At 43.1% G+C, this 144179-nt stretch overlaps 2 protein-coding genes across 5 annotated transcripts; both read right to left on the reverse strand.

Annotated features, from left to right (window-relative positions):
• Positions 1-24258: 24258 nt before the first annotated feature.
• Positions 24259-81428, reverse strand: NBS1 (nijmegen breakage syndrome 1). 2 transcript variants are annotated; one of them, XM_087379351.1, is made up of 15 exons: positions 81192-81428; positions 80852-80891; positions 79349-79402; positions 78983-79258; positions 78787-78875; positions 55066-55196; positions 54884-54933; positions 54410-54530; positions 43127-43210; positions 32212-32392; positions 31867-31964; positions 31350-31748; positions 30986-31047; positions 25191-25290; positions 24259-25019 (listed from the first exon to the last, which is right to left on the reverse strand). In XM_087379351.1, the coding sequence occupies exons 1-15, from the start codon at positions 81226-81228 to the stop codon at positions 24924-24926; spliced, it is 1818 nt and encodes a 605-aa protein (XP_087235477.1). In that variant the 5' UTR covers positions 81229-81428; the 3' UTR covers positions 24259-24923. The 2 variants fall into 2 exon arrangements, with proteins under 2 accessions (XP_087235477.1, XP_087235478.1); XM_087379352.1 differs by lacking the exon at positions 80852-80891 and having other exon boundaries at positions 24260-25019; positions 78983-79244.
• Positions 81429-93339: 11911 nt separating this feature from the next.
• LOC147898293 (uncharacterized) lies at positions 93340-105402 on the reverse strand. 3 transcript variants are annotated; one of them, XM_087379124.1, is made up of 8 exons: positions 105140-105402; positions 104874-105026; positions 104603-104788; positions 94643-94731; positions 94479-94561; positions 94229-94331; positions 94029-94139; positions 93340-93818 (listed from the first exon to the last, which is right to left on the reverse strand). In XM_087379124.1, exons 1-8 carry the CDS (start codon positions 105240-105242, stop codon positions 93687-93689), a joined length of 960 nt encoding a protein of 319 aa, XP_087235250.1. In that variant the 5' UTR covers positions 105243-105402; the 3' UTR covers positions 93340-93686. The 3 variants fall into 3 exon arrangements, with proteins under 3 accessions (XP_087235250.1, XP_087235249.1, XP_087235251.1); XM_087379123.1 differs by having other exon boundaries at positions 94479-94564; XM_087379125.1 differs by having other exon boundaries at positions 93342-93818; positions 94479-94543.
• Positions 105403-144179: the final 38777 nt, after the last annotated feature.

Consider the following 144179-nt stretch of genomic DNA (forward strand, 5'->3'; position numbering starts at 1 on the left):
CCTAATAATGCTAGCATCTTCTTTGCATCCTTTCTTGAGTCAGGCATTGTATTTCCTTTTGGAAGTACTATTTGGAGTAACATGGCACATTGACCCATTCAAGGAATTTGAAGCAACGGTTTGGAAGTACATGCATGAAACTATAGTTTAGACTACATCAAAACTCTTATTGAAAGAGGGACGTAATGCTAGTGTCTGCTGACCATCCATAAGTTGCTTGTAAATTCAAGATCAGAAGAATGGAGACAAGATGAAAATGGCTTGCCCCTTCATACAACATGGTGCTTGCTTCACGTCACAAGCTCTCCTCTTTAGGACTCATGTTATCCTCCCTATTTACTTCCACATCTTCATCTCTTTAATTTTATGGTGAAGGAGCATCAAAGTAAGTGTTTTTTATGTCTTGCATTATTTCATCCTCATTCAGAGCATCTTCCTCTTCAATATTTCTATTATGTTGCTTCCCCAACTCTCCATATTCCCTTAGAGTGTTTTGATATCCTTGCATCAACATTGACTCGTGAGAAAGATTATGCAATGTGTGTGCTCTCAAACTTCCCAAAACAATTACATCTCCTTGCATGAAAATAATTTAGTTAATCGTCTTGCATAAGTCACATACCAGCACGGAAAGTTAGTAGATGAAGTGAATTTAATGAATTCACTCATAAAGAAGCTAAAACATGACTTCTACCTCATCATTCAAATGTATCTCTGGTAAGGATTGAAAGAGAACATATCTCTTTATGTGTTATTGATATGTTTTGTAATCTCCTTATTTGTCCTTTTTATTGCACACAATCACACAAGACTTGTTGATAGATATTTGCTCTAGTCTTTCCTTCAGACTCTGATGAGCTTGAAGACATCTACAAAGGTTACACATGATCATTAAAACACCATAATCCATACATGAGAACAAAACATGCTAAAATTTGAACCCATTTTGTTTAATCATTGAACGTGTTCTATTTTGTCAATATTTCCATCAAAAAACGTTCTGCAAAATTTACCAGAGTCAATATTTCTGTCAATGTTAACATTAAAAAATCATCGATAATGTTTTTTTGTTGATAGGACATTGAGCACTGTCCAAAATAATTTTAATCTATCACATGGAGCTAAGGGGGGTTCCATAGCATGTGGTCACACAGTTTGATGCAAAAAGCATAGCATGACGGCAATGCATTATGGTTATTTATGAACCGGAAGAGGGGATGCATGGGCGAAAACATGGAAATGTTCGTTCTCAACAATGCAAATGGATCTGATGGCCATAATATTTTGTATTGGCCTCAAACCTAGGTGATTTTAAATCCCTTGCAAAATACTTTTGCCAATGGGTCCCATTTGCATGACTAGAATACCACCGAGGCATTATTTTGAAACAGAAGAGGGGATGCATGGGCAAAAGCATAGAAATGTTCATTCTTGACCATGCAAATGGGATCCTATGGTCATAATATTATTCACAAGACTCAATGTTTGTGATTTTAAGTCCCTTGCAAAGTATCGTGGCCATCGAATCCCATTTGCATGACTAGAATACCACCAAGGCATTATTGTGGACCAGAAGAGGGGATGCATGGGCAAAAACATGGAAATGTTTGTTGAACATGCAAATGGGATCCAATGACCATAGTATTTTTTAAGGGAGTAAGTCTAGGTGATTTTAAGTCCCTTGCAAAGTATCATGTCCATTGGGTCCCATTTGCATGACTAGAATACCACCGGTGCATTATTTTGAACCAAAAGAGGGGATGCATGAGCAAAAACATGGAAATGTTTGCTCTTGACCATGCCTCAATCTAGGTTAGTTTAAGTCCCTTCCACAATATCATGGCCATCAGACCGCAAAGAATATTTTTACCATTAGGAATTAGAGGGGTACTAAATTTCATCCCGTTTGATGTGAAACATGGCCATGGAAAACCGACATCTTAGACCCACATTGTTTTAGCATTGTTCAATTAAAATGGTAATGGACCCTGAAACAATGCCCATAGGTTTTAAAACTTCACAACCCATTTCATGCTATCACCTTACAAACTCTATGAAGGCCTGGACTAGGGATTTGCATTTAAATTTTGAGACTAAATACCCTAAACTGCAAAAAATGATGTTAATTCATTTTCAAGCTTTAATATCAATGCTTTGGGAAGCAAAACCCAATTTTGAATCACATCACTTTCATTCTTCTTTTCCATCCTTCATTAATCTCTATAGCTTGGAAGCACCTCTCCATAACCAAGGATGACCACCAAACCTTGCAAGCATCCCTTTCCGCTAGGCATGTTGATTTTCTTTGGTTTTCTTATGTTTTTCTTTCCTTTCCCTTTCCCTTTCCCTTTCCTTCACTTTCCCTTTCCATCCCTTTCCTTTCCCTTTCCCTTTCCTTCCCCTTTCTTCTCTTTTATCCTTCTTTTATTTTTTCCTTTTCTCATTTTCTCTCTTCTTCCCTCTCCCTTTCCTTCTTCCCTTTCTCCCTTCTCTTTTCTCTTTCTTCTCTTTTCTCCCTAGTCTCCCTTTCCTTTTTCCCTTTTCTCTTTTCTCCCTTCCCTCTCTTTCCCTTTTCTCTTCTCCTCTTTTTTGTTTTCTCCTTTTCCTCCCTTTGTTTCAAAATGTATGTATGTTTAATTAATTTAGTTTACAATGAGAGTTGGGCTTTATGAATGTAAGTTTTTTAGAAATAAGCTTGAAACATATGCTTCCCCTTTCTTTCAAAATGAGTGTGTCTTTAATTAGTTGAATTTATGAGGCCTATAGGTTCAAAGCATATGTTAGATATCAATGCTCCACTCTCGTGTAACTACACGGGAACCAGCTAACTCTACTTGTAGGCCCCCCATATGAGGAGAAGGCATTTGAGTAGCTCGGTTATCCGGTAGGTCCTGGTTTGGACACCAGATGGGGGCCATGTATGGCCTGATGGTTGGATGACTTCGGATAGAGTTGGTACACTGCCAACTATGCTACATGCAAGTGCAGGAAGGCATCCCATAACTGACCGCACTGAGGGTAGATGGAGCATTTCCCGAGGCAGCCCACACTCTCGGGTTACAGGGCCCATTTGGAACCCCAGATGATCCCGGATGGCTCTAGGCTAAACAATAACCGTAGGTTAGTTGCTCTATTTTGCGCCATGGTTCTATCATGTGGTCGGTGGCCTATTTTGGGACTGAGACCCCCAGTCACCCAATTGGGTCTAACTGACTACGAATGGTGGCTAAATAAGAGCAAGTCCATGAAGCCCATTATCATCAATGGCTACAACAACCCTGATTCCTTAGCATCCAACCTCCGTCCTCTACTGTTTCCAGCATGCCATTAAAGCTTCTCTCACAGGAGCGCACGGCTGGGAGGCAGCACCATCTATTGTATCAGTTTTACAATAATCAAATTTTTTATTCTCCATACTATCTGCTTTTCTCTCTTGCATACGAGATCCTATTATCTGTTGAGCACAGACGTTGTATTGTTTTCTTACATGGTATCAGAGCTTGGGCTCTAGCAAGAAGATTTGGTAGTGTGTTTCTGTTTGCGAGCAGATTGTGAGAGATGGCCTAGCCCGCAAAACTGCGAATCCTGCCGTTCGACGAAAGCGAAAAGTTGGACGGCACTAACTATCCACTCTGGAAGTTCAAGATGAAGACCATCCTAAGTGCATACGAGCTTTGGGATACTGCTACTGGGGTGGACGTGAAGCCGGTTGCGAGACTGGATCTAGCCAATGCAGGACAATAGATAGTACCAACTATGGATGAGATTCTCACGTGGACAAGAAGAAATGCAAATGCACTGTGTTCTATTGTCTGCAGTGTAAATGATTCTATCATGGCATTGATTCAACATGTCACCACAACGGAGGAGGCATGGACGGTCTTGAAAAATCAATACGAGACCACGAATCAGATGCGGATTCAGAATCTAGAGACTCAACTAGCAAACGAGAAACTATCTGAGTCTGAAGCGGCAGACAAGTTCACCACCAGGGTGAAGAATCTGCGCGATCAGATGACTACGATTGGCATCACCATTACCAGCGAGAATCTAGCACGAAGGTGCATACGGATTCTCCCACCAAAGTACGATGGTCTTGTTACGGCGCTAAATACGTAGAATAGAAATCCACCCCTCAACTTTGAGGGTTTCAGCATGATGCTTCTGGAAGAGGAGATGCGTCAAAAGATGAGGACTAGAGAAGATTCGGCTTTCTTGGCTGGATCAAAGAAAGGAAAGGGCAAGGACTCTGGTAACCCATCTTCTTCTAATGATAAAAAGAGAAAGAAGAAGATCAAGTGCTTCTATTGGAACAAGGCAGGGCACAAGCAGAATGAGTGCTGGAAGAAGATTGCAGATGACAACGGAGTAAAGAAAGAGTCCAGAAACAGCGTGCAGGTAGTACCAGTAGAGCTATTCATAGCAATTGAGGAGATTTGCACGGAGGCAGTTCATGTACCTATGGATGAACCTTGGATTATTGACAGTGGTGCATCGTGCCACATGACCAATCGAAACAATTGGTATACCTCTCTACATTCGGTAGGGAATGACATCCTGGTAGCAGTCAGCAATGATGCAAAATGTCCAGCAAAAGGAAAAGGTACGATTACTCTCAAGTCAGATGGAGTTGTAAAACAGTTGTATGATGTTCTTCATGTGCCAAATATCAAGAGGGACTTGTCCATTTTTGCAATCACGGATCGGGACCTCAAAGTTCACTTCGATAAGAATGGCACACAGATTTTGGATCTTCAAGGGAAGGTCATTGGTAAAGGTACACGGTGCAACAACATCTACGAACTCTCAGCTTTCAGTGCTCGAGCCGATGTGAGCAATACTAAGATGTGGCATGAGAGGTTTGGTCATCTAAACCTTAGTTCTTTAAAGGAGATGCATAAAAGTGGAATGATTGCAGACCTACTAGAAATTACAGATCTGCCCGATGTATGTGAAGCTTGCATGATGGGCAAGCAGCATTGGCAGCCCTTTCCTAAGGAGGCCAGTAGGGCAAAGTTTCCTCTAGAGCTCATTCACACGGACATCTGCGGAAAGATGGAGACGGAAGCTTTGGGTGGTTCCTACTACTTCATGATGCTGATTGACGACTACAGTAGAAGGATATGGATATACTTCTTGAAGACTAAAGATGAGGCTTTTAATAAGTTCAAAGAATGGCATGTAATGGTCGAGAAAGAAACGGGGAGGTAGGTGAAGTTGAGATTAGACAGAGGTGAAGAGTTCACATCAAGTGAATTCGAAAGTTACTGCAAAAGTCACGAGATCAAGAGGTAGAAACTCCCGCCACATACATCACAGCAAAATGGAGTAGCAAAATGCAAGATGCACGTCATCTGTGAAATGGACAAGAGTATGATGAAAGGGAAAGATTTGCCAAAGACTTTCTGGGCTGAAGCATGTAACACGGTAGTTTACATTCTGAATCGTAGCTACACGAAGGCTCTGAACGGGATGACTCCACTGCAGGCCTTTTCTGGTAAGAAACCTTCAGCTACACATTTCAGAGTTTTCAGATGTGACTGTTTTGTGCATGTTCTTGATGCTAATAGGACCAAATGGGAACCGAAGAGCCGGAAGTATATTCTCTTGGGCTACAGTAAAGAGGCGAAGGGTTACCGTCTCTATAACCCTATTACCAAGAAGGTAATAGTAAGTCGCGATGTGGTCTTCTCAGAACAGCCGCATCAATTGGAGGAGGATGCTTCCTTCCCAGACAACTAGGACCAAGATATCCATCTAGTACAACCACCAACAACAGACCAAACTCCCCCAATGGTGCTTGGGAGCATTCAAGATAAAGAAGAGGAAGAAGAGCCTAAAGAACCACAATGGCAATGGCATTCCCGAAGTGGGTAAAGCAGCTTTTGGATGGTAGAGAACCTCCAGTCATTCAAGAGGAACCATCCGAACACCGTCAGTCCAAGAGATTAGAGGAGCAAAGAAGGGCGCAGGAACACTTGGTCAACTATGCTTTGATGACAAAAGTGATCCGTGCTGAAGAACCCAAGTGTCTTGAAGAGGTAGGGGGTGATGATAGGTGGATGGAGACTATGCAGTTGGAGTATGGCTCCGTAATGAAGAACAACACTTGGGACCTTGTGGATTGACCACCAAAATGCAAGGTAATCGGCACCAAGTGGGTGTACAAGATCAAGTACAAGTCCGATGGCATGTTGGATAAGTACAAGGCTCAACTCATGGCAAAAGGATTTGCACAGGTACATGGTTTTGATTATCAGGATACTTTTGCTCCCACAACTCCACTAACCACAATTCGTAGTGTTTTGGCTTTAGCAGCCCAAGGAAGTTGGCCCGTGTTTCATATGGATGTAATATCTGCCTTTCTGAATGGAGATCTCAAGGAGGAGGTATATGTGGAACAACCACCAGGTTTTGTGATCCCTGGTTCAGAAGCTAAAGTCTGTAAACTGAAGAAGGCACTTTACGAGCTGAAACAGGCCCCACGAGCATGGTACCAATGGATTGATGCCTACTTTCTGCAAAACGGGTTTAGGAGGAGCCCATCTGATGCAAATTTGTATATCTTCAGAGAAGGAGGCAGGTGTATGATCGTGGTTCTTTATGTGGATGACCTTGTCATAACAGGGAACCATGAAGAGAAGATCTCACAGACAAAGCATTTGCTAGGAAGAGAGTTTGAAATGACAGACCTCGGATTGATGCATTTCTGTTTGGGGATTAAAGTTTGGCAAGAGCCAAAACAGATCTTCATCTCACAGTTGAAATATGCTAGAGAGATACTGGAGGCAGTTGGCATCACTGAGTGCAAGATAGTTGGCACCCCTATGGAGGTTGACGTGAAGCTTTCAAATGAGGATTCATTACCACGGGTGGACAAAGCAAAATACAGAAGGCTTGTGGACAGTTTGATTTACTTGTGCAACACACGGCCGGACATTAGCTTTGCGACTGGTGTACTAAGCAGGTTTTCCAATAAGCCCCAGGAGAACCATTGGAGGGGAGGGATGTGGGTGCTGAAATACATCAAAGGCACACTTGATTATGGCATCACCTATACCAAGGGCAACATCTTGATCGGATTCTGTGACTCGGATGGGGCAGGAGACGTGGACAGCAGGAGATCAGTGACAGGTTACTATTTCTCACTTGGATCTGGAGATGTGTCATGGGTCAGCAAGAAGCAACCCACAGTTGCTCTTTCTTCTACCGAGGCTGAGTAAGAATCAGCATTTTTGCTTCTTGTGAGGCAGTGTGGTTGAGGAGGACTTTAAGGGACATGGGTGCAATGTAGAACAAGCCTATGCAGTTATCATGTGACAATCAGAGTTACATGGCAATAGCAAAGAACCATGTCTTCCATGCTCGCACAAAACACATTGCGATTCAATATCACTTTGTACGCAAGCTCATCATGGATGGAGAGGTTGACTTGGTGTACTGCCCGACTACAGAGAATGCTGTGGACATCTTCACGAAGGCTCTTGGAAGAGACTTGCTCGAGAGGCATCTTCATCGACTTGGCATTGGGCTGAAAAAGTAAGTTCACTTGTGGGTGGACATTGAGGGGGGGTGTTAGATATCAATGCTCCACTCTCGTGTAACTACGCGGGAACCAGCTAACTCTACTTGTAAGCCCCCCATATGAGGAGAAGGCATTTGAGTAGCTCGGTTATCTAGTAGGTCCTAGTTTGGATACCAGATGGGGGCCATGTGTGGCCTGATGGCTGGATGGCTTCAGATAGAGTTGGTACACTGCCAACTAGGCTATATGCAAGTGCGGAAAGGCATCCCATGATTGACTGCACTGAAGGTAGATGGAGCATTTCTCGAGGCAGTCCACTCTCGGGTTGTGGGGCCCGTTTGGAACCCCAGATGATCCCGGATGGGTTTGGGCCGAACGGATACCGTAGGTTTGTTGCTCTATTTTGTGCCACGGCTCTATTGTGTGGTCGGTGGCCTATTTCGAGACTGACCCCCCGTTGAACGTTTTGGGCGGACTGGGCGATCACCCAATTGGGTGTAACCGAGTACGACTGGTGGCTATATAAGAGCAAGCCCGTGAAGCCCGTTATCATCACTGGCTACAGCAACCCTAATTCCTTAGCATCCAGCTTCCGTCCTCTACTATTTCCAGCATGCCATCAAAGCTTCTCTCACAGGAGCGCACGGCTAGGAGGCAGCGCCATCTATTGTATCAGTTTTACAGTAATCAAATTTTTGATTCTCCATACTATCTGCTTTTCTCTCTTGCATACGAGATCCTGTTATCTGTTGAGCACAGACATTGTATTGTTTTCTTACAGCATATACATGTGCATATGCTTAAAGATTAAAGCATATGTACATGCTTAGAGCTTATAGGTTTGAATAATATGGATATGCTTAAAGCTTAAAGCACACACATATGCATAAGCATATCCTTCAAAGCTTTAAGCTTTATGCATATGCATAAACCATATAATTTAAAGCTTTAAGCATATGCTTCAAGACTATGTCCTTCCCAAGCCTTGAAGCATATGCTTTAAAGCTTTAAGCTTTATGCATATAGCTTCAATGCATAAAGCATATGCTTCAAGCCTATATGCTTCCCAAGGCTTAAAGCATATGCTTCCCTTCCCTCCCTTTCTACTTTATGAATGTATGTTTTTTTAAAATAATCTTAAAGCATGCTTTTTATGAATGTATGTTTCTTAGAATGTTAGTTTGGTAAAAGCTTAAAAGCTTAAAGCATGTGCTTAAATATGCTTAAAGCTTAAAAGCTTTATGTCTAGTTTGAAAACTTTAAAGATTTAGGCATATGCTTCAAAGATTTTTATATATGCTTTAAAGCTTTATACATTTACTTTAAAGCTTTAAATCTTAAAGCATATGCATGAGCATATGCTTTAAGGCTTTAAGCTTTATGCATATGCTTTAAATCTTTATGCATATGCATAAAGATTTAAAGGTTTAATTAGTTTAATTAGTATGCATTAATTTAGGAGTGAGTATTTTCGAGAACACAGTGCTGAAATGGATGGAGACTTCACCATTGTGCTCCCAGGAATCCTCACTCTCCCTAAAAAAATGTGTGTTTAATTAGAATGCATTCTAAAGTTTAGATAAAATCTTTTGAAAAGTTTAAATAAACCCTTCCATTTCATTTTATGAAGGATTCCAAGCGGAGGATTAAAGTGGTAGGGGTAAGAAGAGACCCTCCTTTGATAGTACTACCTTGGGTAGTAGTACAGAGAAGGCTCGCAAATTACTCGTGAAGCTAGACCCCAATACTAGGGAAATACTCATGCACGAGTGGGAGGAGGAGAGAAAGTGAGTGTCAAGTCCGCCAACCTCCATAGAGATCTCCTAAGGCACTGTTGAAGGTTGACCTAGGGAGGGAGGGAGAGAGAGAGAGAGAGAGAGAGAGAGAGAGAGAGAGAGAGAGAGAGAGAGAGCCATCATTGATGTAGACCATCAAGCTATGCTCTACAGGAAGTGCCATTGGGTCGAGTCAAGATGACTCCCAAACTTCCACCACCCTCCCCTATGAGGTTAATAGGGAGTATGAAATACTAATGGATTCTAGAGGTACCCAGTTTATAAACCGAATGCACGGGCTTGTATCCTCTGAATTCAAGAGGGTGGTGATGGATTTTTGCAAGCAATCACAAAAGAAAAAGGATTATATCCTTGATACATTAAAGGCAGAGTTCATGTGCCACCTGAGGACCTTGAGTTCAACAACCATTGGATGCTGAATAAAATCGCCCAAGTGCTAAAGTCATAAAAAGATCAAGTCCATAGGGAGGCTAAGGCCAGGGAATCCAAAACTGCTTGGGTCCATGCAAAATATTGGAAAATTGTTAAAAAGGATTTAAAGGACTAGCAAAAATATGCTCAACATAAGAAGGCGGAAGTGAAGAGGAAGAGTAAAGTGGGCCAATCCCACTTAAGATTTGGTGGGAGGGACGCCTTTGAAAACTTTTTGTAATTACATCTTCTTTCACTCTTTTAGTGTATAATTTTGGGTAGTATGTCATTCATAAAAACTAACGTGTATTCTTATGATGTTAGTTTATGAAAATTGGTCAGGAGTGTTCAAAAGAGGATTTTGGTTATGCATACAACAATAACTGTGAAACTCTAATGAACCTACTCGAGGGGAGAGGGAAATTCGTACCATTCCTCACTGTAAGCCCTTATTACACTTAGCTTTTTAGAAATGCTCTCAAAGATTTATATACTAACCATGCAATTGTGTGCCGGCTGATCGAACAGGAGGATGAAGATGAATACTTGGGAGAAGCTCACTAGGAGGATGCTGCAACATGTGGAGAGGATGCCAGTGGGGGTGACGATAGTGGAGAGGGAGCCAATGGGAGTGGAGAGGACGAGAACGAGGATGGGAGCAACGAGGACTAGCAGTACATTCATGATCGCATTAACCATGTGGCATGTCTACTCAATGATGATGCAAGTACTCTCAATGTGTTTGAGGGAAATGATGGAGAGGGAGCTCTTTAAGTAAAGTATTTTCACACCCAAATTTTGCTTTAGGATGTAGCTTTTTGCATGCTTTTTGTCTCACTTAAGGAGACTCAATTTCCAACTTTGCTCCTCCAAACCACCACCCTCATTGACATCTTCTTTCCACCTCTAGTTTCTCATTGTACCTCTTTTTACTTGTTGCCAAGCGTAGATAAATCCTTGCCAAAGTCCTAGCTATGCCTTGAGGCCATGCTGCCCTCGATTCAATCAAATTTAGAGCCTCTACCTGCTCTCCTGCCGAGCACAATGTCTTCTTTACTGCATTGCATCTTCTCCGACCTGCACTTCCCTGGAGCTTTTGTGTGATGACTACCAACGACACATCGCCATCGCACCTCTCTAGCAACGCCTCTCCAACTCTCTGCAAGATGTGCTTCTCTTGGTTGGGATCTATCCCACCCACCTTCTCCACCTTGGCTTGCCTCTTTGTTGTGCTTCTTCAGTTGCTCCTTCATGTGCTCTTTCTAAGCCCATTCCTACCTTGGGTGCTCCTTCATCTTAATGCACATATAGCGAAGCCTTTCGTAGCTATGACATCCATGCTCTCATAGCCACACTCTTGGCTATGTGACCCTCTTGTGCTCATGCATGCGACTCATTTTAGAGCAATTTTGGAAAAAACTTTATTTCTTCTTTGGTCTCCCTCCTCTTGGATTTCTACAAACCTATTGTTCATGATCATTTTGTTTGTAAAGGAGATGCTAGCATGGCATATGTAATATTTCTTTATCACTCATGTATTGAAATAAGTATTGTGATTAATATTAAGCTCTGGCTTTGAACTTGATGTCAAACATCAAATTTCATGTTTTACATTAAATCTAGGCTTTGAATTGATGTATAACATCAATTAAACCTTTAAGTTGATGTTTTACATCAAGTTGAGGGTTCTATTTGATGTTTTTCATCCATTTCAACCTTTAACTTGATGCAAAACATCAAATTAAAGACTCAAGTGCAAAGAAAAAAATAAAAGCTTCAATTTGATGTTGAATTTGATTGAAGATCTCATACTTTAGCTATTTCTCCATGCTTTGGGTTTTGTCATTGAAAAGCTTCACCATTTCAAGGACAATTTATTTCTTTATGGATTCCTCTATCTCTATCAAATTATCCTCTCTCATGCGTTTCTTTCATTCTCATTGTTCTCTTTTTTGGGGCCTCATACTGCCTAATGATGGCACGTGATTGAAGATCATTCTCCCATAGAGCAAGATTTCTTGAATACTCTGTTCCAAATCATACAATATATGATTGTGAGCTCACGATCAAATCAAGCAACACATTAAGAACACAAAATGTAACATATATACCTCCTTCCATAAACATTCCCATTGCTCTTGGGAATCATCTCTATTCTCCTCTGATATCAACTGGAATGTTAGGCATAATCTCCATGTTTGTTTTTTTGCAAGACAGTAAATGTTTTTTTTGCAAGGACAGTCAACTTAGAGAAAGAAAAAGATACAACCTTTTGACAATAGGTAGGCTAGAGCAAAACAAACTTCAAAACATCTTAGACAAGATTCCTATTTGAGCAATAACATATCCAGTGGAGCATGATTTTCATCCTTCTTGCTAAATAGTTGGAGGACTAGATGTATTCCCTCTTTCATTCCTGGAGGCAGGCACTTCTTGGAGACACCAGGACAACAAACGAGGCTCAAGTCCCAGGGTGGAACTCAATATGGGTAGCTATTGTCTCTCACATCAGTGTAAAGTCCCTGTTTCAGGAGAATCATGTTATACAAAGAACATCGAACGCCCCAAGTAGAGTAATCGTGTGTAAGCTCAACCTTTTCATGAATTTGTAAATGAGCTTTTACCAAGTGAAAGCTCTGGTTATACATCCAGTCTCTGAGTAAGAAAGAAAGAAGGTGGCTGCTTTCGACGGGTTTATTGGAGATAGTGGAAGGACTATACAAGAAGAACTCGTTATGGTATTTTTTGAGCGATGACTTTATCAGTTGAGAAATGTCCTACTATGCCCATAAGTTCTTTCTTTTCAACATCCTAATGTTATTCAATGATGATCATAGATATTTCATGTGGCAGTACAAATTTGTAAAGGATGGTATCACCTCCTTTTTTATAGAGTTGTTCTCCAATGATGGTGTATTTCCATGCTTTCAAGTCAACTCTCCATCGTTGGTTCACCAAAATGTTGTTTGGGAATGATGTTTTTGATACGTGTTGCATTATTTTTGCATTATTATCTTTGTACAAATCCACAACAAATAAGTTGGCATATATTAGTTTGTCCCCTTTGGCTCGTTAGAGATAGTTTTCTCCACAATGAGATGAACCTAGTTTATGAACAAGAACTCTTGTAGAAACAACATCCATCATATGAACCTTGTATTTTGTTGATAAAAGAGCCTAATGATCTACAAATAAGACAAACCAATTGATCACTAGATAGTGTTAAAACTTTTGCACACTATATGCCATTTCCAAAGCTTCTCTATCTAGTTTTTTGTAGTCCCTTTTTAGTGTTGAAAGCATCCTCCTTGCATAGGAAATCAAAAAATCTGTACTTCCTTTGAACTAACTAAGGGTTGAACGGATATATATATATATACGTATGTATATAGTGTACCTATGTATGTATGTATGTATGTATGTGTACGTACATACATACGTATACCTACAAACACACACACACACACACACGCATATATATACACACTAAAAGTGTTTACATGTATGTGGAATATCACATCCCATTTTGGTTGTTGCAAGATGGGGGATTTGGCTGCCATTTCTTTGAGAATGTGAAATGCCTCTACTCTATTCCATTTAAACTTTATCTCATCTCATTAATTGAAGCAAGGGCTCTATAATTTTTCAAAGTTCTTGATTAATTTCTTATTAAAATGAAGAAATTCCTCAAATACCTTACTTGTCTGATGTTAATGGGATCCTTCATCTTTCCTATGGCACTGATTATCGTCTTCTCTATCATGACCCCTTTGTTCAAGATTGTATGTTTGAGCAATATGCCCAAAATAAATAGAAGAGACATTTTAAAAGGATTGAGTGAAATGCCACAATTTTTTCATTGGTGGGACTTTCTCCAAATTTTCCAAATTCTTTGCTTTAGTATTATAAATAGAGATATCATCAAGAAAGATTACCATGAATCAATGTACTCTTGGAAGGTTTCAATCATGAATCTTTGGAATACTAATGATACAGTCTAGAACAAAAAACAATATCAATTCGCTTGAAAATGCTCGCCATTTGGTAATGAAGGTTGTCCTCTCGAGCCTCTTTAGCGCAGTGTTACCTATTCATAACCAATGTATCCATCCATCAACGAATATATTATGTGCCTTGACACCTTATATAGAATATTATCATGAATGGCAAAGAAAATGGGCCTTTTATAGTCTGCTCATTGAGTTATCTATAATGTACAAAGACCCTTGCTTTGCAATTCTTTTTGGGACCAATTACAATAGGAAAAAACCAATCACTTTGGTTGCCATAGTAAATGAAACTCCTAGCACTCAATTGATGTTGGCCTTCGAAGATCAATTTCACAGAACTTGATCAACTTAGGCCTTGACCAATGTGGTGTGGTTCCCTTTGCTTTATGGGTTGTGCATTTCAGATTAAAGGAGTTCCCTTCAAATCTATGAAGGAGGTATTCTTGTCAAATCTGTGTACTCCCAAGTGAAGACATTATTGATTCCCAAAAAAATTCATCGCTTTTGTTGAACTCTTTAGAGATTGATTTGCATTACATTGGGTTTGTGCTATGTCCCAACATTCAACTCTTTGATTTCATGACCCTCGGTAATCTTAGCATTCCCACTTATTTTGGTTATTCTTGGGACTTGTTCTTCCTTTATTTCCCTCTTTTTGGTCACGTGTCCTAAAATTTGAACTCTTGTGAATCATCTGCTATTGCAAAGTCAATTCCTACCCTCAATGTGTCAATTGTTACAATTGGCACAATATTCATTTGTCAATAGTTTATCCTCTACATCCATTGCAGTTGTATCTTTGATCTCCACTACCTTTGGTTTGGAACTCTTTTTCATTCAAGTTTCTTTCCATCTCCACTTTGATTTATTTGTGATGTGCATTAATCATTAAGGTTTTCTTCACCCAATCATGAATAGTCCTTGAATCTTTTAACCATGATCTTCCCAACAACATTGAATAATATTGTGCATTCTTCATTTTTAATGATGATACCTAATAAAGTATAGCATCTCTTATTAACTCTAACACCTGCTGGTTAATGGAGTTTCAACACGGTGATCTGAGGGCAAGAGGGCTCAAGGCAAGTGTCACATGTATAGTTCTGAAAAGGCCATGGTATCTTCTTTGCTTCATGAATAAAGAGTGATGGGGGTCTACACTTGAGGTGGTACTGAATACATATAGTTGGACGAAAGATTTCTCCACAAAATGTCTGGTGGCAATAAGTGCCACACAAAAATCCAACTCTCAAAACCACACAAAAAAAAGCGTCACTGTGAAGTATGCATTGTTAATTTTCAAACATATCATTCCTACATCCAAGATGATGTTCAATTTGGAACATAAAGAGTTATCTTCAATGAAGTTGGCGCAAAGTTCAACTATTTGACCCATTCTACTTACTTGTTGACCACTTCATTCTGCTTCATGTTAAACAAGGCCCTATGGTTTATTCAATCCAAACGTCTATTCCATCAAAATGCGTCTTTTATAAATAAAACTCCTAATTTCCAAAACTATTGTCGTCCAAATTTCTACTAAGACCCAAAAACTATGTCCTCTTGCTTGACCATTATGGTTATACTATTATTGAATAACAAGTTCAATGTTCTGAATGTAAATAGATTGATAAATATTTTATCCTTAAAGTAACCAAATACAATATCAAGTCAAGCATAGGTATATAATAACTTCTAAGAAGCACACGTATATTTGTCACAAATCTCTAGTCATCAACACAAGCACATGGGTTAGCAGGATGGAGTTGTCAACAAAGGTGTTGTGCCCATATCTCAACATGAGATTTCATAGGCATGGCATAGCTCATCATGTGGAAGATCTATGGTAAATTGCTAGACCAATGACCCATAAGCCTTGAAACCATGAACTCCATGCACAACAAGAGCTACACCAAATTTAGTTGCACTCAACCATGGGTATAGATCATTATGTAGAGATTAATTCTCTCACATGCACACATTCCACATACTCGTAAGATTTTATTAGAAAACTGCACATTATCTTATCGGCATGATATGACATCCTTAGGTACCTACCAGTGACTGTAAAGCCAACTCCAGGTAAACTATGTTTTAAACTAATCTTCAAAATAATTCTTTACAAAATATTGTCCCTTTGGGCTAGTAATAGCAATATTCAAACAAGCATATTCTAAAGGGTTGTTTGGAAACTCTTTTGTTCCATTTGGGGGGGGGGGGGGTTATAGGGTGTCTTGGGTTGTTTCTCTTGCAAAAATAAGACAACTTTATTACTCAGAATGCGATTACAAGAAGCTCCAACACACATTGGGATAGTCACAAAAGGTATAAACAAGGACACACCCTCCCTCACACAAGCTGCCATATAACTTTTCTTTAATGCCCCAACAAAAGAACCACATTGCAAGCCATATTCTTTCATAAAGTTTAGCACATCTCAAAGACTTCTCAACCAAGTTTCTTTTTTTTTTTCCGGAAAAAACAGTGCTAATTATATTACTTCGAGAACAAGATACAAGAGGTCAGCTTATAGCTGATGGCCGCGTTCACAAATCGCACACAGCCCTAAAAGGTAGCAAAATAAACCATCCTCTCATGGAGGGATAAGACGAGTATGAATGAACAGCCATCGGGGTGGTGAGTAATGCCACCGAAGGCCCTACGTAGTCTGCTCGAAGAAGAGGCCCTGTGTGTCCCAAGCCCGGAGGAAGCGTCTCCGCTTCTCCTGACCGGCCCGGGAGTCTCCCTGAATCTGGTCCCACTGGCCTCTGAGGGTATGAATAATCTCACTCCAAATCTCCGCCATGATCTGGGCAGTCGATAAGGAGGTGCCACCTAGGATCTGCGCGCAGCGCGAGGTCCAGATGTGCCACCCTGTGATGCTGCAAATAATCTCCCAGACTGGCTGCCTCTCTCGAACTCCTGTATCAGTCTCTGCTAGGTGCTGTGGGATACCCTCGAGCGGTCCCCACGTCCCCTGTGTAATAAGGAAAGTGGGGTCCTACTGGCATGCCTCGAATAAGTGATGAAGACCAGGTGCGGTGCTGCACCAACAGAACACGCCCCAAGTGATCAATCCTAGCTCTGGTGCTGTGCGAGCAAGGATCCCAAAAGTCCACCTCCACACTTCCTGGGCGCGAGTGCAGCTCCACAGGCAGTGTTTTGGTGTCTCCTCATCCGCATGGCAAATCTGGCAACATCCGTCCTGGCCTATCTGCCTCAACCAGCTCCCCACTGGAAGACCTTTGTGGGCAAGAAGCCACAGGAAGTATGAGATCTTCCGCGGCCGCCAGCTCTCCCACAAGGCCTTCCAGAATGCCTGCAAAAAGAACCTGGAAATACCCTGTGCGTACCAGCTGGGTCGCTGGGTGGGGGGGGCGGCTCTGCATCCTCCCGAGAACTCGCCTGCTTAGAGTCGTACTGTAGGCGAAGAAGGAGGTCGGCCCCTGTCCTGTCACAATCTCTGGCCACCACCACTCTCCTGGGTCCCAATCAAGCTCTGACAAGGCCCGCCCCTCCCAGAGCCAAAGACGCCAAAGCTGCACCTAGTCCTGCTCGATGCTAGGGTCGGTACTCCAGACCTTCCCCAAGAGGCCTACGACCCGAACCCTCTGCCACGGGAGTAGGGGGTCGATGAGCGCACCCTCTCTCCTGAGTCGTCCATCCCCAGAGACCGCGAAGAAGGAGATAGAGGAGTCATCCATACGTCCTGCGATCACCGGTGGAATGCCACGGGGGGTGAACTGTCCCAGCCAGCGGGTGTCACCAGGCATGAGGATCTGAGGCTCAGGTGGAACCAACCAAGCAGCTGGGATCGCACCGTCGATCTCCGTGCGTCTCGCCTGGGCTCCACGTGCACCTCCAGCTGCGTCTGCAAGATCGGTCATCTCCAGATGTCTGTACGTATCCCTCCACACACGAAGGGATCGGGCTGGCCCCCTCATCCAGCCGTCCCACCTGATATGTGATCTCTCCCCCAACTGAAGGCCCTCGGCATCTCTGACCTGACCATTCCAGATAAGCGGCTGACGATCAATCTCCTCCTGACAGCTGGGAGGGGACTGAATGAGACTGAGGCGGAGCCGCCTCCAAACCATGAGGAGGCTACGAACGAGTGGGGAGCGGGGCTGAGTGAGCGGGGCGGAGGTGAAGATCCACCTGAGGGACAGTAGCCACTCTCCACCTCGACGTCTCCACCTCGACGCGGGACACAAGAGCCGACTCCCTGCTGAAGTAACATCTTCCACGTCTGCCCCCCTGGGGTCAAACCGCGAATGACAAGCTTGCCTAACAAGGCCTGACTCTGAAGCTCTGGATCAATGACCCCCAGGCCACCCTCAGCCTGCGGAAGAATGACTGTCTGCCAAGCAACCCTGGCTCTGGTATCTCTATGACCATCCTCCCCAGACCAAAGGAAGTTCCGAACCAATCTCCTGAGCTGTGCCACGCTGGATCTCGAGAAGCACCAGCAGGAAGCCACATACCAAGCCGTGGCTAGAAGGACCTGGTTAACTACCAAGGCACGACCTGCAAGGGAGAGCTTAGCAGTGCTCCAGAAAGCCAGCTTCCGTCGGATGGAGTCTAGCACCGGGAGAAACTGCTGAGCTGGCGTGATGTCTAGGCCAACCTGGAAGCCAAGGTATCTAGCTGTCTGTCCACGTGGAATCCATCTGAAACCCAGAAATCGCCCCCACTGAGAACACGCCCCCGGGTCTGTGAGAAAACCAACTGATTTGTTCCAGTTGATTTTCGCACCAGCGGCCGAGCAGAAAACCTCCAGGGCCATCCGCACCCTCTCTAGCATCCTCTCATCGTCCTGGACATAAAGGGCTGTATCATCTGCGTACTCCGAGTCCAAAAGCTCCGTGTCCTCCCGGAGTGGAAGGCGAACACCCCTGAGCCCTGTGGACCTCGCCCGAAGGTAGTAAGTCATGGCCTCGGCGAAGAAGAGAAACAGGTAAGGAGCCAAGGGGCAGCCCTGACGTACTGATCTCTCCAAGCTAAAGTGCTCACCCATCCTGCCTCCAATGATGACTCTGCTAGACGCTGTCCTGTATAAAGCTGAGATACCCTGAATCCAACCTGCCGGGAAACCTAGCCGCTCCAGAGTCCCCTCCAAAAAGGACCAGTCCACGCGATCGTAGGCCTTCTCGAAGTCGAGAAGTAGAATGGCAAGGTGTGATCCACTGTGCTGAGCCCACTCCGCCGCCTCTGAAAAGGTGAAGACATTATCCAGGATACTGCGATCCTGGACAAAGCCTGTCTGAGTGTCATGGACGAGGTCTGGGAGTAGAGGCCGAACTCTGGCACTGATCATCTTGGCGAGGATTTTGTAGGCAGTGGTAAGGAGAGTGATCGGACGCCACTGGCGGATCTCCTGTCTATCTCCTCCCTTCGGGATGAGGCAAATCAGTCCTGAGGAAAGGCTCTCTGGCATCTGACCGCTGCTGAAAATCCCCTGCAGAGCTGCAAGGAGGGGCTGATGGATCTGGTCCCAGAAGGAGGTGAAGAATGCTCGGGATAGCCCATCCTCACCTGGGCATTTCTGTCCGTCTATAGCCATCAAGGCCTCCAACATCTCATCTGAGGTGAACGGCGCCAACAACGTCGCTTGCATGCTAGGCTGGACCAGGGATGGAATGTGCCTCCACACCTCCCGGGCACGACTAGCACGAGGGGCGAGCGGCTCCTGCTGGAAGAGGGTCCTGTAGAAGTCAGTGGCCAACCCCAGGACCTCCCCCGGATCCGTAACGATGTGACCATCCGCTGTCCTGAGACTCCGAAGCTGATCACTTGCAGCTCTCTGGCCATGCGTCCTGAAGAACTCCCTGCACATCCGGTCACCCTTCCGGGCCCAGAAGGAGAGAGAGGCGTGATAGGAAAACTCGGAGCGACGCTGGAGTGTCTCCTCCAGGAGGGCTCTGGCTCGAAGGGCCTGGATCCGAAGCTCCTCCGAGCCCGGGGAAGCCTGCTGGAGTCGCTGAATGGAGGCGAGGTCCCTCCGAAGAGCTCTCTCTCTGCCCCACCAATCCTGTCGAACCTGTAGGACTGCGAGCTGGCAAATCTGGCTGGACTCCTGCAGAGCCTGCGCGACCGAGTCTACCAGATCCAGTCTACCAGATCCACGCCCTCCCCCCAGTCTGTGTCCCAAAGACTGCAAATGCTGCTGCGCACGTCCACCCTCGAGAAGATGGAGTCGGGAATCCTGCATGATCGGGGGGGGAGGGTCTGGGCTGCCGAATCTAATGATAGGAGCACAGGCGCATGGTCGGAGAGTGTCGTCCCTGGAACTATACCCGCCTGGCCGCCTCTGCTGATGGCCCAATCACTGACATAAAATCTATCAAGCCTCTCCAGGAGTCTGCCTCCTTCCCTGCGGAAGCCCCAAGAGAAGTCCAGGCTCCCGTGCCAACGCCGGAAGGACGGGTCTCTCCAACTGTCCCTCCCTCCTGTCGCGAAGATGAAAGAGTCCCAAGCTGACTGCTCTGTCTGAGCCATACCTGTGAACTCCGGACCTCTGCCCTGTTGGTCCTCCATGGTCTCCACGTTGTTGAAGTCTCCTCCAACAATCCAGGAATCCATGTCTGGAAGAATCCCTGTAAGTGTCCTCCAGAAGGTGGCTCTGCATCGGAGGTCTGTGGGAGCATAAATGTTGAGGATTCCTATTTTGGATCCCTCCAAATCCAGGCCTACCCAAAGGGCTCGGCCTGGGATCAACGTGCCGTGACCAAAAACTCCCTGGGCTAACTGCTCGCACACAAATTTACAGACACCCCCACTCCTCCCCTGTGCGCCGATCGAGGGCTCCCAATAAGTGTAGGAACGTCCAGGGAGAACCTTCCCGCAGCTACGGGAATGAGCCGCAGAAAGCTTGTGCTCCTGGAGCAAGAGTACATCCAATCGACCAATCACTGCAGGCTGAAGTTCCTGTCGCAAAATGAGCTTTCTGGGACCACGGGTGCCAGAAGAGTGAAACCCGTTCACATTCCAGGATACGAGGTGTAGGCTCATGGAGAGGGATGTGGGGCTGCGAACAACTGTCTGCTCGCGGTCGAAGTCGAAGAAGAATCAGACATATCGGAATGGAGGCGCTGCCGCTTATGAGAAGGTTTGGAGGGGGAGACGGGGTCGTCCTGCCTGTTCAACACCTTCAGCAATGGCGAGAGGCCTTTGGTGCCATGAGCAAAAGCTTTCTCGAGCCAGCTCGAGATCTCTGAAGTGGTCATCCCGTAGAAGGTTCGGAGTTTCTGGTGGGACCAAGCTCTGACATCCTGGGGGAGAGGCCATGACAGGGGGGGTCTGAGGATCACAATCAGTCGGAAGCGTTTGGCGGCGCAACGCCACTGCAGGCGCACATCGCCCTCGGACCACTGAATCTCGAGAAGCTGTCCACCGGACGGGCCTATCCAGGAGCAAACCTGGGCGTGTGTCTGCTCTCTGAGAGCCTCCCAAACCGAGTCGTCTGTCCAGGTCTCAGTGCCATCGCTGAGGAACGTGAAAGCGAAGCTAGGGCCATCCCTGGGAGCCAAGGCAACAATCTTCCCATCTGCCCCTTTGCGGAGTAGGAAGATACTAATGTCGAGACAAGCCGGGAAGGTCCCAAGGTCGGCCACATCCAGGTAGTCCCAAGGGACAGATTTGTAAAAGTCTCGAGGAAGCTCTCTCTCCTGGAGCTGAGACCCAGCTGAGTCTGCCACTGAGGGGCTAGCGGGAAGGGAAGCCTGCTCCAGTGGTGGTGTAGACTCCGGGTGTCCTGCCAGCGGGGGGGGAGGGGGAGGAGGCTGAGGGATAGGCGACTCGGACTCCACGGAGGCGACTGGCGGAGAAGGTGGAGGAGGTGGAGCGGGGGCTGCACTCGGCTGGAAAGCCGACGGTGCAGCTAACTCTGTAGGAGAGGCGAGGGGGACGGGGGGGAGGGGGGGATGGGGATGCATCTGGAACTGGGGCTGAGGGGGAGGAGGAGGAGACTGAGGAAAAGGAGGCGGGGGCTGAAGCTGCGGGTCGGGCGAAGGGGGGGGAAACTGGGGAAACTGGGGAGAAGGCGGGGGAGCGGGAGAGAGGGGGATCTGAGGCTGTGGAGGGCGGGCTGCCGTCGAAGAAGAAGCTCTCCCAGGTCCCTGGGGCGGCTGCCTGTCAGGTCTCTGGGGTGCTGCTGCAGGAAGGGTAACCTCTGCCTCCTTGCCTTTATCCGAAATCTTCTTGTTCTTTCCTCTTTTCCTTCTAACCTCGGTCCAACCGCCCACTACCTCTGGACCAGACTCCGGCTGCCTCGGCTCCTCCTGACGTGGCTGTCCGGGGGGGGCGGAGGCGGGGACGGGGGGGGGGGTCGAGACGAGCTGGCGAAGCGTGGACAAGCAGCCGCCAGGTGCCCAAAGCCGTGGCACCGCAGGCACTGACCTGGCTGTCCGGTGACTATCATGCTCTGGGTGATGCTGCCGGCACCTGTCACAATCTCGATCACTGCAGGGAGAGTCGCAAGATCCGCCACAGCCACACGGACTCGGGGAGCTCCTGCCGTGGTCACCGCGTCGGCAAAGGTGTCGTGCATAACCCAGCCAAAATGGGAGCCCAAGTCCCTGACAATCGGCCGCAACTCAGCAGCAAGCCCTGGAAAAACTAGTGTCACTGGGTGGCGAGGTATACGGAACCGAACATCGAAATCTGCTGCGCTGAATCCACGGTACCACGGGACTATCATGATAATCTTCCCGTCCACCGATGTGGGGGAATCGGCAATCAGGTTGCTCGCAGCTTTCTCACTGGAGAGTTTGAGCCAGAAGATGCCCCTTCCCATAAGGGCCACCTCCTCAATATGGCCATCCTCTAGCAGGAGAGTGGACTGGAGCCAGTCCCTGATGGCAGACCTGGAGGGGGAGTGTCCAATGACCCTACCGTAAACAGAGGTACGAGCAAAGTCAATGGCAACCTCCTGAACACGAGATGATTGTTGCTCTGTCAGGATAACGCGGTAGGCATCTGGAGAGGGAGGGTCCGACTGGGCCTCCGGATCCGGGCAGGGGGCCGCCATACCGCCAAGACTAACTGCAAGCTTCCGATGAGGAACAGGCTGCCACCCAAGAAGGGGGGACGAAGCGGGAGGTGGAGCCTGGGAGTGAGGCGGACGAGGCGAAGTGAGGGGGCGGGGGGGTCGGAACGGAGGGCGGGGTGAAGGGTGCGGGGTGCGGGGAATACGGGGGGGCGCGGAAGGGCGGGGGGGCGGGGTTGGAGTGGAGGGAGCGGAGAGGTGAAGCGGGGGGCGGGGAGAGCGGAATGGAGGTGGGGGGGCGGGTGAAGCGAGGGGGGTCGGCGGGTGAGGCGGAGCGGCGAGAGGGGGGGGGGGGGGGAGGTGAAGCGAGGGGGGGGGTTGGGTGAAGCGAGGTGAGGCGGAGGGGCGGGGTGGAAGAGAGCGGAGGGGGGGGTGAGGGCGGCTGAGACGAGGGAGAGGGGGGGGGAGTGGAGGCGAGGGGGGGGGCGGCGATGTGGAGGTGAGATGGAGCGGAGGGGCGGGGCGAGAGAGCAGCGAGGGGGCAGGTTGGAGGGGAGCGGATGGCGAGAGAGCAGCGAGGGGGAGCGGGAGCGAGGCGAGGGCGCAGCGAGGAGGGCGGCGGGTGAGGGGGAGGGGGGGGCGGGGGGCGAGGGCGGAGGGGGAGGGGGCGGGGATGGTCGCGGCGAGGGGAGGAGCTAGGGGGAGGTAGAGCTAACGGCGAGGGGGGGAGGGGAAGCTCGCAGGAGCTGCTCGTTACATGATCTCAACCAAGTTTCTTGAGCTCTTTTACTTTGTCAAGAAGCTCCAAGGCATCTTCATGAGCTCATAGGATAGTCCAATCCTCTTTCACCACTATCCTTTTGAGATTACTTCACGTTTATTATAATAGTCCTTCGATACTAAGAGTCCATTCTTCCGCATAAATAGGACCTACAATGACTAGCATAAATCCATTTCCATAAATCCTTTAACCTTGTGTAAATCTTTCATTCTATTTCAACATAAATTGCCTAGGCATACATCAAAGCTTACTTCACTCACCCACACTAAGATCTAGATGGATATTATTGCATCCTTCACTCACCCACACTAAGATCTAGATGGATATTGTTGCATCCTTCCCTTTAAGTTATGCAAACCTTCTTTGGGGTGGTTGGTGTATCGAACTCAATTATAACCTCTTTCAACTTGAGGATTTCCTTGTCATTGCCACGTGTGGCGGTAATGTGTAAGTCTTCCTTTACAAATCTTTCTTTTAAAATCTTCATTGAGATATGCATGCATTGAGTAAGGTAGACTTTGTAGCCCCTCGAAAAGAATATGGTTCCCATCATCTGTTTAATATTTGGAAGGAGGAGGTCTATCTTCAGTTTGATGGCCTTAACCCTTTTCCATATGTAGCTGCTCTAGTTGGGTGGTCAATGGGGGACTCCTTGGTTAAACTTGTTCTATCATAAACCTTGATTATGTACTGCTATGATTTCAAGAGAAGATAGGATTGTCAGTACTTTTATATAAAAGTTTATGCCCATGATGATGTCATCTTAATGGCATCTCCAATCTGTATCTGTGTTTTGCAACAGTAATTTTCTTCATTACTAAAACTGCAATTATCCATTAAAGGACAAGTAAGACTCAGACACATTAGGTTCTCTTTGATAATATGACAACATTGACTTTGCCTTAGCCTATGACGTAAACACTTTCAGGGAACATTATAATGTGAACTCTGTAGATCACATGTCAATCAACTAGCACTACTATCCCACCTCACCAGCTGGTTGAATCTGAAGGCGTGGACCTCCACACATAGAGTGCACTTATGTAGCATTGCTGTTCAATGCAAGGACCTAGGCTCATTGGTTGAAGTATGCTCCAAGAAAAAGCCTTATACAATTCACTGCTAAACTTTCTTAATGAGCCATCTTATCAATGGCGTTCAAAAACTAGACATGCTGGTGGGAGGGATACGAGCCGGCCATGAGAGAAAGGCACATGCTGGGGGAGGGGGGAGGAGAGGATAGGTAAAAGTAGCCAACATCTTATTCAAAGAGCTACAGCTTGAACATCTTATTCAAAAAGCTACCACTTGATTTTCTTTTTCTTTTCTAATGCAGAAGTTCCAAACTATATATACACATTAGAATATCTATCAACATACATTTTCTGGGACTGCAATGTATTTCCTGGACTTGTTATCTAGCTTTAAGTTTCCCTGGACGCTTCTGTTGAGAGGAAAATGCAGCTAATCTCATTCCCACGTCTGCTGTTGTCCCTTTGTGACGTTTAAGCTGCAAAAATTAAAAATAAGTGAAGTATCATTTGATTCAAAGCCACAAAACAATGTGCTTTCTGATTATATCTACAATGATGAGCCACATTTTTACAGAAGCATGCAGTTGCACTATTTCACAGGATGTACCAGAACATGAAGGCTAAAATACAATAAGACAGTGTTGTACCTTCTCAGCATTAAAAAGATCTTCTGCAAGGGCCTCAGCTTGTTTACGCTTTTTCTCTTCTTGCATGTATTCTTGTATCTCCTTACCATAATCTGACTCCCTACACAGGTGGTCAACATAGAGAATTGCATAAGATGAGGTTGAAGAACTAAAAAGACAAGCCTTCATCTCCCTATGCAAGACCACAAAGGCAATGTGGGCAGCAGCAAAGGCTGCCATGCAGGCCCAAACAGCAGGCACGTAGGCTGTACATCTGCCACTGCAGATGGGACAAGTTGTGGCCTGTACATCTGCCACTGCCAATCATACATCTGTGTCAATCAGACCTTCGAAGAATAAAAAGTTTGCAAACCTCGGTTACATTGAGGCCAACCCTAATGCTTTCAAGAGTGCCCAAAAATTGGGAAACTCAGAAGAGTTTGAAGTCTGAAATCTAAAGATTCATCATTCAATTTTTTTTTAGTAGATGACAGTCTAAGAGAATGACGTTGGGGTTTGCAATTTGGCAAAGGCTATGCATGATCTACCAAAAGATTAACTGCAATATTTGGAGTACGAGGTTAACTGAAAAGTTTCCCTAGTTTAATTGTTGTTCATGAGTGATGACTCATTTTTTAAGAAAAAATACCAAGAGCTAAGAGTGCTCACTGCTCAACCAAATTTCTATACTTGAACTTGTGAGCATTGACAATCAACGAAGGCAACAATGTGGAGGGCCCCTATACATAGAAGGAGACATGGGCAGCATCAGGTATCCTTGGGAATCACACACATGAATATGCGAACGCACAGCAAAGGTGCACGTGCAATAGAAAATGAGTCAAGAGTAGGCTCTTAGAATTGCATGTGTTGCCATTGAATCGAAGTTCCTGGAATCATTGCATGTGTTGCCACTGAATCGAAGTTCCTGGAATAACTAAAGACATGCAACATATACAACAACAAGCAATCCCTCACTAAGGCAGACTGTCTGACTCTTGGTCACCTTTCTTCTCGCAAAGGTACATGTCCTTCACACATAAGGGATGATTTCTACAGGCTAGAACGGAGCTCTCCTTCCAAAGGTTCTCACCTCCATTCTTCCGCAGGACCCCATACCAAGTTAGAAAACAGAGGCTGAGGTTGCTTGCTATAGCCAAGACTCCCGCAGCAGAAGAATGTGTATGATACAAACTGTGTGCTCAGTGCACCACCGTCTGGCAGAGAGGATACTCCCTAGACGTGGGCCCCTGGCACCTCAGAGATGTCTTCTACCTCCTCCTATCACCTCCAGAACCCTGTCAGCCTGTGTGTTCCTATGGACCTTCTGTGGGGTACTCAGATGCCACACAAACACAGGCTTCCTCGCTGCTCTACAAAGCAACCAATAATGAGACACTGTGCACCCCCTTATGGCCTTCCTGCTGCTTTGGATGCAGCATATGAACAAGCACACAAGAACCTTGGTTCCTGGCCGCAACATGAATGAATGACTGCCCCTCCAAGGGCCGAGAGAGAGAGAGAGAGAGAGAGAGAGCTTGTAGCCCTATGACCTGGCCGACCTGCTACAGACTGGCCAACCAGTCTATCAGCCAACCAATGACTGGGCCGATCCAATCTGCTCCTCTTCTGATCAGCCAACCTAAGGCCCTGATCCAGGCACCTATTGCTGATACCTGCCCCAGCCCATCTGCAACCTTCTAGACCTGCACCCGACCACCTGCAGTCTTCAGAACCTGCAACAGCCCACATGGACCTTCACCTGGCTGCTACTGCTGATCAGTACAGTCCCAGACTGTTCCAGTCAAAGTACCCACTAATGCTGGAGACCTGCGACTCCTCCAGACGAATGTACCTGATGCTGCCAATGAGGTATGGCCACTCAATAGCCCTGTCAACCCTCTCTCTGCTGTACAGGTTCTGTACCACTTCCCTGTCCTCTGCACACCTTGCTACAGCAGATTCACTTGCTGCCTACATGGCAAGGTGCCTTTTCTCTCTGATATACCCACGTGTCAGTCTTCAGATCTGCCCACATGGCTTCTGTCAGACCCAATCTATGCTGCAGATATACATGCCACATGTCCTCCTCATTTGGGGAATCACAGTTGGGGAGGTCACCACAATAAACCAAACAGGAAATGGCATCCACGTGCATTGTTGCTATCCTCAAGAAGATCATGAAATTGGCATCTTGTCTAGTCTTCCAGTACCATCTAGTGATTTCTCACAAGTTGACTTTTGCAAGTGGCTACAATTATTGCTTCTTCTTTTCCATCTTTCCGATTCCCAGATGGGTGACAAATGTGAGAAGCATTACCTTCCTTTTTCTCTTTTGCGTCTACCCAAACTCTCATTGCATTTTTAAGACAACAGAGTTACTTAAAGCACTACTAGCACTTAATTTCCAGGAATCAAGGTGGTACAACTTGTACACTTTGTCTTCCTCACTATACCAAATGAAGGCATTGTTTGCCTTTGTCTGATTCCTCTCTTAGCTGTTTTTGAGCATGAGCATAGCAGATGCAACCAAAGACTCTCAAATGCATTACACTTGGCCTCTTCTCTGACCAAGCTTCTTGAGCTGTCATATTTTTCACTACTTTAGTGGGACATCTGTTTAGCACATAAGCATCTACAAATACTGCTTCTGCCCAAAACATGTTTGGCATGTCTTTGAGCATCGATGTAGCAAGGTGCCTACTGTTCCTCCCTGCCATTCATTTCTGCTGAGTGTAGGAAATAGTGAGATGTTGCTCAATGCTACACATCTCTCTCACAGCCGTCTCTCTCTCTGTCCTGTTGGGTCCACTAGCCTTTGCCCCACGGATACGCGATTTTATTGTGCCTCCTCCACTCGAGGACGACCACTCATACCTTGCCTTCTGTATATCAGCCGCCATCCCAGCCATAAGGAGGGCCCCCCCACCACCCACTCGCGTTCAGATCCATTTGATCGTGCTCTTGACCCCGTGTACGTGAACCACCTGGCTTCTGAGCTTCCAGTCTTACTTGAGGAATGTATGGAAACCGCGCATGCATCAGATACCCTTGTCTCAGTGATACAGAATGTTGCCACCAGATCCTTTCCCGCGACTCGCTCTGCACGTGTCCTAGACGGGAAGATGCCCCAAAACCCTGGTTTGATTATGAGTGCAGAGAGATGAGAGCCAACCTCACACATGAGCGAGCACTCGGACATTTAACTTCACCAAAAGCACAGCGGATCTCAAGCCGAGAGACACAGCATAAGCAACGAGATTTCCTCATACACAAGATGGATGAGGTGATCGGATCCTTTCGCTGAGGAGATCCTACTACGCGATGGGGGCTCTTTGTCGGAGGATAAGTCGCCCATCCCCATCACAAATCCAGCAGTCTAGCATACATCTACATGCTCTGTATGATGTCCAGGGTCAAATACCACCTGATATGTCCTCTATGCCCAAACCCACTATGTGTCACTTGTTTACTACACAAAATGTACAGGGCATCTCCAACTTCATAACTGGAGATCACCAGATCATGAGGGAATACGCATTGAGTACTTTGCACATGGGCAGGAGGTCTTGACCCCGGTCCAAGCACAATTGTTCAACCATGCTGTATGCCATGGCTTCTCGCCTACTTGGAGCACCACCACCATAGTACCGATACACAAGGTAGGTGATCTGGGAACTACCGCACTCTTATGATTGGCCACACTCTAGCTAAGATATATGGGTCAGTACTAGAGAGGGAGATCAGCAGCCACATAGAGGGTCACTGACAACGGGCTCTTGGGCACGCAGGTTTTCGGAGACAGCACTCCACCCTGGACCACATTTTCACCTTGAGGGCTATCATTAAGGAGGCGAAGTCGAGGCATCAAAAATTCTGCACTTGCTTCATAGACTTTCGTAAGGCATTTGATATTGTCCCACATTCTCGCTTGATCAGGAGGTTACAGGAGTTGCACCTCCCAGAGATCATGATCTGGGGGGTCACGAGTCTATATGAGTCTGTCAGAGGGAGGGTATGTGCCAAGAGGTCTATCAGACTAGGTTGAGAGCACTATCGGAGTGAAACAAGGCTGCCCCCTCTCACCGACTCTCTTCAAGCTGTATATCGATGAGATCACTTCCTTTGTAGATTGCCTAGGTGGAGAGGGTTCACTTCTGGCTGACCTGATGGTGCAGATATTGATGTACGCAGATGACATAGTCCTCATATCATCCTCAGTGTGTCCTACAGTTGTGGGTGTGAAGTGTCCTACACTCCACTTGCCCTTTGGGTATTGTAGGATCACTTGACCTTTGGAGGTGAGATAAGGCTTAGATTAGATTCTGAGCATGAAATCATCAATGATAGCAGTGTGTGGAAGAGGACGCTGCCATTGCCTACAAAAGGAGGCTCTTGTACTTGCTTCATTGACACATCTATCATATCATCTTGTGCCTCTATCATCTGTCCCATCTCATACATGCCTGGCTCTCTTCATGTCACAATGTTTCTGACATGATATCAAAGCATGCAAATCTGCCACGAGCTTCATCTTCTCCTCGCTTTCACTTTGGATATTCCATTGCCTCTCCACCCTTAGCTCTGTTTTCATTTCCATCAACTCCTATACTTCTTCCCACCATGCCCAGACTTATGTACTACGTCTTCTCATGAAGCCGTGCTGATTGACGCAGCTCAACAACGTGGCCGCTCAGCATGACGTACTTGCTGCTCTACATGGTGTCACAACTCCTGATCAGGCTGATAGCCAGCATCTACTACCCCTTTACGCACCTCTGACCTGCATGCATGGTTGCAATCAAGATGAGAGGAACTCTGGAATGGTGTTGCCCTGCCGCTGTTCTCTTGCTCTCCAACAACTGAGGTTGCCTCATGTGCCATCTTCTGCTTGTTTCTACGATTGATCATGCACCCCCCTTCAATGCTCCTTGTTGGTGCTTTGGTGATGCTACACAAGGCTGCCCTTGTTGCTATCGCCTGACAACCATCTTCAAGAAAAATGCCCACAAATTGGAGTTTATTGATGCAGCCATACTTCTGCACGTATATTTGCCCTACCTACACCTGTTCCTAACAAAGTTGTAGAGAGGAAGTGCCTTCTGTAGGTGCCTGCCGTCATCTTGAAAGGAGAACTCTACCCCTGGCTATTGTTTTTGTTGAACGATGTTTTCAGTTCTGGATATGCAGCACCTGACAGTGTGACGAAGAACACCGCTTTGTTTTTCAAGATATCACTAGACATTTTAGATCTGCCCCGACCAGATCTGGAGATAAGCCAACAGTTGGATATAATTCAAAGGGCACCCCAGTAGTTAGCAAGGAATATTCCTGATCACTCAAGAAAAACAATGTCCTTAGGGATCTGCCACAATCAGGGTTTCAAATTTGCTCAAACTGCATTACTCTATCATCCCAATCAACTTTTGCTGTCAATACTGGGTTTCAAAGTCGCTCAAATTGCATAAACGATTCGTCCAAATCAACTTTTGCTCACACATGAAGAATGGCTTCCTCCCACATCCATGTAAAGCCTTGTGACAATCTACATCACAAATTTGCCTTTCTTTGATCATCTTTTACCCATTTGCGTCAGTCCAAAGTTACATGGATTGTGTGCCTTGTCACCAATCCTCTTGGCAGCACATCTGAGTCAAAGATTCGGTTAGTTGTTCTTTGATTATGGGATATCTATCGCAATCAGTGTTATTGGATAATCCAAAGGGTCCCGTACAATTTGTAAAGCTCTACTCTACTGTCATTTACAAAATGCATCTTGCAATTAATAATCTTGAAAGCTGAGTCATGACTCGTACCTGTATGGCTCTTTAGCAAAAGGTACAAGAGTTGTAAAGCTATTGCCTGATATGTCATGCCTCTGGTTACAAAATACCAACAACAAGCCATAAAACATGCGTCATTTAGATAGAACTTCTTTTGATCATACTGCAAAACCACATTTTAAAGTCAATGAATCTATAATATTTGTCTTTTTAGAAACTCTAGTCTTTCTTGCTTCAGGGACATGGAAGACAAGCCAGCATTAACACCTAGATATGTTATGTAATATTCCTATTCACCCCTTACACTAATAATCCTGTGGCTTAAAAATGAAATCATGATTATTTACTCAAAACTGCATGATCATCATTACAGATTCCAGATTATTATCAATGTTACCTTTCTGAAACGCTTGAAACTCTGTACTTGGGGATTTGCAGACGAATCTTCCTGAAGCAACTTCACTCCACTGGCAATAAGATCCTTGCTATACAGAATATCAGCTTTTGAATTTTCTGTGCTCTCCAAAGTCTGAATGGATTTATCATTCACACTCTCCAAAAGGCTTTCTGAGAGGCCCATAGTGTTATGCTTCTGGATACCCTTGAACTGTTCTTTTGAGATGAATGATGGCTTTGCAGCCAAAGTATGGTCATTTTGGTTTCGTACAAGGCCTGGAGAAGCCTCATGTTGGATCATTGATATGTTTGTGTGGTCAACACGCACAGCTGATTTAAAGTCTGACAACCTGGAATGCTCCCATGTTCCAATAACCAATTTTGAAGCAACAGTTCTGGCCTATAAAGAAGGGGTACAATTAAAAACAGAAGCAAAGTATTCACATATTCTAGATTCAACTTGTCAGACTTGAAGCATTATAAAGAAGCTGCTTTCAATTTAAATGCGCTGGTGTTACTTGTTCTGGAGCTTGAACTGATGAAGCTATCTCATCATCAACATCGTCTAAATGAGCAGCTTCAATTGTTTCATCAGAAGAAGCAGAAACAGCAGGACCTGAATCCAAGAAAGATTATCCATGTCCATTATTTGGCATGAGAGGAGACAACATTGCAAATTAGATCAAAAACAAAAAACGTGAGAGTTAAAATGTTGCAAATTTTTAAAATACAAAAGCAAGAGTTAGCACAATGCAGAGCTAGCAATCATGACTAATTGAACAGACTAGCCACACTTGAGCACTTCCTGGCTTCAATATGTGAAGAGAACAAGTGCAGTACAACGAGATTGTCACCCGACTTACTTGCAGGAAGCTCAAAAAATCCATTATCAATTTGGCCTGCCAACACAATGGCAATAAGTTTCTCTTCAGTTATCCTTGGCACATGACGCAATAATCCCAGAACCTCTGAACTTATCCATCTTTGAAGTTTTGGCTCTAAAGATGGCATGATAAGCAATTCATTGGGCTGAGGTTGGAATTCCTGTTAGAACACGAGAAATTATTGGAGTAAGTATTAATCCGAACTGCTTTTCACAGCCCTGTCTATTTCAGAATGCATGCTGCATGGAATTAACGAGAGTTCATCATTACACCAAACTACATGCATCCAAAAGTTGTGTGGCAGGGACTAATATACTCAGTCTCTATTTCTGCTCTCAGAATCTCCGAGGATGGACATGGACCAAGGCCAGCTTCAGAGAGAAACTGTAATTAAATGCAGTCCCCACAATTTTGAGCCACAAAAAACATTGTAGAGAGTCACATTTTATTACCTTCACTTTCTAAAGAACAAAAGTTCAGAAAGATCTGGTTTGGGACATGCGTCCCTCTTCTAAGCGTGCTCAAGCCATTTTAATGAATACACATAACTAAAACACTGAGCTCACACCACTTTCATCCTTTTGAAGTCTTTTGGTCTCTTTGAACTGGGACCTTGAGCTATTCTTTCTTTTCTTAAAACCTTATCAGAAGTTCCTTTATATTTAATGCCTTTGAAAGTAAACAAGTGTACTTGTTGGAAATACATGATTTAATTATATAATTATATCAGCCAATATTGCAAGAACTTGAATTATTAACTTCATAATATTCAAATTCCCATAATTCCCATCAAAAGAAATACGAATTTCTGGCATGATAGTAAGTAAGAACCCAGCTCAGCTGTGCCTTGCCAGAAAATAAAGAATATTGTCCACTTTCTAGAAGTACTAGCCCTCTTCTCCATCTTCTTCTTTTATGTTGGAATACCCCATTCTAAAAATACATAAACTTCTAAGTAGCATATCAACGATTTCAATAAGCTATATGTGGATGGCATATCAACGATTTCAACAAAAATATATATAAGCTATATGTGGATGGCTTATCAACAATTTCAATAAGCTTTCAATATCATGGAGAGGTAGAAAGCCAACTGGGCATAAAATACTAGGACATATTCACTAAGTAACTAAGCAAGCAATGCTTCAGTCACAATAATTGCAATTCAAGCTAGTTAAAATATCAAGGAGAAGGCATGGAGTCAATTAGAAAATAAGAAATGGGCAAATAAAGACAGACTTTACTTTGAAAAGCACCATAAAGACTTTAAAAATTGCAAAATTACAAAATTACAAATCTCTGTTCCAACAGTTGAGACGGTAAGGAGTTTACATCTTCTAGTCAGTTTTGAGTAAGGTTACATCTTCTAGTGGCAATCATTCGAGTCAATTTTGAGTAAGGTCATCAAAGCTCACAAGATAGATTTACTTGAGCTCATCTTGCCAAGAGCTTTCCATGACATACATTATGTATGCAGAGTGCAACATGGCAACCTGTATAACCATGCCTGATCAGCATTCATATGAGTTCCAATGTCATCAATGGCATGCCATGCAAGCAAAGCAATCACTAAGGACACTACTTACTTCTAGAGAATTTGGTTGGTACGCTTCATGTTCAATTGAGAAGAGCTTCAAAGATATAGAAGGAATAAATCCCCCATTCCTAGTACTTTGACTCCAAGTATGCTATGTATGTTTGTCACTCTTCTTCAAACCTGTATATCAAATTGCTTGGTGACTTTTCGTTTGAATTTCTATTTATTTCTAAATATTTACGATAATATGCTTTGCAAAAGAAGGTGAATGTTTTCCTACAGTTCAGTTAGGTCATGGGGGTTAGGTCTAGCATTTGAGGGTGGTGGGGATATGGGCATTAGTGACCCACAAGAGCGATGCCCTCTCCTTGAGAGGCACATCAAAAAATCACACCCCACCTGAGTGCCCATTTCTAGGACCAATCAAATGCACAGATTGCAGACCAACCTAGCAACCATTCAAGAGAATGTTTTCAGGGCCTTGGGTGTAAGCCAGGAAACATGCCAAGAGGTATGGAGATACAAGATAAGATGATAAACGAGTAAACCTCTTAGTTGAGGTCAATCAAACTCAAAAATGGCTCTAGAACCAGCCTGCCATTTGGGGGGCTTGAAAAGTTGCCAACTTGGGACAGCCCAGCCCCACAAACTTGTCATCTTGGGCAGATGGTGGGCTAGGCCTATAAAAGAAGCCAGCCTATAAAAGAATCCAACCCCCTCTCATTTCACGCAAAAATCCCACGTCAATTCAGTCCTCTTTCCTTGGTCCTCCCTTCCCCATCTTGGTGAAGCCAGCCTCCATTTCAGGCCCTCTTGGTGGTGCAGCAGACTTTCTCTCTCCTCTGCCAGTATTCTCTCTCTAGAGCAAACTTTCTGTCTCTACAGGTTCAGGCTTCTCTCTATGTGGAAATCCCTCTTTCTCTTCATCTCTAGAGCAGCAGCCACACCTCTTTCTCTTCTCCCTACCTTGGAGCAGCTACAGTACACTCTCTCTATACCATTACTCTTTCTCTCTCTTCCCTATATCACTTTTTCTGAGTATTTCTCTTTCCAGCCCCAAGATCTCACTCATCCAAGCAAGAGGGCTGCAAATTCCACCAAGGGCTCCATAGCCAAGGGATCACAAGTGGAGGGGAGTTTGAATCTGAGATTTGCTTGTTTGTGGTACATTTTTGCATTGAAATTTGTGCCTTTTCCATAGATCTAGTGCATGCAACTAATGTGGGATGAAGTTGTGATTATGCAGGCAGCTTCCTTGTGGATTGAGGTGCCCCTGGAGTCCAATTCTCACTAGTTCCAATTTTTTAGTCATTCCTTCTACATAGCTCAACTTGAGCAATCTTGTCCTACAGTTATGTCTATGCCCTTTCTCTCAAGAGTTTGAGTCCAAGTTGGTCTTGTATCTCCATTTGAGCAATAAAAGAGCCCGAATGGCGGAGGGGGGTTTCTTAGCTCCTCAACCCAAGTGCAATTGTAAATATTTCTTTGTTACTACTCTGAACTTATCAAGTTATGCAAGCTCTTATTCATGCAAACTCCATTCCAACATACATCTATGAACATCTTGAAAAAGTCAATAAAAATAGTCCATAAATTTCTTTGTCCAAATTGTTAAAAATCACATAGTGGTTTCAACGTTATAGTTATAGCCTCCTCCATATGAGGTCTATTTATGGTCGTAACTATACTCCTTGTGCGGTTTATAGTAAAGCAAGTGTTTGGGTTCCTTTATTTTAAATGAATTTATACATTTGTTTGGCATCTATGCTTCAATATTCAACTCTATATAGAAAGCCTCCAAATCCGAAGGGTTTTATTAAAGCATAGTGGGTCATGAGACATGGTGACATTTGGGACCCTCAATTTGGGGGGGGCGGGGGTGGGGGGGGGTTTGGCAAAAGCCAGCTAGCATAGATCAAGGGAGAGGATGCACTTGCATGCGAATTCATCCATCCATCACTCAAACAGATAAGCTTAAGATGTGGCAAAAAGCATTGCTTCCCATGTGGTTGTTAGGCCGTACATGAAGATGTAGAGTGTAGGTGCTGATTCGAGACCTGCCAAATGATGTGGCACTTGCTAACATGGCACTTGTACCTCAAGCAAGAGTGGAATGCATACAATCAAAGATGATGTGGGCCTATCTGCAATACACGTGGCATTGGTTGATGTGGTAGACTGCACACATGGCTGTCGAGCTCACTGCAAGTCAGTGCTCACAGGTAATAAGGCCACATCCTGCTCCTGGTCGAGCTATTCCTAGACTCGGTCGACTAGTTCAAAGGCCTTCCCGGGGGATTTCACCCCCTCTCCATCACAATAACCACTTCATTCCTCCATAACTTGGAGAGCTGAAGTGACCTCAAGCATTGTGCCACCCCAAGAAGGTGCCTAGAGGCTATTGACATCCAGTAAAAAGGAGAGCCAGGCTACTTGATATTATATTATTACGGAAATTATATTTTCGATATATACTTTGCTTTGGACATTATTATTTTAATCAAGTGTGACTATGGCAAAGTACTCCATAGGAGCGCACCGGACTTTGTGTGGTTAGTTGGGGACGCCCGACTAGCTGTGTTTTGCCATGCTAGATGGTCGGTATTGTGGGTGATTCCATGTTAATACTGATGTCGCTAGTGTTATTGGTGTTGTGCTTGATTATTGTGCTTTGAGCGCGGTTATGTTGGGATCGGTTGATTCGGTGATTCGTTCAATCAATTGTTAATAACTAATGTAATTGGCGGCTTGAGTTCAGGTGATGGAACTCATAGCGAGGATTGGAGTTAGTGTGAGGGTACCGATCGAGGTGTTGCACAGCGCACTATATATGGCCATGGGCCAATTTTGTATTCGTTTTATTATTGCAGGTTTGAGCAATATATTTTGTAGTGGACATAATTCATTTTTAGGCCCTAAGATGGCTATGTAAAGCAAAATCCCTCATTTTTGGATGAGAGGGATAATTTTGGCTCCTTGGTGCTTTTATGAAATATCATAAATACTCTAGATGAGGAAGCGTGAGCCACTCATCTAGGGAGGGGAGATTGTACCCAGTCTGCTGTCGCTTTCGTGGTGTGATTGTGCTCTTCTTCTCCAATTGATTAAGTGAAGACTTCGTGTGTGGAAAGAATTACCTTTTGGTTTTAGTGGTATCAGAGCCTTGGTGACGCTCTTGTGAAAAAAGAAGACTACCTCGTGGCTCGTGTGAGAAGAAAGAGACACCTTGGAAAGAGAAGTTCTGTGGAGAATTCAAGAGTACGTGGGAAAAGAATCTGAAAGGAAGATTGGCCGCAAGTGTAATTTAGGGGGCCAACAAAGCCTCGTCGACCGTGTCTTTATCAACTTTTTTCTACCTAGGGTCCTAGCCTTGGAGCAAGCCTTGGGCCATGAACACTACGCGTAGCCGAATTACCTTAGCGCCTCGTAAGCAGCAACGCACAGTCGTGTTACTTTGGCAGCCCCTTTAGAGACCTTGCAAGTCTCTCTCTTTCTGCGTGACTCCGCCTGTAAGACTTGCAGTACTTCGACCAACGTGCCCGTCTGCATTTCCAAAAAAATCGCGTGCCCATCTGCATCTCCGAGATCCGCGCGTCCGCTAGTGATCCCTGGCTCATTAAGTCACCGGCACCCACAGTCTCTTTTCTCAGACTACGCAACGGCAGCACTAAAGGCCAGCCACCTAGAGACCTTGGAAGTCTCTTCTCTGTCTGCACACCTATCCGCAGAGTGCAGGGACAGCAACCGTTGTAGCCCGCTTCCATCCGTGTCCATGTTAGCGCTGCCTTTATTAGAAGGCCTAGTGCATTGAGTGCACTGTGCAGCCTCGCAGTCTCCATCGCGCCGCCCTTGGGAAGATTCTGCCATCGCACGTCGCGCGAGAATTGAAGGCTTGTAAAAAAAAAAAAAGACAACGAATTAAGTCAAAGGAAATCCTTTAACTTCAAACAAAGGTACCCTAAGGTTCAAAAGGCCCTCAAAAAGGATTTATTTATTTTATTTTATTTTTTATTTTTATTTTTAAAAGAGAGCAAGGCAAAATCTGAAGAAGCTCGAATCAAGAAGGCAATTGGAACCACGAATCACCGAGCAATTAATTGGAGATCAGTCGAGCACAAAGACGACTACAAGCGACATCATCGGTCACATATCTCCCACTCTAGTCTTTTCTACCTCCGATCAAAGAGCAAGATAAGTGATTTCTTTGCTTTATAATTCATACACTTAGTATCTTCTGCCAACCGTTGTCTTACCATACACTCGAATCACACTTTTCCAACCGTTTAATTCTCATAGACTTAATATCCTTATTTCCCTCTGTCCCGCTTTATTTGTATTTATCGCTTTATCATGGCGCATGAGCCACAACCACCCACACTCCAAGAGCAGTTAGACGCACTTCAGGCACAGTTGGTCAATGAACGTGAGCATAGTGAGAGATTGGAAAAGAAAATCAATGGTAAGAAAAGGAAGAGGCATTCATCTGATGATGAGTCATCCGACGATGAGTCTGACGATGATACTATTATCAGGACAATCAAAGCCACACTGAGAGCATAAAATTCCAAGAAGGAGAGTAAGGTAAGTAGAAAAGCTTTCTCATTTTAAAATTTCGATGGAAAGAAAGAAGCATGCACTGTCTTGTCTTGGATCAGTCAGCTAGATGATTATTTTCCAGGGGAGAAATTCTCTGAAAAAGACAAGATTAAATGTGCTACAAATCATTTAGTAGAGAGTGCTGCACTTTGGTGGAACATCACTAAGCACAGTAAAAGGCGACCAAAATCTTGGAAGTCTTTTCAAAAGCTCATCAAGAGAGATTTTCTTCCCTCACACTTCAAAGCAAAAGCTAGACAATAGTGGGATACTTTCAGGCAGTTTGATAAGAAAACGATTTCTACATATACTGATAGATTTTGGCAAACGTTGATCCAATTACAGTCCTTAGAGAAAGTTAATGAGCGAGATCAACGCAGGAAGTATGTGGCGGGTCTAAAGTCTAGATTGAGAGACGAGATTAACATGTTTCATCCTCGCTCACTGAGCTCTGCAATTTCTCTTGCAATGAATTGTGAGAGGAAGAATGGGATCCCAAAAGAAGAGAAAGATTTAGAACAGCATATACCCTTCCATAAAAAAAAGAGATTTGATAAAAAGCCCTTCTTTAAATCTAAAAATAGTTTTGTTCCACAGAAGACAGATCCTTCTTCAAAGCCAAACGGTGGGAATTTTCCAAAGAAAGAAATAAGGTGTTTCAAGTGCAATAAGGTGGGACACATAGCCACTGAGTGTCCTAAACGAAAGAAGACCCCGATGGCGAAAGTGCACATGATCGACAACGAAGCAGCCAAGCAAGAGGGAGGTAAGTATAATTGTCATGCTTTTCTAAAGATGAAAGGTTTCATTAATAGCAAAGAGGTTGTTATTCCGCATGACGATGGTAGTACACATGATTTCATTTCAGAAAGAACCTTAGCAAAGCTAAACCTAGAGTCTTTCCCATCTAACTATAAGGTCAAAGCTGCTTTTATCAAAACAAAGTACAATTGTACTAGAGAAGTCAAGAATCTTGAAATCTCAATTAAACCCTACAAGGATACACGAGACTTTCTAGTGGCACTCCTACAGGGAGTGGACATCATTTTAGGAATGCCATGGAGGCACCAATATAATCCTAAGGTAGATTACGATTCACATCACATGTGGATTGAGAAGGACAGACAAGAAATATGTCTGAAAAGCTCCATGAAACCTGAGATCAGTCCTTTACTCAACCACAAACAAGCCAAAAGAGCAATTAGAAAACGTGAGAAGACATATTTAATTTTGGCGAATACGGTAACGGCTACTCAACCAAACACTAAGCTTATACACCAAAAGTTTCTTTCTCAATTTTCTGATTGTTTCTTAGAAGATTTACCGCTTGGACTACCATGTTCTCGACCTGAAGATCATAGGATAGAAATCCTACCGGGCAATACTCCACCTTGCAAAGCTCCGTATAGAGTCAACCAGCTAGAACAAAAGGAAATTCAAAAGCAAGTGGAGGAACTGATAGAGCGAGGATTAATAAGACCCAGCAGTTCTCCTTATGGAGCACCTGTCTTATTAGTCAAAAAGAAAAATGAAACCTATCGAATGTGCATAGACTATCGTGCACTAAATAAAATCACAGTTAAGAACAAATATCCAATCCCTAGGATTGATGATATTTTGGACAAATTGAAAGGGGCCAAGGTCTTCAGTAAGATAGATCTCAAATCCGGCTATCATCAAGTTCGTATGGTAGAAGAGGATATATACAAGACTGTCTTTAGAACTCAAACGGGACATTATGAGTTCCTAGTTATGCCTTTTGGGCCAACTAATGCTCTAGCTACTTTTAGTAGAATGATGAACCAAAACTTTCTTAAACACCAAGATTGTGTGGTAGTATTCTTCGATGATATGATAAAGAATTAACTGCTGTTGTGCATGCCTTACGAATGTGGAAACATTATTTGATGGGAGCCGAGTTTTTTATCAAAACCGATCAGCAAAGTATCAAGCATTTGTTGACTCGGCCACTAATATCCGATAGGCACATCAAGTGGGCATCATTTATACAGAGTTTTCAGCCCATGATTCAATATCAACCTGAAAAAGAGAATGTAGTTGCTGATGCTCTTAGTAGAAAGCCATGTATTAATCACATCACTACTGTAGGTACATAATTCATTTTTGGGCCCTAAGATGGCTATGTAAAGCAAAATCCCTCATTTTTGGATGAGATGGATAATTTTGGCTCCTTGGTGCTTTTATGAAATATCATAAATACTCTAGATGAGGAAGCGTAAGCCACTCATCTAGGGGAGGGAGATTGTACCCAGTCTGCTGTCGCTTTCGTGGTGTGATTGTGCTCTTCTTCTCCAATTGATAAAGTACCTTTTGGTTTCATATATTGAGTTGAAGCTTTTACTACAGCCTGCATTGGGCAGCATCTTACAGATCTATTATCCCTTTGTGAACTAATCTTGATTTTAAGATTGCTTCCACTGTTGTATCAAGTGCATGGTGAATTGTCTCACATCAAGTCCCTACAAAATGGCTTGTCCATCCTCTCTTTATTTTGTACCTAGCATCCATAGGGAGGGAAAGGATTCCAAAATAAAGGGCCATCCATGCTACATAAAAAATTAACTAGAAGAGGTGAATAGAACAAGAGTTTTATGAGCTTTTGTTTGGACTTTGCATGAGAGAGCATTCAAACACTCTTAGGAGATGCTTTGAGAATGTTGACACTGAATTCAGCATCCAAGTGTGTTTGTCAAGAAATGCTCTCTGAATCAATAGTAGAGAACATGCTATTTTTTCTAAACTTTCCCCATTTTGTCTCCATGCTTTCAATCTCTATATTTTAAGGAAAAAAACATTTTGACCCTGTGGTAAGATGCTTTATCAAGATTATCGTTAAAAAATAAATAGGACCAAGCCTTGATTTATTTAGATCCATTCATGTTAAATAGTTGGCATAGTTTCTCAAGGGGAATTTACGAACAAGCCTCTCTCACTTGTCTTTAGCAACATTATCCTCTGCTATAGTCACATCACTTTATATTTCATCTTTCCAACTTCATCTTGAAACTAAGGTCTAAGTGGCATGTTTTTGAAGAGACATCGCACTCTTTTAACACTTAGAAGTTTTTAGTTTTTTTTCCAAAATGTTTACTTGATTAAGTATGAATGAAAGCCGCAGGAGCACGCTCAAATGCAAGAGTACATCATGACATGCATGAAAGAAAAAACAGCTCAAAAAGAGCTAACAAAAATCCAAGGTGGAGGCTGAAAATGCCACCTCAACCTTGAAGAAGACTCAGAGAAGAACGGAGATCCTCTCCAAACTCTGAAAAAAGTATCTCTCATGTTGCTCTGGAGGATCCCTGCATACTCACCCAAATGGCCATCAGTGTGTGTATAGTATCAGTTCATATACTGGCTATAGACTGAGACCAGTTAACCTGTGAGCCCTCCATCGCCTCCGTACATCTGGCCCTCCAGATAAGCCAAGCTGCAATGCTTGCCAGAATCTCCCAAGATGTGTCTACTGAGACATGAGCAGCTCTAAAAGGAGTGAAAGGAAGATCCTGGAGAGAGCATGACTCCACAGAGTGTCGTCGTATAATGTAGGACGAGTCTGAGTCATGTTCCTCGAAAAACACCTAAGGTCCAGTAAGAGATAACCATGCCACTGATCCCCAAATCATTAAGAAGGGTGCTCTATGAGATATGCAAAGCATATAATGTGACACTCCCAGTGATCTGCCATGCTCGTCCAATATGGATTCATTTCACATAACTCGCTACCTGTCTATTTCTTCACGAGAGGAGGGTGTAACTCTCTGAAGAGTGTCTCTGAAGCTGTCCCAAGCTTTCCGAACGGAAGCCATGAGAGTGGAAGAGGGAGATCTAAGAGAGCAGTCCTGAACTCTATGTTGGTGAATGGTGCATCAAGTGAGACTATCATATCTCCAGTCACTAACATAGGTAAGTGCTGCCATCTCTATCCTGAGTGTCAAGATCTGCTGTAAGAAGGGAGGCATAGAAATCTGTAACTACCTGCAAGACGGTATCTGAATGTGTCTGTAAAACTACGTTTGAGTCAACAAGCTGTAAAACGCTCTCCCTTCTGTGTCTGGGACCAAGAGTAGAAAAGAGTTGCTTGTTGACCCTACCTCCCGTTTGAGTCCAAAATAACTCCCTGGCATGAAAGGCATACTATGCTGTTTGATCCAACAATGACTGTTGCTGAGCCCTTGCTGCAACAAGGCGCTCCTGAACCCAAGCATCTGTAGGCCTCTTCTGCTCTTTCCTTTGAAGACCAGCCAACTGCTGGCGGTGGATACCTATCTCTTGCCTAAGGATCTCACCTCTCCTGAACCGAGCAACTGAATGATAAAAGTCGCTAATATCTACGAGGGCTGCTACTATATCTGACGGGGAAAGCAGACCATCGTGCATGTGAGATACCCAAATCTGCAACACTGCCTATGTGAGGCCCTCCTCTACGTAGAATGCATCTGGAATCCTGATACTGGCAGAGTGAACACTTAGAAGTTAGAATCAAACCCTCATATAAAATCTATCAATAGGAGTTCAAATGTCTAATGAATCTCGTTTACGCATATGAGTTGTTCAAATATCACACCATCTTACCTTCTCATGTAAAAATTTAAAAAAAAAGTTGAATAGTACATGTGCCAAAAAAATGTTGAAATTACCACCCAAGAAAAACAAAAGACAATTGCAACATCTTCAAAGGTTTTGCCATTTGTTAGCTTTATTCTACCAATCAAAACCATAATCTAGCCACGTCAGTACCTTGTGCTTTGGCATATTGCTGATGGAGACAATTGCCCCTCCTGAAGCCTCAACAAGGAGTTGAAGTAGGTCCTTGTATGTGTACTACAAAACAAAGTATTAACTTCAAAGGTAGGCTTCTGAGATTGGATATAAAGTGCAACAAATACAATGAAAGTGCATCAAAATTACAAGCTTAACTTGCAGATTTGCACTGGTTTATGCAGTACATGCATAAGCGGGTTGAAATTTGGGTAAAAATCAAGCAAAAAATGCAAGTTTTAGTTGTCTTGTAATGCATGCCGGATGCTAAACATTGCTCATGACAGAGACGGAAAGAAAGCAAGTTTATTAAAGTCTTCGAAAGACCGAAGACTGAAAAAAAAAAAACAGATACAATGAGCTGCATGGGTGGAGCCTCTAATCAGGCATCTACACTCAGGACAAGTGCAAATGTAAACATACAAACACTAGTACAAAAAATGTATGAGCCTATGAAGAGAACAAAAGCTGTGGTCGTTGCGTAGGTCCTCTCGATAATAATGGAGGAAGCAAGCCCACAGAAGGCCCCGGTGATGTACAAGGCTGTGGTGGCCTAAAACCTATGATAGAGCATTGTTCGCTATGGTCTCCTAGTTGTGGCCCTATGTTAGATAATACCACTGTCACACACGTTGGCCATGTCTCAAGCCTGGTCAACATGGAGGGTCTCGATCATCGACCTGCTGACAAGTCTATCGTGTCTCTCACTCGGGGCCTCTGCTACACCGTCTCACTAGGGCGTGTTGGCCCATGCTATATAGCTAGAGAAACTCAGTGATCACTCTAAGTGGAATCTAGCTGCTGAGTACCTTGATCTCGTATATGTGCCTTGAGCAGATGATCTCTAACCTCATGAAAGTCACCAAACATCTCTGATCCAGATAAAGCCGAAGGCTGGAAAGGGATCCAAAAAGGATAGACCTCGAGTCACATAGTACAGAAGGTATCTGAAAGCAACGTGCTCCTTTGACTCAATCTTTTGCAAATCACATAGTGCAGCTGCGATCCCCTCTAGGTACGCCCTCAGTCCACCCACTCTCAATGCATAGTCGGTGTAATGAAACACAAAACTGTCCGATCAATATCCTCAAAGAATGGGGAAGGTAGATAAGCATATAGCCTAGCAGGTAAATGAAGCCCTCCTCTCATATCCGTAAGAACTAGTCCCTATAGAAGCTGAGGTTCACAAGAAGCTCGCTAGGGGCTAACTAAGTCTTCAGAACTATTATGTAATGTACCTATTGTAACAATTTTGGGGACAAGGGAATAGTAAAAGATTCCTTTTCATGCATAATATACTTATATATATGTATACATATATAGATGTGCGTGCATGCGTGTGTGTGTGTGTGTGGGGGGTCATGGACATTGGGTCGATCAGTTAGACAGGGCTGCCCTCTTAGTGCTCCCTTCTATGCCATTGCGACACATCCCCTTCTGATGTATCTTGATCATCTTACAAACATAGGACAAATGACTGGTCTTCAAATCCCTGGGGCTGCATCTTTTTTGGCACACGCATATGCTGATGATTCCTTCTTTATGCCACAGAATTCTCCCCGGGAAGTACACATGCTTATGACCACTCTTTCATTGTGTGGTTTGGCAGCAGGATTGCATGTCAATTTTGACAATTACTTCCCCTGACACAATGTGATTGGCATTCTATTCTTTGGCCAGGTCAGGTGGTGCATTCCAAAGATGTAGTCAGGCATTTGGGATATCCCATAGGATGGCATATCACCAAGAAGCAGCAGCTAAAATGGATCTTCCAAAGGCTTCAACACAAACTAGAATACTGGAAGATTTCTACTTGGCCTCTTCATGTCAAGCTCAGAATAGTACAGTCCATTGTAATGTCCTATGTCCAGTTCTATTTGCCTTTGATCCATTGGTCCTCCAGGGATATTTCAGCCTTTATGTCTCAAGCTATGGAGATGTTATGGAGGACAAAAACTGCTGTGAAAGCATTGAGACTGATGAAGATGGAAATGGTGTGCTCTCCTAGAATGCATGGTGGACTTAATGTCCTCAATATAAGATATCATGTACTTGCAAGGAAGGCGACTATGCTGCATACTTTTTTCTGCCAACAACAGCCATGGACTTGTATGCTAGCATCCATGTGTGTCAACATGAGGACTTGTGCTTATGGTCATTGGACTACTGATCATTGGGAGGTTGTCATTGGCAGATTTGTAGGAAAAATACATGGCTGTCCTTTCTCTACTGCTCTGATACTTGACTGGAAATAAGTACTTTCTAAGGTCAAATGGGCTCCTAATCATTGCTCGGGGACAAACTCAAAAAGGAAAGGAAGTATTCACTGGAGTGCCATTTTTGCAATTCCGCTAGCTTTACAGGAACCTGTTCGGGCCTACAATCTCATGAAATTGGGAATTAGATACATACAGAATGTGGTAGATGATCAGGGATATGTCTTATCTTTTCCTCAGGCCACTGCTTCCTATGCATTGGGAATGCATCGTAGGTCTATATGGAAGAAAATTACTCATTTATTACATCCTTTTCTACCTGTTCCTCCTGTGGCTGACACCGACAGGCTTATGGATTGGCAATTGCAACCCTTTACTATGTGCACTCATCCTGTTCCTCTTCCTGCCTTAACCTCCATCAAAGCCTATAGGCTTCTTCAGCCTTACTCCATGGATTCAGCAATATGCTAATTCTCTATGGCATATAAGGAAGCCCCTCTCATGGTGGCGGAAGAATCTCAGGATATTATGGAAGTGTAAAATGCCATTGAAACAAAGACTTTTTCTTTAGAGATGTATGGCAGGTACTTTGTCAATGGGGGTCACACTTGCTAAACGTCGCATTGCACCATCCACATGTTTAAGATGTCAGGCTCCTTCAGAGACTGTTATTCATTTGCTTTGGCACTGCCCGTGTACTAAGATCCTCCTCAGGAGAATTTCAGATTATCTTCGGATCCGTTTCCGGAGTCACAGATTTGGGTAACATTTCTGGCTCTTTGGCAGATTTATTAAGTCTTTGTCTCAATACTCACTATTTCTCTCTTGGGTGCGATATTGGGCTCTTTGGACAATCTGGAGTGAGCATAATTTGACATACTTGGGTCGACAGATTCACAAGTCATATGAATCTTTCCGAGCCTCATTGCGGCAATCCTTATATGATGCCTACCATGAGGGTGATATGGATGCTTTTTGCATACAGCTTTTCTTTTTATGCTTCTGAACTTTGGGATACTCTCCATTTTGGAGACCTCCCATCATGTAAATTTATGATCATATAAATATATGCACTAGATATTACCCAAAAAAAAAAGTGTGTGTGTGTGTGTGTGTGTGTGTGTGTGTGTGTGTGGCATGAGAGTCAAAAACAAAGGAGTCAAACAGTTTTTCTCTGTTCAAGACAAAGGCAAAGCCCCGGCTGTCTCACATGGTAATGCTTCTTTTCCTGTGTCTTTGTCCTCTCCACCTCAGGGGAAGGGGGAAATTTTTTTGACTGATGGATGGCAAACTCCTCGCAAAGTGATCTCCCCTGGGCGACCTTTGCCTTCTCGGACTTGGAGTGGTGCATCCTCTCATGGGAAAACACCTGCTGAAAACTCTGGTGTTGGCTTGACCTGGGCTCTGTGACTGCAAATCGGACCTTGTTTCCTGAAGAAGTTGCTGTACTTTTGTCCTCTCCTCAGGCTGATGCTTCATCCTAGGGCAGAGGCCCGGACATTGAGGTGGAAATGCAGACGTAGACAGCCCGTTGGTTGCTGTACATACCTGTCCCATAACTGTAAATATGCTTGATCATCTGAAGTGTGTTACTCTCAATGTACAGGGAATGTGTGATGGTCGCAAATGGAAACTAGTCTAGATGTATATCAGGCAATTGCAGCCTGATCTAATTGCTTTGCAAGAGCATAATCAGCATATGTATGCTGGTCAAATAGGCCATTTTGCTGGTTATGATATCTTCTATGCTGGAGAGCACTCCTTTTCTGGTGTGGCTTTTTTGGTAAAGCACGACCTTCAACCTGTTGTGGCTCTCAATGATCGCCATGGTAGATGGATTATTGTTCAATGCCTTGTTTAAGGGGAAATTTTTGTATTTGCATCGGTTTATGCCCCCCAGTCTTCTCGTGATAGAGCTTTGATCTGGGCTGCCATGCATACTTATCCATGGCGACAACATGCCTTCATTTGTGGTGACTTTAATAATGCCCCTCAATAGGGTGACAACACCTTAGGCCACACTCATATGTTGGCTTCTAAAACACAAGCATGGTCTGATTTTTTGCTTCAGTTGCGCCTAGTTGATCTCTAGAAGGAATTACAGCCCATGCTTCCGGGTTATACCTTTCAGCATAATGCTCAATCTTCTTATCGGGCACGCTTGGACAGATGGTATCAGATTGATCCACAGCATTGTGATGCCTTTACTTGTCAAATTTGGGTTGATCATGCTTTCACACATTCGGATCATGCTCCTCTTTGGTTGAGGCTTTCCTTACATGAATTTCCCACTAACAGATTGCCTTGCCGAAGGCTTTTGCTGATTAATCATAGTTATCTGGAGCATGCTGACTTTAAAGCCTTGGTCTCTGATGCTATTCAGCCTCTTTCTCGTCAGATATGCATTGGTTTGGATTATGCCTGGCAAGCTTTTGTTGTTCGGATGCAAGCAGTTATTCGAGATTATAGCAAATCCTATATGCAAGCCACAAGGGAGACTGTAGCACATGCCAAATTTATATGTCAGAGTTTGACTGAGCTTGCTCATCTTCACCCTTTGTCTTCATAGGAAAGCATGCTCTTATGTCAGGCTCAATTCTCTCTTCAATCTAATGATCGCAGAAAGCTTGCTAAATGGGAAACTTGATCCAGACAACGGGCATTTTTGGATAAAGGCTGCTCTTCCAAGCAATTTTTTAAGAGTTTACACTACAAAAGAGACAGGCTGCCAATATCTGTCGGATCGATGGTTCTTGGTCAACATCTCGTTCAGAGCTTGCTGATTTATGTGTGCAGCACTTCTCCACTCATTTTGGGCATCTGGATACTCTTTCTCATCGGGTTGTGTCTGCACATCAGCTTCTTTTGCAGCATATTCATCCAACTCTGTCTAATGCTCAGGCTTTGGAACTTGAACATCCCTTCATTGAAAGGAAATTGTCTAATGCACTAACATCCTGCGGCAGATGGAAATCTCCAGGATGGGATGGTCTCATTGTTGAATTTTTTCTTGCATTCTGGGATCTTCTTAAATTCACCTTGCTGCAAATGGTAAATACAGCATGGCAAAACCAGCAGATGCCTTTGTCATGGAAAAAGGGTCTTCTCAAGCTGATTCCAAAAAAGCAGCTATGTGATTCACTGGGTGATTGGAGGCCAATCACGCTCATGCCAGTCATTTACAAGATCATTGCCAAAATGGTGGTTGATCGGATTAAAGGTTATTTGCATGATGGATTGCATCCCTCCCAATATGGCTTTGTTCCACGTCGCCATATCACAGATAACATTGCCAATGCTTATATTGGGATTGAATATGCCAAATACACGCAGCAGGATGTTCTACTCTTGCAGGTAGATATTGCAAAAGCCTTTGACACAGTTCAATGGAATTTCATCTCGCAAACTATGCGAGCTTTGGGGTTTGGACAAAAAATGCAGCAGGTTACTTACTGGCTTTACAGAGATAGCAATGCGGCTTGCATGGCAAACTATTACTCAAATACTTCAGCCTTTTCTACCAGTGCCACATAGGCTTCAGGATTGGACTCTTCATTCACCAGGGTCATCAGCCCGTCCCTTGAGGCTCTCCCACATTACAATCCCTTCCTTTGTATAAGGTTTTATTGCCACCTTGGGTTTCAGATAAGGCAAATCAGATCTGGCAAATGAATCGCCTGGCAAAGTGGTAGCAGAAGAGAATGCGGCAACTTTGGAATTCTAAAGTTCCTCTTTGACAACAGGTTTTTCTATGGTGAGTGATGCTAGGGATTCTTCTGCCTAGGCAGCTCTTGGCACGTAGACATATCGCTCCGGCTCTTTGTCGCAGATGTTTGGCTCCACGGAAATCTGTGCCTCATCTTCTTTGGCAGGGTCCACACACTCGTGAGTTTTTGGAGCCTTAGGCAGCGTTTGAGGATTAGATTTCCTAATGCTACCTTTGGGAAATATTTCTCGCTTTTTGGGATTCACCCACACAGAGAGGGATTTGAGTTGTTTTTCATTTGGGTTCGTTATTGGGAACTTTGGACTCTATGGAAGGATAGGAATCATACAGTCTTTGGTGATCCTACCTTTTCCCCTTTCTATTTCTTTCGACACTCTCTACGGCAATCTTCCTTTAATTGTCTGCAGACTCACTACATAGTGTGTGTGAGTGTGTGTGTGTGTGTGTGTGTACACACACACACACACATATATAGAGAGAGAGAGGGAGAGAAAGAGAGAGGGAGAGGGAGAGATCAATTAACATCTTTGGGAGGCCTCCAGGGTCTATGAGACAAGGTATAATCAAAAGGACTACTTCATACAAGCCACTATGGCTGAGGTAAGGGCTTGCTAGGGCCCTTGTTGAATGCTATACTAAGAAACTCAAGAACTAGGACTTAAAACCTAAAACTCAGCAATCCTTACAGAGCAAGAAATATGATCGACTATCATTTGTGATCATGGTGCCATGTCATCCCTCCTGGTGGGATGTAAAGATATCTCGTAAAAGTCTCTACTTGGTCGTCTATCACTGCATTGGGGAGTGGGGACGGGGGAGGGGGAGGGCCTCCATGATCTTGGTATCCGGCGGGCCATATCAAGAGTGACACCTCGACTCTGACAGTCCCCTTTGAGTAGAGTCAGGATAGCTTCGACCTCCATCATGCATCCTCTAGTCAACCTCTGCCCTGTGCGTGGTCTCTGTGTCTTTGGCTCCACAACTCCACATAGTCTCTTCCCACTAGTCCTATCTACCCTCATATCAGCAAGCTCCTTCTCCACCACTCCACTGTGTCTTCGAGCTCACTCGAACATGTAGAAATTGGTGACATGCCACTGTGTCCAAAGCTAAAGAAAAATAGCTTGCTAACATTACTATAGAGTTTGGGGTGATTTGCATTTGTGCAAGGTATCACACTATACCTCGGCACGAGATTGACCTTTTCTATTGTGTACAACGAATTTGCAGCGTTTGCTACAAATTTGTTGTATTAATTGTATTACCAATGTGAAGCCGCTTGTGAATTTTTTAACTGGGATTTATCTTTGATATTGTCATCTAAGGGCACAGTAGTCTTGCTCCACAACTCAAACAACATGGGGTTCAAGGTGAAGAGATGATCATGAACCTTGGCATCCCTTAGCTTGATCAGGAAGCGTGGCAACAAATTCTCATCGATCATCCTCTCGTGAGGCTACGAGCAAGAGTTTAGATTTTTGATCCTCATGATATACTCCCTTAAGGTCTTGTGGTCCTTCTACTTTACCTCATACAATTGGTTGATGGTGCTGTCGAGTGTAACGTACCTTGGGCTCCGGATCCCTACTGTGTATGTAGTCAGTGGCTATGTGGTCCGTACGATCCGACTGGAATAACTCCAAGATCCTGCTCTAAGACGAGTCGGGCAGTATGTCTGAGCTATCTTGAGTAAATGTTCTCTATGTTGAACCGCCTCATGAATGAAAGCAATGAGGCACCCCTGGTAAAAAGGAGTCTGGAGAGGGGTCCAAAGCCATCTCTAAAGAGACAATGATAATGACCACAGATCTCGTAGTACAGGGGTCATCGAAGTGGGAATAGCTCCTCTGACTCAACCTCCTGCCGATTGCTATGAGAGAGAGAGAGAGAGAGAGAGAGAGAGAGAGAGAGAGAGAGGGGGGGGGGGGAAGAAAGAAAGAAAGAAAGTTTATTAAAGTCTTCGAAAGACTAATGGGTCTAAGAGATTGTGAGAATCCTAATACAAACAAACTGTGAGAGTGGAGCTACTAAACGAGCATCCACACCAATGCAGAAAGCAAAAAGCTAGTGCTAAGTATTACATAATCATGTCAGAGTGATCGACTACACATCGGTATCATCATCATCCTCATCAACATGATCATCAGGTCATCAAGGTGGATGAGAAAACAGAAGCATGAAGTTGGCGATAGAGTAATGTCGGCTGTTCGTGGGAGTGATCTTGTGTCATCTCCTGGTCATAGCTCTGTGCTTAACAAGGGCCACAGTGATCCCTGTCGGTCAAGCCCCAACTCTAAACAAAGAGGGGATATCCCCAAGTGTAATATGTGCGTCAACCCTCTGTCTGAGCTGTCGTGTCATTGGCTCGGGATCCCGATCATGTCAGGACCTCGTAGTATGGGGGTCCACATGCTCTGACTGGAAGAACTCCATGATCGAGCTCTGAGAAGAGTCTACCAAGGAGGAGGTCTGCTCCTGTCTCCATAATCAAAGTAGACGCTCGCAGTGCCTGACTGCCTTATGGATGAAAGCCACCAAGCATCTCTGGTCTGGATAGGAGAGAAATCGGGACAACACCCCAAAACTGTCTCTAAAGAGGCGATAGAAGCGTCCTTGGATCTCACAGTATACTCAGCACCGAAAATGAAATGCTTCTCCGACTCGACCTCCTGTATGTCACATAATGTGCATATGCGCCTCTCCCAGGGTAGACCCTCTACCGTGCCACTCTCAATGCGCAATCTATGTGAAGAGACCCAAAACTGCACGATAGAGATCCTCAATGAGTGGGGTAAGTGGATCTGCATATATCCTGGTGGGTCAATGAAACCCTCCTCTGTGATATGTAAACAAGGATCCCTGTAGAAGCTGAGCTTCAGTGGAAGCTCACTCGGTCCCTACTAGGTCCGGAATGTGTGTAGCTTGACCTCATGTGGCAAGAGAGGAGAAAATGGTGCATCAATGCTATATTGGAAGGGAGGGAGTCTAGCCATGTGGAGCCCCAGTTGCTCAAACCATCTCTCTATGCGTGCATAGCAGCATCTCCACGCTCTCCTGTCAATAGCCTTCCTTCCACAACTCCTGAAATGGGAGGTGAAGAAACAAAGTGTGCGGATGCACTATGCCTTGAACACTCTTGCTCTCTTCAAGGGATGAAGAGGGAAGAGAATATGATGATGGATAGAAGTGGAATTCTTACTTCTATAGCTCACTACACGGGCATGGCTGGGTGTAGGCACACCCACCCTGCAGCTGACCACACCCAGACTCGAGCCAACCTATAGTCCACTTGGAGGGCCCGACGTGCCTTGCTGACTGCCATGTCAACAACCGTACAATCTATGTAGCTGTTTTGCCACATCGATACCTTGCGGGTATTGCCGTATCAGTGCCCTACAGTCTGCACAGCTGCCACATCCCATGGGTCACATCAGCACTTTGGGTCTATATGTGCAAGATACGACGTCATCACCTTGAGTGGCTGTGTGCCACCGTTGCATCCTTTGTGGAGGCATGAAGCTGATCTGGACAGCCGTATGTTGTACTGAACATGCAGCCCACCTCATCAAGATGATGAATGACTGCATACAAACGCTCATGCATCTTATCTTCACCTACACTACGTGCTCATGGCTTCTCCTCATTTGTGTGGTTTACAGACTATGATGAGGGCGTAGCATTGACCCATAAGGCAACAAGTAGGCCAATTTTTATTTTGTGCATTAGTAGGATATGAGTCATCCCTCTTATTGGTAGAGGTGTTCGAAGCGTATGTGGGCACCTCGTAAAAAGACAGGTTTTTAAGGAGAGGGTGCTCTCTCCGTGCAATTTAGGTAGCAATCATGTCCTTTAATTGTTTCCAGTGAAAATGTCCCAAATAAAGAATGAAAACTGGATAACTCTAGGTTTTTACACTACTATGAAATTTGTATCCTAAAAGTCTAAGGTCTTATGAATTTTTGAGTCTCATCTACCATATATGGTTGTTCATACTTGTCTGTTGAGTACTTCTAAGTTCTTTCATCTAAGCACCATAATATTCATTGTTTGATGTAATTATGTACATCCTATCAACAACATTGCAACTTATGACCAATGTCAATGTTACCCTTTACCATAGCAAGCTGCTAGTCACCTACAAGGCCTCGAAATGAGGAGAAGCCATGATCATGTGGTATAGGTGAAGATGAGGTGCATGAGCATCAATATGCAGCCATCCTTCATCCTGATGAGATGGGCTGCATGTTCAGGACGGTATAAGGCTGTCCAGATCAGCTGATGTGGCAGTTGGCTGATGAGGCGGCATATATACCAAATGGCAGGTTAGGTCCCTCCAAGTCCATTACAAGTCGGCTATAGGTTGGGTATGATCGACTACAAGTCAGGTGTGCCCTAGACCTAGTCTTACCCATCTAGTGGGTTATAAAGACAGGAGTTCCACTCCCACATCTCCATTATCACATTCTCTTCCCTCTTTGAAGAAGCAAGAGTGTCCAAGGCAAGGCTCTGAATGCCAAAGGTCAGAGAGTATGCAAAGCAAAACTAGCATCTCCAACAAGGAAGGATGGGCAAGAGAACGGAGCTTTTAACTCAAAGAAGAAGGTTAAGTGCTTCTACTCAGGATGGATGCCATTGATAGTCAACGTGGTAAGAGAGCCAGAGGATATCTGGTACGTTGACAACAGTGCCACTTGGCACATGACCAACAATAGGAAATGGCCCATTTGTGACCTCATCCTTATCAAGTGAGCATGCAATCCTCATACTCCAATTAACCTGGTACAGTTCCATCAGACCAGTGGGTCCAAGTCATCAGTCACAATTAGCTACTTAATAAATGCTAATGGTAATAAGCATTCAACCAATGAAAATTAGCAATATTATTCATATACAATCAAGATTTATGTTCCAGTTTAAGTATACACAACTTGGACCATTGAGCACAGACATAAAATAGTGCCCAAAAGAAATTAGTATGACAGAACCAAGAACAAAGACAGACCACATGGGCAAGCTGAATGTTCAAAGGTAGAGATCAGTCTAACTTAAATAACATTCCAACTTGTTATAAATAAGTGCTCTTCGTTAAATTAAGAGTTTGACAAACTGACTGTATCACAAGATTGAATGTGTAACACATCGATATGTCTTGTTTTTCCAACTATCAAAGTATCTCAACCTTTGAAAATATTTTTTACTTCGGTGTGAAACAGTTGTCTACCATTTGTGCATAAAAGCCACAGAGACATATGAATGCAGACCAGCAGCATGCTTACATATATCTTTGCACCTATTTAGCAAAATATAGGGAATTCTCACCAGATACATGGATCCAACATACAAGGTGAAACCTTTGAAAGCTGTGACTCGTACTTCTGGCTCAGCAATCTTCAAGAACTTGGCATCACCATCTATTTTCCACAACAGATTGGGTGCAAACCTGTCCAAGCACGGAAGCCATTCATTTTTATCAGAAGCCCTGCCTTGTTATCACGTTAAGCATATGAAAGTACTCAGTCTTGGACCATTTGCAGAGGCCGCTACAGACAGGCCACTTCACCATTATAGAGCCTCCTAGACATCACTAAGTGTTAAGACAAGTCATAGTCTGCATCACTCACTAAAACAGCATGGCATGTGTTGGACATTGTTAAAAAGTAATGTTTCAAAAGTACCAGCCTAAATGTAAAAGAGCTAGCAGCAACTACAAATACATCCACTGACTGCTGGCATAAAATGCTCTATTCTACAGTCGAAATAAAGGCCTTAACATTTGTGTCTGGATCCCCTTACCTCGACAAGCTTGGAAATTCAGAGGATGGAGAACTTCGTGCAGCAACAGCCTATTCCCAACACATAGAAGGAAGAGGGAAACACAAAAAACCTAACATGCATCATTGATTATCAAGCTCTTGAATGAAGAGACGTGTATGCAACAATAGTACATGCTTAATCACCATGAATAGGTGTTATACCTCAATCCAACCAGTGCCAATGACTGGCTTTCTTTCAGCCACAGCTTGAAACACAACATCTGTGACATAAGAACCATCCTCTACAACCAGGTGTGTACAATCGGTAGACCATTCATTCGCACTATATTCACCTGCAAGTTGCAAAAGTTGTGTTTTGACCATGCACAAGGAGAACTAAACAGCAAAAAGGAATTTTTAAAGAGCGTTTGGCGTAGGCAGTTCCACATGAATGACACCACATTCTCTTAAATATATCGTTTAGGTTTCCCTTAAATACTTCCAAAAAGTAAGCCAAGGAGTGGGGTGGTACACAGTGTAGTCCTAACATGAATAATCCAGACTCTAGCAAAGAGAGAGAGTTAATTATAGCTGTGTAATACAGATTGGAAACCCTCCTTGGGGCTGGTGTAACATTTGGCAAGAATGGTCAATGTAAAGGAGATCTTTACAGCCATATAATCATAGAGATGTAAAAGAGGTGGGAGACACTACCAATTTCCATCTCAGATTCACACTTCACCTGCTAAAGTCAACATATATCCATTTTCTTCTCCTACAAGGTTTAAAGGAGGTAACTCGCCATGTAATGGTATGCAACTGTTGTATGTGCTCTTCAACACAAAGGATTCTTCCTTGTGTAGGGATGCAAACCGACTCCACTAATGTCATTTTCTTGGTTTTTCTTTCCCTCCATACCCTTTCTTTCTATTATACACTCTGATAAAGAAAGAATGGTTCAATTTTGGTTTTAAACAACAGTCTTCCTACTGAGTTGAAAGTTCACAACACTTTGAGTAGAAAGCACATTATAAGGCAGTCTAAAGTTGTGGCCTAGAGAAGGTGTTGTCATGTCATATAGGACCACTGATATCATAGGCACACTAATTTTTTGTCTAACAATTTTCCACAAAGGTTGTCATTACAACCAAACAACACATGGACAAACTGAGATCAATAATTGACAAGAGGATCTTTTGGCAGCCCTTTGCTTTGGAATCACCACTTATCACATGTGAATCAAATTTATAATAGCAAGACTTCAAAACTCTATGGCCACCATGTAAAGAAAACTTTGTAAGAATATACAGATATTTGTGAAGATAAGGGTGCCAAAACAATTTCATGTGATTGTTAAGAAGTTTGAAAACAAGTGTGAAGATAACTATGTGATGGTCTAACAGCAATTGATGTATATTTAGAATTCCTATAAACAATTTTTTGAAGACGCTTTTGGCTATGTACAAGATGAGGATACGGTTTGAAAAAAAATTACATTAAGCACAAAAAATTATGTTTATGTAAATATCCCATGTCTCAATCTAATTAAGGCAAATTGATTAACTTTCATCTTCGCCAAAAGGCCACGGTAACAATTTATTTATCTAATACAACCATAGTACAAATGTGGAAACACATGCACTCTTTTTTAAAAACCAAAATAAAAATAAAAGGATAGACAGCCATTACTAATAGAGAGATTCTCATTATACATACTAAAAAATGGGAGCCTCGATCACTCATTAATTCCACCAAACAACCGGATCTTGAAAAGGATCATTTGTGCTGTGCATGTCCTCACTGCCTTGGCCTCAACCCACTTGGTACCATAGTCAATGGCAACCATAGTATACTGGTTTCCTCGCTTTGTGGCAGGAGAGATGGATCCTACAAAATCCAAACCCCATCTACAGAAGGGAGGCATTGGGCTGAATCGTTCAAGCGGGAGGTACTCATGTATGGTAGGCGTGGGTCCCCGGCTTGTTCACATGAGTCACATCTTCGCACATGGGTGTAGCAATCCTAGAACAATTTTGGCCACCAGAATCCAGCGTGCATTGTCTTCCTAGCAGTGGCTTCCGGACCCATATGCCACCCCCATGCATGAATGAGCCTCTTTAAGAAGGAACTGAGTTTCATGGGGAAGCATGCACCGCCTGAAAATGTGGTCTTTTCCCAATTTGTACAGCTGCCCATCAATTAATTCGAAAGGGGCTGCTTGAATGATCCATTTCCTCTTTTCAGCTGGGATCAGCTCTTGAGGAAACTCACCCGTGGACAACAAATGTACAATGTTTGCATACCATGGTGGGAAGCACTCCACTGCAAACAAGCATTCATCCTTTAGTACCGTGACACCGAAAAGGCGAGTATATGGCAATTCATCCTCAACCCCTGTTTGATACTTCTCCAAGGCATCATTTCATCACGATGGGTATCCACCTTGCCTTCAATTAGCACTTCACCATCACTCCGTACGACTTCGCCTCACTCTTGTACTATGCAACTGTGTGACCCCCTACATGTGCAGTTGCAGGCAGTGGCTCATGCGGTCCTCATCTCGCCTACTTCTTACATCACTAGTGGGCAGCAGCTCCATTGCTTGTGGCATCTTCTCTTACTTCTTCTCCCTCTCCTAGTATCCTCTCTTCTACTATCTCCACCACTCCCGCCTCTTTCACACTAGCCTCTCTGGGAGTCTCTTCAGTCCTGGCATCTCTTGTCACTGCTTCGTCCTCTACACCGTTGCCATCTCCGGGGCACTCTACTAGGCCAATCTCTCCTATGCTAGCCTCTCAAACCTCACCTTCAATTTTTCATTTAGGCACAATCAAGTTTCGAGGATCGTCATTCTCAAGTCACTTCTAGGTCATGTTTCTCAGGTTTTACTCATGGAATGACATCAGCCATTGTTTTTCTCTATGGTGGTTACTTTCATTGATCCTATCATATCATATGTTTCTGAGGGCTACGTTAGCACACATGTGTCTCCATCAACACAGGATCAGTTGGACATATCTACTAGGGATGTTGCGCAGCCTCCTATCTTTATGGGGGTCATGGATCATAGGCAGGTAGTGAGCTCTCCTTTTGACTCTCAACCCAGTTTGGGATAGGTTTCAAGAGAAGACACACTAATTGATCTAAATCTTACTGTGGGGACTAGCTCCTTATCTAATACAGCCGCTACAGATACCCCTCGCACGAATATGCAGCAAGCTGTTACAACTTCTGGCAAGATGACACCTCTGAGAAGCTCCTGAAGAGTGACACCCGACCATGCCTTGTAGGGTACTCGGTGTGATCAGAAGAAACTCAGCTTGACCCGGCCGCTCGACACCCGGCCTTGTGACATCATCTTTGCAGGTGGCAAATTGCCCTTTGCTGCGGACTATCCTCACTTACAAGAGAATGACATGCTCAACCCTTATTATGCTACATCATCAAGTCAAACATTCTCCCACGAGGTACAGATCAAAGAGCAACAAGAGAATCATAGGCGGCTTCTGAGTTCTGTTATAAGGAAGAGGTCTCCAGTCTTTATGGAGGAAGAGGACTTGGATCAGCTCTGTACAATTCCCTTGCAGCAGGAGAAAGAAAGAAAGAATAAAATTTATGAAAGTCTACTAAAGACCGATGGATTTGTAAGACTAATAGAAAACCTAATACAATAACAAAAAGGGTGGAGATACTAAACGAGCATCCTAACCCATGCTATTAAAACTATGTAGGACATAGTCAATGCCATCATCATCAATGTTACCATAGTCATAATCGTCACTAACATCATCATCATCGTAGCAGATACAGCCTAAACCAATATAATACAATACAACACACACACGGCACGTCAAAGTGTGCTAGGTGATGGGCTAGGCTATGCAGGCAAAAAGCCCGTGATAGATCGTTGTCTACTATCTAGAAGTGTAGTCTATCATGACCTTCTCGCAGCAGCTCTATGCCTGACCAGCGCCATAGTAACCCTGTCGTTCGTATCCCGAGTCTAGACATAGATGAGATGTCAGCTAGTGTGCTTTGTGTGTCTATCCTCTATCGAATGTGCCACATCTCGGTCTCGGGGTCCCTACCTCGCCTATTACTTGTAATCAAAGGGCAGTATGCTCTAACTGGAAGAGCTCCGTGATCACACTACGAGATGAGTCTGATGAGGCCTCCCACCTCTGTCTCTGTGGTCTAATGAGACGCTCTCTATATCAGACCACTTCATGAGTAAAAGCGGCGAGGCACCTTTGGTCTAGGTATGAGATAAGTCTCAAAAGGGCTCTGAAGAGACAAAGGTATTGTCCACAGATCTCGTAGTAGACAAGGCAACGGAAGGCAAAGTGCTCCTCTAACTCAATCTCGAGTCGATCACTTAGTGTGCAGATACAACTTTCTCTAGGGACCCCCTTCGCTCGCCCACTCTCAATACGAAGTCGGTGTGATAAAACACAGAACTGCCCAATGGCAATCCTAAGCAAGTGTGGTAGGTGGACCAAATAGTAAAGAGGAGAACCTTCGTCCGTGGATCCTGGAAGTGTGAGTGGAACCACTGTCTCTCCAGTCGAGCAAGAGAGCGTATCCTCTGTTTAGGCGGGCCTACATCGCCAATCTCATCGTGAAGATAGGGCCAAAAAATAGAACCCCCAGGTATGTGTATGGTGAGAAAATCTCAACCAGTGAACTGTCAAAAGTAAACTGCTCTCTATGCATAGCTGCTCCGGAGGTGTTGAAGATCATGACCTTGGTTTGACCAAGGTTGACTTCAAGTCATGGGACTCACAAAACCCAGTAGTGCATCTAGGTGTCTCTACAGCCCCTCAACAGATGAAGCCAAGAGCCCCTAAATGGAGACCCTCGCGTGGCAACAAACGTGCATCCAAGGCTCCCAATTGTCAGCTGCATGCATATACTAGCTCCAATGGCAGCTTTGGAGCCCATGGACGATGAAGGTATGCGAGCTACCTTTGAGGAGTACAGTGAGATTATTTACATGGCTGATCGCATGACTTTCAGGGATAGGTATGCTTAGGCAAAACAGTCAATGCACATGGCACAGCGCATCATGAACGATAGATTTATACAATTGGGTGCTGCGTTGTTTAACTCTACAAGCCACACTTGCGGTGTACTGTCCCAAAAACAACGTTTGACATTGGAGACCAAAAAGCTTGCCTGCAGCTCAGCATAGAGAGTCGGAAGCATCTCTTCATGCAAGGGAAGTTGATTGGGAAAGCAACTTTACAGGCCAGGGAAGCTAAGTGGAAGACTCAACACGATGAGCTTTAGAAACGTCATCATCTGCAGAAGGAAGAGTGGACAACCGACAAACAAGCTATGGAGCACTCTTCACTCAGCTCACCAAACTGAACTTCAGCAGGAACTCATAGTTCTAAGAGAAGATACACCTCAATGGTTACAGACAAGCCAAAGCTGATTTGCAAATGGGAGTTACAGAGTCACCTAAATGCCATGAAACAGAATCAGCAACAAGTTCAGGAGGAGAAAGAAAATCTGTGGAAGTCACATACAAGGTTACAGGAGGACTTTCTTAGGATACATGCTGACGTTTCTAATATTCGATCCAAGCATGATCATTGCAGGTCCAGCTACCATCAATACAAATCCAATACAAGGACCTGCGCAACGTTATGGACACAGGAGGAAGAAGAAACAAGCCCACAACCTCCGCACATCCACCGACTTCTATCTGACGTTTTTCAAGCATTTTTCCAGCAAGCCTTCGCTCTTGGATCTGGCACTGTTGGACGTATTTTCTTTTCAGTTCTGTTGGCTCCTGGATCTATCGCTGTTTGATGTATTTTCTTTTCAGTTCTGTTTCTACCAATTTTATATATATATATATATATAATGGTGTTCTTTCATGATATACAGCTATGAGCCATTTCTATTATAGTTTTCAATATGTAAGGCTAAAGGACATTCTACTTACTTTATTTCCTCTTGTCATTTTCTGGCACCAAGCCATTGGCTGTCATTCATCCGGACCGGAATGATAGTGGTGGCGGAAACTATTATACCCATACTGGACAGACCTTGATAGAACCTTGGTCACACTTTGGTCATACCTCAATCAGACCTTGGTCATACCTAAGTCACACTTTGTACACACGTTGGTCACCGGAGCAACATGTCAAGGATGGACAGATGTTGGTCACACCTTGGTCACGGGGCTAGCGCAAGACTTGGTGACACCTTAGTCATAGGATAGACCAACCTTGGTCACAAGTGCACATGTAGCAGTACATGTCGAGACAAGTCGACAACATGTCAAGATAGATTGGAGCAGTCACAATCAAATGCTATGCCAATAGTGGTCGATATCCACGGGAGCACAGGTGCACATGGGAATTAGTGTCCCCAGTCCAGCTCGCCACCTACTACTATCAGACACATATGGAGCAGACAAAGAGCTGCACATGGAGTCCTAAAGTCACCGACTCGGAGGAGGTTGGCGAGTGGAAAAAGCCATGAAGAGGTGAAGCGATGGAACGGCTAAGAAGACTGAAAGACAACCAATAGGAAGGAGGGAAGGGGATTTCCAGTCAAGAGGAGCTCATGAAGGTGATGGAGAAGGGGGAGGTGATTGGGTTCGATCATTGAGCGTGAGTGGAGGAAGAGGCTAGAGTCACGAACTAGCCTGGTGTATCTCCATTTGGTGTATCTACTATTGGGTGTACCTCCATTTGGTGTATTGATCATTTTCATCTTATATGCTATGCTTCCTTCCATCTCTGTTTGCTGCTCCGACACCCCTTCCTTTTGTGTCCCCCTCCCTTCATCTTCCTTCACCTAGTACAGAGGACCGTGTGTTATGAGGCTTGAGTTCACCCTTGTCCACATCGAGGGCTGGCTCTTGTGTGTTCTGCTTTTGTGCTTATTATTGACACTGTTGTCCACTCCAGGTCGCACCTGCACCATCAATTGGTACCGCAGACACTTGCACCATCACTACACGATCCCTTGCACCTACGCTTACCAGGAAATTGCTAACAGTTTTGCATCAACACCCCTAGTTGCAAGCATTACACTCTCCTTGCATCTCACACCAGTGACCCTAGGCCTTCAGTAAAACCTCCGGAATTGATAGGACCTCCCCTGAGACACCATCGGTCTGGGGGTGGAAAGCAAAAGAAAATTTCAGTTTCGTCCCCATTTTGTCAAATAATGCTCTCCAAAAGAGGCTGGTCATTCTGGGATTCTAGTCGTTGGCAATGGACTTAGGCATTCCATGGTGTCTGAAAACCTGTGTCATACAAACTTTGGCCATATGACCTGCCTTAATTGTCTTGCATACAAGAATGAAGTGGGCTTGCTTGCTGAACCTGTCAATAACAATCCATAACCCATCATTACCTGACTTTGGTCGTGGGAGATCAAAAATGAAGTCCATTACTATGCTTTCCCATGGTGCCTGAGGGACAAGAAGAGGCATTAAGAGGCTAGGTGCCTTTTGCCTGTCATATTTAACCTTCTGACATCTAAGGCATTTTGTGACAAACTTATGAATGTCCCTATGCATTGCTGGCCAATAATAGCATCTTTTCAAAGCTTGGATGGTAGAGGTTATACCTATGTGCCCTCCATAAGGAGGTGCATGACATTCCTCCATGACTTTTGGTCTCATGACCTTGGTAATGCACAAACACTCATTTCTCATGAGGTATCCACCTTTCATGGAGTATTGACTATTTGATTATCACTCCTGCAATGCTTGGATAAACTCACCAAAATCTGGATCTATTGCATATTGGCCCTTCATATCCTTAAGGTCCTGGTGATAAGCAATAGTGACATTGTGAACCTGGGGCCTCTTTGGACAAAGCATCTACTATCATGTTCTGTGTTCCTGGCGTATGCACAATCTGAAAATGGAATATGGACAGAAAATGGGCCCATCTTATGTGTTTTTCTAAGAGCTTTGTCTGTGTCAAGAAGCATCTAAGACTTTAATGATCAGTTTCAACAATAAAATCAGCTCCAATAAATAGTGTTTCCGTGTTGTCAGTGCATGAATTACTGCCATTAGATCTTTTTCATAAACCTGCAAATGCAATTTAGCATCAATCAATCTTCGACTTTCGAATGCCATAACTTTTTCTTCCTAGTGCAAAGCATCCCCAATGCTGTCTCCGCAAGCATCACACTTTACCTCAAACGATTTCTGCAAATATGGAACTATAAGTACGGGTCATATGGTAAGCTTTTCCTTGAGTGTATTGAAGGCTGTCCTTTGGCGTTCCCCCCATCGAAAAACAGAATTCTTCTTTGGTTAGTCATGTAGGGAGCTAGCCAATAGAGAAAAATACCGGATGAATCTCCAATAGTACAAGCATAACCCCAGAAAGCTTCGTACTTCGTGAACTGAACGCAGCTCTAGCCATTCAATGATGGCTTGGATTTTAGCAGGGCCCATCTGCACACCATCCTTCGAAATAATGTGCCCAAGATAATGGATTTTATCCATTAAAAACTTACTTTTCTTGCTGTTGGCATAAAGCTGATGATTATGCCGCTCCTAAAAGACAACAGTCGAATGCCGCTTATGCTCTTCTTCGGATTGGGAAAAGATAATGATGTCATCGAAAAAAATTCCAATACAGTGTCTATGGGTTGAAGATTGTCCATCGCTCTATTGAAAGTAGAAGGGTCATTCATCAGACCAAAAGGCATAACTAAGTACTCATATAACCCAAAAGTTGTCCTGAAGGCTGTCTTATGCACATCCAATGGATGTGCATGAACGTGGTGGTACCCACTCTTGAGGTCTATTCTGCTAAACACTGAGCTCCACCTAGTTTCACACTGAAGGTGACATGAGCTATATTGAAAATATCATATATGGTGATCAGCCATGATAAGATCTTTGAACTATAAATAACCATGCACACAAGATTTGTACTCACACAGGTGGTCAGTAAACATATGATCCTAAGAGAAGTAAATAAAAATAGGATATCTAAGAACAATCCATAATTGTAGTCGAGGAAAAGAGTAGGTTTGGGAACTGTAGGCAACCAGCATGCAACATGATGCTTCTGTGCAAGCAAAAGGTGGTTGAGTGGTTTTGGCAAGAGAAGCCAAAACAGCCATGATTACTGGTCAGCACAGCACACTTGATTATAGTTACGATTATGGCACACTCAGGAGACCGTGCTAGAGACTGTAACTCAGATTCAGCTGCCCTTCGAGGAAGGGGCCAGCAAACTCAGTAAGACTTGGAAGAAGGAGGACACTCCAGGATGCAGGAGCTTGAAGAGTACAAGAAGGATCCTCGCCTTCAACGTTTATATAATGAGAGTCACACGGAGGCCCGTGTTACTGTGCCACTGGAGAAGCTCGATTCCCAGGTTATCATCCCCTGCTAAGGATTTTGCTAAGAAGTGTGACCGTGTAGATCCTAAGAAGAAGAGCAGGAAGAAGAAGCGAAGTCCTTCTCCTTCAGATTCATCTTCCAGCTTTAGCTCCTCCTCTTCTTCAACATCATCCTCTTCCGAAGGCCCTGGCAAGCAACGGGAGAGTGAGAAGTCTTCCAAGCCAAAAGCCAAGAAAAGTAACGAGGGAGTAGTGAGAAGTCTTCCAAGCCAAAAGCCAAGAAAATTAATTACTTATAATAGGGCTTATGGGCAGATTGAGAAGGCCATGCAGTTCATCTGACAATTGATGTTGCCTTTGGTACGGAGAAATTCATGGAGTCCTCTAAGTTGCGCATGGTTAACATACACCTCACTAGAACAGCCACTGCTTGGTGGAGGGCACATTTAGCAGATAGTTCAGCTCCTGGGATTAGAAGAGCTACAAGAAGATTATAAACAGTGTTTGCCAAAACAGTTCCAAGATGAGGTACATCTCCGGTGGGAGGGACTCAGTATGGATGCAGGAGGAATAGTTAAGGCATATAATCAAAAGTTTTGGGAGCCTATTTACAGATTGCTCAATTTAAGAAGGTCTCCATTCCCTAAAATCAGAGCCTTGTAAATACACAGCATATTAGGGGTGTACAAGACTTGATGCATTTGGCTTCAGTGCTGCTCTTAGGATCCTGTTTCTTCACAGAATTTAAAGGAGGGACAAGGGGAAGCAAAAGTTATGCCCTGCCAAGAAAGAGGCTCAGCCTTAGAAGCCGAGGGGAAATCAGATGCCAAAATCCTATAGAGGCAAATCTCGACTTACCCCTGAACAGATTGAGATCCTCCTTACGGAATCCCAGTGGTTCAGATGTGGCCATGAGGGGCATATGGCTGCCCCGTGCCCTGAGAGGCCTTCGGGCTCTAAGGGGCAGAAAAAGCCACAAGGACCGCCCAAGCTAATAGCATGAGGATCCCAGATTTTTTTAGACGAGCGTTTGAACCATAAGCAAGAGAGTTATGTCTTTCATGGGGCAAAGTGAGAGATCGGCAGGCACTTATACTAGATCGGCATGGGGCAAAGTGAGAGATCGGCAGGCTACAGATAATTTCATATTAGAGGATTTGGCCCTTAGGCTTGGGATAAAGTAGAGGAATTGGGCAGAGCATTAGATGCTGATCAGATGTTTCGAGGTGACTCAGTCCCAGTGACACCTCTGATTGGGAAGCTCCGTATTCATGTTCAAGATTACATGGATGAGGTTGCAATTTGTGAATATGCTGATTTTACAGTGGTGAAGTCATCAATGATCATCCATGTCAAGGTCATTGGAGGAAGTGACAAACTGTTATTGCTTACCTGGAGGTTTTGGATGAAGATCAAACTCTTATCAACGTAATGTCATAGCATGACACTCCTTGAGTTCCTGCCTCTTCTCTTCCTTGTGCCTTCTGCCTGCACCCTCCTCCTGGCTGCATGTTCACGGCCTGTGTCCCGCCGGCGGTGTCTTGTTCTCTCCACACTTCCCCACTTTTTGGTAAGCTGTGCAACCTTTGGCTGTTGCACTGCCTCAGGCAGTGCAAGAGTACCTAAGGAGCTCTCAGCCCCCCATGATTCCGTTGCAAAGAGTGCCCCCCCTCCGCTTTCGCCTGCAGTTTGGGCAACCATTTAATCTGTCTGCTGCTGCCAATTGGTACAAAAACCCTTTTTTTGCTCAAAAAGAAAAAACAAAGAGAATATGGAGAAAAAGAGAGAAGAAGAAAGAGAAGAGTGACCAAGAGAGAGAGGAAGAGTGTGTTGTCACTTATTCTCTTGTCTAAAAGAAGATGGAGAAAAAGAGAGGGGAAGAAAGAGAAGAGTAAAAAAGAGAAAGAGGAAGAAAGTGTTGTCACTTATTCTCTTGTCTATGTATTGAGGTGTCAGTCATCTTTCTTGCAGGGAGCACTTAGCTGCCTCTTAGTTGCAGAAGTCGCACCCCACCCCCCCTCTTGAGCATCATGATGTAGTGTTAGGTATTCCTTGCCATTAACTGGGTGTACAGCTATCTATGCAACAGAGATATCCAGATTTCACCCATAGGGGTAAAGTGCACCGAATTCTTGCAAAGAAAAGAAGGGAGACCATCTCCATTGTTTCCATTGCCAAAGCAAAATCAGCAATTTCAGAGTACATGGTTTTCATTAAATATAGAGAACCAAACATGCATGCTGAATTCAAATCCCTTGATAAATATAAATTTCAGTTTCTTGTTGAAAGTTTTAAAGACTGTTTTGCCAATGCATTGTCAGGGAAGGTACCTCCTAAGAGACCGGAGATCACAAAATAGAACTCCTTCCGGGAAGTGAGCCGCCAATTAGGCCACCCTATAGAGTAAGTGCGGAAATCATGACACAGGTGCACGATCTATTGTCAAAAGGGCTGATACAACCCAGCCCTTCCCCTTTTTGTTCACATGTTCTTCTAGTGTAGAAAAAAGATTATTCTTTTCGGATTTGTGTGGACTACCGTGCTCTCAATAAGATGACCATCAAGAACAGGTTCCCCATTCCACGCATGGATGATGTGTTGGATACAGTATCATTTTCGGTGCTATCTTCAGTATAGCCTATGGCATCTTCAATAAGATGACCATCAAGAACAGGTTCCCCATTCCACGCATGGATATAAGTTGGATACCCTATCATTTTCAATGATATCTTTAGTATAGCCTATGGCACCTCCTTCAGTGTGACCATGTCAACTTCACTTTGGCCCTATCATCTTCAATGTTCCATATGACTTTACAATCTTCAGTATGGGTAACTTTTGGCGTCTTTAGTACGGTCTTGTTTACACCATCTACAATATGGTAATGAATCTTCAGCATCCATGATAGTCACATCCAATTTGTAGTTAAATAACTTGGTACCCTTAGAATTTCGAATAGCAATTACTTGGGAATTAATAGCTACACACATATCATTCAAAATTCCACACAAGGGATAGGGTAGAGAGACGATAGAGAGATGACTCTGGCACTTGATTGGCTGTGAATGAGGTACATCCCCTACTTTGCTGATCCCAGGTACATTTCTTTATTACAATGATGCAAGGCTTTGATTACAACAGCAATTCACATCCTCATACAGAACCCAAGCAAACATAGAAGTCTTAAAACATATATATATATTCTGATATATTACAATGGTCTCCCTCCCCAAGGAAATAGTAGAACCCAAGCAAACATAGAAGTCTTAAAACATATATATATATTCTGATATATTACAATGGTCTCCCTCCCCAAGCAACTGACAGCTCCTGGAGGTGTGGGGGTGAAGGAAGGCCCAAAAATCCTCCGAGTAGATCACAATCTCAGCAAGACATTAGGGCTTAGATCTTTAGAATCACTATACTGGCTTGTGCAAGGTTTGGAAATATGAAAACAGCAGGCTTTGAGAAAGATTGCAACAAATCGTCAGATTATGGGAAGAAAGTGCATTTGTTAGTAGAATTGAACCCAAAGTGTCAAGACCGGGCAACATGAGAAGAGAAACCAGTTGCAAAAGATCTGGGAGGAACTTTGCTTCTGCGAATTGTTCTCCATCCTCCTTCCTTGCTGTGGAGACACTGTTGTAGGGCTTGGCCACGTTCAAAACAGTCCTAGGCTGCTCCTAGATGAATCACGATCTAGTTGGGAGCCTCTTGGATGTGAAAACAAGGCTTGGAAAGCAAAAGTGTAGCACTGGAAGAAGGATAGAGCGAGAGAGCAACACGAGGCTGAAGCAAAATTGCACGAAGCCCAAAAACTGGTCGCACTTTTCCTATACCCTCTATGTGAAAGCATAAAGCTAGGAAAATTAATGAAGCAGTTTAGAAATTAGTATTATTTTCAATTAGGTCTTTTAATAATTATTGCCCCATGGCCCCTCTACGCATGCACACAACTAATTCAATAGCAGGCCTAGAACAAATACAATCCTAGGTTTGTTAGGCTCACAACTTGACCCAAATAACTCGGAATAGATCCAAATTAAAGCCGTCTTTTAGATCTCAATACGCCCAAACTAATGTGCATGTGAGTGATCAAGGTGCTAATCTTAACACTCAAAGACTATCAGTTCTGAAGATCACATCCGCCTCACAGTTAAACAGTACGTGATCTTGATCTGCCCTCATTAAGCCAAGCATCATTGCCCAACACACCACGGCTCACCCAAAGGTGTCACAAATAAATCATGGGTTCTGGAGACCCAACATGTGTTAAAAAACCCTTGTATATGTTGGAAAGGTCACCTCCCCATCTGTAAGCCCCCAAATGAGGAGAGCGTGGGGGAGAGAGACCTAGGGCAGAAGATGCCCAGAGAAGAGAGAGAGAGGGGGCTGCCACATGGGCAGCACCTCACAAGAGAAGAAGGCTGCAAAGGACGGAACCTGTGGAAGGAGCAGAAGGCGGGGACAGCAAGCCCTAGATCTGAGCTGGCAGGGCACGATGATGTCAGCAGCAGTACGGTTCACTACAGCGCTGCACACGTGGCTGGAGAAGAGCCTGGCAGAGGGCAGAACCAGCAGCAGCAGGGTGAACAGGCACTGACATGGCTGGGGCCTGGTGGAGCAGCAAATGGGGCTGCCAGTGGGCAGAGGCATGCCTTAAATAGGCTGGGCCCTTGCCTAGATTGGAGGGCCAAAGGCCCTAGAAGTGTGGGGCCAAAAGCCCCGGGTTGTGAGCCCTTAAAGGGCTGGACCAGCCACAGTCTGGTCGGCCAGATTAGGGCAGGCTGGTCGGTTTTTTGACAGGCCCCTAGGCCTATAAAAGGAGTGGCTTGATGCCTCACAATTCATCCAGCAGCCAGCGGTTCCAGGGCAGAAAGAAGCAGCAGAAAGCCTACTCTCTGGGCCTATCTACAGGAGGTGAGAGAGTGCAACAGGTGCTGCAGACTTAGCTCTAGGGAGAGGCTGGACCTTGGCTGTCTTCTAGGGCAGCAAGGTGCTGAGATCATCATACCTTCTGGAGCAGCCATTCACAAGCAGGTTGGACCAGTGGAACAGGGACCTGTGTGCTGCAGACAAAGCTTGGCAGGGGCTGCCCACCTAGGCTCATTCACAGGCAGTAAGGTGGAGAAGAACACACTGGACGGAAAGTCTACAGACGCTTGAGGTGGAGCACGTGGGCTCGAGTCTAGAGATAACTGGCTGATAGGAGAAGGACCTTGTGGTAAGATCAGAGGACCACGCCATTGGTGGGACTCTGGATCTATCTCTTTTGTATTGTGTCCATAGTTTTGGATGGAAATATATTATTTTGGTGGTTTCTCTATCTGGCTAGTTCATTGTCTATTGATAAGTCTGCACATCTAATCTATGTGACGCACATTAAGTAAAGAAGTTTGTGATTACACACCCCACATGCACATTGTGTGAGCTCCTGGGCATTACTATAAGTCTTTCGCTGTGCCTACCCTCTGTTGGGTCATTTCTAACATGGTATCAGAGCCCAAGTAGGAGGCTCACAGGTGTGAGAGCCTGAAGGCAGGGACCTTGCTAAAGGACGACCCTGATTCAGAAGTTCTTGGGAATCGACTTCCACGACTGGAGGATTGTGCCCTTGCGAGAAGGAGGGTGACTCAGGTTCAGTCAAGTGCGTTTAAAGTTCGTGGTCCAAGTTATCTGGAGATGTACTTTTGTTCCAGACCTTGCCAAAGGAAGGACGGGTTGAAACAGACCCTCAGAGCATAGTGCCTGGAAGACTCCAAGTTGTTCACTCATTATGAGGGGGACAACTAGAAGATCGTGATGGCTGGATTGCTCAAGTTCGAAGGCGGGAACGTGACTGAAGGAGGTGGTGCCAGGAGGTGCTACCAAAGATGGCCCTGTGTACCAGGATGATGTGCGGAAGCAAAACCGGACCTGGTCGAGCAAGAGCCACTAGGAAAAGATTTCGACATCGAAGAGTTTCGGAGGACTACGACCAGGGAGTTACTGGAGCATCGTCATCGACGTGTTGGCATTGGGCCGAGATGTGTCAGTGAGGGGGTGTTGGAAAGGTCACCTCCCCATCTGTAAGCCCCTAAATGAGGAGAGCGTGGGGGAGGACACCTAGGGTAGAAGATGCCCAGAGAAGAGAGAGGGGACTGCCACATGGGCAGCACCTCACAAGAGAAGAAGGTTGCAAAGGATGGAACCTGTGGAAGGAGCAGAAGGCGGGGACAGCAAGCCCTAGATTTGACCTGGCACGGCGTGATGCGTCAGCAGCAGTACAGTTCAGTACAGCGCTGCACACGTGGCTGGAGAAGAGCCTGGCAGAGGGCAAAACCAGCAGCAGTAGGGTGAACATGTGAGAAAGTGAGAGAGCAACAGTGAGAGCAAGAAACGGGAGAGAGAGAGAGCTGAAAGCTTAGTTGCAAATAGAGTGTGAGAGTGATACAACTGAAGGAGTGAGATAAGGTTGTCCTAGTGACAAAACCTTAGTAGTCACTAACCATAGTTAGTGAACTAACTGCGGTTAGGGGGAAAAACCTCTTAAAGAGGGAAAAGTGCCCCTAACTAGCTTATTAAATTACATTGGTCACTGCTGAATTATATCTATAATTCTAACACCCCCCTGCAGTGCCAATGTCATGTACAAGGATGATTAATCACCAAACGGATATAAGTTCAGGGCACTGTGAAATGCCTCAAACTTTTCACGTGGAAGTGCTTTGGTGAAAATATCTGCAACATTGTCATGTGTGGACACAAAGATCATACTGATCTCTCCTGCATGCAACTTCTCTCTGACGTAATGATAGTGAACCTCAATGTGCTTCGTGCGAGCATGAAACACTGGATTCTTTGCCACTGCAATGGCACTCTGACTATCAGTGAGAATTGGAGAAGGACCCTCCAATGACAGATGAAGATCAGCAAATAGACGACGCAGCCAAACACATTCAACTGTTGCTGTGAAAGCTGCCCTGTACTCAGCTTCACATGATGAGGTAGCCACTGTAGATTGTTTCTTGCTCAGCCAGGAACTGCAAGCTTTACCCAAAAAGAAACAATTGCCACTAGTGGACTGCCTAGTGTCACAATCACCAGCCCAATCTGAATCACTGTAGGCATGCATCTGCAAGTCACCCCCCCTTGGAAATAACAAGCCAAAAGACTTCGTGCCCTGCATATAACGGAAGATGCGCTTAACTGCATGCCAATGCATAGTTTTTGGGCTGTGCATATACCTGCTCACCTGAGATAATATCAGGTCTAGTGTTGCAGAGATAAATGAGGCATCCAACAGCCTGACTGTAAAATGCGGCATCAACTGATTCTCCTGCATCATGCATTGTGAGTTTCAGCCCCGGCTCCATGGGAGTGGCTATGGGCTTACAATCATGCATGTTAAATCTGTCCAAGAGTTTCTGCACATACTTGGACTGAGACATAACAGTGCCACGTCTTTCTTGAGAGAACTGGATCCCCAAATAAAAGTGAAGCAGGCCCAAATCTGACATGTCAAAGTTGGTCTGCAAATCAGCTTTGAAATCTGCAATATTATCTTCATTGGACCCTGTGAGCAGTAAGTCATCGACATAAAGAATGATGACTAAAATTTCCCCCCCATCCTTCTTGATGTAGAGGGTGCTCTCAGTAGGACTATTGTGCAGCCCCTTGCTGGTCAAAAAGGCATGAATCTTGGCATACCATGCACGAGGGGCCTCTTTCAGCCCATACAAAGCTTTATTTAGCTTGCATACCTGAAGTGTATTTTCTGAAATTTCAAAGCCTGGAGGTTGTTTGACATAAACCTCTTCCAACAAGTCTCCATTTAGGAAGGCTATTTTGATGTCCAACTGATGAACATTCCACTCAAAATGTGCAGCCATTGCAATAACAGATCGGATGGTGGTCATCCGAGATGTAGGAGCAAAAGTCTCCTCATAATCTATGCCCTTTTTCTGAGCATAGCCTTTGGCAACCAGCCTTGCCTTGTATCTGTCAATGGAGCCATCTAGCTTCCGTTTCACCTTGAAAACCCATCGTGTACCAATGGCATGTTTACCTGGTGGCAAGTCTACGACATCCCAAGTCTGATTTTTATGAATGGACTGCAATTCATCGTGCATGGCATTCATCCAATGCACATTGTCCTTTGCTTCTTCGAATGTTGCAGGCTCCTCCTCATCGAGAAGAGTACCTGCATATGCTGATTCCACTGAATTAGCACCTTCCATGTGCCTTACTGCACTGCGAGTCATGCCAGGTAATGAAGCATCAATCTTACTCTCCCTGAGAGTCTGTAACAACCAGTTTGGGACTGTTTTTGCTGCATGTATGTCTGCAATTTCTTGCTGAACCACCTGTTCCACTGCCTGTGGAGGTGGCAAGACATCCTGTGGCTGAACTGGAGCATCGGGAGGTGGCTGTAAATTCTGATTTGCATAAGAAATGTCAGCAGGGGAACCCAAGGCAATGGGTAGCGACCCCTCAAAAACATCCTCTGAAGAAGAAGGCATATGAAAGTTAGCCTGAGTGTGAGCTGAATTTTCTGCAAATATCACATCTCTACTAACAATGATTTTGCGTGTAGCAAGATTGTAGAGACGGTACCCCTTGCTTTCTGCACTATACCCAACAAATATGCATTTAATTGCCTTATCTGACAACTTATGCCAAAATTCAACTGGCACATGAGCATATGCAAGGCATCCAAAGACACGGAAATGATCCACTGAAGGCTTTCTCCCATTCCAGACTTCATAGGGAGTTTTTATTTTCAAAGCCTTAGTGGGAGACCGATTTAATATGTAGTTGGCACACATTAGACCTTCAAGCCAGAATTTGTGAGGCATGTGTTTGCTTTTCAGCATACATCTGTCCATCTCCATAAGAGTTCTATTTTTCCTCTCAGCTTTGCCATTTTGCTAAGGGGTCAGCCTCACTGTGAGCTGATGCACAATACCCTTGCCTTTCAGAAAAGCATCAAAATCTGTAGACAAGTATTCCCCACCTCTATCTGTGCGCAATGTCTGTATCTTGAGTCCAGATTCATTTTCAACCATGGCTGAAAAGTGTTTAAACACCATGAACACTTCTGATTTGCGCTTCAGCCCAAAGACCCAAGTGAAATTGGAGTAATCATCAATAAAAGTAACAAAGTAGAGATGACCACCCAATGATGGAGTCCTCATGGGACCACAGACATCACTGTGTATAAGCTGTAATTTTCGGACGGCTTTAACTGAACCATCCTTTTTGAAGGGGAATCTGTGCATTTGCCTAAAATGCACCCTTCACAGGCATGTGGAGGAGGTATCTCAAGAGTTGGCAATGCATCAACCATAGAGTGCTTCTGAAGTGTCATCAAGCTGTTGTAATGCATGTGGCCATATCTGGCATGCCATAACTCTGCATTCTACATGGCAGCAGTAGGAGTAGAAACTGCAAGAGCATGGGCTGCTCTTTTCTCAAAAAGATCAAGCTGAAAAAGCCCACTCAGCAGAGTACCAGATAATCTCAAGGCCTAATCATTTTCTCTGTCTCGGACAGCACATTTGTCATCCTCAAAAATGACCTGAAATCCAGCCCTGTTAAGAGTGGACACTGAAAGGAGATTCTTGGTGATGCCAGGCACATACAAGACATTTGAAAGTCTGAAAACTGAGCCATCAATGGCGGTAAGCTCAACTTCTCTTGTACCACGTACTGAATATGACGAGTTGTTGGCACAAGTGACTTTCTTACCAACGAGAGGTGGATGCAAGGAAGTGAAGAGACACTTCCTAGAAGTGATATGCTTGGAAGCACCGCTGTCAAAATACCAAGTATTCAGTGTTTCATTGACACTGCATCAGCCAGTGTTTCATTGACACTGAAAGCTGATGCATCCATGGAAGGATCATAACTGCAAGTCAAAAAGGCATATGTATCATCATTACAAGTGGCTGTACTATCCCGAGCATCTGGAGCAGCCAGCCTAGAATATGAAATGCAAGATAAAAACGCATAATCCTGTCCAACAAAGTTGGCTGAGTGAGAGCAAGAAACAGGAGAGAGAGAGAGCTGAAAGCTTAGTTGCAAATAGAGTGTGAGAGTGATACAACTGAAGGAGTGAGATAAGGTTTTGTCCTAGTGACAAAACCTTAGTAGTCACTAACCATAGTTAGTGGACTAACTGCAATTAGGGGGAAAAACCTCTTAAAGAGGAAAAAGTGCCCCTAACTAGCTTATTAAATTGCATTGGTCACTGCTGAATTATATCTATAATTCTAACAGAACAGGCGCTGACATGGCTGGGGCTTGGTGGAGCAGCAAATGTGGCTGCCAGTGGGCAGAGGCATGCCTTAAATAGGCTGGGCCCTTGCCTAGATTGGAGGGCCAAAGGCCCTAGAAGTGTGGGGCCAAAAGCCCCGGGTTGTGAGCCCTTAAAGGGCTGGACCAGCCACATCTGGTCGGCCAGATTAGGGCAGGCTGGTCGGTTTTTTGACAGGCCCCTAGGCCTGTAAAAGGAGTGGCTTGATGCCTCACAATTCATCCAGCAGCCAGCGGTTCCAGGGCAGAAAGGAGCAGCAGGAAGCCTACTCTCTGGGCCTATCTACAGGAGGTGAGAGAGTGCAAGAGGTGCTGTGGACTTAGCTCTAGGGAAAGGCTGGACCTTGGCTGTCTTCTAGGGCAGCAAGGTGCTGAGATCATCATACCTTATGGAGCAGCCATTCACAAGCAGGTTGGACCAGTGGAACAGGGACCTGTGTGCTGCAGACAAAGCTTGGCAGGGGCTGCCCACCTAGGCTCATTCACAGGCAGTAAGGTGGAGAAGAACACACTGGACGGAAAGTCTACAGACGCTCGAGGTGGAGCACGCAGGCTCGAGTCTAGAGATAACTGGCTGATAGGAGAAGGACCTTGTGGTAAGATCAAAGGACCACACCATTGGTGGGACTCTGGATCTATCTCTTTTGTATTGTGTCCATAGTTTTGGACGGAAATATATTATTTTGGTGGTTTCTCTATCTGGCTGGTTCATTGTCTATTGATGAGTCTGCACATCTAATCTATGTGACGCACATTAAGTAAAGAAGTTTGTGATTCTACACCCCACACGCACACTGTGTGAGCTCCTGGGCATTACTATAAGTCTTTCGTTGTGCGTACCCTCTATTGGGTCATTTCTAGCAGTATATGTGTGAAGCGTCATCTGTCTCATATGGCATGTTAATATCAGGTGGAGCATGATCCGGTAAGAAATAGTCAAATGACTTGTATCTCCACTGGTATAAAGTCCACCTCATGCAGTGGCTTCCAATATCCCCACTTCAGCACGACTCTGACAGGTATCAAAGCGTGGTTTGCTTTCTAGTTGGAGAGTAGTAGAATATATCTAAATGAATCAAGGAACATGCCCAAACTCATTCTCTAAAAACACACAGTGCAATTTTAATTTCATGATAGTCACTCATAAGTTTGAAACCATAACTCCATCACGCATAGCAGGGACTAGCTACACTCACATCATCAACACCCAATAGTAACAAGTTGTTTCTCAAGATGTAATTATATAGCATGACGTATCAAGGGTCAGATACTCTTAAACAACACTTGGATGCCTTAGTCTTCTTTTTCAGCAGCTTATCATCCTCAAATGTAAGCCTGACAATGATGATAAGAAGGTTGTCCTTCTTAACAATGAAGAACACTTTAAGGACATTGTGTCTGCTTTGAAAGCCGGACGAGAAATGTCCTATGAGGGATGTTCCACATCGCAGTCCTAGAGTTGCATTATTGAGCATCATGTTGCTATGTCATTCCATGCACGGAATGACGATGATGGAAATGCCCTGTACTCTACTCATACCTTTTTAGTGGTGGCCTGGAGTGCCCAGACACTCAGCTTGAGAGGCGACATCCAAGGGAGGACTGCTCATATGCTTGTGGATGGTGGGAGTGCACATAGTTTCATCAACACTTGGACCCTAGAGAAGGTGGGGCTTTTTGCCCACAGTGATTGACCATGGGCTGAGAGTCGAGATAGCTAATGTTAAATGGACAGCATATGATTAGCAGGCTATGTTGCAGGAGATCTAACTCTTCATGATGATGATTTTGCAGGAGATCTCTTTGCATTAGACATGAGTCCGATTGACATTGTCTTGGGATGTGATCAAATGAAATTCCACCCTGGGAGATTTTTGCATTGACTTGAATGCCATGACTATCCACTTTGCACATCAGGGCAAAACAGTGGCCTTGCAAGCCTCGACAGCCCTAAAAATGCAGATTATTTGAGCAAGACAAATGGCCCAAGAGCTCAAGAAAGAACGTGCCATTTATGCATTGCATGTGTCAGTGCCTCAAACGGGAAGTATTCCCTAGGTGACAGATGTGGAAATGCAGCAGCTACTCTCAGATTTTACTGACATACCATGTCAGTGACCTCTAAAGAGAGACGTTGATCATGCCATAGTTTTGGAGCCTCCCCAATACTACTTGTGAAAAGAAACATGGCTCATTACGCGTGTGCATTGATTACAAGGCCACTATAAAAAACAGATTTCCAATCCCCAGGATTGATGGGTCTGTTGGATGAACTGGACGGTGCTCAGCTCTTCATGAAGAGAAAATCTGAGATCAGCACATATTTTTTATTAGCACAGTTAGGCTTCCGTACAACAAGGGATTTGTATGAGTTCAAGGTAATGCCATTCGGGTTGACTAATGCACCAGCCACCTTTCAGGCGCTCAGAACAAAATGCTGCAACCACTTCTCTTCCAGGATGTGCTGGTTTTCTTTGATGACATCCTCATTTTAAAAAAAGCAAACAAGTGCTCGAAATTGAGGTTGATCAACTCTACGCAAAAGCCAGCAAATGCACTTCATGGCAAAAGACACTCACTACCTGGGCACATTGTGAGCACAGATTGGATTCGGGTGGACCCTTCAAAAGTGAAACACGTGAAGGAATGGCCACAGCCCACCCAACTGAGAGTTTTTTTGGGTCTTGCCTCCTCCAGCCGGTTTATACAGAAATTTGCCAAGAGGGCGTGCCCTAGACCTTTTGAAGAAGGATGCCTTTTTGTGGTCAAAGGAAGCGCAGATAGATTTTGAAGACCTGAAACTTGCAATGACTCAAGCCCTGTGTTGGTATGCCCTGATTTCTCAAGCCATTCCTTGTGGCAAAGGCTTGGGGCTTCTCTAAGGTGAGAGCCTGGTGTGAAACACATAGTTGTTGAAAAATGAGCAAGCATGAACTGACTTGGAGAGGAAGGCTCTTCTACAATTGGCTAAAAAGAATATGCAAGATGCCCCGCCCAAGTAGAAGAAGTATGTGGATGAGCCTAGGAGATACTTGGTTCAAGGAAGGGGACTAAATGCATTTACCCCTCCATGAAAACCATTTTGAGACACTTAAGGGTAATACCGACACAAAGCTTGCTCACCAGTATTATGGCCCTCACAGATCATCCGCAAGGTTGAGGAAGTAGCATATCAATTGGACCTACTACCCACCTCGAAGATCCACAATGTGCTTCATGTGTGCAACCACACGACGGCCAGCATGTGCACATTCTCCCAAAGTTCCACTTACGGATGAGAAGGGCCCATATCCTCTATGTCCCCGAGTGCATTTTGGATTTCAGAGATACAAGCAATTCACAATAAGGTATACATTAAGTACCTTATCAAATGGAAAGGACTACCAGGAGGATGAACAATCATGGCAGCCACAAAGCATTGCCCAGGAGTATCCTTATTTTTTACCAGGCTGATCAGCATCATTTTGCCATCTCATCAAACATGCCCCTCGTTGTTCTTATAGGGTGCCTCTCAGGGAGCAACTCTTGGCTTGTACACTAAGGTAAAGTTTGTACGTCCATCCTCTCACGATGAGTCTCCTGAACCTTCAGAATGGTGGCTGCATATCTTTGTACAGTCACAAACTTCAGCATCAATTGATGAATGCACACCATTGGAACTATGTTTTTCTATTCATGATTAAGCCAGAAGTGACAATTCATGCCAAGAGCAATCCCACTTTCCCCTCCCTTCCGAAAAAAGGTTGGGTCATGTATAGTTCCTAGAGAGCCCAAATATCATATCTTCACAAAATTCACGCTTTGAATTCTAGGTTGGAAATATACAAGCAGTCTCTAGAGCCCTTCTTTTTCACTTTCTTGTATTGAAATTTCTCAGTTGTGTGGTGGTATTATTTTAAAGTAAAGCAAGCATGGCCAAGTCAAGTCAACTATGTGCTCTACGATCGAATCACTCTGTCAAACAAAAGCTTGACTAAGCCAATTTAGATACAAATGCCCAACGTAGGTCCAAAGACACTACAGACTCCTAGGAGAATAAAATCCTCCTATGGAGACTTCAAAGAGTCAAATTTTCAAATGCCATATTCCATATAGTGCATTTTAAGTAGACAGGTAAAGACTGCAATTTGTATCCATTAGGACCATATTCTCTGGTGTGATTTATAAGACCAATGGCCATTTTAAAAAAGGAAGCTATGCATCAAGTAGCATTGATGCCTTGATAGAGAAAATGGAGTCAACTCTTTAGAAAACCACACCATTCACGAAAATAAAAGGGACACACATTTGGTGTGGGCTTGAAATATTTACCAATAGAGATCACGGCACTGCCTAAGGCATCTTTCCTCGCTTTGTCTGCTAAAGATGCTATATGTAGTATAAGCGAGAGAGATTCCAATCTGCATCCAAACAATAAAAATATATGAGTCCTATAACAAACTGAGATTGATTAGGGGAGGGAGTCTAAAATGTCTTGAAAAAGAAACAGTGAAAGTCTTCAAATCACCTGAAAGTGCAATTATCGGTTCCAAAAGTGATAAGGTCACCTTCCTTTAAAATTGCTTCCTTGTTCAAAAGAGAGAAGACAGGCTTGGATCCAACACTTTTGTTGACAAAGGAGCCGAATTTTGAAAGGTCTCTCAAAATGACCGGTGGTCTCAATATGTTTGCAGATTCTTTAGAAAAATCCCTTGAATTTGCATAATCTACTTTTATTTCAGCATGTAATCGTGAAACTGTCTTATCTGTCTGGATTATAACTGCGCAATCTGAAAGAATCACACTAAAAATATGAAAACAGAAAATACGAACCTCAGTCAATCATATAGGATCAAAAAGTGGTCAGAGCAAAGTGTCTTTAACAACCATATACCTTTTCGTCCAACCTTGTAAATCCCTGATGATGTAAAATAATATTTTGAAGGCCCTGTCCAGTTTTTACAACAAATTTAGGAATATACTAGCATACTGCATTCTCCCTAGTGACTCAATTCTTAAGAGCAGTAAGGCTATTTCTACATCTGAAGATATGCTACTCGCTTCACAAACATTTCCCTTTCAGTCTATTGCAGCTCAATGAATCCTTGAGGGAATTCTGACAAATCATTGATCAAGTAAAAAATGAAGCGATCAAAATAATTATCAATACCCTCAGAAAATCGTTTCATATATAATTTTGAACCAGAGACAGTTTACAGAACCTTCTACCTTTTAAAATTGATCTGATTCTCAACTACGGCTACCTTGTTACAGAATAAAAGGGATTGCAGGACTATGATAGCAGTAATTAGCTGCACGCGTCACTCCGCATCGTATAGTATGGCCTTTTTTCTGTTCTCTATAGCTATGAATTTCTAGCTCTGAGTTCATTGTATTGTGCAATGGTGAGTTGAAATTGAGATAATTGCAATTACAACTTGCAGGGGTTAACCTAAGCTTGCCTGCCTATGATTTGACATAAATCAGAACCTAAGGTTTTAATCTTGTGATTTACCACAACTACCGAAGGAAGGAGCCAACTCCTTTCTCAAAATGTACTAATGTTCAATTTGGTACAATCTGTTATTTCAGTTTCTATTTGCAGTTCATCTCCAAATCACGTTGAGCCACCAGCAAGACACCAACTGAAACACCCCTTTAAGCAAAACACGGAACAGGAATCCATTAGGGTTGAGCTAGTAGCTCACATCCCAGCTGTAGGCTCAGTACTTCAAGCCACGCCCGAGCCTAAGGTCTGCATAAGGGCCAAAAATGGCCAGCCTGGCCCACATTATACCTGCCCCAGGTTGGAATCATTTTCTGGGTCACAGACCCTGTCAAAAGCCTGGCCAACCAACCAGGCTCTGGGCTATAAAGCCCCATCTGGGGCACACATATGCCTTCTTTGCTGGACGTGCTCCAGCCTCAGCCTTGCCAACCTTCTGGTCCACCAAGCCCTGCACGCTGGGAAATATAAATCGCCTAAGTGGGTGATTGTCATGGTGCAGCCATGCTGCTGCCTGCATGGCAGCCCATGTAGAGCTGTCATTTCTCCTAGATCTGTCCATGTGGCACCAATACAATTTGCTGATGTGGCATCCTCTCTAATACCCCTTCTCCATGCAGGCATTCTACCCAGAGACAATCCACAAAACAATTTCTCATCGGGGAGTTGGGGTCCAAAGTACAAACCCTTATCCCATCCTGCCAGCAGAGACAGGACTGATACTTCTCGAAAGGGAAGCAATGTGCCAGTACATGATCTACCTCAACAAGCTTGGGAAAAACCCAACAACTGCAACAGAAAAAAGGAAGAAAAAGAAGCAAGATTAACGAGGGAAACTAAGATCCTCGATGGGCAACATTCTCAGTGTACGGCTGCAGATGGACAAATTACCAGCTGCCACCCCTTTCCCTAAGTAAATAGCTTGGATGACCTAGCCATAAGCAAGAGAGGAGGGATGACATCAAAAAATAGCAAAAAGAACCTTCGTCAAACCTCTCTCAATGCTCAAATACTAAATTTATTAAGCTCCACGTGTGATTATGAAATTTCTTCGAACCTCTTTCGATGCTCAAATACTGTTTGCGCAAAGATGGATATGACAATTGCTTTGTCAATGCAATTTCTAACAGGCAGTGCTTTCACTTTAAACTTCATCCGTAGATGTCAATGAAGACTATTCACAGACGGAAACATCTGCAGCAAAATTACGTCCAAAATGCGAGAACATTACCAGGAGAAGGATTGATAGGCGACAAGATCCAGACCATGGTTACTTGCTCGACACACTGCACACCATGCACATAGATTTGTCGACGATGGTTGGTCTTATGTCATGGAGGGGGGCGGAAAGACAGAGAACTTCTCTCTCTTCTCTCTACAAGTGTCACCTTCACAAAGCTCCCCAAAAATGAGGTTTTTAAAAAAAGCAATAAATAACCCAAGAACTTTATTATGGGCACATAATGGCATGAAGCCCCACAAGCTTACTCTTACATCCCCCCGCCCCCAAAAAACTCTAACCCATTTTTGAGCTTATGAGAAATTCTAGAGAAGGTGAGAAGGTGTGGGCGGTGGTGACACTAGAACATTCAATGCACACGAGTTTGTTATTGCTTCCAAGCCCATTGCTTCTAGGAACTAGGTACAATTATGTTATGCCGCAGCAACGCGCAGGTCTTGTACTAGTTTTCCTTAATTCACCAAGGGAAAGAAACTTGAAATACGTGGGAAATCACTCTCCTATTTCCACACCCTTGAGAACCATTGATGTGACATTTCTTTATAGCCTCTCTCATTTTCCCTTGGATTGTTTATGTAGTACTAGGGGAATGTATGCTCTTGAAACCATTGATGTGACATTTCTTTATAGCCTCTCTCATTTTCCCTTGAATTGTTTATGTAGTGCTAGGGAAAAAGTCCAAAAGTATGCTCTTGCAACATCCAAAAAAGTCATGCTTATTTCCCCTCTTTTGTCCCCCCTTGACATTAGAATGCATTATAGCATAAAATAAATTGGCATTTATGCACCAAACATGTGTGACTAAACTCAAGCTCTTAAAAAAGACCTTAGAGAAGATCAAAACATTTCCATCACCACTTTCTTTAGTGCACTACAAGCAATCATGAATGGAAAAAAAGTACACACACACACACACACACATACATATATATATATGTATGTATTTATGTATGTATGTATGTATGTATGTATGTTACACACACACACATGCATGTATATGTATGTATGTATGTATGTATGTAGCAAATTCTTGCAGAAATGCTACAGGCTCCTTCGCAAGACAATCATAGATTAAAAAATACACCACTCTAGCAAAAAACATCATTCAACCTCACCAAACAATTCAAGACCTAAGCTTTATACAACAAGTTCCTTTTATTATTATGACTATCTGTCCCCTTTCTGATTGGAAGTGGTTCCTACTACTTCATGATGCTGATTGTGACGACTACAGTAGAAGGATATGGATATACTTCCTGAAGACTAAAGATGAGGCTTTTAGTAAGTTCAAAGAATGGCATGTAATGGTCGAGAAAGAAACGGGGAGGAAGGTGAAGAAGTTGAGATCAGACAGAGGTGGAGAGTTCACATCAAGTGAATTTGAAAGTTACTGCAAAAGTCACAGGATCAAGAGGCAGAAACCCCCACCACTAGTATGAGAAAGCCCATCATCCTCACGATGCTTTCATCTCTCGCCTATGGAAGTGATGTTCTTTCACTTGGTATCTAGAAAAGGATTTCTTGCTTAGATGCTTTCAGTGGTTCTTCCCTACTAACTTAATTACCTAGGAATGTTATTAGCATAACAACCAAAACACCAGAGGTCGACCCAACCCAATGCTCTTGTAGTGGGGTAAACTTGTTGCAGTTCTCGACAAACCAATAGTACATAAGAAATAAACTATCTCATGACATTCTAAACCCAACTCACATACCACTTTCATTGACGAACAACCAAACCCTTTGGACCTTATTCAATCCCAAGATGTGATGAGTCAACAATGAGGTGCCAAATGACTCCATCGCGACAAGAGCTCTTGGGAGTCATTAGCCTATATCTATAGTGTATCTTTAATCCATCAAGCAAGGGTCCTTCCACACAGGTTTTCCCAGATCACTATCTCTAACCTTTGTCTCTATTCGACAGGTAAATCTTCAATCAAAAAAGTTTATACAATTACGCTCACAAGCTATAATAATATTTGCTTGAGCCTACCTTTGCACACGTCTATTACTCTTTGGAGGCATCCGCCCTAGAGAAACTACCCACCTTGCAGTACAATCATGATTTTCATCTTCACAATACATTATAATTTTAAAGAGCTTCTAAACATTTTCTTTGGTTTCAGATCTTTTTGTAGCTTTAGACTATTTGTATTTTAAACATGGTTTTCTTCAAGTTTAGAATAGTTTATTCAATTGTAGTTTATCCCATTTCAATAGATATTAAATCTATCATTTTGAGTTCAGGTTCGAGAAAGTTAATATATGGCTTTAAATCAATTTTCAAATCCCTATAACAATTATGTTGGCTTCAAAATCTATTTCTTAAGTTCAAATAATATCTTTTATTTAGATTATCTTTCATAGCCTACGTATAGTTTTTCCAATTTTGAAAACAAGTCTTCTTTAAGCTCATAACATTATTATTATTTTAGCATAGTGTTTACATTCTAAAGTATCTTTCTTGACTTTCCTATGGCTTTTCCACATTCGAAATAGTCTTACTCAACTTCAAATTGAACTTTTTAGTATTAAAGCATTTTCCTACCTTCATTCAATGTTGTAACTTCAATTTCATGATGGATATTTATGCTTTGGTAGTGCAATGCATAAAAAGCCCCACAAGCTTTAAGCAATCCAAACAATACAAGAAACTAGAACCAACCTAGGGCTATTTGCCCCTACTATCAAGTCAAATACAACTTTAAGTCAAGAGATACATGCTACTTCGAACTAAGCTAGAAAAGATAGAAAATAGAATGCAAACACAAAATTTACATAAAAAGCACAAAAACAATACAAAATAGAATGCACATACAAATTCTACATAAAAAGCACAATCAACTCCTTAGCAATGAAGTTCCTCAAACCTAACTTAGCAACTTAGTGAGAACTAAAGGATGTAGCTCACAAAATACTAAAAACACTAGCAAAGAACCCGCAATCATACCTATAATTAGGCCTATGTGTTTGTAGGATTAATGATACCAATGATAAAACATGCTAGCTATAAAGAAAATACAACAAAAAGATAGAATTGACCAAAAAAATCCTCTAACCCCATAAAGAAATCCAATATACTAAGAAGACATTGACGTCATCAACGTCATAAGTACAACTAGATGACCCCCAATAAAGCTCATAACATACTAACAACAAAATAAAATATGAAAAACCACTCCTCATGAAGCATAGTGAATAGTTCACAAATACTTGTAGCAACGAGCACACAAGTTAGATGACATGTTGCGAGCATTATGGCTCCATGAGAGCAAATGAAAGACCCATTGAACTTCCCAACATAATCATCGATATCTACACCAACAAAAGCAATTTTTGAGCAACATTTACAAAGCAATTCAAAAAATGTAACATATCCAAACAAGTATACCGAATCCAAATGTCTACACGATTTCAAAAATACAAGCAATAATAGAATGAAGGCCTAAGATTATTACAACACATGCATTCAATCCAACTCCTACTAACTAGAGCTTAGAGGACAAACATAGGAGTAGTCTAAGTAGGAATTAAGTGAGCTAGAGGGAGTAGAAAAACATGGGAGTATTCTAAGTAGGAGCTAAGTGAGCAGGAGGGAGTAGAAAAACAAAGGAGTAGTTTGAGTTAGAGATAAGGGAACTAGTGGCATTAGACAAAAGGCTCGCTAAGCATCATACAAGGATAATGGATAATAAGAATGAGAGTAGACAAAAGGCTACTTGCATATCATACAAGAAGGATGGATGATAAGAATGAGAGTAGACAAAAGGCAACTTAAAGATCATACAAGAATGATAAGATGCATAAACAAGTACAGGGTGCTAGGGAAAAGACTACTTAAGCATCATACAAGAATGATAAGATGCATAAATACTAAGGTGTAGGGTATCCTTAATCACTTTGAATACAAAACTTCCTCAAAAGAATCCAATGCAAATCATGAACTGCATAGTTCATGCAAGAATGTGACAATGGGTTTGTCAACTTCCTCAAAAGAATCCAATGCAAATCATGAACTACATAGTTCATGCAAGAATGTGACAATGGGTTTGTCAACTACCAATGTTGCTTTTTACACTCCTTGAGCAAGCCGTTAAAAGAAAGATAAATGTCACCTATGGGGAAATGAAACCCACAGTTGGCGGGTAGTATTCTTCAAGCTGCACCAAAGAGAGAAGGGATCAAGGAGTTTTAGGCAATAATATTAAAACATGAAGGGGTCAAGGCAAAGAGATTATGCCATGCACTAGAGCTTTAGACTAATTTGAAGTAGCACAAATTGGTAAATTAGAGAAAGGTAGGGATCTTTGGCCCAATTCATGTCGAAAAGTTGCAATCTGATAGACGTAGTCCCATTACAATGGGATATGTATCATGGTGGTTACCCTTCTCACAATGGGGGTGTGTCGTTCTTCCACTCCAATGCTCCCACTAGGAGCTCCATAGTATCCTATTATGTTTTCCCATAATCTTGGCCCAATAGCTACTTCAAACTAGTGTGGGTGAGTTTGTTCTATGAAATACTAGTCTATTGGCCCATGGCATAGCCATATGATGAGGTTGTGATATCACATGCTAATGAATATTTCCATCCTTCTATAGTGATTTGAAAGATGTTTTTTTTCAATCAAACAAGAAAATGACAAAGCAGAGGTACAAACAAGTAGGAGGAAGAAAATGCAGGCTCTACTTTTTACAGTTTTCAAATGAATGCATATTGTGCCTTATAATCTCTTATTTTCAAGTGCACTAACACAATGAAGTTTGCCATATAATTAAAATTTCATTATAAATTTGGATGTAAATTGAGGCAATAAACTAGAAAGCTAATAAATGCCACAAATCTATGAACTTGAACCCACACCAAATTCAAATGACCATAGCCATCAACAAAAGAGAGCAAGATACCAAAAAGATAAAAGATGCTACAATGTCATAGAACTTATGGTAAAAGAGTCCAAAAGCTAGCTAAGCTTGCAACACTAAACTACAACAAACTACGACACCAAGCTTGTCAAATAAAACAAAACTTCACAATCAATATGATGGCCCATGCCATAAAATCAACATGCCAACCCAACAAAATTCAAAGGCCAATGCTCAAGTGTGCTAACAATGGTAGAAGAGAAAGCTCTAGTCCAAGAAGACCATTGATCACAAGAAGATGAATATAGAAAAGAATACTCCATATGACTAATTGCTAACAACACCTAACACACACATACTCTTCTTTGCTTCTCCACATGTTTTCCAAGTGTTTCTTTAACTCTTTTAGCATCAATCAATACATATTTTCCTTCTCATTTTCCTTTTTTTAGCTTTCTTAAAATTTTCTTAAATTCAACTATCTCCCCATGCTTTGGTCTTCTGTCCTCCACCCCTAGGTTCTTTATCTTTCCTTTTCCTTTGTATGCTTGCAATAATTACAATGAATTGCTCTACGGGTTATCCTTTGTGATTTTTACCCAAGTACTAGTCTCCTCTTACTAATTGATACTAACGTGAATAGTAGAACTTACGAGCCAAATAAGTAAATTATTTTCCTCTTTAACATGAAATAGTAGAATTTAGGAGTCACATAAGTAAATAGTAAATACTTTCCATGTATTTGTGAAAGTTAAAATACTACCATAACTACAAAGGATGCCAACCATGTCTTTCATGTGCCTTTTGGACTTTGTCACAAGCAAGATTTGAATTTGTTGATATCACTCTTTCCAATTTCTAGGTCCAAACTCTCGAGTAAATCATCAACAATTTCTCTTTTGGTTTCCAAAACTTAAGCTGCAAATACCATTTTGTAAGAAGAACATGCATGCCGGAGGTACCGTGGTAAAAAACGTTGCTTGATTGTTTTGATCTTGAGTCAAGATTTTCAACATCTCATCCTTATCAAATCAAAGTAAAGGCTTAAATTCCCCCATGTTGTTAAGAATGGCATTCCACCACTCATTTTCTCTTACAAGAAAATGATAAGCAAATGATGGAGTTGTAACAAAAGCGTAAGTTTCAAGGACCACTTGATGCATTCCACTACTCATTTTCTCTAGCAATAAAAAAAAGGAAAATATATTTTTCTACAAACCAATCAACAAAAGATCGACTTACATCCAAAGCTAGGATCCATATGATATTTGCAATCTAGATGGTTTAAGCTACAAAATTGACTAATAATTATGAACCACCTGAGTTTGTAATAAAAGTTTAGTTAATGGAGTTGCATACACGATAGGGAATTGGTGATTGAATGGCCAATAAATAATTCAAAGATTTCTCGGAATTTTCTTACCCCTCCTACTGAGCACGTATTGTGATTGTTAACTTAGATACCAATTTGCCAACCCTTATAGAAACATTACAAATAGTGTTAAAATTTATTGATACATTGAAACTTTGATTTGCATAACCGATACGGAATTGGTGATTGGATGGCCACTAAATAATTCAAAGATTTCTTGGAATTGTCTTACTCCTCCTACAAGGTAGGTGTTGTTATTGTTAACTTAGATAGCAATTTGCCAAGCTCTAATAGAAACACTACACATAGTGTTAACATTTATTGATACGTTACTTACATGGGGAAGCATGTGGTCAAGTACTTGAACAAAACACCTTTTCTACCATTAGAGACCCTATACATAATTCTAGCCCATAAATATAATCCCACACCTGAGCCAAGGATTCAATAATAGAGTAAGAAAGTAGCCTTAACAAAAAACTTACATGAGAAAATGGAAGAAGAAAAAATAGATAGATAGATAGAGAGAGAGAGAGAGAGACTTAACACCACGTACAAAGATTGAAGAACTCTAATCAATAGACTCGAGAACAAAGAACTTTGCCTTCACATAGAAAGACAAGGAAAAAATTACATGCAGCACCTAAATAGGCACGCAAACACAATACAATGCAAGCAACAACCAAGAATGCAGTAGCAGCTTTAGCTAGAGTTATTTTCTTAGAACCTTAACTTTTTGCCTAAGCATCCGAGTCTCCACTAAAGTAGTCCTCTTAGGAGATAATGCTAATAATAGAAGGTGGGCCTTACATTTGTGGAATGTGGGTATGAATGCCACATGGGTGAGTTTTCTACTATAGGTTGTGTCATAATGACTCTTGTAACCAATGATTTTCATAAAATTTATTACAACATGATTTAACGGTGCTTTTGAAAAATAAAATGTTACTTTTTACAAGTCTTTGGCATGGCTTTCTCTCTTGCCTTGTTCCTTTCACCCTCTTGCACTTTTCCTCCCTTCATTCTTGCCCTAGTTTTCCCTCTTGCTCTCTTAAGTATCATGGATGATTTTGATGTTTTTGGATAATTTTGATGTTTTGGCCCCTTTCTGTCTCAAATATGATGGATGATTCTGATCAATTGCTATGCTTGGAGATTACTCGGTGCTATTTCCAAATGAACATCATGATAACAATACACACAACGCATTCATGATATTATGTTTTTCCTTTCTCAAACATCTTTACACCAAGTACTTTACTTGAAATTCATGTGGATTCTCCCGATGAGGGATTCACACAAGCAAGCCCCAAGCAAGAAATGATCCTAAGTACAACTACATTGGACTTGTAGGAATCAATTGAGCTTACATTCCCCCCCGCCCTCTACATGCATGCATGACTTTGTTCATAAGAGTGGGATAGGAGTTTACATTTTTTGTGGCAATGTGGGATAAAGGAACTTGCAATACTTTTTTCTGATGGAGGTGTGCATACTTGAAGTAGAATTCGATTAACCTTCAAGGGGAAACCAATAGTAGATTTAGTAAAATGCCCTAGCTTGAATTTCCACCATTAAGAAGAAAATGGAAGGTTGCCTACCACCTCCAAAAAGGTGTTCCACAAGAGTGATCATTGAGTCCAAATTGGCTTGGAGTGAGCTAGTATATTTCTACTTCATGCAATAGGCCTTTTTTAGTAGGGGTCATTGTGTGGGGGCAGCAAGGTGAAAAAAGATACATTCACATGTGTTTTTCTTATGAAATTGTGTGTAATTATAGTAGAGATGGATTCGATCTTGAAAGGGGAAGTAGAGGTGGATTTAGCAATTGAGCTCATAGAGATTTCTACCTTCAAGGATTACATGGGAAAGCTACCTATTACCATCAAAAGAAAAAATATGACCTTGTGCAAGACCAATCAAATTGGAAGTATGCTCTTCCATTATATTACATTCCACATATCCATGTACCAAATAGATTTACATCCTAGAAAGAAATTCCAATTTTATCCTATTTAGAATATGTGACCTTTCTTATGCATATCATTCTAGGCAATTGGATGGAAGGTTGTTGTCCCCTTTCTTGTACTAGCATTGGCAAACATTTTGAAACATGCTTTACTAGACCTCGTCAAAGACATTCCCAAGGGACTTTTCTATTTAACCTCGTCATAAGTGTTTATAAACCTCCCATGCAACATAAGAATGGAGAACCAATGGAAGAATCTTGAACCAAAGGGGAACAAATGTAAATCCAAATTCAAGCAATATGTGAGCACAAGAATCACCTTATAAATGCTCAAATATATAGTAGTAGAGAGCTATATAATAGCCATTGTTTTTTTTTGGGAAACAAATATGAGGGAGCATGGATAGAGTGGTAAATAATGCCACATATACCCAATATATTCTTGTCCTTTCTTTCAAAATGGCATGGGACATGGTCATGCCAAGGTTCTTGCGTTGGCACTAGGGCAAAGGCATCAGCGCCAAGGATTAAAGCTAAAATTGACAGATGGGTCTTACCTGAGCAGAAAGGGTTCATTAAGAACCGACACCTGCTAGAGGCCATCGTCAATATTTGGGAAGGATGTGAGTATACTGGAGATACCAAGCAGGACATTTGTTTCATCAAGGTAGATTTTAATAAGGCCTACGATAGATTAGGATGGAAATTTCTAATCCAGTCCCTCTAAGATTTGGGCCGGGGTCCAGAGTATATCTCTTATATCAAACTCCTATTATCCAATGCTTTAGCTAAAGTCTTTGTTAATGGGGTCATGCCCTCCCCCTTCCTTTGAAGCGCTCTATTAGAAAAGGCTACCTTATTACTCCTCTCCTATTTGCAATAATTGCTGACTCTCTAGGCTAGCTCTTAGCTAAGGGAGTTCATCGAGGCACTATTCGGGGCATTGAGCTCCCCTTGGCAAGCAACTGGTTAGCCAGCAATTGGCTAATGATACTAGTTGACCCCTAGAAACAAGGTACAAGAGGTTAGAGTAGTAATGGAGTGCCTTGACACTTGTAGCACATCTTCTCGGTCTCTCATTAGCCACACAAAAACGGGTTACACCACCCTTAGTGGCTAGCAGCCTTTTCTTAACTCTCTTGGATGCCACACACTGCTTCATGGCAAAGTGTTTAAACTTCTGGGAATCCCTATGGGATTCAGGATCAGTATGAAAGGCAGGTGGGACTGGGTTTTTAAGCATTTCTGCACTAAATTGGAGAAGTGAAAGGGTTTCCAGGTAATCTGGTGGGCAGGAGGATGGTCCTTAATCATGGCATATATCCTATCACTATTTTCTATCTGTCTTGCTGGCACCCCAATAGCAAGGGCTTGGATCAACTGATCTCCAAATGTGGAGTCTTTTTTGTGGGGTCGTAGCTCTAGGATTCCAAAAGTAAAGTGGGCCTAGTGCCCAAGGCTAAAGGAGGCCTTGGAGTAGTTAATATTCAACTATCTGCTGCTAAGTTGGCTGCCACTGGTCAAGCCAGATCAGGATTGTGCTCAGGTCTTGGCTAGAAATTTCCTTTAGGTTCAGGAGAGAAAGTGGAAGCATTTCCCCAAACTGTAGGCAATTTTCAACCCAGAACCATGATTTAGCAAAGGCAGCTAGATCTGGAAGTCTCTGTGAACTGCTTTTGAGTCAATTAAATCCCATATCAAATTCTTTGGCAAGGGGTCCTTTATGGCCTTGGACTCCATTTGGGTATCTGTTGTACATAGATCTTCTCCCCTCAAGGATGGGGACTTCAGCATAGCTTGGGCCCTTTCAAGAAAGGTCTACAATGTTGGGGCCAACTGTGACAAAGAGATTATAGGAGATGGAAAACGCGGCAGAAGTCAGAAGGGAATTCCATCTCTCCAATCAACATGCTAGATTAATAAGGGAGCAGGTTACTTTGTGGGAGGCTAATATTCAATGGAAATGAGGAACAATGCTTATTTATGACAATGAGTTTAGCTCGATGTATTCTACCCACTTGCTTCCCATCCAACTCCCTCTGACGACATAGAAGGGGTTTATAGGACACTGAATGTTACATGGAACTTACATGATAGTCTGGAGCTTGCATGATAGTCACACTTGCTAGAAGGCCAGATTCCTAAAAATTTGGCACAACGATATGTCTACTCTCCTTCGACTCATTCTACATAAGGATGTGTGGACCAATGCTCAAAGTTTGATTTTAGGTAAAGGAAATGGTCAGTGCATGTCTTTCATTTGTTTGTGGCTTACCCTCAGGCCAAGAAGGTTTGGAAAACCACATAGATCTTAGTAGGAGAGCCAATTCATTGGAAATCTATTTTGTTGGGCAACGCAATAAAAGTCAATCAAGGTATCTGAACAACTACTAGGACACACACGCGGTGGTTCATCTTGAAATCGACTACATTGTGAGTATATGGTTATCATGGTGACTCTTTATGAGTATTCAAATGTTGCTTTTGTTTTTTGTTGCTGAATCTCTATAAGAGATTGAGATGTATCAGGAATGACCTATATATTTTTTTTTGCTAATATAACAACACTCATTTTAGCTCAAAAAAATAAATAAATCTAAATAAAACTAATTATATAAAGTTAGAGAAGAGGTGGCCTAAGTTACAAAAATTTTGCATAATAGGACTATAAGAATATATGTATATTGTGTGCACGTGTGAAAAAAAGTGCTCACCAAACGAAGATGTAAGAGAGTCTCTTGTTTTATTGCCGATACATTGTTTTTAGGTTCATGAATAAATTCTAAAACACCTATTGTCTTTTTAAAATGTTCTAATTGTAGTAGAAAAACATCATTTTTAAATTAAAAATAAATAAATTATCAACATAACAATAACTACCTATTGTCGCTTTTAGAATGCTTAAGAGAGACTATCCTATTTGCTTGGTCTACCAATTAGAAAATGAAGAAGGTGGTGAAGATCAAAGAGAGAAGTCACTAAGAAATAAATGGATAGTGACATGGGAACAAAGGTTTACCAATACTTTTAAAGCCATGAAGAAATCAAGAGACTCTATTGAGAAGCGTAATAAAGAATTGTCTTAGAGATCCAAGGAGATTGTGCATATTTGTAAACATTACTTCCATCTTGCCAAACGAGCCGCTTGTAAGATCTTGTAAAGCCTTCAAGATAAAAGCACCCTCTTTGCAATTTGAATAACCATTTAACTTTCTAATATCATCAGCATCTTGCGTAAGTCAATGCATAAGATGGTGACCAAACATCGAAGCCAATGGGATTAAAAAGTCACTGAAGCAATATGCACATACAACATCACCCATTGGACACACTCCTTTTGAGTTGGCTTCTAAAGATGTAATAGGCTTTGATTGCTTTGTGTGAGAGCATATGTTTACACCAATCATCATTAGCTATTAACAACATCAATAAGAATGCCATTGTATTGATGTTTTTGGCCTTGCAAGGGTCCTAAGGGATGTCTTGGTTAGTGAGTTGCTAATTAGGTCCATAGTTTTGAAGTTAATTCATTTGGTCAAACTAAGCATGCAAATTGTGGTTAGTATGAGGTTTAAGTGTGGCTCGGTAGGAGTTTAAGGGATTCTAATGTGTTCAGGGTTTAAGGTTTTTGTTTGCTTATGGAGGTCCTAAATGTTCTTGTCTTTTACTAGATCTCTTGTGAAGATTCTAAATGCTTTTGTCTTTCATTGGGTTTTTCTCTAAAGATGGAGGCTCTCTTTGCCTCTTATACGACACCACCTTTATATTCCTCTTGCTAAAATAGGCACGTCTACAAGTTATTAAAAATATTTATAAAGCTACATTACATGACATTCCAAAAGGCAAGGCCTTCCCACCCTGTTATAAGTGGCTCCCTTGAGGGCTAAAAATGCTGTAAAACAAAATTTGCTTTATGGTGATATGATGAGTATGACATATTCCGAGATGCAAGCTGCTTAAGTCTTCCTACCAACTTGCTCACCACATTTACAAATCTAATCCACAGTGAGCATTTTTACATGAACCGCCCTTACCGTAATGAAACTCTTCAAACTAAAAACTTTATTTACAGAATTTCACTTTTTTGTGCGCAATGTGAATCTGGCCCCTTTGATATTTGGCGGTGGTGGTATCAGTATCATATCGCAAGCATGACACGGCAGTGTTTTAATTACTCCAATTTCAATGCGATAGACCTTGATTCTTCATGCAAAAGAAGTGCTCCTAGACTCCGCATACGCTTGCTGGATCCCTCAGAATTTAGGCGTGCATAAATTCACACGAATGTTTCTGGGATACTTGGTAGTTTATTCAGCACTGCCAATGTATCACCTACAGTGATGGGTAGATGTTTACCATGGCAAAGATCCATAGACTGCTCACACACAACATTCTGTCCAAAAAATACCTGAAATCGACAAAGAACGCACTAAGAGGCTTATCCAGATGTCTAGCATATTTGTCAATTGATAGTGCTATCTACAGGACAAAAATGAGTTGTTCAATAACTCCCTACCAAAGGCCGCAGCTTTCATGGTGATATTTTGTTGCACTTCGTAGGCAAAGTCAAGCTCTCAATTAAGGCTCGATGCAGCTTGCAAAGCTCTCATAGACTTACCTTTACACTATGTTTTTTTGCAAGTGACATGACTCTCCCAGAACGAAAAGACTGCAATGCTTTCAGAGGCTCTGGCCCCACCTCCCCTGTTTCCTGATCCACAGTGGTGACCTGAAAGGAAATAACTCGTCCTACTATAAAGAATCACCCATATGATGAGGAAAAACAACCAAAAAACAAATGCATATTCCCAGGTTCACCTTGCAGCGAGAGCAAAGCTTTACCCCATGAAACTTCAAATCAGACAGGGTAAATGTTTGCCAAAAGTCTTCAGCAAATGGTTCACATCCCTGCACAAAAATACTGTGAATCTGCTGCATATTAGACATCTCCTGACAGGTGCTATGAAACTTCCATTTATCAAGAATGACCAAGACGATCAACATTTATCATACAGCACAAAAATTAAACTTTTAATTCTTATCAAACCCTTCGATTTCAGAGACATACTTGGGCCTGAACCGATTTATCTGTAATGGGTTCGACAACTTCTCATTCAAAGCGTCCAGGGAAGCCTGCAAAACATGAACATGCTTCTAATAAAACATACATCGGCACAGGTTAGAAAACTTTATGTTCTCTGCTCACCTGCGATTTAAAGAGGAGATGCATACCTGAGATATGAGAAGAAGAGGGAAACCATCAGAGAAAGCAGTCTCAAAGCCATTGGCATAGCTAGGATCAGTTGGCCTTGTCACGTTAGCTGCCAACGGAGACAATCATGTCAAATGTGTGTCGATTCTTTGATCTTTGTTGTACAAATTACCCAAAAAAAAAACTTTCTATGCCAAAAATGCCAACACATCGTACAATGACACCCCCATAGCTTAAAAGGTTCACAAACTGCCCTGTGCATATGTACCAGCACTTACTATTTGAAAACCTTTGTAGTTTCATTTCCTGATAATCTTCTGTGCAGTTTGATAGTGTATATTCACTTCATTTCTAATTGTATATGCTTTGAGATTGCTTGCTCCATGAAGGACGATAAAATCATCTACTTGCGTGTGTTAAATATATAGCTTGCGTTGATCCTGAGCCAGGATCAAATACTTGCTCCAAACATAGCCTCTCTATACAATGGCGCCACAAAATTGCTCACCCTGATGGGGGCAGCGACACTGCAACAGCCCATAGGTGATGAGCATATGGATGACGGCACTCTAGGCTGAAATCCATACATGAAAATGAATGGACTATTAGCCTTTCGCTCAATGCTCCATCATAGGGCACACTCTAAAATTGGAAAAGCTGCATGTAGAATACCTTCCAAGGTTTGACTGACACATTCTCTCTAACCATCCGACACTAAATAATCAGACGTGCTCATATTTAACAATGTTTCCAGCGTATGGAAGACAGCTTTCCAACAGTGACTATCACACTTGCTATGCCGCTAACAGCTGTTTACATGGAGACACACCAGAGCCCAGGGCGTCCACTACCAATAGTCAGTGGCTACACATGGGAGTTAGCCTTCAGGGATGAGACGAGGGATACAGGAGGAGTCCGAGGATCAGGCAGGGTCGTAGTATTGTACAGGTCTTTCCTCGTTGGAGCCATCTCCATTGAGAGCAAGGATGCACACTCCCAATTCATGTGGATCCGGATCCGACGCACAGACACCCGTGACCTTTTCATAGCAATATGCTACTTCCCGCCAGACACATCCCACTTCGTCAGAGTGGCACGAGAAGAGGGTGAGACATCTCCATATGCACCCTTACATCAAGATCTCCCAGACCTTTCAGCCCGCGGGGAAGTTCTCCTTGTTGGGGACTTCAACGCTAGGACGAGTACGCGACAGGCACCACTCCTAGACTTTCGAGACGACTCTATCATGCTTCCAGTCATGGACCTAGACGGAGCAGGTATGACTAGGACCTCATCGGACCAACACGGGCCTGTTACACCATATGGACACGTGCTCCTTGATTTGGGCAGGATGCATGATCTCATCATCTACAACGGGCTCAACCTATGGCCCTCCTCAGGTGGTTTTACTTGCTTCCCACACGAGGGGGGCACTAGTGTAGTAGATTACATCATGGGATCCCCTACCTTCACTTCATGTATCACCGACTTCACCGTAGCACCACTCCCTCCGAGAGCTGATCACACATACCTATTCTTCACTATCGCCACCCCATGCTTAGCCACACCACACACACCACATCGGAAGCACGACACCTACCACGACATACACTTTGATCACAACCTCTCACCGGCCTACTCTGGACGCCTAAACAAACTCCTAACCTACATCGATCACATACCACTCATAGAGGACCGTGCTGCCCTGATTAGTCGCACACTCCACGAGGCTGCCCTCCAAATCTTTCCCCACACCACACGGTCCACTAGACCACCACCTCTTGGTTTTGTACCTTGCAACAATTGGTACGATGCGGAGTGCAAGGCTTATCGCCGACAGCTCCGACTTGAAACCAGATGTCACCTCCCGAACACACCAGACACGGTATGCAAGTACCGACGTCTCGTACGTCGGAAGAAGCAGGCTTTTCTTCGTCAAAATGAGGAGGAGCTGCTGCACATCTTGTACAACAACAACTCTAAGGATTTTTGGCGGAGATTCCTTGAGCGTAGGTCCCCATCACCCCTCACCGACACGAGAGTCTAGCACACGTATGCACACCATCTATATGATGTCCCACACCAGCCCACTCCACACCTCATACACACACCTCGTCCCACCACTTGCACGTTGTTCACCAGAGGGGGAGTCAAGGACGCGAGATTGAAACTGCACAATGGCCGAGCTAAGGATCACGAGGGGCTATGCACTGAGTTTATCACATATGGGATCGACATGTTAGCCCCGATCCTAGCAAAGCTATTCAATGATGCTGTTTGCCTTGGCTTCCCCCGCACTTGGACACTCAACACCATCACCCCCATCCACAAGGTAGGAGATCCCATGGACCCGAGTAACTACAGGACTATCATGATTGGACATGTGATGTCCAAGATCTATGCAGCTGTATTGGATGCATCGGTCAGCTTGTTCGCAGAGATGAGAGGGCTCAGAGCAGAGGGTCACGTTGGTTTCAGCGAGACCATGGGACTGTGGATCACATACTCACACTCACGAGTGTCATTGAGGAGGCCAGATCACGGAAGGAGAGGGTATACTGTTGCTTTGTGGATTTCCGCAAAGCCTTTGACATAGTACCTCGAGCTCGTCTTATCACACGCCTATAGACACTGGGATTTGATCAGGAGATCATCTGGGCAGTCATGGCACTGTATGAGAGTCTCAGGCCGAGTTCGTACAGGCGCAGGTTGGACAGATGCGATCCTGAGTACCATAGGGATCAAACAGGGTTGTCCCTTATCACCGACCCTGTTTGGCCTCTACATCGATGAGCTTGAGACTTTCATGGGGACATTTGGAGGGACCGGTTGCTCACTTGTTGGGATCATCATCAGGATTCTTCTTTATGCAGATGACGTGGTACTCTTGTCGTCCACACCCGAGGGGCTCCAGCGACACCTGGATGCACTGCAGGCTTTTTGTTTATCCCATGATTTGGAGGTCAACCTTGGCAAGACCAAGGTCATGATCTTTAACACCTCTCGAGCAAACATGCAACGGAAACAATTTACTTTTACTCCATGGTGGGACCTCTTTTATAGGAGACCTTTTGGACAAGAGTCCCTCCACCTTTGGGGGGGACCTTTTGGGTCTCTACACAAAGTGGGAGGACCTCAAAAAGTGTAGGCTTTTAGTATTTCTCTCTCTAGATCCTGATTTTGCAAGTATGATTAGATCTCTTCTAGAGAGTATTTTGGCCATAAGATTCATCATACCATCTTTCAGGCTCAAGATATTACAAGCGAAGCTTTGCCGCTACTCTGTACTTTGGATGGGTCACCAGTTGAGATCGTATCCTCATACACTTACTTGGGGGTCATCTTCTCCGGCCCGATCTTCACGATAAGACCAACCATGCAGGCTAGACTGAGCAAGGGATACGCCTCACTCGCTCAGCTAGAGAGACAGTGCTTTCACTCCCACTTCCAAGACCCTCGGACCAAGGCTCTTCTCTTCGACTCCTTGGTCCGACCAGCCGGTATGTATGGTAGCCCTTGTTGGGGGCCTAACATGTGAGAGATAGAGTGGACACCAGTGGAGCGCTTGCAGATCCTCATGCTCTCACGGATGATCCGAGGGAAACCGTCTGTACCACATCACATCATTCAGGCCGAGTTTGGTGCTTCTCCACTCCAGCTCAATGCAGCCTTTCAGACCATCACATATCTACACCGGGTTAGATCATATGGGGACTGCACATCAGGGAGACAGAGGTTGCCGTGGTTGGCTCTCGATTCCTCCATGAGGTGGGCAGCAGAGGGAGACGAGCGATGCTGGTATGCACAGACTCACAGATGGTTTGTGAGACTAGGGTTCCACATCGATAGGATACCTCCTTTTCAATACAGTTTAGATGCCCCTCCGGTACTCCCACCCACCATCCCGATTGGACCACATACCAACCAGGTCATTCGAGAGGATCTCCTGCAGCTACACACCTTTAGGACCTGGTTGGAGCCGAGGGAGCTTCCAGTGAATCTGAGTTTCTACAGAGATTACTGTCTTCGCATTTCGGAAGAGGGATTCATCACACCACCGAAGTACACTGAGCTTCATATGCCTCACTCACTACGGATCTCCATCGGACAGTTTCGGGGTATCATCACACCGCCTCTGCATAGAGAGCGGCAGAGCAGAGGGGATTCCTAGGGAGCATCGCTTATGCATACTGTGCGACTGTCAGGAGGTTGAGTCGAAGGAGCATTTTATTTTCAGGTGCCAAGTGTACTACAAGATCCGAGGTTGCTACCACTGCCTCTTCAGAGACGGCTCTAGGCTCCTTTCGAGATTCCTCGCCTACCCAGATCAGAGATGCCTCGCGGCCTTCATTCACGAGGGAATCCGACATAGAGAGTACTTACTCAGGCGACAGGGCTTGGTCACATCATCAGACACCTCTCAGAGCAGGATCACAGAGTTCTTCCCATCGAGTGACATTGATCGTCCAATCTCTAGCCGCCGACGTGACAGAGACCCCGACCCGACGATCGCAGCACGACACATGAGACATCGAGGGGACACACAGATCACTCTAGGGGACCTCCCGTCATTGTCTAGACCCGGGATACGTCCCACGGGAGTCACGGTGGCTCTGGTCTTGCGTCGAGCCTCATCTAGGAGACCGAGACGCACGACACCCCTTGACGGGCACCAGCGTCCCATCACCAGCTATGCACCAGCCAAGGCTACCCCCATCCTCTAGAGGTAATGGTGATATGTCTTCAACCTGAGAAGAGTGGAACTATGGGAGTCTTGATTTGTGCACAGCGGCCATTTTAGGGTTTCATGTTCACAGCATCCGGTATGGAGCAATGGAACCTAAAGCTATCTGATTTTATGCTAAGGGCACAAGGCCTCAAGATTGGTGTCCTAAACATGTACGATCAAGCTTGCAGCCTCCTGGATAGAGCTCACAAGCTGCTTGGCAGAGGTAGATTCTTGGATGTTCGAGGTGGCTCCAACAATCTAGAGTAGAAGGTAGACTCTTGGATGTTGGAGGTGACTCCAACAATCTAGAATTTGATGAGGACAACAAACGAGGGGCTTCCTTCACAAAGGTCCATGCGTGTGCACGAAAGAGAGAGAGAGAGAGAGAGATGATATGATATAATTCTATTAAAGTCCGCTTGAGACCCTACACAACCTATGGGACTAGAAGCCACTATCATAATGATAGTGGCTCTTACTGATACATTTTCGGGTAAATCCTATGTGCTTAGGATGTACGTGGCCAACCTATCGGCCATTTCCAAAATTTTACTGCAGTGCCCAATGTTTCCTTAAGGTATGCACGCAGATGCTTGGCTGGTTGCTTCATACGGACTGCTAGGCTGAGGTCATTGCTGCTGTACCTTCTACTTTTCCCTAATATGCATGTATGCTCTACATTGAAGGAGTGTATGCTCTTCATTTTCTCTCTCTCCTGTTGGGCAGATTTTACGAATTCTTGCCTCTTTGGGGATTCTTGGTCTGGCCCTTGGCCCATCTACCTTTTTCTACCTCTAGATCGTGGGAGCTGGTTCTTATTCTGCAGGTTAGATGCCTTTGAGCATTGAGATACCCTCCCTGAGATATTCCTGCATTTCGTGCTTCTCCATCGGGTCTATCTCTCGCTTGAGCCTTGTAGAATTACATTTTTGTTCCCGGGTCTTGCAATAATTTCTGTAGCATTTTCTGCACGACTAGCTTGTTGCTTTCCCTTTCTTCCTTAGGGATATCTACAGCATGTAGCCCCCATCTGTCAATCCACTTGACTCCCTCTCTACGCCAACATGAATTTTTGCTTGGCTCCAGGGCTCTAAACGGGAGTCTTCTTGCGTCCATCTTGGTTACCTTGTGAAGGTATATTATGTATCAGCACAGAGCTTCCACTTCAAGCGGTATCATCCTTGTCTCTGCTAACATGACAGGAAAGGGGGTCTGCACTTTGATCCCTGGCTCTCCAACGAGAAATGAATTGTTTCTATTCTTTTCTAATATTCTATGGAGAGTCATGCTGGGCATCCATAGAGGACCACTGTTTGAACAAGGGTTGTGTATAGGAACTTCCTCATTTCCCAGCTCCATAGATGTGCCTTTTTGCATTTGTTTTGGATACTATACAGGGCTTTCAGAACCCATAACTCTTCTTTCCACACATGCATCCCACTTGTAATTGTTTTCGAGCTGAAGCCCAAATATTTATAGGTTGTGACTACTTCCCTTCAAATGTAAAGGAAGTTAGCTGGTTCCATGTCCGGACCTTTTTCTTTGCAATAATGGCTCTCATCCCTGATTGTTGGCAAAATTTGCCTCATGCATCCAAATGTGTTTGCATGTCCTTTTTGTGCTTTGCAAAGAGTACTGCATCATCTGCATAAATAAGGAGAAGTAGGACATGGCATATCTGGCAAGCTGTACTCCCTCTCCACTGTGTGCTCTCATCCAATCTTTTTATTCACTATGAACAAGCCGAAGAGCGTTGGTGAGAGGGGGGCAGCCTTGTTTGCCTATGTCACTGCTTATGATTATCTTCTCCTTTGCTTTTGATCCATCGACTAAGGGCTTTACCTATTCCACGAGGAACGTCTCATACTATCTAAGCATGGCTTCCCTGAATTCTTTAGGTATTTGCAGCTGCTCGATCCTTTTGCATAGTTTTTGCAGGTACCCTGCCAAAGGCGTTCTTGAAGTCTATGAAACGGCAGTAAATTGCTTTCCCCTTGTCCTTAACTCCCTCTATGGCAGCTCCTATTGTAACTAGGTCGTCTATTGTTGAGTGCTTGGGCCTGAACCCCCCTTGAGATGAGGCCCTTTTCCTGTGCTCTTCTGACAATTTACTGATTTTCAGCTCGAGTAAAGCGCCACATAATTTTGGCATTAAACTGCTTACCATGATCGTTCGATAATTGCTTGCTGTCCTATTGTCTCCTCCTGTGTGATTGGTCCGATTCTATTCAGTTGCCACTCCATGGGAAATCCCTCTTCCAAAGCCCTATTTATTAGCATGTTTAGCCTCTCTTTGTCTTGTCTCCTCACCATTTCAGCATCTTTGCTGCTACCCTTTGGGAATCTGGGACCCTCCCATTCGCTAATTTCTTCAGCCCCCTCTCCACATCTCTTTCTGGGATAAAACCATCTGTGACTTTGATGGAGAAATGTTGCTTGGCCTGTTCTCCTCCTCCTCTCTCGTTGAGGTCCTTGACAATCTTCCCATCCCGCTTCCCCCACCTGTGATTTGTTTCTGTGTAGCTTTTGTAAAAATTTACTGGGATTTCTTTTAAGATCTTCAAAATGCTCAAGCTGTTTGTCTCTCAAGTACTTTCTCTTCTTTCTTCTCACTAGCTGCTTGTACGCCCTTTCGATTTCCTCTTTTCCTGCTATGTTGGCTGCTTTCATGATTTGTTTGCTGTGGAGAGAGAGAGAGAGAGAGAGAGAGAGAGAGAGAGAGAGAGAGGACCCTGGGAGCAGTCCACCTTTGTCATCATAGACAAAAATTGCCTGGCGTGAGCTAAGTTCTTGCGTATGTAAGGTAGCCTTCAATTTTTCCCTGGTATGTGCCAACATGATGTTCTTTTCAAGACACTAAACTGATTTACTTAGGTGATTGGGCTATGCAACAAGGTGGATTCCAATAGGATTCTAATTTTCGGCAGGGATCACAATGACAAACCATGGCCTATTGTTCTCTTGGAACAGCCATAGTGCGTGAGGCAACAGGATTCCACAGTCCCTAAAGGATGAGCTCAGGGAGACCATCACTCAAATTTGGATCCTAGAGGCCAAACATTAGAAGTCCCTTACCCCTCCACTACCAAAGCAACCTGCCAGTAGCACGCAATAAGTCATCGGTAGGCCCTTCAAAAGGAGTACAAGTAAGCCAAACTACAGCTGAATGCAGTTGCAGCCAACCACATAGAGTACTCATTCCATCCTTCTCATTTGCAATGGACACAGCAAGGAAATAGGAGACCCAGCTGTTCTTTCAAATTAGGGACCCAAATCAACAGGTACACACCTGCAAAGGCTGCGGGTTGTGATACGATAGATACACATGGACTAGCAGGAGAACTTGGAACTGACTACTTCCCACTCAACTCTTCCAGGTGGATCCCACTTATCCCTAGGTATAGACCCAAATTTTTTCTATCATTACCTTGGTGATGATGGGATGAATGGAGGCTCAATTCACATATGAAAGGTCATGGAAGCCCTGAAGGTGAAAAAGCCTTACAAGCCCAGAAGTGCCCTGGAGAGGATGGACTTACCCCAGCCTTCTTCTAGCAATTATTGGACCTTGTTGCCACCTCATTCCACCTCGCTTTTCAGGAGCTTTTTGACTTGGACATAATGTTTCCATTTCTTACCCCAGCCTTCTTCTAGCAATTATTGGACCTTGCTGCCACCTCATTCCACCTCGCTTTTCAGGAGCTTTTTGACTTGGACATACTGCTCCCATTTCTTTCTTGGGGGTATATACCTCATCTCCAAGGGGGGCAAAAAGGGAAGGGCAAAGGGGGAAACATAGGGCAGACGTCCAGCAGTTGCAGCCAGTTATCCTCCTAGACATAGCTGACAAGTGTGGCCAGGACCTTGAGGTTGCATCTGCAGCATCTCCTCCGGGATTTCACTTGACACACAAATATGCTTTGTTCATAACATACTCACATTCTGGGAGACACAAACAAGAAACATAACCTCCTGCAATCCCACTTCTCGATTTCAAGAAGGCTAATGACAAGGAGGATTGGACATCTTTAGACGGCAGAGGCATTTGGACTTTTCTGCACGTTAGATCAGAGCTCTTTATGCAAGCAGCTCTGATCATATGCTCATTGTGGGTCCCAAAGGGGAGGCCTTCTCACTTTTGAGTGCCACAAGCTTTTGTATTAGAGCACAGGAAAAGCCCTGCCTGTGAGGCAGAGCAGAGCTTTGGTTGTGCACCAGGTCTTGATGGCCACAACTCTCATGAATTTCCTTTGGGCCTGTGATCGCACACTTGATACCAGAGCCCAGGTGGGGATGGTAGACCATCATACTTCTTCAGTTGGAGGAGGGGCCTGATATGCAAAGTAGAGCCCTCTTGGGCAGGCCTAGAAGCTCCTTCTGCAGCAGAAATTACTCAGAAATACCCAGCCCTCTCATAGGTGAACTTTTACCAATGGCCCCCATGCCCGGAAGAGATCCCCAATGATGCAGAGTTTGATGAGAGAGTGGAGACATCTACAGCTTACGAAGCTGAGAGGATATTGAGCAGTAGCTGCTCATTGCATTTGACACATGTTCACTTGCGGGATGGTGGTTTGACTGTCGAAGGGGATACAAACTTTGCACATAGAGAAGGTATCCCTTGGCTACTAGAGAGTGGGGAGATAGTCACAAGAGATGACATTCGTGAGGCCACGCAGCATCCCTCAAGCTTTCCACGGGGAGAGACAGGCATCACAGCCTGGAACAGCTGGTCATCTTCCTCAATATTTAGCTTAGATATTGCATGGACCAAGGCACACAGGTTTCAAGGAAATGTCTGAGTGTCATCATGTAACCATCTCTTCTGCAAGGCTTGGGCTGCATGCACATTTTTCACTCTCACAGATCAAGACACCCCAAAGTTGTGTTTTCCTCACTGGCTGCTGCTGCTCCCATTGTACTCTAGGCAGTGAGCCAGTTACTGGAGCAACTGGCTGCAAGGCAGCTAGCTCTGTTTCTGTCAGCGCTTCATGCATAGCCGATTTCAAAGCATTTAAATAGAAGGCTCTTTTCTCTTGAAAAAACAAGAACGTGATTGTTCTGTCACTTCATAGCCTACAAAACCCTTCTTGCACCTTTAGGCCCACTACAATAATTGGCACAGCAACGTGCACAGCAGTTAAAGTCGCAAATCTAATTTATTCAACAGTTTGAAAGGTTTTTTTCGAGACCAAATATGAAGTGCAACCTGTTCTCTTCTTATCAGGAAAAAATGGGGGGAGAAACTTACACGTGTCAAAGCGTACGAGTCGACATGCTTGTCCTAGAAATCTCGTGAACCATTTTGCTGCGTCAGGACCTTCATCCAAAGCCGACCCTGCCCACTCCCATACCGAAGCGTTTGCTTCTTTTCTCTGTTGGGACGATGCTGCAACAAGTGGAATCTGAAGTGGTTCCATCCCTGGCGCCCTCACGCCTTGGTGTTCAGTGCATCAGGACGATATTAGAGTTCTGCGCAGCGAGACGTCCATCACCATGCTGAACAAGTTGACGTTACCCACCTAAAGCAGAATCTGGAGACAAAGGAACCCATTGCCCGTTCAAAGCGTCCTCAGGTAACGACACCTCAACGAGTGCAAGCTTTGGCGCCACCCGCTGCGTCAGCATTCGCCCCTTCGAATTGACGACCATCCACAAACGATCCCATTTGAAACCTGTGCAAGATAAGAAGTTGCCGCATAGACAAGTGCACGATCGTGTACAAACAGTTCATCGTTCTACAATTGCAAGAGAGCTACTCGCCAAGGGATGGTAAAACAAAGCTTACCGGTAGAAGACATAAATGCGGTATTTACAGAAATGCCCCGGCACGACTTGATAGGATAAATGTAAAGTGCTTTGACGCTGGCAAGGGGCTGCTGCGGTTCCATATCTCTACTGAAACTGTCGCAATTCAGTCCTTGTATCTTATAAGCAATGAACGTAAATGGGTTTGTCGAGAAAATGCAGGAGAGCACGCAGGCAGGAAGATGGAACTTCGGCAATAATGAGCAGACGACGACAGTGGAATTTGCATTGAGTTATACGAGAAATGAGACGTATTATAATACCTCTTCTCTTCCTCTACGCATCTCTTGTAGTACACTGATGTAGCGGTCAACTTGTCTCAATGACGTTACTTTGAACAGGGAACCACTACTTAAGAATAGAAAGAGTAAGGGATGAATGTCCAAAATTGATTGGCAATACGGGATGTGTGTTGAAAGTGATTCCGAGAACACTTTTTAGCACTCACGGCTACAATTACACTTTTGTCCACACTCAGTTAGCAAATCATTCGGACTTTCCTATGCACAGGCTTCCATCACAGGTGTTGCAAATTAATCATCCAATCATCTTGACAATTGTTTTTCTTTTACAGAACCAAATTGAAGGCAGTGCTCACGAGTACTTGTACTCACTTGTTTAAAAAAGTGTTAGTAGAGCTCTGCCTTTTAGGCATGCTTAAAATTAATAGGGATCCTCCTCATAGTACCTTGTGGCAAGTGCAGTTGCTCACGATTGCACCTGGTGGCAAGTGGAGTTCCTGGCACAAGTGGTGAAGCATGTACAAAATGAAGGAATAGTCTTACGACAATTACACACCGTCAGTCGCCTGCCCACGCAAGAAAAAGGCTAGGCGGTGCATGTTTACATGCTAGGTGGACGAACGAAGGAGAACTAACAATCTTTGCGGGTGAACAAGTTATGTGATTGGTAAGCAGACTGGTTGTCAGGGATAGGCGAGGGTTGGCTCAGGGGAGTAGTTACCGATGCTCGTGGGCGATCCCCTTTTTGTAGGACAAATAGCGCCTCTCCAAGTGTTAACCATGCAAGCCAACATTTGAGTGTGGCGGAAGTGGTATTGGGTTCAATGCCATGTAGCCATGTGGCAAGTGCGCTTGGCCACCTTCTTTTCTTTGGTCCTTGTATACAACTAAATTGCCACATGATAGCCGTGCATTCATTCACCTCTCCTCCCACTTTGCTAAGCAACTTGCATTTTCTTCATTTTCTTTAACCTCATTTTTGTGAATTTGACAGGTGCAGAGAGAGTGCCTAAGTGAGAAAGAGAGAGAGAGAGAGAGAGAGAGAGGAGTAAATTGTGAGCCCAAAAAGCAAGTGAAAGTAAAATACATATGGGGAGAGGAAGATGAACAATAGCCGAATACTCATGAAAAAGGGCCATTGACCCTAATTAGCAAAAACTTACGAGAACTATGGATTCATGCTAGGAGGCCAAAACTCAACACACATCACTGTCAAATATGAGGCATATATTGTATTAGGGAAGTCAGATTATATTTTTTCAAAGTGATTAGATAATTGAAACATTACACCGACTTCTAGATGGAAGCAGGGATCTTCATATTGAGAGATCTTATAAATATGAGGCAACTTTTTAGGCAGGTAGCATTGAGCCATGAAATGAAAATCTGGCCTCTCATGAAGCCACATGTTATAATTTTACATTCATTTTTAAAATTCAATACTTTTCGTTTTCTTTTGTAAAGGGCAAGAAAATCGTCCAACGTACGTATGCTCTCTTCTTTTTTGTCACTTCTTCAAAATCTTCCTCATCTTCTACTCCCTTCCTTGCAATTCTTAGGTTTGTTTCTACACACAAATGGCAGTAGCCGCCAACCTACTTTCATGCATGGCTTTTTGTCTCTCTCTTTGTCTACACTGCTCTCTTCGGATTTCTTGCAGCTTCCTATTCATCCAAATGTCCATCAATCTCCACCTGATTCTGATTCTTTGCATCGCATTCCTTTCCATCCAGCCAAATTTCCATCAATCCTCACAAGAGTCGTTTTCTTGCTTTGCCACTAATTTGTTGGCCTCGTATCCGTACCCCTGCTTCATCTCCTATGTTTTAACAAGCTTTCTCAGCTGCCCATAGGCTTTTCAAGGTTCGGCTATTGGGTTACACTTATTAAAGAATAGACATTTGATCTCGAGAGTTGAGTCCATTGAAACTGCTCGAGATGTCAAGTGCTAAGAGAATGGAGGATGAAGATTCGAGCTCAATTGGAAGTCCAATCGTTTGCGAAGCATAGACAGAATTCAATTTTGTAATGGAGGCAGTGATGCAATCAACTCATGATGTAAATAATGACCTTCCAGTTTTCTTTCAAGAAAATTCTCACCTCAGCCTACTCCAATGAGGATTGTAGACTTGTGGTTTGACACTGTGACCAAGCCCACGAGAGCCATGAGGGAAGCCATGCTAAACATAGAGGTTGATGACGATGTTCTAGGCACAGACGCCCAATGGTTGATAAACTTCAGCAGCAAGTCATTCAATGCAAGTTTCATGGCTTCTAGGACAATGGGTAACCTTATCAGTGTCCTAGTTCACTGTGAGGTATGTTGTTGCCTCCCTCCAATGGTTTCTTTTCCTTGCAGATCCAATAACATTTCTTCAAAATTAAAGTACTAACCTTTTGATATTTTTAACGTAATGCAAGCAGATTTGGAAACATTTTAATGAACTTGTCAGCAGAGCTTTTATTGTTTGCTCGAGTTTGTAGCTTCTATTATAAGTCATGAATATTACTCTTAAACATTAAATAAGAACTTGCCATAACTTCTCCCTTCTCTAGGGCCTCGTCCCCTCCTTAGATTCCTTTGCCTCTATCCATTCTCCAAACTGGTCAAACCTTCGTATCTTTCCTTCCCAATCATGCTCATGGAGAAGCTTGAACTCCTCCTCGTCTAGGGTTTCTCACTAGGCTACTGACATGCATGCTATAGTTCTATTGGATTTGTATCTACCATCCTTTTTGTAATTAGGTCGAAACTATTGGATGTCGAGTGCCAACATTTATGTTATATATCAAGTATTCATGTTGCCCTCTTTTCAATTGCGTGAAGTTTTGTACGGTCTTACTAAATTCACAATATACTCTCTTTCTTCGTGAGTCGTTATTTTGCATCTTCCTATAATCCTTCTAGTTGGAGAGGATGTTTGCCACCCATGTAGATGAAAGTGTCTAAAAGATGAGGGTCAAAAGCTTGAGTCTAGAGATTGTGATGATATTTGGCATTGGGAGACTATCAGGTCCTCGATTGTGGGATGCATAATGAAACTTCAGATGCAACCAAACAGACACAGTTTGATATGTATGCTATTTTCAAATTACTTCCATCATTTGGTAGGGATGAGGTCTTTAGCTCAACAATTGTTTCCAAAAAAAGGAAGAGTCTGTTGAGAGTTGTGGTGCCATGAGCACATGTAGAGCAAAGGTATGAGTAAAGGGAAAGCTGCCACATGGCATGGAGGACATATCCCACATGTGAGCAAGCAAATGGATGTAAGTACCCTCACCTATAAAAGGGAGGTTCATTTGAAGTAATATCAATCAAGCACTTTGCACTATCTCAAGATTCTCTTTATGAGTCCAAGCTATAATCTATCTTGGAACCTAATTAACTTGAGGTACATGTCATGAGCACTCTCTTCATCATGTTTCCACATAGGTTCCATCCACCTTAGAGTGCTCCATAGATCCTGAGGCATGCATGTTTTGTCATGGTATCAGAGCCTAGGTCTAGTCTCCTAGATTAGTTGTAGGTATGTCTTAGGAGCTCATGTTTTTCTCCTAGGTTAGTTTTAGTTTTAGATTGAAGACAAATTTTTGTCTCTAGAGAGAGAAAAGTTCCGTCCATTGATTCCTTCCATTGCATTTGAGAATTCCGTTCATTGCATTTCTTATGTGAGAGAGATAGCTTCAGTTGAGAGAGAGAGATATAGCTTCATTATGAGAGAAAGAGACTAGTCTATGCCTTCTATTATCTACAATATAGCCTAGTGTCCTATATCAACCTCTCAACAAAGCTCAAAGCAAGGCAAGAGCGGGCTGCATACTACAAGCCTCGCAATAGCAGAGCAAGGCTCTAAGGCGACCACAAGAAGAGGCTTTCTACACAAGGATGGTACCACCACAAGTCCTTGACGATGGATGACCAACGCTCCAACAGATATAAGCTCCTAGACTGCTCACCAACCAGCAGCCTCTTCAACGCAACAAAGCTTCTACAACCTCTACTCTCCAAGGCCGCAACTCCAACTAAGGCTAAAGCCATAGCTTGCGCCCTCGTCTCCAAGCCTTGATAGTGCCGCAACTCTTCAACTCTTCATCGACCAAGCCTCAGCCAACTGCAGCAATAGCTCTCTGCATCAGCCTTCTACAAGGCACCACGGCTCCTCTGTAGCCCCGAGCGGCTCCCTTCTACAAGCCCTTGCAACATCTGTCGGCTTCTTCCCATAGCTCCAAAGCTCACGGTGGCTCTATAATGATGCAACCGGCTAGCTCCAACACTCAAGCTTCTGCCTCCAGCTAGGCTCTTTGTATGAATGAGGACCCCACAGCCAACGAGCCTTCTCCAAATGACGCGAGCCCATGCTCAGTTGACTCCTAATCTCCATCGACAGTAATGGCCTCTCATGAAACGACAGACAGTGCTCTTGGCGGCTCCTTGCACAACGTCTGAAGCTCCAGCCCAACTCTGCACGAATGCTTATCAACAGCCTTCTCATGCGGCCTCCAGCACAGCTCCTATGATAGCGGCCAGCGCTCGCACCTCCGTCACGACCTTCTCATCGCGTCGCCGGTTGTAAGAAGCTTCAAAGCTTCCTCATGTTCTAAGGTCCTAACCTTAGGACACGTGGTAGTCTAAGGTAGAGACACGTGGCAGATAAGCCACTCACCTTGGGTTAGTCTACAAAGGGCCACATGGCAGATAAGGTGTCAAAGCTAACTATGGTTAGGTTTAGCTACTTGGGTTAGTTGAACACATGGTAAGATTTGTGTAAACCTTGGGTTAACCAAGTGGGTTTAAAGGTTGCCACATGGCACAGTGCCACCTAAGCACACAGAGCTTCTTGTTAAGCACAGCATGGAATTCAGCATGTGAATCCCTATGCCACATCATCAGGCCACCTCTTCTTCATAAAACTTTGACAAGCCGTAACTTTCAATCCAGGAAGAATTTGGACACACTCCAAAAACAAAAAGTGATCGTCTTTTTGAGCTCTACGCGCTTGTCAAGTCAGAATCATTGTATGCAATTAGACACTACCAATATTGAAAGAAATCAATTGGTAAGACCTTTGCAATAAATGGAAAATCAAAGCATGAATGCACACATCATTGTCATAAGCATGCCAAAAGCACAAGTGCATGAGATGACCATAGTAGAAAGCATGGCATCCACACACAAAGCATCAAGGCACATGGAAGAACAAAGCATCATGCATGAAGTTACACAAGGAAGAAGATTGCAGATTGAAGAACCAACAAGTCAACTACGTGGAGTCATCATCAAGCCATGAGTAGAATGACAGGAATAACATGTATTGAAAAGCAAAAACCTTTCCAACCTTGCCTATATTTTGTAAATCAAACCTGACCACCTGAGAGTAGCCATGTAGGCACCCAGGGGAGGATTTGATCTTATAGCCTCACATCTGACCACCTTGCAGTAGCCAAAGGATCATGGCACCAAGGGGAGGTGTTGAGAGTTGTGGTGCCATGAGCACATGTAGAGCAAAGGTATGAGTAAAGAAAAAGCTGCCACATGGCATGGAGGACATATCCCACATGTGAGCAAGCAAATGGATGTAAGTACCCTCACCTATAAAAGGGAGGTTCATTTGAAGTAATATCAATCAAGCACTTTGCACTATCTCAAGATTCTCTTTATGAGTCCAAGCTAATCTATCTTGGAACCTAATTGACTTGAGGTACATGTCATGAGCACTCTCTTCATCATGTTTCCACATAGGTTCCATCCACCTTAGAGTGCTCCATAGATCCTGAGGCATCCATGTTTTGTCAGAGCCTTCTTTTCTGGAGATTTGGGACATGCCCAATGAAGTTTTGACTTGGTGCTATGTGATAAATTCAAATTTATATGTGGAAAATTCAATTTTCTAAAAACAATGCGTGTGGTTATATGCTAAATCCTAAAATTACAAAATTCAAATAAAACATATTCTCTATCGAGATAGCTACCTGCCCGGATCTAGTTAAGGACTAACTCCGATCTTGGTTTAAGCATTCACTTGCCTAGCAATACCCACCATCAACAACACATTGCAACCACGTTAACACATGGGAAGTTGAGTTCTTTGAACCTATTGCTCACGTGACAGCTGGTGTTTAGCTACCTGCCTGCTCTTGCCAAGCAAGGCATGTAGCCTTCCATCGCTCCAATCTCCCTATATATTCCTCTTTTGTCTCTCTCTCCTAGGGCAACATGTCACTACCTTCTTTGTCACTTACTCACCCATTCACCTCATTGTATCTGGTTTCCCAGTCTCATAAACCATTCGGTCTTTCGAAGACTTTACAAAACTAACTTTCTTTCTTTCTTTCCCCAAGGAGTGCACTATGTCAAAATCCCCTATATCGCATGCATGCAATAGAATTGGTTTTAAGTACCCCTTATAACCCTTATGTATGCATAATTCTGTAGCTCCACAAGAAAATAAAACCCCTTCTATTGAATGCATGTGCTATCCTACATATACTTTAGTGAACCCCATGGTTTTCTTTCTTATGTCAAGTATACATTTAAGAAGTCAAGTAGGGTATGCCATGAGTTTACAGTGTCGCTCAATACTCCTAATAGACACGTGCTCGCATCTCAATGCGGGAGAACCTTGTTGAGATATCGAGCTCCACTCGTGATATGCCAAGGTGATCGTTGTGCATTTATGTCACCGACTTGTTAGCTGTAGATGCGGTTGGTACACCGCCCATGAATAATAGCTGGATGACAGCTATCTTTATGTACTCTAGTTAGTGGCTCAGTTAGTATGCCACCTAGGTTAGCTGAGTTTCGTTTGAGACCCACATATAGGGTTCACCTATTTCTTTTGTACTAAGAGAGAGTTCTTTTGGCTTTCACAACTAAGAAGAGGAAAACTGTTTTCAGCCTCCACCTTTGTGTGTATTCCCCCATTGTGTATGTGAGAAAGCTGCAAGTGAGACTCCTTACTTCTCTCCCACTCTCTTCACATAGTATCAGAGCCAAGTTCGTGGTAAGGAGCTCAAGAAAGCAAACCAAGTTCGCGGTGTCTTGGTAAGAGGATCAGTGTTGCTTTCCTTTTTCAAGTTTGGGAGCAAATTTCTGCAGGTAGCATAGCCGGAAAGTGCAAGAGTGCACTGTCTCAGATTGGGACGCCCTTCGTGGTGCAGTGCAATGACATTACTTTTTTGATTCGAGGCCATTTCAGGGCCCATTTTGGTGGTGGAAGTTTTCCGCAGGCACTCAGGAAAGTGCCCTGCTTTTGCTATGCGACCACTATTCTGCAGGTCGATGAAAAGTTGCCACAGAAATTGCATTGTATGCCTATGCGCAAAGATATTGGGAGTGACAGAATCATTCTTATTGCCTGTTGATGCATAATCATCACTAGGAAGTGACTATGTGGTTAAATACCACTTTCGTCAGTTTTGCAGAGTTGCCCTTGTGAGGCAGAAGAAGTGTTTTTTGTAGTGACAGAATATTTTACAATTTTTTGTAATGGCATCTGATGCTCTTTCATAGATTGTCACTGAAAAGCTTGACAAGAACAACTTCCAAGCATGGAAGTTTAAAATGACGAATTTCCTTAAGGGAAAAGGCTATTGGGAGTTCATTACTGGAGCTAAACAAGAACCAATTATTCCTAATGTTCCCAATCAACAGGAGTTGCAGGCATTTAAAGGATGGCATGAGAGAGCCAAAAAAGTTATGTACTGGCTGTTTATCAGCACTTCATATTCTATGATTGTGCATATTCAGGATGCAAGCACACCTAAGGAGGCGTGGGATACTTTAACAAAAATGTATAGCACAAATACGCAAGCTAGGAAAACGCAGCTCAAGCAAGAGTTGCATAATGTGCAGAGAGAAAATATGGGCATCAACGACTACCACATGAAGGTGAAGAAGATTGCATATGCACTTGCTTCCATTGGGTCACCAGTGGAACATGATGATTTAGTTTCTGTGACCTTGAATGGTCTAGGAAAGGATTATGCACAATTCTGAACATCCATTGCCATCTATGAAAAATTTCCTGATTTTGAGGAGTTGATTGCTCTTCTAATTTCTGAAGAGTAGAGAAATGGTGGTGCATCTTCTTCAGGAGGAACTTCAAAAGAAACTGTCTTCTACTCAAATGTTGAAAGAGGTAGAGGCAGAGGTAGAGCAAGCCGATCTAGAGGCCATGGCAGAAATCAGAATATGTAGCAAATTCAAGAAAACCAGTCCTATGGAGGAGGACGTGGTAACTTTAGAGGCAGGGGAAACCAAAGAGGTCATGGTAGATGGCAGAGAGGCCAAAATGCAAACAACAATGTTGAATGCTACTACTGTGGTAAAATGGGTCATATGGCTAAATACTGCTATAAAATGTAGAATGACATCATGAATGGAAAATTGCAGCAAGGCAATTATGCATCCTCTAGTAGACAAGGTGATGACAAAAATGAGCATTTGTTTATGTTGTAGCACATGACCAATTCTGTGACAAGTGTAGAAGAAAGCAACGATGTGTGGTATGTTGACTCAGGTGCATCAAACCACATGACTGGTCATGCAGAATGGATGCAGGATACAAGGAAAATGGAAAGACCAGGATTTGTGGAGACTGGTGATGATACTGCACATCCTATTGTGCATATTGGTAAAATTCCTTTGGTTATGCAGGATGGGAAAAAGAAATACCTATCTGATGTATTTCATGTCTCGAATATCACCAAGAACCTAGTTTCTATTGGTCAAATGGTTGAGCAGGGCTTGCAGGTCAGATTTAATCCTCATGGATGCTTTGTTGAGGATATGAAAAATAAAGGTCGCTTGATAGCAAAAGGAAAGAAGAAGGGGAGGATGTTTACGTTGGATGCAGACATGCCTGAATTGAGTGCAACAATGTTTGCACATGGGACCGGTGTAGTTGCAGATATTGATATCTGGCATAAACGCATTGGTCATGTTAATGTATAGCGACTTAAACTAATGCAAGCCCAAAATATTATTGTAGGATTGCCTAAGTTCAAGGTTGCAGAAATGCATAAGGTATGTGAAGCCTGTCAATTTGGAAAACAGGCAAGGAAACCATTTCCTAGACATGTTCAAGAGAGTAAGAGGCCATTGGAATTAATCCACTCTAATGTGTGGACTACGAAAGCTGCATCTATTGGAGACTGTCATTATTTTGTCACTTTTATTGATGACTATAGTAGAAAAGTTTGGGTGTATTTGATGAAAAAGAAAAGTGAAGTGTTTGGGCATTTCAAAGCTTTTAAAGCTATGGTTAACAAAGAAACAGGCCTGCAAATAAAATGCCTGAGGTCAGATGGAGGGGGAGAGTACCTCTCAAATGAGTTTACAAGGTTCCTGCAGGAGCATGGCATAAAGCAGCAATATTCATGCAGTCATACCCCACAGCAAAATGGACTTGCAGAAAGGAAAAACATGCATATTGGAGAGGTATCTCGTGCCATGCTCAACGAAAAAGACCCGCCAGATTATTATTGGGCTAAAGTAGTTGCTACAGCAGTCTACATAATGAACAAGACTCCCACTGCAGCAAGACATGGCATGACGCCAGAAGAGAGGTATACTGGTAGGAAACTAGATATTTCTCATTTGAAAGTTTTTTGTTGCATTGCCTATGTTCATGTGCCAAATGAGTTGAGATTCAAGTTGGATCCAAAAGCTGAGAAGTGCATCTTTATTGGTTATTCTTTGAGCAGAAAGGGTATAGATGCTATAACCCTTCTAGTCGTAAGTTTACAGTCAGCATAGATGTTGTTTTTGATGAGATGAGCAGCTGGTATAAACTAGTAAATGTGATTGATGATGTAGATGCACAAAATGGTAACGCTGCACATAATTCACAGCAGCAATCACAAAATATTAGTGGACCTATAGTGTCCTCTAGCAGTGGTTCACATACTTTGCCATGGACAGGCAGATTGAGACCAGGAGGATCTCCTCAAAGCAATGTAGATAGTGGTATGCAAGTATCACAAAAAGGAAAAGAGAAAGTAGATCAGCCCATGTTTGATGTGAATGCAGGTCACTCTTATGTGGATGGTGAATCCAGTGGCTCAGAACAGAGCCTTGATGATGAGTTGGGTATTCCTTCTGTTGTTACACTTGGAGTAAGGAAGACAAGGGATGTTTTGAGAGCACCTGGTAGTGAGCCTATTTTGCACAGGTCTACCAGAGTTAAGTATCTGTTGGATAGGCTGAAATATGATGGATTTATAGCCATTCACTATGCTTATATGGTCAAAGTGATACAAGAACCAAAACTCGCTTCTTTTGAGGGAAAAGAAAAATGGGAGAAAGCCATGGATGAAGAAATGGATGCCTTGGAAGCAAATGCTACATGGGAATTGGTGCCTTTGCCTAAAGACAAAAGACTGCAATTGGCTCCAAGTGGGTTTATAAGGTGAAGCACAATGCAGATGGTTCTGTGAACATATACAAGGCAAGATTAGTTGTCAAGGGTATGCACAAACATATGGCATTGATTATGAAGAAACATTTAGTCTGGTTGCAAGGATGGCAACCGTAAGAGCAATCATTGCTATGGCTACATCAAAGGGATGGTCTTTACATCAGATGGATGTAAAGAATGCCTTCTTGCATGGTGATTTGCAAGAAGAGGTCTATATGGAGCAACCACCAGGTTGTGTGCATGTTGTTCATCCTGAGTTTGTTTGCAGGTTGAAGAAAGCCTTGTATGGCTTGAAGCAAGCACCCAGAGCATGGTCTGACAAGATAGGACAGTATCTTGTCACTATTGGCTTTCAGATTTCCAAGGCAGATTTCTCACTTTATGTGAGAAAAATAGAGAAAGGCATTATGCTTCTTGTCATTTATGTTGATTTGATCATCATAGGTGATAGTGATGAAGATATCCTTCATGTGAAAATGCTATTGAAGCAGAAGTTTGAGATGAAGGATTTGGGAGAGCTGCGTTACTTCTTGGGCATTGACGTGATTAGATCCACAAGTGGGATATGGCTCTTGCAGAGGCAGTATGGATTGGACATGCTGTCCAAATATGGGATGACAGGTTGTAAGCCTATTTCAGTTCCTTTGGAGCAGAATGTGAAGCTGAGCGCAGATGCAGGTGAGCTTCTAGAAGACCCTACTATGTACAGACGCATAATAGGAAGTTTGATTTATATGACTATTACCAGGCCAGATTTGAGCTGTGCGGTTGGGTTGGTAACTCAGTTTATGCAGGCTCCAAGGAAACCACATTTGGATGCAGCTAGACACATACTGAGGTATGTGAAGTCCACATTGCAATATGGACTATTTTATGAGACTGGGGTTCAAATACAGTTCCATGGATACACTAATGCTGATTGGGCTGGTAGTATTTTTGATAGACGATCTACCAGTGGATATGTGTTCTCTTTTGGGAGTGCTGTAGTCACTTAGAGCAACAAGAAACAGCCTAGAGTTGCCTTGTCGAGCACAAAGGTTGAGTACAGGGGTGCAACAATGGCTGCATGTGAGGCAGCTTGGCTGCATAAGCTACTTTATGATATGCATCAGCCTACAGATGGGCCAGTTGTCATTTATTGTGACAACATGAGCAGTATACACTTGGCAAATAACCCAGTCTATCATGCTAGAACAAAGCACATTGAGGTGCATTATCACTATGTGTGGGAGAAGGTTTTAGTAGGTTTTATTGATCTAGTTTATGTCAGCACAGAGGATCAGGTAGCTGACATATTCACGAAGGCATTGGGTGCAGAGAAGCTGCGCAAGTTCACAGACCTACTTGGTGTGCAAGAATTGGAATTGAGCTTGAGGGGGAGTGTTGAGATATTGAGCTCCACTCGTGATATGCCAGGGTGATCGTTGTGTATTTATGTCACCGACTTGTTAGCAGCAGATGCGGTTGGTACACCGCCCATGAATAATAGCTAGATGATAGCTATTTTTATGTACTCTAGTTAGTGGCTCAGTTAGTATGCCACCTAGGATAGCTGAGTTTGTTTTGAGACCCACATATAGGGTTCACCTATTCCTTTTGTACTAAGAGAGAGTTCTTTTGGCTTTCACAACTAACAAGAGGAAAACTGTTTTCAGCCTCCACCTTTGTGTGTATTCCCCCATTGTGTATGTGAGAAAGCTGCAAGTGAGACTCCTTACTTCTCTCCCACTCTCTTCACAGAACTCCTATCTTCTCTCAATGTGAGGACATTGGGATTAGGAATAACACTCATGTACTGCATTGATCTAGTGTTTCAAATGAAGCCAATGCTATATAGCAATAAGAAAAACATCAGCATTAAAGATTATGATAATTATGAGGACAACAAAAAACAATTCTTATGGAGGCTTCCCCAATAACTAACAACACGTGCACTCTTCATAAGGTGCTTTGTGAATTTTAATGAATATTAATCATACTTTGAATTGAGAAGCTAAAAGACAGTGCTTGATTATGAGGTAGATAGCACTCCTAGATGCCCTACTCTTCTTTATTCCTTTCAATGATTATGGATTGCAATGAATGAGCAACCCCATGGAAATCTTCTTATGTAAATATGAAGGTCCGGCAAATGAGACGATCTCTTGAAGTGTTGTGATTCAATGTTGACACCTTCTAATGTGACTTCTCCATACGTCTATCTCTATATCATCCACACAAGTTGACGTTACTTTCCTTTGTTCTCTTAGATCTCTTTCATGTTAGGTCTAGATACCTATTTCTATTGTTCATAGAGTATACACAATAGCTTCTCACACCATAAACCCATGCATATGAATCCACATTATATAGTGAACCTTATATAGAGGCTAGGCCTCACCCCCCCCCCCCCCCCCACCCTATGTGGATCAAGAGGAGTAGGTGGATGATGATCCAGATTATCATTGTTATTTTCCTCTACATCATCATGTCACCCATCCTCCCAAGTAAACCCAAACTTACTAAAAGCTCCATTGAGCTCATCCTCATCAGGGTTGATGCACAATAGGGTGTAGCCAATCACAAAACTATTTTTGGAGCATTTTTAAGGCCACCTTGTGACCCGATGGTGGGTGAGATTTCAAGTTCGGGGCATGCCAATGCTCTCACTGCATTTTTTCTGGCATATTGATTGCCACAATGGCATAATGATTGTCTAATCATTATGCCATTGTGGCAATCAATATGCCAGAAAAATGTGGTGAGAGCATCAACCTATCCCGAACTTGAAATACAACTTGCCAAAACTTGCTAGCATAGTCGTTCTAAATACCATGTAGGCTTGACATACAGTACTTCAGGCCTTTACTCCATGGACATACAACCATCCTGAACACGGTACATAGCTCAACATGTTCCACTCATGGGGGCCTTTAGTCCATGGGCATACATCCATTTTGAACATGGTGCAGAGCATGAAACAGGCGACTCAATGCCTTTTTGGACATGAATACATGAATATATGCCTTTACTAGACAACAATACATGGTAGTCCACAAAATATGGGATTGCACACTAGTTCTTTCTCACCACCATTGCATTGGATTATAGTTCTACAACCACTGTGCTTGCTCAATAAGAGAGCTACTGTAGCATTTTTAAGGCTATTTAAAACTAGTACTATTGTCACTGTCTCTCCAAGTGCAGGTTCTGAGGGTGTTGGTCACCTATAATTGTGTCATTGCTCATTGTAGCATAGGTCCTTGGGTCATATTTCAGTGAGAGTTGTAGGCTAAAGCGTGGAAAGTAGATCTCATGCACACATGGGTGAGAAAGAGGGCTTGATCACGACGATGGATGAAGGCTCTTACCTCCACAATATTTCAAGGGTTGTAGGGTTCGAAAAGGGGCAAGGTTGAGAGCTCTCTCTAGGAGTTCCTGGGTTCAAAGGGCATTGTAGGGTTTAGGAGGAGTCCAGGGTTGAGGAGTGGAGAGCTAGTCTCCTTCGCGACTTCGAGGGTAAGGGTTGAGGAAGAGGGACAAGGGAGGAGGGAGGAGGGAGGAGGAAGGAGGAGGAGGAAGGAGGAGGAAGAGGAGGACAAGGAGGAGGGAGAAGGAAGGAGGAGAGAGGAGGAGAAGAAGGGAGGGGGGAGGAGGAGGGAAGAGGAGGAGGAGGAGGAGGAGGGAGGAGGAGAATGAAAGAGGAGGAGGAGGGAGTATAACGGTAGGGAGTGCAAGGGTAAGGGCATGCTAGAACACGATAGTGTAAGAGAGCATGGATGCAATGGAGATCACATGAACGCAATAGTGTGCTTGAACACTGAACCTCAAAGAGTGGGAGCTTCATTCCATTGAAAGATATTTATACATGTTGATCTCTACACAATCTGTAGGTACCTCTATGGTGGGACCTCTTTTGTAGGAGACCTTTTGGACAAGAATCCTCCACTTTTTGGGGGGACCTTTTGGGCCTCTATACAAAGTGGGGGAACCTCAAAAAGTGTAGGCTTTTAGTCATTCTCTCTCTAGATTTAGTATTTCTCTCTCTAGATCTTGATTTTGCAAGTATGATTGGATCTTTTCTAGAGACAATTTTGGCTATCCTCATCCCTTAAGATTCATCATACCATCTTTTAGGCTCAAGATATTACAAGTGGAGCTTTCTACTACTCTACACACACAATGATCTCACCGTTGTTGCTTTAGACTACATTTTTGGCCCTTGTTGTCATAGGGTTAACAACTCCCCCAGACCGATTTGATTATCCATCCATAGGTTATGGTTGAGTCTCTGCAAACAATGTTGTGTTGCAGTTGTTTTTACCCAATGAGTATGGTAAAGTTGGTGTCAGTGATAGACTTGTTGTCCATCTTTTCCTTGTAATCCTTGAACACTGTAGATTGTTTGCTCAGTTTTTAAGAACCGAGTGTCGATTTCTTCACAAACACACATAATGCCCTTGAAGAGATATGGCTCTTTGAAAGAGGCGACTAGTTTTTGAGCATCTATCTATTGATTTTTGAAACTGAGGTTGGGTAAATGGTCATCAATGGTGAGGGATACCTCCAAGATTACTCCTAAATCTTCAGTGTATTTTGCACTTTCCTTGAGTGTTTTGTCATAACTTCCTTGCATAATTGATGCATGTTTGTCCAAGGCTCTAATGAGTGTTTCTTGGCTTGTCCATTTGATCTTGGAGTTTCTATTTCAATTGGCGAGGAGCATCTACACTATCTAGATCATGTGTTTGACATCCCACTAGTAGCGACGGGGTACTACATCAAATGTGAGATGCATTCGAAAGGAAGATGGAGCTTGTAAGTATTCAAGGAGGTACTTTTCGTTGAGCAGCTTTGGTCCACGCCAAGCAGGTTGTGGCTCCAATTTGTTGCTTATGTCTGGAGTGATTTGTGTTTGGCGAATACTCATTGAAATTCCAGAGAGGTCCCATCCTAGTCTTGACTACATATCTGGGTATTGCTTTCAAAAATCACCAATGGGATTACTAGGCATGGGAATCCTATCTGTATCTTGTTGAACTCTCGTGTGGGTGTGCAATTTGGATTATCCAAGTCATGAAGCTAATTGATGGAATCATTAATGGTGCCTTCCATTGGAAAGTCAAGTGAGATCTGAGGAATATGTGGTCTTGGGGGAGAGGAAGAGGTTATAGGGGACAAAATTGAGGTGGAAGCAAGTATTGAATTTGAGAAGGTAGAAGAAGGGATGTCAGTGGAAAGTGGAGGGAGAGTAGGGCAAATGGATTTAGCGACTTGATAGTCCTCAAAGGAAGGATTGTCAACAAGTGATGGGAAAAAGCTAGGTGTGACTGGATGATAGAAGTTAGATTCCTGGATTAGAAGGTAGTGTTGAGAGGCATGGGCGAAGAGGCATGGCAAGGAACATGGGTTAGCATGGATTTTTGAAAAGGTATAGAGGATGGTACTAGAGTTAGGGAGGGATGTGATAGGATAAAAAAAGAGACTGGTAAGATAGGGGAGATTAGACTGAAGGTAAACCACATATTCCTCTAGCAAATCTTTGTCGCATGGTCAGCTTTAATGTAGGATTTTTTTGAGAGTTATATTCCAGGGAAATTGATGGTGATTGTTGCAGTAAGGGGAGGAGTCCAGCTACTACTCGAAGAGGGGGGCTTCCCATCAAGCACTCATATAGCAGTATTGCATCAAGCTTTAATCGTATGAGATTTGCATGCACTGAGAGACTGAACACATTTCTCTCGTTTTCATCCACTTGAGAGTCTTTGTGGATAGTTCCTAGAGAGTCTGGTCCAATCAAGACCAGATACTGCATGTAAGATCTTGATTTACAAGTGTTTCCACTGAATGCGTATTCTTCCTTCAAGGTGATCCTCTTGTTGGAGGATTGCAACAAGCTCTTGGTATAATGTAGTGATGCCCTATAGCAACATATCTTGTGCTGACCCCTCTACATTGTCATCAGCTTGACTTAGTAGTTGAAGTTCCAACTTGGAAATTATTGCCTTTTGATTTTGCAACTCTATACACTTATCTTTATACTTACCTAGCATTGAGGTGTATGCAACCTTTAGACTATTGAATTGTTGAGCTGCTTTTGGCTGCCCTGGCAATTGATTATTAAGCATGCGGAGTTGGAGTATCTCTTGTTCTTGAGCATCCATTTCTACTTTGGCATTCACAAGTGTCTCCCTTGATGCTATGCATTCCTTCTCTAGTGCTTGAATTTGATGTTTACCTTCTTTGAGGCCATTTTGCAACTCATTATTTATGTCTATTATGGCATGGAGCTGATCCTCTTTAAGTAGCAGGCTTGAATTTAAGTGCACCATTTCTTTTTTTAGATCATCACAAGTGACTTGCATTTGGGAGGGGGATAACTCGACCTCTTCCTTTCTATTCAAGGCATCAGATAGCTGTAGCTCTTTTGCTTGGAGAAAAACCGTGGCTTATAAGGCATCCTTTCTACTTTCTGCTAGAGCATTTTTTGCAAGGAGTTGTTACTGCATTTGCTCTGCCATGCTTTCCTTGAGCTTATGAATTTCAATCTCGGCACTTTGCAACTTGGTTTGGAGTGATAGGAGCATCTTTCTTTCCATTTATCTTGCCTACTCATTTGACGCCATGGTAGCAAATAACTGTGACCATTGTTGCAATTGTTGAATGTGATTTGTATGAGCTAGAATGTGCTATTGCCTTGCTTGTATTGGTACAATTGACTCCCATGCGCCCATGTGGAATTTCAATCTATTTCTTGAACATAAGTTTGTTGTATGGTGCCAGTAGAGACATTTGGGGGTTGTGACCCTAGAGTCATGGAGTCGTCAACATTGTTGACTTGTGATTCTTGAAGAGGCATGCTATGTGGCTCACTTGTAAAGTCATTGGGTGGCATGTTCTCCTCTTGGATTCCCACTCTCGAGTCCTTCTGTTGTGGTAGCAATACTGAACTGAATTGCATGATTCTTTGGCAGAGTTCCACATTGTCATTCTTTGGAACCTATTTGGATTGTCGTCCATCCATGTTGTGCGCATTGAGATTAGGTGGAGGCTCTTATTCCCATTCCGGTGATAATATCATTTTTTTAAAGTCTTCTATATCTTCTATATCTTGTGTTAAGAGGGGTGTAGATTCTTCCCCTTGTTATATTCCAAACCCAATTATAATGGCCAATACATGGGCAATGTAACTTTTACCATTATGTGTAGTGGATACATAATTGGTTAGCAGCAAGGATGTGTGTTTGAGCCCAGTCTTATAGCTTTTCCCTGCCAAGGAGTGTAAGAGTTTTTACTGACATGTAATTTTTTCTCTCATGTATGATTGAAAATGTTAGCCAAAAACTTTGCTGCCTCTTTGCATATGGGATCCAGAATCATATCATAGCATACCCCCTGCTTTGTGACTTTATATTAAGTGAGAATAAATATTAAATCTCAGAGAATCTTGCATCCAAATGTTTCTTTGGATATTATTCTTGTGCCTCTGGGAATAAGAAAGCTTCCTGCATAGTGTATCTACTGAGGTAGATTTGTAAGGGCTTTTCATTATATGTTACTGTGCCGTACTTATCCTTCTCCAAAACTCTCCTTTTATATGATGTAAATTGACAAATGTATCCTATCATAGAAGGTGTTGATAAAAAGGATTGTAGCTTCTTAAAAAGATTTCCTAGACCCTTTGATTGCAGGAAGTTGTATGCATCAGTTGACATGGCAGACTTGAGACTCGTGGCCATACAATCTTCTGTATTGTTTCATCTATTGCTAGCTCTTCACACTGGTTTGGGCATCAAGTTGTTTTGCACCTGCATCCTACATAGTCATTTGCTTTGCCTCAATATCTCTTGACTCTAGGGTCCTCAAGTTCTGTGACATATCTCCTTGGCATGTTGCATTTATTTGCTCATCACTATCACTATCCACCAGTCAATGGTAGGGGGTAGTGATCTTTGATTGTTGCTGCATTAACATTCTTGAGATTCACACATATTCTTAACTTCTTGTTTTTCTTAGGAACAATCACAATTGGTGACACCCAATCGGTATGCTCAATCTCATAAATGAAACTAGCATCCAATAACTTTTCTAGTTCTTCATAGGCATGGGTGCCATATTTGATATTTGTCCTATAGTGTCCACATACATGAGGTTTGGATCCTTCCCTAATCAGTATGGTATGTACTGCAACTTCAAGGGAGATCCCTTTCATTTCCTTGTAGGACCAAGCCATGTAATCCCTATATTCCATCAACAATGCTTTTTCTAGAGTGAGTTGTTCATTGATATATACAAGCTTTTCTTCTTCTCCATCCTAGGCAAGATTCAGTTTTCTTGTCTTGGCTGGTCCTTCATACACTAGAACCCCTTTCATTTCCTTGTAGGACCAAGCCATGCAATCCCTATATTCCATCAGCAATTCTTTTAATTCTATTTCTTATTCTAGAGTGAGTTGTTCACTTATGTATACAAGCTTTTCTTCTTCTCCATCCAAGGCAAGATTCAATTTTCTTGTCTTGGCTGGTCCTTCATACACGGGGAGATCCCCAATATTATTTGTTTTTGTGAGCTCTAACTGTTAGATATGCTCAATGTCCCACTCTCATGGTAACCACCAGTGGTCCAAGGTGCTCAAGTTGTAAGGCCCCCATATGAGGAGAAGCCATGTGTGAGCCCGGAACACTAGATGGATCCTGACTTGCATGTCATATGAGGTCTATCAATGAGACCGTTGATGGTAGAAAGGTGATCTATGTGAGTCTAGCCTATGGACTAGGCAAGGTAGGTAAGCTGCTAGTAGCACAATGAGGCACATTGTCTTGATTGTGTGGGAGCCCCTTACTCTTGTTGGGCCTGGGGGGTCCTAGGGGGGCCAACGGCCCCCTTGGTGGGGGTTCGAGGGCGAGAGCCCCCAAGGAGATGGTATAGGAAATATTTCCTGAATATTCCATGGACGACTAGTCGGTTCCACCGACTAGGTTAACTGGTCGGCTCCACCGACTAGGTTGATTGATCGGTTCCACCGACTACATTGATCTGACTACCGCCCTCATAGCTATAAAGAGGCGACCTTCCTAGTCCATTGTATAAGATTAGATCTTCTAGCAGAGATCTTCTAGCTAGTAGCTCTTCACCTAGTATTTGTCTAGATCGCCATCTAAGCTCCACTATGGGAGCACATAGGTGGACGGAGCCATCATCTATATTATATCAGTATTATTATATCAGTATTGAAGGAAATTTTTGTTCATCTCCAGATGTAATCTCTATGCTTTGTTCAGTTTTTGTTCTACTGCGCCATGTAATTTAACATAATATTAGAGCCCAGGTGACTCTAAGGATCAAAGAGTAGAAGAGAGGTGAGGGCTTCAATAGCATACTGAGTGATGGCAACAGGAAGTGCCTCGAGTTCAGCATCTGTAGTTGCACTAGCTACACCAACAATCCAGGCATTAAGGATTCAACCACCAGCCTTCACGGAAGGCAAGCTAGATGGTATGAATTGCACTTTATGAAAGTTTAAAATCACTACTATTCTGAGTTCATATGAGCTTTTGGAGACAGTACTGGGGACTAACCCAGAACCACAAGGAACCCCCGACCTGGCAAATCTGGGGAGTACGATACCTCCTAATGCCAACCTTCTACAAGCTTGGAAACATAGGAACACAGATGCTCTGTGTGCCCTGGCTAGAAGTACTACTGATAGTGTTTTGACCTTGATTCAACATACATCTAAGGCAATTGTGGCCTGGAACATATTGAAGAGTCAATATGAGACACAGAATTAGACAAGGATCTAGAACCTGGAGAATTATATCGCCAGCTAAGAAGTTTAATGAAGGCGAGATAGCGGAGGCGTTCATAACCCAAATCAAAAATTTGCATGACCAGATGGCTAGTGCTAGGATACAAAAGACTAGCGAAGAGCTAGCTCTCGGTGGTGTCTCCAAAAATGTCCACCAAGGTTTGATGGACTGGTAACAGTGCTTAACACTCAGGTGAGACCCCAACCATTGTCATTTGAGGAGTTCTATGCTTTACTTATGGAGGAGGAATTGAGGCTTAAAGCTCAAGATGGAGGCAGTAATGGGGATGCTGCATTCTCTACCACTACGAAAGGCAAAGGTGGCTCCTCCACCAAAGGTGAGTCCTCTACTAGTGGTGACAAAAAGAAGAAGGGCAACAAGAAGAAGTTTTAGGGAGAAAGCTTGTACTGCAAAAAGAAGGGCCATGTGATTGCAAATTGCTAGATCAAGAAAGCAGATGAAAAGAATGGTACCCTGAAGAGGACAGATAAGGGGAAAGAGTCAGCTAACATAGCAAAAGTAGAGTTGGATCTATTTCTAGCCATTGAGGAAGAGTGTTCCTCAGTTCAAGAAGCTTCAACCATTGATTCATGGGTGTTGGATAGTGGTGCCTCCCATCACATGACCGGCAACAACAAGGGTCTATATTGTTCCATGCAGCCTCTACAAGAACCCATCACCGTGATGGTTGGTAATAACACAAAATGCCCTGTTGAGGGTACAGGTACGGTTTCATTTGTTTCTGTAAAGGGAGATGTTAAGAAACTATCTAATGTGCTGCATGTTCCACAAATCAAGAGAAATTTGCTATCAGTTGCTTCCATAACTGACCTTGACCATGAGGTGAGGTTCAACAAGACAGGAGCAAAAATTCTAGATAGTGCAGGAAATCTTGTTGGCATAGGAGTAAGAAGGAACAACTTATATGAGCTAAGTGCTCTTACATCCACCGCTAGAGTGGGCACAAGCATACTTTGGCACGAAAGATTCGGCCACATCGGATTTGCAGTGCTGAAGGAGATGCAGAAGCAAGGTATGGTTGCTCACTTACCTACAATCACAAAAATCAAAGAACCATGTGAAGTTTGCATGATGGGCAAGCAATAGAGAAAGGCATTCCCACAAGAAAGCAAGAATAGAGCAAACGCTCCTCTAGAGTTGGTGCATGTTGACTTGTGCAGTAAGATGCCTACACAGGCCTTGGGGGGATCTTCCTATTTTTTATTGATTGTCGACGACTATAGTAGGAAGATGTGGGTGTACTTTCTTTGCAAAAAGGCTCAAGCTTTTGGTAAATTGAAAGAATGGTTATAGCTTGTTGAAAATGAAACAAGGAGAAAAGTGAAGAAAATCAAATCGGATGGTGGTGGTGAGTTTGTTTCTACAGAGTTTGGAGATTTTTGCAAGAGCAAAGGGATCAAGCGACAAACTACGACACCACATATGCCTCAACAAAATTCGGTTGTTGAATGCCAAATGCGGACCACCGTGGACATGGGGAGGTGTATGTTGAAAGGTGGTGGACTGCCAAACCACTTTTGGGCTGAGGCTATCAATACTGCAGTTTACATCATTAATCATAGCTATACAAAGGCACTCAAAGGTAAAACACCACATGAGGCTTACAACGGTAAGAAGCCATCTGTGTCTCCTACTTCTGAACATTGTGAATGCTATGCACATGTATCGGACAAAGAGAGAAACAAGCTACAACCAAAAAGCACCAAATGTATCTTCTTAGGCTATTGTGATGAGAAGAAAGCCTATAAGTTGTATGACCGAGAGACAAAAAAGATCATAGCAAGCCGTGATGTGGCGTTTTGGGAGCAACCACATGCAATGGAGGTAGAGAAGAGCTCTTCCACTTTATCATCAAGCAAAGAGGTAATTCACTATGGACCTATCCTAGGAGCTATAAAGGAGGAGGAAATATCAGATGATGAAGGTATAAGTCACCAACCTAATGTTACACCACCGAAAAAGCCATTGTCATGTTAGGTAAGGCACTCTACAACCATGATAGCTAGATGCCTATGTTTGTTGAGCAGCATGCAGATGGACCAAGGTGGTCTCAGAGAATTGAGGAGCAAAGGAGGGCTTATGCTCACATAGTCAATATGGCCTTGATGACTGAGATTATTGCAGAAGTAAAGGAGCCTGCGAGTTTCGAGGAAGCACTTGTAGACCAAGATTGGAAAAATGCTATGCAAGTAGAATATGACAGCATCATGAAGAATGAAACTTGGGAGCTGGTAGACCGACCATCTAACAGAAAGGTTATTGGCACTAAGTAGGTTTGGAAGGTAAAGTACAAGGCCGATGGGACTTTGGAAAAGTACCAAGCCAGATTGGTTGCACAAGGATTTTCACAGTTTGAAGGGTTTGATTTTTAGGAATCTTTTGCTCCGACTGCCAGAATGACCACTATTCGCACAATACTATTGTGGCTCAGCCACGTGGGTTTGAGGCCCCCCATTCTGAGAACAAGGTATGTAAGCTGAAGAAGGCTTTGTATGGGTTGAAACAGGCCCCAAGAGCATGGTACCAACGGATAGACAAATTCTTTCATAAATTAAACTTCAAAAGATGTGCCTCAGATGCTAACTTGTACATGTGTAGGAAAGGTGGAAAATTTGCTATTATTGTTCTATATGTGGATGATCTCCTTATTACAGGTGACTATGAAGACATAATCCAACAGACTAGAAAGGCATTGAGCACAGAGTTTGAGATGATAGACTTAGGCTTGATGCACTACTATTTGGGGATTGAAGTCTGGCAAGAGCCAGGCAAGATCTTCATCTCTCAGCAGAAATATGCAAGGGAGATCTTGAAGGCATTTGGTATGTCCAAATGCAAGGAGATAGCTACACCTATGGGGGTAAATGCGAGGCTATCTATGGAGGATGCCTCACCACCAGCAGACATTGGGAGGTACAGGAAGTTGGTCGGTAGTCCCATCTATCTGTGCAACACTAGATCGGACATCAGTTTTACTGTTGGTGTTTTGAGCAGGTTCTCTAATAAGCCCCAAGAGAATCATTGGAATGCAGGGATGCGGGTGCTCAAGTATGTGAAGGGCAATCTTGATTATGGCATCACCTATGGTACGAGCACTTCCTTGGCTGGACATTGTGACTCAGATTGGGCTGGAGATGTTGATTCTAGGAAATCAATTTCTGGATATTGTTTCTCTTTAGGTTTAGGTATCTTCTCTTGGATTAGTAAGAAACAACCAACAGTGGCATTGTCTTCTATCGAGGAGTACAAGGCAGCATATTTTACTGCTTGTGAAGCAGTGTGGTTGAGGAGCATCTTATGGCACATGGGAGTGCAAGAGGATGAGGCAACTGTGCTGAGGTGCAACAATTAAAGTTGCATGGCCATTGCTAAAAATCCAATGTTTCATGCACGCACAAAGCATATAGAGATTCGGTATCACTATGTGCATAATTTGATCAAGGACGGGATAGTGGAATTGGTCTAATGTCCAATAGAGCAAAATGGAGCAGATATCTTCACCAAGGCACTCGGGAAGGATCAACTTTAGGGCCATCTTCAGAGACTTGGCATTGGGCCGAGAAGGTAGTTCACCTACGGGTGGACATTGAGGGGGGGTGTTAGATATGCTCAATGCCCCACCCTCCTGATAACCCCACCAGTGGTCCAAGGTGCTCAAGTTGTAGGACCCCCATATGAGGAGAAGCCATGTGTGAGATTGGGACACTAGATGACTCGCATTCATATGAGATTTATCAATGAGACCATTGATGGTAGAAAGGTGATGTATGTGAGTCTAGCCTATGGGCTAGGCAGGGTAGGTAGCTGGTAGCACAACGATGCACATTGTCTTGATTGTGTGGGAGCCCCTTACTCTTGCTAGGGCTTGGGGGCCAGTTGGCCCCTAGCTAGGGGGTCCCAGGGGGCCAGCGGACCCCTTGATGGGGATTCAGGTGCGAGAGCCCCCGAGGCGATCGTCCATGGAATATTCCTTGAATATTCCATGGACGACTAATCGATTCCACCGACTAGGTTGATTGGTCAACTCCACCGACTAGGTTGACTGGTCAGTTCCACCGACTACATTGATCCAACTACCGCCCTCATAGCTATAAAGAGGCGACCTTCCCAGTCCATTGTACTAGAACAGATCTTCCTAGTAGAGATCTTCCAACTAGTAGCTCTTCACCTAGTATCTGTCTAGATCACCATCTAAGCTCCACTGTGGGAGTGCATGGGTGGAGGGAGCCATCATCTGTACTACATTAGTATTGAAGGAAAATTTTATTCATCTCCAGTTTGTTGTGTACTCTCTATTCTTCGTTCAGTTTCTGTTCCATTGTGCCGTGTAATTTAACAGTGTAATTTAACACTGACTCCCTGACTAGCCTGGGCATTGATATTGTTGCTTCTCCCTTGGTGTAGTTTTTGAAGTGACCGAGAACTTCCCTTAGGCCTTCATGGCTCTTTGAGGTACTTGCTTGGCTGCTAGCTCCACTAGATGTGGTGGAAGATGTTTGGTCCAATTCAACGGTGTTCCATTGCTCTTCTTTTTTGTTAGCATTCACCATTTGACTCTTCATTCTCACATTGGGTTTGAACTTGCAAAGTTTTTTGCTTTGTGAAATGAGTGATGGATTTTCAATAGGAGACTCGCTCCCACGGAGTGGCTCTTTGGCCATACATGCACCTTCAAGCCCTTTACGATCCCATTTAAAATTTGGGGACTCAGGTCCTATTGTGGGTTTAATACAATTCCACCACTCTGGTCTGCATTCTTTTGAATTCATTAAAGTGCTCTATCTTGGCCTTTTGGCATTGCACACCCTCCTTTTTCCTTAATCGATTGCTATTGGCTAGTGCTGGAGGATCTATCTTGGGGTATTCTATGGCCATGAGTGCCTATAGGATTGCTAAGTCATTTTCAAATGCTTGATCTTCCAATGTGGCATTATCAGGTTTTGTTTCTAGATCCCAATCAAAGTCTGCACTGTAAACTTCAATTATGGCCTCTTTAAGATCACTATCCCACTTGACATTTGCCATGAAGACTGGCATTTCCACCTCTTCTGATTCGTCATCCCAAATTGGTGCTTGTAGTTGGATTGTTTGGGCATCCACATCTGGCAACATTGGATGTGTTGTTTTACAATTATCTATTGTGTATGTATCCAATTGTTGATGTCACTTTGCATATCACCTTCTATGGGTTTTAGTAAATTTGTAGGTACAAGGGATGCTGGTGGCTGTAGTGGAAGATGTGTCTTCAATATTTCTAGGAATAGTGGGTTTGATTTCCCTTGTTCCCAAATTGAGCTTGACATCAGTTTCTCTATTTTGGATTGTGATGTGATCAGTGTCCCAATCATGGAGTACAAAAGCTTCACAAAGCCATGGTCTTCCCAATAATCTCTGCTATGCTATGGATCCCTTGGGAAGATCCAAGATAGTAAACTGAAGAGTGAATTTATCTCCAGCAATTTTTTTGGGCACATTGTCAACGATGCCCAATGGCTTCATTTTAGTGTGGATGTTGAATGTAGCCTTCTGCATTATAGGTAGGCCCCATTCTTCATAAAGATCTATTGCTAAAATGTATACATAGGCCCTGCCATCCACTATTGCAAGGTATTGGCCAAAGTCTTTATGCTCTAGTAGGATGGTTACATTTTTATGTCATCCCTAGCATTGAATTTTACTGAAATAACCTTACCTTCTTCTTTAAGTGGGGGGAAGTATTGTGAAGATTCTATCCATCCCTTGAAACTCTCCAACATTGTAGGGCAATTTCTTAGTAAGGTTCTAATTGGCATCGTGATGGGGTAGCTTATCAAGCTGGCTAGTGCGGTACCATCCAATTGGGGATGTTTTGCCTGTTGCTCCATTACCCTTCGAAAGTTGTTGAGACAAATCACTATGTCAATATTGGGTGATGAAGGTGCTCTAACCTCTGTTGTTGTTGCCATCTTCTCTACCTCCAATTTCTCTTGCTTCTATTGCTTGATAATGAGCTTTCTCGGTTTCAGCATTGGAGTATGCTTTCTTTGCTTCTTGGGTGGCACTTTTTCTGTACATGTGCTGGGCATGGCCTCACTGAGTTGTGAGATTGGCATTGATTGTTTTGCTAGAGGACTCTTTGCTTTTGAGTGGAAATGAGTTTTTGTCATGCTGCTTCTTTCTACTATTTTGTTACGATCAAGACTGGCTTCAATACCACACTTTATGTAGCCACATTATGATTTTCCACACTAATCATCCCCACGGGTACATCAGCTTTTGCTTTCTTAGTTGGTTGAGGATTTGCTCTTAATGGGTAGTCTTGTGTGGGCATTTTGCTATGTAGTGGTTTTCCCCACAACCGAAACACTTGATGGGTGTTTAATATGTGGTTGGCCTTAGTTGATTAGAATACACCGGAATGAGTCCTTCGATACCATCCATGTAGTTCATAGGGTATTTTGTTTCATACCCATAGAGTGAAGTTCTAGCTCTTCAGGTTGGAGTTGTTGCATTGGAACTATTGGAGCAAGATTGGGAGCTCGAGGATACTGCAAAGGATTGGGATTCATCAATAGTTGAGGCATTTGTGTTCAATGGTTGAGGCACTTGTGTCCTCACCACCAGGAGGGGGTTCAGATGTGGCATTTGTGCATTAGGTGCTAGTTTTGTTGCCTATATACTGGGATTGCCAGCTGTTGGTATTGTTGGGGCCGGGGTTATGCTACCCTCATATTGTAGAAATAGGTATTTACATCATGGCCTGCAACATTGCAAATGGCACACAATAATCATGGGGATTGAGCCACTTTGGTGAGTTGAATATGTTCCTTAGGATTGGGCACTCATTGGCCATGTGGTTGGCCATACAGTGTGGGCACCAAACATTCTCTCTCCATAGAATTGTGGTGGCTGAGAGACATGCAACTTTTGCTCAATGGCTTGCATCATTTCATCTTTACTCTTAGGGCCATGGCTTCCACTTTGTCCTCAATAGTGCGATCCTTGTTGGAAGTGCTTCCTTTATTTGAAGATTTCTTGTTGCGATGTCTTGACTTATAGTCATCACTATCATTGTCAGAATCGGTCATGCTATCCTCAATGTCAATGGCAACTTCATGAGCATCGCTAAAATATGCATAGCTACTGACTTTTTTCATGTCCTTGTGGATGGATTTTTTAATTCCAGAGATGAACCATGCTATGAGGTACTTGTCATTCGAACGGGGAACACACTTTGCTATTAATCTTTTCATTCTTCCTAAGTATGTTCTAACCTTTTATTTCTTGCAAATTTCTATATAACCTAGTTGCAATGCGGGATCATCTTGTAGCCTTTCTATTTGGAACCTTCTTTTGAACTATTGAGGTAGCAGTGTCCATGTGGCTCTTTCTTCTATGAGAAGGCCAAGGTACCATTTTGAGGATTCATCGGTTAGGGCCATCAAAAACCTGGTGGCTTTGGTTTCATTTGATTGACTACCTCCATCACAACATGCCACGTTAAAGAGTTGAAGGAATCTGATGGGATCCCCTCATCCATTGTACTTTGGCATTTCCAATTTGCCAAATTGTCTTCTACCCTTATTGTTGTTGTTGTTTTAGTTGTGTCATTAAGCAAAGTAATCTTCAGGATGGAAGTCGTCTTTTTCTATTTCTTCTTCAATATGCAACTACTGTCACAAGTTTGGATACTATGAAGGAGATTGCCACAAGAAGCAGTATGACCAAGGCAGTCAATCCAGTAGTAATCGAGGGAATTCCCGAGGCAGAGGAAATCATCATGGTGGACATTCTAGTCACAGTCATTTTGCAAATGAACATGGACATATGTTTGTTGCAAGCGAGAAATCGCATCAGATTGATATAGTGTACCTAGACACTGATTTCAATCCCAAAGATGATTACAACTATCAAGTCGACCAAGTGGAATAGGATCCTTGGTACATCGACAATGGTGCATCATCTCACATGACAAATCATCAGGAATGGTTCACAGAAATGAAACCATTAGAAGGACAGAAAAATGTCATCTACACAGCAGACAATACACCGAATCCAATTCAAGGGATAGGTGTTATCCCTATGAACAATTTCACTAGTACAAAAGGATTAGTGAAAGATGTGCTCTATGTTTCGAAGCTCAACAAGAACCTTTTATTAGTAGGTCAAATGACAGAACACAATTATAAAGTCATCTTCGACGGTGATGAATGCACTATCAGAGACAAATCCAAAAGATGTCAGCTAGTAGCAACAGGTGTCAAGGAAGGATGCTTATAGAGAATGCCAGCTATAGTACCAGATAAGCATGCCATGTTAGCTCAAATGCAACAGATGACACTATCTACAAAATGGCACAAGAGATATGGTCATGTCAATTTCAAGTACTTGTTAGATCTCAGGAATCAAAATATGGCAATTGGGATTCCAAAGCTACAGTTTCTTGGAAAACTTTGTGAAGCATGCTGCTTCAGCAAACAAAAGCGAACCAACTTTGTTAGAAGTACCTCTCGTGCATGAGGTATTCTTTATTTGATACATATAGACATATGGGGTTATGCCTAGACCCGCAGCATCAATGGTTCACTTTACTACTTGACCTTCATCGACGATTATAGCAGATATTGTTGGGTCTACTTTTTGAAAGAGAAATCTGAAGTGTTTTCCAGATTTCAAGAATTCAAAGCCATGGTAGAAAACCAAACAATCAAAAAGATCAAAGTCATGAGATCAAACAGAGGAGGTGAATACATGTCTTCAGTATTCATGAACTTTTGCAAAAATCATGGCATACGAAGACAATTCACATGTGAGATACTCCTCAGTTGAATGCAAGAGCTAAAAGGAAGAATGGGACTTTAGCAGATAGTGCTAGAGCAATGCTTAGTGAAAAGCATCTTCTGAATCAGTATTGGGTAGAAGTAATAGCCACCGTAAACTATTTGCTTAATGGGCTTCCTACCGAACCGATACAGGGTATGACTCCTTATGAAGCATTCACTAGACACAAGCCACACATTGGGCATCTCCGCATATTTGGTTGCATAGCATATGCCCACATACATGATGATCATCGCAGTAAATTGGATGCGAAGTCATGCAAATGCATCATGGTTGGCTATAGTAAAGAAAGAAAAGCACACAAATTGTATGATCCCATCAACCGCGAGGTCATTATCTCCAGAGATGTAATCTTTGATGAGGAATCAAAATGGAAAACCTCACCTACACAGGGCCACAACAGCTCAGACGGTCTACTAGGGAAAGCAGACCTCCAGCCAGATTGGCATATGCTCAAAAAGGCAAAGAAATTCAGGTGGAAACCACCAACTATGCTCTTATGACTACCATCATGGCTACAAAAGAGCCAGTGTACTTCGAAGATGCAGTAGACAAGCCATAATGGCAAACTTCTATGAATGAAGAAATGGATGGTTTGTATAAGAATAATACTTGGGAATTATGTGACCTTCCACCAGGAAAGAAGGCCATAGCCAAAAAATGGGTATACAAAGTGAAGTACAATCCAGATGGAAGTATTCAAAGATACAAAGCCAGATTAGTTGCAAAAGGATTTGCACAACAATATGGTCAAGACTATGATGAGACTTATGCTCTAGTAGCAAAGATGGATTCCATACGGTTCTTGATATCACTAGTGACACTCAGCAAATGGAATGTGTATCAGCTCGATGTCAAGAATGCATTTCTCAATGGTTACCTAGATGAGGAAGTCTACATGCAACAACCAGCAGGTTATGTTGGACTAGGAAAAGAGAATAAGGTTTGCCATCTCAAAAAAAGTCTCTACAGCTTAAAACAAGCACCCAGAAGTTGATACAACAGAATCGACAAGTATTTTGCTGATCTGGGATAGATAAAGTCCAATGTAGATCATACTCTCTACTACAAAGTTAAGGGGAAGACATTACTATTGCACTTTTGTACGTAGATGATCTGATTGTGACAGGAAGCAAGGAGGATAGCTTCATCAGAAAACTAAAACAAGACTTATCTACAGAGTTCGACATGAAAGATCTTGGACTTATGCACTATTGTCTTGGAATTGAGTTTTGGAGAGATTCAGATAGCACATTCATGAGTCAACTCAAGTATGTTGACAGTCTCCTGAAGAAGTTTCATATGGCAGATTGCAAGATTGCAGCCACTCCCATGGAACAGAGTTTCAAACTTACTAAAGATTCAAAAAAGCCTACAGTCAATGACAGATACTATAGGCAGCTCATCGGATCTCTTATATATCTGACAATCACATGGCCAGATATTTGTGATGCAGTAAGCTCACTAGCACAATTTATGGCAAATCCAAAATAGTCTCACTGGAATGCAACCAAAAGAGTCTTGAGATACATCAGAGGTACAAGATAGTTTGGGATATAATACAGAGGAAGTCATCCACGGTTGCATGGATACTATGACAGTGACTATGCTGGAGATCATGAGACTAGGAGATCGACACAGGGATATGCATTTTTCCTTGGTCAAGGAACTATATCATGGTTGTCAAACAAATAGCCAACTATTTCTTTGTCTTCGACTAAAGCAGAATATAGGGCACTCACTACAAGTGCATGTGAGGCTATATGGCTCAGAAGACTATTGTCAGAAGTAGATTACGTTGATGACTCAAAGCCAACAACAATATACTGTGATAATCAATCGGCTCAAGCATTGGCCAAGAATCCAATATATCACTCAAGGACAAAGCACATTGATGTTAGAGAGCACTTCATCAGAGAAAGAGTGCTACTTGGTGACATCACACTGTAGCATTGTGATAGCAAAGAAAATGTTGTAGACATCTTTACCAAACCACTCGGTAAAGAGCTATTCGAGAAACACCGACTAGCTCTTGGTTTGACACAGAGGAAGGACATTCCCATTAAAGGGGTGTGATTGAATGTAATGCTCAGTCCTTCTTCGATTCCCCAGAATCATCATCTTGAGGGAAGGCCTACTTCATGATGTTGATCTTGAGGGAAGGTGTTGAGAGTTCATGCTCAACATCATGTGATCTGTGTGCATAGCACCATCACGTGATCATATGTGCATAGCACTAACCTTATAGAGTGCTATAAAGGAAGGGTTAGATCCCCTAACCCTAACCCTAAATGGGTTTGTATATATTCTATTTTTTCAACTAAATCTAGTGTATAGTTAGTCATTTTGTGGTGTGCTCTCTAGCTGTGCCCTCTCTCCTCATCTCCACTCTTCGCCTCTCCCCTCTTCATATTTTGTCAGTCCCCCAACCTACAAACTGGCGGAGCAGATAACTATGGGGAAGTTCTCATTGGCCACCAAGAGAACTAGCATACATGCCAACCTAGCAACCCAAGTAGCACTCTAACCATGGCGGTTTTTGAATGCACATTTTAGCATTGTTTAAGCAATTTTAGGGCACTTTTTACCTTTTTTATAGCATGCTCATCATCGCACAAAGACTAACACAAAGGAAAAAAATGATTGTGCAGAGACACTCATATTTTATATTGAAAACTAGACTATCAATTGTGCCTAAGGGTATATTAGAAATCCCTTAGCACCTCATAAGTGGCATACCCTAGTACAAAATCATAGTATATATAAAATTTTTATTACAACAGTCTAAGCAGATTCACCATTTGGTTCTTGTTGAGAGAATATGAGAAAAGAGAAACTTGTTTGTATTACTATAAAATTTTGGCAGCCTTGGGCCTAGTCTATTATTAAATTTTTATTACAATAGTCTAAGTAGATTCACCCTTTGGCACTAGATGAGAGAATATGACAGAAGAGAAACGTGTCTGTATTATTACAAAATTTGTAAATATTACAAAATTTTGGCAGTCTTGGGTGCATACTTGGGCCCTATGCATCTTGGGGTGCATACTTGGGCCCTATGCATAAAATTTTGGCTGTTTCCATCCCTCAATGCATCCCAAAGGAGGTTGGACATAAAATAGGGCACTCCAGTCAAAAGGAATGCTATCCCATCTTGCAAGCCTTTGAAGGAGGTTGGACATAAATAGGGCCACTAATGGAGCTCCACTCAAAGCAAATAAGCACTACCTTACCATGCAACCCTTTCCAGTAGGATAGACATAAATAGAACAGGGATGCTAAGGAGCATAAGGGGCAAAACCAGCAAACTCTTCCAAAGAAAAGCTAACTCCTTGATTGATGTCTAAATGGGGTCCATAGAAAAGGACTGAATGCAATTCGTCTCCATTCATCCATCTCAACTCCTCGATCTTGAGACTAATTGATAACCATTGTTGAACACAAAGCCTAAACACAACACATGGTATTAAAATATTTGAGCAATGCAATGTGACAACCTTGAAGAAAGAAGAAGATAGAATAGGGACGATGTTGGTATAACAAATGTTGGTAGCAGCAGGTGTCAACGCAAGAGCAAAGATGGCGAATAGGGGAGTAATGGAGAAATAGGCGATGAGAAATGGAGAAATAGTGTTCTGTATGGTAACCAAGGGAGTTGATGAGAAGTGGAAAATAGCTGATGGAGAAATAAAGTTCTAGATGGCAAACAGGGAAGCCAATGAGCAATGGAGAAACAGTGTTAGATGCATCAAGATGAGGGTCAATTGAACATGTGGCATTTTATCAATGGGAATGTCGAAAAAATCATTAGTGATGTCCAAAAAATCAAAGTGGCCTTTACATTAATCAAATGCTAGCTCGGTGCCATGTCTAATTAATCATAATTTGCCTTTAATCAATCAATTAATCAATCATGTGTAAAATCCATGCTAGCTTTGTGGATTCATTCACAATGCCAAATTAAAACTTGGTATTAAAAAAAAAACAATAGCCAGCTCATTGCAATCATCATGGTTAGCCTTTAGAGCCCTTAAAACCCTCTTATATATCATATCAGAAACCCTCTGCACTCCATAGATTTACTCCTTTCTTCGATTTCCACACGAGGAATATTCTCTTTTCTTTCTCCACAAGAGCATCACCAAAGCTCTGATACTAGTAAAACCAAAAGGTAAATCTTTTCACACAAATTCACCACTTAATCAATTGGAGAAGAACACAATCACACTATGAGAGCGATAGCTGACTGGGTACAATCTCCCCCCCCCCTAGATGAGTGGCTCACACTTCCTCATCTAGAGTATTTATGATATGCCATAAAAGCACCAAGGAGCCAAAATTATCCCTCTCATCCAAAAATGAGGGATTTGCTTTACATAGCCATCTTAGGTTCCAAAATGAATTATGTCCTCCACATATATACTGCTCAAACTTGCAATAATAAAACAAATACAAAATTGGCCCATGGCCATTTATAATGTGCTGTGCGACACCTTGATCAATATCCTCGCACTAACTACAATCCTTGCTATGAGTTCCATCACCTATACTCAAGCCACCAATTACATTAGTTATTAACAATCGATTGAATGAATCACCGAATCAACCAATCCCAACATAACTGTGCTCAAAGCACAATAATCAAGCACAACACCAATATCACTAGTGACATCAGTATTAACATGGAATCACCCATAATACCGACCATCTAGCATGGCAAAAAACAAGCTCGTCAGGCATCCCCAACTAACCACACAAAGTATCCGCTAGGATCCCCACCGCGTCCGGTGCACTCCTATGGAGTACTTTGCCATAGTCACGCTTGACTAAACTAATAATATCCAAAGCAAGATATATCAGAAAATATAATTTTCATAACAGTTGTGGAAGACATGTATGGATTGATTTGGCATGCCACATGGCCATATCTAACATGGAACAAAGGACTGCCACATGGACAACATATTGGCTATCATTGGACAGCATACAAATTATGATAATGCACTTCAAGTATATTTTGGAAGCTTTTTCATAGAACCATCAAGTTTAGAAGAGACTTAATTCATTTATGTGTATGACCCAATGTAGAAGGGTTCTGACAAGTTGTCTAGTCCTAATCAGTTGTCCAAATAGATTCTTAGATGTTGCTAAACCAAATTTTCTCACTGGGCTATCGTATTCTTTGGCATGGAATGGTATTGAAGGAGCCGAGGCTATTGAAGTATACCCCTTTATAAAGTGCACTATTATTGGTCATTTTCACATTCTACTGTCCACACTCCTAAGTAACCCTGCCTTCCACAACCTTGTTCTTCATCTTCCCTAGCATCCTCCCACACTCATGGCTTTCCCTTGAGAACCCTTTTAATGATAATGCAAGAAAAGGAGCTACCACATGGGGTCTGGGGAGGACATGTGCTACCCTGTGAGCTATTGTGTGGATGCCTTTGGAGGTTGCATGGTGTAAGATTAAAGTAGATACAATGGGAAAAGTGAAGCTTAGTTTAGGGTAAGCCATTTGGGATAGGTCATGGCATATTGCAGCCAGACTTGGTGCCTGGAAGAAGTTGACAAAATCATGAGCCGCTTGCAAGTTTGCATGGACATTCTAGAGTAGACAGGGCAAGGTGTAATAGCTTGGGATGATTTCAAATAGACTAGCATATATATGTGCATCTATCTAGGACTATCCGAAAGGTTGCACCAAGTGGTATAGAGAAGGCTTTAGGTGTGTAAAAGGTCAAAGATCAAGGCAAAATGCCTAGAACAGAAAGATGCCTAATCTATAGGGTGTTTTGGTCTTGTAAAAGGCTTAGAAAGGCTTAGGATAGGCCATTTAAGCCTAGGTCATTGTTAGCTTGCCAATATAAAATTTTGATGCCAATATAAAAGTTTCACTCCTTAATGAAACTAACATGAAAAAATCATCCATGCATGGGGAGCACATAGGCTGCCATGTGAGCTACTATGTGGATGCCTTTGGAGGCTACATGGTGTAATTTTGAAGCAGATGCAATGGACAAAGGGAAGTTTAGCATAGGTGAAGCACATTGTCTTAGTTTTGGCCATCTAGGAGGGGAAGCTTGAAGGTGTAATTGTGGACAAAATTATGAGGCCAACTCAAGCTCTTTAGGAGCATGCATGTTGAGTATTTTAGAATGACATGAAGATAGGAGAGTAGCATTCTTTTGTTAGTACAGGGGTTCAGGTTTTGGTGGTACACTGAACTTGTCTTTTGTATTGTATTTATCTCTAGTATGGAAATATATATTGCTGGTTCTATATCTCTCAAGAGAATTGTCTATTTACTTGCTTGCACATATATATTAAGTACACACGAAGGAGAGAAATTGGATTGAAATAAACTCTAGTGCTATGTGAGTATCTAGGCCATATTTATCGATGTCTCTAAAGGAAAGTGTCTTGGTGAAGGAGTAGATATCTGTTGCAAGTGTCTTGGTGAACAAGTAGACATATGTTGCAAGGTCCACAAATCTATGTCATCCCCTCTAAAGGCACTTCATCTCCATGATACCTGCCTCTTCTAATTGCAGCACTTGATCCTCCTCTAGATACCTACCTCTTCTAATTGTAGCACTTGATCCTCCTCTAGGATACCTACCTCTTTTAATTGTAGCACTTGATCCTCCTCCAGATTCATAGACCTTACAATAGATATCTACTCCTTCACAAGCAATAACACCCATTTTAAATTCAGGAGTGTTGCCACCTCGAGGGCCTCCCTTCCCAAATATCCATGATTGGTTCCACCCACCTCTCCTAATCCATTTGAGGATGAGAAAATTTAGGGAGTAGCTCAAACCCTCTTTAGACTATGGTTCAGACTAGAGCACAATGATTACTTGCTCTCAACTCAAGAACTTTGACATATTGAACCCAAGATCCCCTACATTGCATTTGACCTCTCCTTTCATCATTGAATTGAATCTAAACAAGTCTCTAGAAATTTTGTAGCATACTTAGAAAATTATATAGCAACAAATCTCTCAGGTCTAAAGGATAGTGTTGCCACCCTTGGCGTTAAGATTCAATAGCTCTAGACTTCACAAGTCAGCTCGCTACATGAGGATGACATGCCACCTATCAATGATCATATAGATTCAATTCCCCATGAGATAGAGAACGTGACAATTTGTGTTCTGTATTGTCTCTTGAAGCTTCTCAATAAAAAGGAATTGACATCAAACTATCAAAAGCCTATGTTGGTCAACAAAGTTGCCGAACCATTGACTAGTAGCTTGCTAAAATGTGCTTATACTTTGGCACAATCAAATTAACTGAAAGAAAGAGGATTTTCCTTGAGACCTCAACTCTTTCTTGTGGTGGTAGAGATGCCTCAAGGACCCAAAAAAACATAATAACTTGGGAATGTTTTGAATATGTGCTTCTAGTTTGTACCATACCAATGTGGATTTCCAAGCACACTCAAAACTACCTCTTTGTCTGCCTACATCTCCCAATTCATCACACATTGTGTATAGAGGTCCTAAAAGCAAACCTCTCCACTAGATCAGATGCTATTACATATGCAGAGTGCATCATGGACTTTCAAGGACCAAGGAAATGAGGTTCTGCACAATACCAGAACTTCATAGTAGCTAGTACTTCTCATCCTCAGGACACCTCAAAACCCTAAAAATGAGTTGGAGATCAAGGCTCTCGAGAGTCATAGACTAACAAGTTCTAACAACCTCATGATAGTTCCCAACAAAATCATTCTTCTCAAGATCACACTTCATTCTCTTCTTGATCTCCACATAGCAATGACCACCCTCAATACTCCAAAGTTTTGGCTATAGGATCATCAAAGAAAAATGGAGCAGCCTCAAAAGGATTTTGGACCATCTATACTAGTGACCACAAATGGGTAGTTGTCAAACACGACCGAGACAGTATTCCAACATGGAAACCAACACTTCACAAACTAAAGAGACTCCTCTAGTACAAGATAAAAAAGACAACTAATCTCGCATGGCCAACACTATTCAAATGAGCCTTGTTAGCAATCCTAAAGCTTCCTTGGACACCCAAGTTCTCTATATCAAAGGATCCATTCAAGGTAACTCCATCACTGTTTTAATTGATAGTGGCTATTCCCATTACTTCCTTGCTAGTTCCTTGGTACAATGGCTTTACCTGATCATCAGTTCAATTACCAAGTAGAACTTGCAAATGGAAGTACATTACTGTGCAGTACCAGGTCAAACAACTATCCTTTCAAATTAAACAATATGCAGACAAGTTGAACTTTGACATCATGCCACTCTTCCACTATGATATCCTAGGACACTAATGGCAATCAACTTTTGGTCACAACCCATCAATCAACTTTCACAATCACATGATCTAGTTTGTCCACAATGGAAAATTGATCAAATTAATTGGTTTTGGGGATGCCCCTACAACACCAGTTGCCTCATCATTAGATGTTAAGAAGTGGGTTCATAAAAGGCAAGTTAAAACCACACTTCTATTGGTTACCTTATTGGAAGGGACACCTAAGAAAGATCCTCCTGAGTACCTACACCAACCATTTTTCCAACCCTACTTCAAATTTTTTCCATAGGAGTTACCACATTAGTTACCACTCCATGACCAGTGAACCACACAATTAGACACTGGACCTTTTTTCTAGCCCTATCTAGACATTGCATTAGTTTCCACAGGAGTTACCACATCATTGACTAGTGGAACCCACAATCAAGATTCTAGGTAATACTCCACCATCAAAGCCTCCTTATTGATCTCAACAACTAGAAACTGACTGGTAGTATTTTACTCCAAAAATAAGACCTTTGCTTTTTGTCCAAGAAAAAAATCATTCTAGAACTAACAAAATGTCACATTGCAGAAGAAAGGATAGTGAAACTTATGGATAAGATAAGCATAAAAAATAAATAGTAAACAAATGCTCAATATGTACAAGCAAAGAGTCCTTTGAGCATACTATTTCAGTCCCAAAGACAATTGATACAATATAATATCTATTAATGACTTGAGGCAATGGACAATCAACTTAAAATAAAAGTGTAATCCTTTTCAATATAGCAGTGATGAATTGAGCATTGAGATCCTTTTAAAGGTAACCGCCTACACTTAGCAAATGGTCATTCGATTGAATTAGGATGCAAGGCATGCAAGGCTTAAAGTGTAAATGGTTGATTACATTTAAGGTTACAACAGTAATCCAACTTTATGACCCATGGGTTTGGGTCTTTTCATAAATTCCCTCTCTTGCACATTAAAAAATTGAGTGGGTTGTTGATCAATCACCTACATATGGATCCCCCCAACACCAGCACTCATGATGGAGCAAGAAATCATTGGCCAAACTTGAAATAATTTGAAGGAGGCTACTTTGAAGTTTGGAAGGGGATGGTAGAGGAGATTGTTTGGAAATTTTGAGTGTACCTTCCTAACTCATCCTACTCCCTGAGGTTGGAAAGTTATTGCCCCAAATTGCCTATCGTCCAGTCAAAATGGAAATGTAGAATTGACCTAGGACTCATTAGAAAAAAGGGAGCTCATTTTGGGGCCTTAAGAGAAATTCACGATTTCTTCATTTTTCTTTTCTCTAAAACAATAAAATATGTCATAATCCCACTAATGTATGGAATAGAATTTGGTATTTTTGACATCACCGGCACATTTAGAGCAGGCCAAAACCCTTGGAGGGACTTTTGAAATGCCCAAAATGGGCACCTGTAGAT

The sequence above is a fragment of the Dipteris shenzhenensis genome, chromosome 9 (assembly GCF_047967505.1).
Source record: "Dipteris shenzhenensis isolate YYH24624 ecotype China chromosome 9, Dip_SZ_1.0, whole genome shotgun sequence".
Classification (NCBI taxonomy): domain Eukaryota; kingdom Viridiplantae; phylum Streptophyta; class Polypodiopsida; order Gleicheniales; family Dipteridaceae; genus Dipteris; species Dipteris shenzhenensis.

Excerpts from the sequence above, each read along its gene's own strand:
- LOC147898293 (XM_087379123.1), bottom strand. The coding sequence starts at position 105,242 with ATGGAACCGCAGCAGCCCCTTGCCAGCGTCAAAGCACTTTACATTTAT. Across the intron at positions 94,140-94,228 it reads AGCTTTGCTCTCGCTGCAAG|GTCACCACTGTGGATCAGGA; the intron begins GTGAACCTGGGA and ends ATTTCCTTTCAG. Across the intron at positions 93,819-94,028 it reads CAAAAAAACATAGTGTAAAG|GTATTTTTTGGACAGAATGT; the intron begins GTAAGTCTATGA and ends TGTCGATTTCAG.
- NBS1 (XM_087379351.1), bottom strand. The coding sequence starts at position 81,228 with ATGGTCTGGATCTTGTCGCCTATCAATCCTTCTCCTG. Across the intron at positions 43,211-54,409 it reads ATGTTGGATCCATGTATCTG|TACACATACAAGGACCTACT; the intron begins GTGAGAATTCCC and ends TTTGTTTTGTAG. Across the intron at positions 31,048-31,349 it reads GTTTCAAGCGTTTCAGAAAG|AGGCATGACATATCAGGCAA; the intron begins GTAACATTGATA and ends TTTTGTAACCAG.